The sequence below is a fragment of the Cherax quadricarinatus genome, unplaced genomic scaffold, assembly GCF_038502225.1.
Source record: "Cherax quadricarinatus isolate ZL_2023a unplaced genomic scaffold, ASM3850222v1 Contig23, whole genome shotgun sequence".
NCBI lineage: Eukaryota > Metazoa > Arthropoda > Malacostraca > Decapoda > Parastacidae > Cherax > Cherax quadricarinatus.
In genome coordinates this window covers 346,943-491,121 of record NW_027195049.1, presented here as the reverse complement: position 1 = coordinate 491,121, position 144,179 = coordinate 346,943, and the positions used below count along the sequence as shown (strand labels likewise).

The 144,179-nt window shown below is 43.3% G+C and overlaps 1 protein-coding gene across 3 annotated transcripts; it reads right to left on the bottom strand.

Moving 5' to 3' along the window:
• Positions 1-29,357: 29,357 nt before the first annotated feature.
• shn (schnurri) lies at positions 29,358-127,877 on the bottom strand. Of its 3 annotated transcripts, XM_070079819.1 has the most exons (11): positions 127,294-127,877; positions 71,359-71,511; positions 54,404-58,983; positions 52,358-52,493; positions 42,595-43,769; positions 41,256-41,445; positions 39,631-39,879; positions 38,098-38,272; positions 37,428-37,564; positions 33,880-33,989; positions 29,358-31,868 (listed from the first exon to the last, which is right to left on the bottom strand). In XM_070079819.1, exons 3-11 carry the CDS (start codon positions 58,909-58,911, stop codon positions 31,859-31,861), a joined length of 6,690 nt encoding a protein of 2,229 aa, XP_069935920.1. In that variant the 5' UTR covers positions 58,912-58,983; positions 71,359-71,511; positions 127,294-127,877; the 3' UTR covers positions 29,358-31,858. The 3 variants fall into 3 exon arrangements, with proteins under 3 accessions (XP_069935920.1, XP_069935918.1, XP_069935919.1); XM_070079817.1 differs by lacking the exon at positions 33,880-33,989 and having other exon boundaries at positions 127,294-127,875; XM_070079818.1 differs by lacking the exon at positions 33,880-33,989 and having other exon boundaries at positions 71,373-71,511; positions 127,294-127,875.
• Between the last annotated feature and the right edge of the window lie 16,302 nt (positions 127,878-144,179).

Here is a 144,179-nt window from a genome sequence, read left to right as displayed (position 1 = left end):
TAATGGGAAAACACTAAACTCTCATACATATATACCCTCAACACTCCATCTCTGCCTCTAGTACAAATCAGAGAGCCATCTCAAACCCCTTACTACCATCAAATTATGCCATGCTTGGATTATATTATTATAATCATAGAAACACTGATTACAATGAACATAAAATACTAAAACAAATCAATAAAAACAGAATAATGATGTTAATAAACAACAGGAACACAGTCGAAATATAAACACACATGCAGTATAAGTGACCCTATTGATTACGTTTCGCCCACACAGTGAGCTTTTTCAAGTCACAAACAGATCTGTTTGTGACTTGAAAAGCTCACTGTGTGGCAATGTAGTCATAAAGATCACATATAATGCATATGTTTATATTTCCACTATCTTATTTTATACCATTTATTTCAGGAACACAGTCACCGTAGTGACCAGTAGAAGTCAGTGACAACTACTGACTACACCTCCTCCCAAATACAACTAGCCAAGTTTTCTTTCTTATATTTTATTTAAAAACGATGTACAATACATCAGGTACACAAAATCACAACTCCACAAGTAATACAAAAAACTTCACTATACAATCCATTACGAAATACATATATATTTATGACATGGATTCAATTCCAAATTCTAACACTACCAAATCGTTATTAAAACCCATATGTATATCGGCAATAAGGTCGAATGTGGAATAAATTCTACTCGCTCAACCCCCCCCCCCCGTCGAAATACTATTCCTCTTCACACCATACACATAATTACCTTATCACTTATCCAGTGAAAACTTTAATTACCAGTACATTAACAACCTTTTGAACTCAATCTATATATTCCAGTATGCAAACTTTACTGGTATAGAACCCATGTGCCAATGTTACAATATAGGTATAAAATTTACATCAATCAAAAACCACCACCAATCTAATTTTATTCGTTCATAGACCTTTTTTTGGTGTCTGTGTGTTTGTTACTGGAGCCAAAATGCAAAAAAAAAAAAATAGTACAAACCAAACAGTACACCTAACAATTAACATAAGCCATTTTACAAGCTAAAATGTATGAACACACATCATGATAAAACACCTGTCACCCCGACCAACCAACCCGCCACATGACTTCCCGATCAGTTATGAACCCACATGTTCATATGACAAAAGAACTGTAAATTGCAAGACCTTAGCGTCCGCATCCCTAAATTGTATACCTTGTCAGGTAGTCCAACTTGAAGGTATAAATGATAACGAGTAAAACAACTCATTTGACCAGCATAGACTATATACATTCAAAGTGATAAAATTATATGTAATAAACCCCTCGTGACAGAGCTAAATATTACTCCCCAAAGTGTAAAAACGATACCCCGGAAAAAGGTTAAAAATGACAAAATAAGACACGCACGTCCTCCCCCTTCTTTCATGTAGTGACATAATACGAGAAATCCTAGATATAAGTACTTAACATAATACAATCTTAGTTACCTCCAACATTGCATCTTCCAGCAGAAAAATTAACGACAAACCTCATTGGGTGGTCGTTTTACAAGAATAAATATAAGACAATATTTCTATCACACACCAATTACAATACTTAAATAATCCTAAAAATGAAATTATTCACTATACTATTACTGCTGATATCAGCACGACGTCTGTGTACAAATCACAGAACAATACCTAACAAGACCCGGGAAAGATCTAACAGAATTCACCACATCAAAAAAAAACTTCAGCAAAATAAGAGTCACAACCCCGGGCCATAGACAGGAACTAGTCCAGTTTCACAAAAGGAAAACCATATGCCAAAATATTATCTTTTCTGTCTTGTTAGATGTAATGACCAGACTTATAACAAACTAATATCTCAGTCGCACAATGCCATCACATCCATACACTCTCAAGCTCACATAACTTACCATAACTACAAAACATGCAAGTGATTAACTCACTTTCCACCTAACATTCCTAACGTACCACGGTGCTACTATGAGTTGACCCCAACCCTCGCTGCCTTACACCGCCTCTATAAATTGCAGGAAAACGGTACTCCACCTCCCACCGTAAACGAGTCTATTCCTACAAGACTTGTGAAAAATTGCATTTATCTGAATGTAACTAATTATGTACATAACAGTAAATGATAACAAAGATAATTATTATTTATCAATGTTACATAGACAAGTAGGAATTTGGGACACCTAGGTCCAAAAATGTCCCCCTTCGATACCTACCACTGTCATAACCACAAATTGCTCTGGACCTATTAATTAAATGAATATACCTACACCAGGAATACTGGTAAATATATAAATTTGTGGACTGTATATTAAAAATAATAAATGGTTATATATATACACAATTACATAACAGAAGGAAAATATATCATAATATCACTCACCAATTTGACTGGAGATTAATGTGTATCATACTCAGAAAACCTCACTCCTAACTAAATCTATGAAAATAATGCTGGCCAGAATTACACACAAATCTAGAGAGCTTATCTGAGGGTTCCTGGAGCTGTCTTGTCAGTCGTCTGATACTCAAGTTATGCAGGAATGCATATCCACCAATTTCGCCTCCTATTTGAGAGGTGTCAGCACAATTTAACCTCTAGAGCACGAAAATTCTTCCCCATTCACCAACGTTTCTAATACAAAATCAAAACCAAGATGGCGACTCTGTCTGCCCAGACCAGACTTTCCGTTTTCTATGACATAAATATTATTAATACAGTATGGGCCATCTATTTACATATAAATACTGAATTTCTAAAAATATATACAGTATTTTCCACAAGACTTCTATAAATCCCACTATAGTCACCTTAACCCTAATTGCTCCCCAGTTTCCCTCACACCCCTCAGAATTTACTAGTCCCATTTTTGTATGCAAAACTATTGTTATTCTCTATAAAATGTATTTTGTTAATATTTCCATAAGAAATAATGTAAATCCAATTAAACCATTCCAGACACCCAAAATATTAACAAAAATACATTTTATAAAGAATAACAATAGTTTTGACTACAGAAATAGGACTACTAAATCGAGTCCAATATGTATATAGGAAATCAACCACCACATACAGTATTGCTCTTCTTACCTCCCTTGACACCTTGCTAACTTCAAGGTTAAGGCCCGTACAGTTGAGATACTTCCCCACTAAGAAACCCTGAAACCCTCCCCAACCACGTACAAACCTCTTCCAATGTTTCACTAAAAAAACCATATGAAACACAATTTCTTCTACACCTCAACGTAAACATTTCGACTCCTTACCAAACCATCCTACTTAAAACCAATTTTGATGTTAAAATTCCCATGATAAATCTAATGTGATGTTTATATTACTGTGATTATATTGCTGCGATGTTTTTATTGTCATGTTTATATTACTGTCATATTTATTCTGCTGTGATGTTTATATTACTGTGATTATATTAGTGATGTTTATATCCATTGCGATTATGTTTATAATAGTGATGTTTATAATGTTTATAATAGTGGTTTATAATGTTTATAAAAGTGATGTTTATCCTTCATTACAGTACTGTGATTATATTAATGTTTATAACAATTGTGGAAAATCACATTTACCTGGATGAATCTAATTAGATACATACCAGTAAATGGTAACAAATTATTATTTATCAAAATTACATGACAAGCAAGAATTTTGGACACCTAGGTCACAAAAATGTCCCCCTAGATACCTACAACTGTCGTATCCACAAGTTGCTCTAAAACCTATATTAATTACAAATGAAATATACATAACCAGGAATTCGGGAAAATTTTAACATAAACATGTGGATTATATTAAAATTAATAAATAATTACATATACACATTTATATAAAGAAGAATTTATAATCATAACACTCCCAATTTGTCTGGAGATTACTGTGTATCATATTCAAAATGCCCCTGTCTCAAGTTTATTTAGAAAATACTGACCAAAATTTTTACGTAATTATAAAGACATATTTGCTGAGTTCTGGAGCTGTCCTGCCCATCTGCTTAATGCCCCACGTTATGAAGGACTGAATTACAACAATTTCCGCTCCTATTTGAGAGGTTTTAAGCAATATAACCCCTAGGCGATGAAAATTATGCACATTACATTAGCGTTATATCACATTAAAAAAAAAGGCGTCTCTCCCTGCTGTGGGCGGGCGCAGAGCCTCCTGTCAGCTCCATTCTCCAAAATACACCTCAGAGCAATAGTAATGTATCAGGCACATCTACATTAAAAAAAACATACAGCATAATTTTGGAAATTATTTTCCAATAATACTGATGTTTATATTATCCTTCTTTTATTACCTGAGTTTACCTGGAAAGATTTCCCAGGGCCCATCCGGCCGGTCTGTGACCAGGCCTCCTGGTGGATCAGGCCTGATCAACCGGCTGTTCACTACTGGCTGTCGAAAACCCAAACGTCGAGCCACAGCCCGGCTAGTCAGGAACTGTGATGTTTATATTTCTGTCCACTGGAAGAAAAACTGGAAATTTGGAGCTGTATAACCCTTGCCAGTTTGCACTTTTTAAAAAAAATTATTTTCAAGTGCTTCGAGTCTTAAGTAGCTGATACTGTTATTTTCACCGTGGAAATTACTGAACCCCCCACCCCCCTAACCTCCCCCCCCCCAGAAAAATCCAGTAAATACTCTTCTTTTGGCCATAAATGTGTCAAACCCCCTTTGCTCTGTAACCCCCTACCCCTCCTTAAACACCCCTTTCTCCCCAACCCTCCCTTTTTGAACCCCTACCCCTCCCCCATTTTTGTACCCTGCTCACCATGCAGCCCCCCCTCGCCCTGCACCCCCTCTCTTTCCCAATGCATTACTGGTTATTATTGAATGATTTCATTTATTTATATGATTTATTATGAGAAGATTACAAAACATTTTACATAAACAGTTTTCTTGTTGTGTATATATTGGCTGTAGTGTGGCTTATTCTTGATAGTGTCAAAGACAAGTCAGTAGCAGAATTTTTTTCAGGAGAGTCAAGAGAGCCTTTGAAGTTTGTTATGACTTAGTACAACTCAACATAATGATACCAAGTCATAACAAATTTCAAAAACTCACTCTCCTGACACAATATTCTGCTAAATAGCTTTTTACTTCAAACATAAACACAATACTACACAACAACTTTCAATACAGAATAGTCACGGCCGTGACTGGAGCAAATGACTCTCATTCAAGGTACTATGACAACATTTAGGTCCAAGACTAAACAAAACTATTTGCTCGGTCACAGTGCGTGATTGTTCTTTAAAAACCCCTCATTTACAGCTGTGAAAAGTCTATTATTTTTCCACTTTTCAATTTTAATTTTTCTCTCGTGATTGGGAAACGAAATGACAACTGTTTCATGGCACAATAGGATCCTTTTTCCCCTCCAAGCAAGCGAGTTTTTCAATAACTCGGGCCCTCAAATTAATCTAATGAATCATGGGCTTTCCACACTTTAGCACACTTTTCACTCGTGTGATGACTGGTTGACTGAAGCTACTGGAAGGTGCAGCATTCACAGCACCTGGAGGTCGGTTATTGATGTGCTCTCTGAAGGGGTTTGACCATACTCCATCACTGACTGGTGAAGATTGCTCATCTGGCTACATTATGGAGGTAGTTAGGTCACTCTGGGCCCCTAGAAGCCTGGATGACACACTATCACCCCGAGTGAAGGGGGTGGAGTTCTCCTGACTTGGTTGCTCAAGACTGGTTGGGATGGGAGACAGTGTAGATCAGGACACGCCTTGGGCCCCTCTGAACTGTCCAAACCAAGCTTCCACACCTAAAGGATATCATATTAGTATTCAATCAAAAAAGTACTAAACCCAATTATAGTTTATAGCTGTAAAGGGAATATGAATTTTTTGGGCAAAACGATTTATTTTTTGGGGATTTTTTTAATGGTGGTTTTTTTTTTTTATTTATTATCCCGGCTTTCCCCACAAGGGCGGGGTGGCAAAAAAAAAAACTTTCACCATCATTCACCCCATCACTTTTCCAAAAGGGGGTGCTTTACCCCATTTTTAAACCCAAAATCACCCCCCCTTTGGGGTGCAGGCACTGTATTTCCCCTTTCCCCAGGACTAAAGCCCGGCCGGGTTTCCCTGAACCCCTTCATAAATGATTTGCTCACCCCCAACAGCACGCCTTTAAAACCATTTGTCTCCATTCCCTATAAAACACGCTCCCATCCCTCGGAAGTCCAAGCCCCACCAAAAAAATCCTTTTCCCCCCCCCTCCAACCCCTTCCAGGCACCCCTACCCCCTTCCTTCCACTCAGACTGATACCTCTTGAAGTCATTCTGTTTCGCCCATTCTCTCTACATGTCAACCACCTCAACAACCCTTCCTCAGCCCTCTGGACAAAGTTTTGGGTTCCCCAAACCCCCTCCTAACTTCCAAACTAACTCTGCATTATATTACACCCCATTTTCCCTCAGACATGACATCTCCACTGCCTCCAGGGATTTTGGGAAAAATGAAAAACCCAAGAAAATGGTTCAAATTTATAAGGTGCCTACGTTCAATTTTCAGGCCAAAATACCCAAAAGCCAGTACTTAAAAGACCACTATCTTGATATAACTAGCCTGTAAATTTTCTACTGGTTTTTCCCGCTCAACCCAAAAACCATCTTTCCCTCCATGACTATTGTCTTTATCTCTTCCACTATTAAAAAGAGCAGGTGGAAAAAAACACTTTTGAGAAAGGAATAGTGTTATTTTCTATTCTCTAAAATTTCCCTTTTAAATTTTCCCTTTTCCTATTATTCTCAAAATTTTTGGTCCCCCCTGAGCCCCCCCACCTGGGGAACGGGAAAATCTGCACCCCTCGGGATGTTTTTTAAACCCTGGGGTGGGGGTTGGGAGCTGCATTCCCCGCACATCTCCCGGGCGCTAAAACCACTCTCTGGCCGGGTTCCCAAAAACAAACAAATCTTCGGGTCCGGGCAGCTAAAACCCACCTTTCCCCCCTTCTGCTGTTCCCCAAAATCCCAAAACCCTACATCTTTCATTCCCAAAGCTCTACTAAGATTTTCATCCTTTTTTTATCCTTATAACCCCCCCCTGATCTTTATAGGAGAGAACCCACCCTTTCCCCCCTTTTGGCTTTACATTCCTATTTTTTTTTCTCACACATTTTTCCCGGGTTTTTTATATTCAGACTACATTTAAATTTTTACACACAATCACCACAATTTAAATAAAACCCATCCCAGACCCCTCATTCCTGCACACAAAAACACACACACACACACACACACACACACACACACACAAAAAACACAAAACACACACACAAAATTAAAAATTTTTCCCCCAAATTTTTGAAAAAATAAAAATTTCCATCCCCCAGCCCCATTTCTGCAAAATTTTTTTTTGAAATTTTTCCCTTTTTCAGAGGCCCATCACCCTTTTCTCAACCAAATTAAATTCTTTTATGGGCCCTCAATATGCCCCAAAACACCCCTTCAACCTGCTCCCGGGACTTCCCCAGGGGACCCCGGGGAAGGAATTCCTAAAGGTTTAGTTTTTTTGGTCGCCTCCAGCTGGGGGTTAGAAAAGTTTCCTCCCCCCCCCTCTGGTTCTCAAGGTTTGGGTTTGAGGGATCCACCCCCGGGCCTTTCCCAAAGAAAGGAAAGGGGGGCTTTTAATAAATTCTTATGGGGGGAGAGAAAAGGCAAGAGGGGGAAAAAGGTGTAAGCAATAACTCCTTTTCCAATTGAGGCTAGATTTTTCCCCCACAATTATGGTCTGTCCTCCCCGGTTTTTAAACAATGGCACCCCGGGCACAGGGGCCCTCGGGCGGAAAAGTTCAAAAACCCAACGGGAGTTCTCCATCATTAGCCGACCCAAATTTTTCAACAAAAATGAATGGGTATCCTTTTTATGGCATCCAATACATCTTAACTGAGGTCCACTGAATTGAAAAAAACTGACTTACTGACGGATTGGACTTATGACCTGACGACTTACTTTGATTTAAATTGGTTGGGCTTAATTATTGATCTGAGGGCGACTTATTGACGGAATTGATTTTTTTTGACTGAACTTTCCCCACTGACTGACTTGGGTGTTTTGATTTACCTTAAAAATTTTTTTGGGTAATGACTTGACTTTTTTGACGGGAAAAGGTTGACCTTTCTTTGACAGGGATTTATTTGGTTTGACTTAAAATTGATTTTTTCAAGAAGAGGGCCCTAAAAAAATCAAAGGGGTTTTTGGTTTGAAAAAACCCAGGGGAGCGATGAGTCTTCCCCTTCGGGGGTGTATAATGTAAGGGCAGGGAAAAAACAGCCCAAAAATCCATTACAGAATCAAAGGTACATACCGGACAACTTTTTCCCCTTTAGTCCCATGGTATTGGTTTCTTTGGGGCTCCAAAAAAGGGCCAACCTTTTTTTTCCCCTTTCTTAAAATCAGGGGCTTTTTTAGGATTTTAACCCATAATGAAAATTTTCACTGACATTTTTTTAATTAAAAACTTTTAATGACAAGTTAAATTCCCCCCAAACAAGTTTTTTTAAATAAAAATTTAATGAAATTTCCCTCAAAAGGGGAACCCAAAAAAAATGCTAATTTTTCAAAAATTTATTTTTTGGTATTTTAATACCCTTGGGGGCGATGTACCCCGGGGTTGCTGCTGTAACTAAATCAGGATGGAGGACACTCGGGAACCTGGGGCAGGTAATTGGTTTTCTTATCACATGGGCCCTGAGCTTGCCCCCTCTGGTCATAAACGGGGGCCCCCCAAGCCCCTTTGCCCATCCTTGGCCCCGGAGCTGTCCCCCCATCACATGGGCCTCGAGTTTGCCCTTTCTTGGCCCCGGCAGGGTCTCCAGCTTGTCCTCGCCCATCACGGGGGCTCCAGTTTGTCCGGGCCTATCACAGGGGCCTCCACCTTTCCTTCCTTTATTAGAAAAATTTTGAAAATTAAAAAATAAAATTTTTTTTATTTTAAACTAATTTGGCCCAAAAAAAAGGGGAAAATTTAATGCTTTGGGGAAATTTTTTTTCATGAAGGGGTTTAACCCCCCAAAGCAAACTCCTAAATCCTTTTCCTATTCCCCATGGGGAAAAATTTAAAAGCAAAGGGAAAAAAGGTCTTTTGGATGGGGATTTTAAAAAATTTTTGGGTGAAAAAGCTTTTTAGTAAAAAAGGGTAGCTTGTTTAAACCGTTCCATAATTCAACTCCTTAAGTCCAAATTCCCTTAAAACTAAAATGAGGTTTTTGGGGAAAGAAGGAAAAATGGTTTTGGAAAATTAAACAAAAAAAGTCCCCCTGGTTAAAACCGGGTTTTTTAAATTTTTTCCTTTGGCCCCGGGAATTTTGGTTTTTTGGAAGACCCCCCCTTTTTTCCCAATAAACATCCCAAGGGGAATAAACCAATCTTTATAATTTATAAAATTTGAAGGAAAAGTTTGAAATTTGGTTTTAATCACAAAACTAAAACCTTTTTTCCATTGATCCCTTAAACCTTGAAGATCCCCAGCTTTTAAAACTAGACCTTTTCCTTTAATTCCTAAAGATTTTAAAAGTTTTGAAAATGGAAAATGGCCCCCTTGGCCTCCCGGAATAACCCCAAGAAAAAATTTTTTCCTTAAACCCCAAAAAAAAATCTTTTCCCCTTTTCGGGGGTCAAATTTTTTTAATGCCACCCTTGGGCCCAAAGGACTTTTTCCCCGCCTCCTGAACTTTTGCGGGGTGCCCTTTCCCTTAACCCAATTTTAATACCAATTGGGTTTTTAGATAATTTTTCTTGCCTTCATAAACTTTGGTAAAGTTTTGAGAAAAAATTTAACAGTTAAACAAATTTGGGGGAAAAGTTTAAATTTCACTTTTTTACTGGAAAAACAATTTGGGGTTTTAACATATTGGGGAAAAAACCCAAAAAATTTGGGAATAAATCCCATTTTAAACATTTGTAAAAAAAGCCCAAAAAAAAACCGGTTTTGGCAACTTTCTTTTAAAAAACCCCCAAAATTAAAAATTGAAAAAAATAAAGCCTTTATGGGTTTTAAGTGGCCAGAGGGTTTAAAACCAAAAATTTTTTTAAACCTCCAAAGAAATTAAAAATTTGGTTTTTCCTCAAAAATTAATATAAAAATTTCAAAACCCCCAAAAAAAAAAACTTTTTTTAAAATGAAAGAAAAAATTCCGATAGAGCCCCCCTTTTAAATCCCCGGAAACCACCTTTCCTCAAGGATTTTGCTATTCCCCCTTGCCCTCCTTTATTAAATGATTCCCCAAACCCCCATGATTTTTCCCCCTAATGAAAATTGGGACCCCCAGCCCTTCAGATAAAAAAAAATTCTTTCCCCCCAAATTAAACCCCTTTAAACCAAGGAAAAATTTTTTTAAGTAGGGGAGAAGAGTCACAGAAAAAATGGAAAAATTTCCTTCCGAAAATTTCCTTTAATTAAAAAAAGAAAAGGGAAATTACAAATTAATCTGAAACCCTGTTAACGATAGAGGGGTTTTTTATTTAAAAAAATTTTAAAAAATAAAGGGTTTTTCCCATTCCAATTTCCCCCAATTTTAAAAACCCCCTTTTAATTTTTAAAATTTTGGGAAAATAAAAACCCCCCGGGGGCCGGGGGTTCTATTTCCAACATTTTAATTTTAAAAAAGAAAAAAAATCCCCCCAAAGGGGGTTTTAAAGGCCCTTAGGGGGGATTTCCCTATTTAAAATTAAACCCAACTGAAAAAAATTTCGGTATAAAAAGGGAAAAAGGGGAAAATTAAAAAACATAATATCCGTTTTCCCCAACCCATTTGGGCCCAAAAAAAGAAAATTTTTTCCTCCAGAAAGGGCCCAGAAATAGACCCGTTTACAAACCCATAAAAAAAGAAAGGAAAAACCCCCAATTTACATACCAACATAATTGCCGAAAAAAATGAAAATTTTCCCTATAACCCAAAAAAAGGTTAATTCTTTAAAAAAAGAAACTATAAATCCCGGATTAAGGGGAATTCCCCCAGGGGGAAGGGGTTTAAACCAAAAAAATTAAACCATACCCCAAACCTCTCCTCAAAAAAGGAAACCATTAAAAAATTTTGGAAAACTTCCCAACAAAAGGGCCGGGTTTTTGGCGGGGCCCGAAATGTTTACCTCAAACCCTTTTGAAAAATTGAGCATTGGGAAGGGAAAAAGGAAATTTTTACCCCCAAGAAACTTTAAAATGTATATGAAAAAAAATCTTTCCCCCCGGGAATTAGGAAAAATTTTGGTTTTCCAAGGAAAAATTTAAGCATTTAATAATTGGCCCCAAAACCTTTTGTACCCCCTTGCTTTATTAACCCCTTTAAACCAAAAAAAATTTAATTTTTTCCCCTTTGCGAACATTGGGCTAAAACCCGAGGTAAATCGCAAAAAGCAAAAAAACCCAAAATTTTCCCAATTCCGGGGAGCCAAAAAACCAAATTATACCCGTTAAATTTTAAAAAGGGGAAAAACTCAAAGGGAGCCTTATACCCCTAAAATAAAAATAAACTTTTAAGGCACTTTTAAACCGGGAAAAAGGGGTTGGGCACTTTCCTTTTATCTCCCCCTTTAAATTTCCTCTCTCCCCCTTCCCAAAAATTTCCAACCGGGAAAAAAAATCCCTTCCCTTCCTCCCCCAAATCAAAACCCTGCCCCGGGGCGAAAATCAAAAATCCGGGGCCCCGATGCAGGCCACGGCCTTGCGTTTTCCCCATTATTATTTTTCCCCGGGGACAAAGAAAAAAACCCCCGAGGGGCTTCTTTCCTCGGCCTAAGGGGGCTCCTCCCTTTTTTAAACCACCCACAAACTGAACAGGAATTTGGGGTTTTTACTTTTTTTTACTTTTCGGAAAATGGGGGAAAACCAAAAGGGCTAAAGCCGGGGTTCCCCAAACCCCCCCAAAGGGAAAAAAATAAAGAAAAATTTTTAATAAAATTTGGGCGGTTCCCCGATCCAACTAACAAAAAACCCAATTAACCCAAATCCCTATATTTGGAAAAAGAAATAAAACTGCCCAAAATTAAATTTGGTTTTGAAAAAAGGAATTAGGGAAAAGGGGGGCTCTTATTTTATAAAAAAAAAGTGCAAAGAAAATTAAAAGCACAAAAAAAGTTTCCTAGATTTTTTTGAAAGGTTTAAGGAAAAGGTGAAATTTTGAGGTTTAAAAGGGGGAAGTGGAAACCATAGTTTTTGGCAGGGGAGGGAGTTGGACCCCCAAACCCTTAAAAATTTCGGGAAAATTTAAAAGGGAAAAAGGCCCAAACCTTTAACTTTTAATTTTAAAAACCTTTCAAAAAATGAAGGGGGCAGGATAATTATAAAAAACCCCGGGACAAACCAAAAACAAACACATGGTTTTGGGAGCAAAAAAACCTTTTTTAGTGTTCATCGCTGGCTTGGGGAAAAATTTTAAGGGATAAAATTAGTGGGGGGGGAAAATTGGAAGATAAACAAAACGGAAAATTTGATTTCCCCCAAGGAAAATTTTAAAAAAAGGGTTTTTGGAAAATGCCCCCTGGGTGAGACAACCCCCAAAAAAAGGGCAAACATTTATGGGGAAGGTTAAAGGTAAAGTTTTTTTCCCCTCTCCTCACCAGGAAGATTTTCCAACTTAAAAACGAAAACCTTTTTAAAGGTTTTTTAAATTTCCCCCAAAAAAACTCCTCTCAAAAGGTTTTCCTTTTAATTCCTAAAGGAAACCCCAAGGAATTAAAACAAGAAGGTTTTTGAATCTCTTTGAAAAAAGGGGCCCAAAAAAAGTAAAAAAGGGTTTTTGGGGTTTAGAGGAACCCTGAAAAAGCCGGGAAACCACTTTAAATTTTGGGGTTTTAGTGGGGGGGAGTGGAAAAAGGGGGGGGGTTTTTAAACCCCTGGGGCGTGATAATTCCAGCGGTTTGGGGGAAGGGGGAAAAAAATTGAAGAACCTCCAAAAAAAAGGAAAAGGAAAATTTTAATAAACCCCAAAAAACCCTCAAAGAGGGTTTTTTTCACTAAATTTTAAAAGGAATAAAAGGGGAAACGGAAAAAAACCCCAAAAGAAATTTAATTTTGGGGGCCAGGGGAAAAAAAACCCAAAACTTTTTCCTAAACCCAAGGAAGGTTCCCCTTTTAAAATCCCCTTCCCCCTCCTACCCCCATTTTGTTTTAAAAAAGAAATTTTTTTGGAACCCGGGGAAAATTAACACCATTTTAAAAAAAACCCCAAATTTTTTTCCAGAATTTCAAAAATTCTTAAAATTTTTGGGCTAACTGGGCCCCCCGGGAAAAGAAGGGGGGGTCCATGAAAATATAAAACTACCGGGAAGGGTACTCGAGGGTTTTCCCCAAATCTGCAAAAGGGCCATAACAACATACTGGAGGGGGAGATTTGGGGGAAATTTAAAAAAACCCAGGGGAGGGGGGGGGGTGCTGGGGAAAATTTGGGAACACTGATCAACACCCGGGTCCCAGCCCTCTTCAACATCTTACCAGAAGATATAAAAACACTGCTGGAACAAGGTAAACCCTTCAAGAGGAAACGGGGAAAGTATTTTTACCGGTTCCCAGATCAACCAGGCTGTGATGGATATGGGGTGGCGGCGGGTTTAAGAGCAACAGCCTGGTTGACCAGGCAAACACCAGACAAGGGGCCAGGGCCCAAAATTAAAGTAGATAAACCCCTAAACTCTTTAAAAAGGTAATAAAAGGTAGGATTCCAAAAAATGTCCTCTCTCCCTTTTTATTTTCCAGATGGGGGCCCCCTTTTCAAATGCTAAGTAAATTTATTTAATATAGACGGGAAAAACACCTAAAGTCGGTTCCTGACCACCCGGGGTTCCCAAATCCCTTTTTTTGGGGGGTGGAAAAGCCGGGGTTTGAGGGGGCCCGTTTCCCGGGAGGCCGGGACAAGGGGCCAAAAGGTTCGGAATCTGTTTTTAAGGTAAAACTATTTTTATTTTTAAAAATGTTTTTTTTGTTGAATTTTTTTTGGGGTCGGGAACAGATTAATTGTCTTTACATTATTTACAATTTTTTCCCCTGGTTTTTTCCGTTTAGGCCTAGCTCCGGGAAGGGAAATTCAGCTGAAACTTGGGTTTACGGGGCACTTTTAAATGAAGATTAAAAAAACTTTTCCCAAAAAAAGAAAAAATCAATCATTTACTAAACTATGAAAAAACCCCTTCCCCCCCCTTTCCTTTCCCCCCAAAAAAAAACCAATCTATGCATAAATTTTCAATTTTAATTAAACCTTTCCAATACATAACCATCTGAACAAATATACATAAATGTTTCCCTAAACTTATCAAGGTTTATATGAAAAAGTGTAAAATGCCTGAAATTTGAAACCCAAAACATCCAAACCAACCCACCCTAAAGCACAAAATTTTAAAAAAATGAATGGGGGAATATTTTTCTTATTATTAAAAATGGGCCAATTTCCCAAGGTAAGGGGGCCCCAAAAAGAAAAATTTTTCCCATCATTCCTCCATCACTGTCTTGCCAGAGGTGCTTTACACTAAAGTTATTAAACTGCAACATTAACATTCTCCTTCAGTTTTGGGGCACTGTCTTCCCCCCTTTCCAAGGACTAAAGCCCAAAATTTTGCCATTTTCCCTGAATCCCCAAAAGTTCCCCCCATCCCCAAAACAGCATGTAAAAGTGAAGTTTTGTATTTCCCCGGGGCCCCCTTATTTAAAGACCCCGGGAGCCTGCCCATCAGTCGGGAAGGAATTTTAAAGGTTTACAGAAAGCAAGTTCAGAATAATATTGAATAGTGTCAGTTTAAAGCTGCACCCATCACGAAAAAGGGCCAACTGCCATATTACCCGTTTTTAAAAAGGTTTTGCCAGGGGAAAAAATACATGGGCGGGCCCCTTCAAAACCTCGTTCTGAAAAGTATAAAAAAGATAAAGTAATCAGTCCCTCAACCCCGGGTTTTTGGGTTTAAAAAAGCACAATAGTCGGGGTAGGACTAAAACCACGGGTGCTCCCCACACCCAACCCAAAAAATTGGGGGACTGATTTTTTTGATTTTTTGTATAAAATTCTACTTTAAAATTTTATTATTATTATTATTATTTTATTTTTAAATCACGGGCCCATTCCCCCAAGGAGGTGGCAAAAAAAAAAACTTTCACCATCATTCCCCTTTTCAGTCTTGCCAGAAGGGTGTTTTTAATTACATTTTTAAAAACTGCAACAAACCACCCCCCCCTTTTGAGTGCAGGATTGTACTTCCCCATCTCCGGCCCTAAGTCCCCCCTTTCCTGAAACCCCTTAAAAATTTATTTGCTCCCCCAAAAACCGTAAGTATTAAAAACCATTTGTCTCCATTCCTCCTATCAAACACGCCCACATGCCTGCGGGAATCCAACCCCCCCTCCCAAAAAAACCCCTTTTACCCCCCCCTTCCAACCTTTTTTTGGAAGACCCTTTTCCCCCGGGCCCCTTCCATCAGACTTTTACACTTTGAAGTCATTCTTTTTTCCCCATTCTCCCACACCCCCAAAACCCCCTTCAAAAACCCTTCCTCACCCCTTTGGACCAAATTTTTTGGTAATCCCACCCCTCCTAATTTCCCAAACTAATTTCCCCCTCTGCTTATATTCACCACATTGCCTCCCTTGTAATCTTCCACTGCCTCCAGCCTTCCCCTCCGGGAAACATTCATCCCCCATGCTTCACACCCATAAAAAAGGTTGGAAAAACTATCCCTCTCTATTTTCCCCCTTTTTCCCCCAAGGACAAATTTCTTTGTCTCCACAGACTCCTAAGTACCCTCACTTTTTTCCCCCTCATAAACCCTATGATTCCCCTTTCACCCTTCATAGCCCCACCCTGACATCCACCCCCCAAATATCTAAAAACCCTTACCCCCCTCCATACTCCCCCCCTCCAATCTGATATTCAATCTTTCATCATTTAATTTTTTATCCTCAAACCTTATTTCTTTCCTGTATTCCCCTTTAATTTTCTTCTTTCAACCTACCAAATTCATCCCCCAATTTTGAACTTTTTCTTCAGAATCCCCCAAGAGCACAGGGGTCATCGGGGAAAGCTGGCCCTCCCACTTTGTGTGGGGATTCTTTATTTTTTAACTCAACGCCTCTTCCCAAAGCCCCTCGATTTACTTCTCTTAAAAACCCATTTTTATAAATATTATTAAAACAACCACGGGGGACATCCACACCCTTGTCTAAGGCCTATTTTTAAGGGGGAAAAATTTCCCTTTTTCCTCTTCTCTAATTTGGGCCCTACTACCCTCCTTAAAACTTTTTTAAATGCTTTCAGAACCTACCTTTCAAATTTTTCCCTAGAATCTGTATTGATAAAGACTGGATGGCAAAACTACAATATCCCCAGATTTTTTATGTGCACCCAAAATTTTTTATTCTGTTTGTATTGTATATCAATCTTGTACAATTTATACTATTTATAAAAATTGTACTTATGTTTTTTAAAGGTCCCAAAAATAAATTTAAATTTAAAAACCCCCACCTTATTTTAGCTCAATTGTTATTGCACTGGCTCCCCCCATGTTTAGAGTTGGACCCTAAAAACAGGGGGAAAAAGGGGGATTTTTCCCCTTTAGACATTTCCCCTGTCACTGTTCCCCAGCAGTAAGTAGGACCTGGATTTTTACTGGACTAGTGGGAAGAAATCCGGGGTTTTAGTGGACATGTGGGTAAATCAGGGGAAAAAAATTGACATAATTTTGGATATATTCACCTAACATGGGTTTCTATATACCAGATTTTATTAATTTTTATTTTAGGTTTACATGGCTCTTTTTGTGTGTGTGTGTGTGTGTGTGTGGTGTGTGTGTGTGTGTGTGTGTGTGTGTGTGTGTGTGTTTTTTTAAATTTTTCCTATTTTTTTTTAAAACCCTCCCCCTTTTATTTTTTTTGGGTTTTCCCCCCCAAGGTTTTAAAAACCTCCAAAAGGGCCTCCTTTTGGGTTTTTTCCCCTCAGCTTTTCCTTTCAACCGGGGTTTGTTTTTTTAACTTTTTTAGACCCCTTTTTTCTTCCCCCTCCCCGCCTCCATGGGGGCTTTTTTCCCAAAACCCTCTGGCCCTTTAAAACCTTTTGTATTTTTTTTCGGGGCCCCACCCTTAACTTTTTTTTTTTTCCATTTTCCAAGGGTTAATCCCCCATTTCCCCCCTTTCCCCCAAACCCTTTTCCCATTTGGGAAAGAAAACATTTCCCCTACTATCTTTTCTGGACCCTCCAAATTTAGGTCTTCAACTTCCCAATTTTTGGGGCTTTTTCCTTGGGTTTTTTCTTGTCCCCCCCGGGGAACACCCTGTCCTTTTCCACCTTGTCTTTTCCCCAAGTTTTTTATTGTCGTTATCATGTCCCCTGCCCCTCCTGCCCTCCAGTTCCGGGCCCGATTTCTCAATCTTTTTTCCCGGACTTTCCCCCGGCCTCCGGGAAACCCAACCCTTTTTTTTGAAAACCCTTTTGACTTTTTTAGTTTCTTGACGGCTTTATCGGGCGGGTTTCCCAAAACAGGGTGCATACCCAGTAGGGGCCCCCAAAATACCAGGGTTTACAGTGTCTTAAATGATTCCCAAAAAAAAGGGTTAAAAAAAATTTTTCCCTCGGGTTTTGCCAGGCGCCCTATGCTGCAGCATTATCTGATTGATGTAACATGCTCGGTGTTATATTTCCCCCCCAAGATTTTCCCTTAGTGGGTTTGCAGTCGCCCACCGGGCCTATACCCCGGGCCTGTGGTCTTCTTTCCCCTTCCCCCTATTTTTCATGATTTTGCATTTGGCAGGATTAAATTGAGAAGCCATTTGCTGGACCAGCTTCCAGTCTGAAAAACCCCCTTTAAAGTCCGGGGTTTGGCCCTCACGAAATTCTCCTATTAACTTCATCATCTGCAAACGGGGACATTTGAGTCTAACCCTTCCGTCATTTTCGTTCACATATCCCAAAAAATAGCACTGGTCCTGGGACCGACCCCTGGGGACCCGGGCCCTACGGGTGCCCACGGGGTATACATCTTCGACCATGCCCTGTTGGCCCCCCTGTCAGGTATTCTCGATCCATTGCAGTCCCCTTTCCCCGATTCCCCCTGATGCTCTAGCTTTCTGCACTAATTTTCTTGTGAGGAACTGTGTCAAAACCCTTTCTTGCGGGTCCAAGAAGATAAATCAACCCACCCCTCTCTTCTTGTCTTATTTTGTTTTTTACAAAAACCCCAAGAAGGTTTGTGACAAAAGGTTTTGCCTTCCGGTGGGTTCCGGGGCATTTATACTCCTGTTCCGCCCCGGTGCTCCACCACCCCCTTTGATAATTTTCCCCAAAATTTTTTGCATACTATCCCGTCAAAACACCCCCATATTTTAGTGCCTTTTTCCTTTTTTTTGAAAAGGGGAAACCCAAGCCGTCCTTCCATCCCTCGGGAGTTGCCCATTTTCCCCGGGGATGTGTTAAGATTGGGGAAATTGGTCGACAACATATCTGCCCCCCTCCCCTAAGGCCCCATGGAGAATGTTGCCCGGTCCTTTTTGCCTTTGAGTGTTCGATGTTTTTTAAACAGTTTCTTCACCTCCCCCCATTTTGTAAAATTAGTCCAACACTTGTTGGTGTTTTTTTTTTGTTGGTGTCCCCATCTGGTCTGCCCCCCAGAGCCCTTTCCCCTTTCTCTGTAAAATTTTCCCTTAAACCCTTTTGGGGAGCCCCCAAAACCTTTTGATCGTTTCTTGTGAGTTCCCCAAAATTTCTTTCCTCACCCTTTATCACCCTCCCCCCGACTGTTGTCTTCCCCCCAATGGGGCCCATACAGCAGTTTGGGTCAGATTTGACTTCGATGCTATTCTTTTTTCATCGTCCTTTCCCCCCCCATTTTTGCATCCGTTTTTTGGCTCTTCAAACAACCCTTGTTTTCCTGGGCCCCCAGCCTCCTGAAACCTTTCCATTCTCTGTTGCACTTAGTTTTGCCTCCTACCCCCTTGGGTGAAACGGGACCTTTTTTGGTCTTCCTATTTTTTCCTGTTCCCCTTTTGGGAACAAAATTTTCCCTCTGCCCCCTTTGCATTTTGTTCCCCAACCCATCATCCTGTTTACGATTTTCCTACCATTTCTCTGTCCCACGGGAACCCTTCCTGCAGGGTTTCCCCAACCTTTTAGCCCCCCTTTTATGGGTTTGGTTTCCCCTTCATTTCCCCGTTCCCTTTTCCCCACTTGTAACTCCTATATGGGTCAAAACTCAGAACCAAAAAGGATCGCAGCCCAACCCGAAATGATGTCCCCGATGTCTGAACTGCTCAGGGGGGAACACAAGATCCAGTTTTGCTGGCTCATCCTCCCCCTCTTTTGGTTGTGTCCCTGACATGTTAAATGCATGGGGTTTAAATACCAACCCAACATTTTGGGTTCCATGTTTGGGCCCCCCCAGGGGGCTCCGGGTTTTTCCCTTTTCGATCTCCCGGGTTGAAATCCCCCCCAATTACCAGAAATTTTCCCTGCTCGAGTGAGCTCTTCTTTGCCCCCCCAGCCAGTGTGCCCACCATCACCCTGTTGTTTTCTTGACCCTTCTCTTGGCCCCCTCAGTTCGGGTGGGGGGTTATACATCCCCCAATGATTACTTTTGTTCCCCCGGACTAAGAATTTTTCCCTGTAAAGTCTCTTTCTCCAATAAATTCCCCATGCCCTTCCTTTTCCCTAAAAATCCCCATTGGTGTTTTTTGAGCAGTGCAACCCCTCCCTCCCCTCTACTCCTTTTTATCTTTCCTCAGGATCTGATATCCTGGGGGAAAGGTTGTGTCTTTTATTGTCCCCAGCGAGTTTTGTTTCTGTGACTGCTATGATGTCGGGGGGTTTTTTCACTGATTTTTCATTCCCTCCTATTTTTATTTATTTCCCATCCCCTTTTTCCCAAAACCCTTTTAGGTTTTTTTTCTATCATTGTGGTTATGCAAGTATTTTGGGGGTTTGGGGGGAGGGAGAGCCCCTTTGGGGGGGGCCTTATGGGGCTGTGGGGGTAGGTGGGGTATGTGTTGTTTTGGGGGGGGGGTCAGAATGCCCATAAGGGACAGCTGTTGGGGGGGTTTGTGATAAGGGGGTTTGGGGGAAAAGGAAAATTTGGAAATGGGGTTTTTAAGGTTTCCCAGTTGGTTGGGGAAAGTTGCGGTAAACCCTTTGGGGGGGAGATTCTGTGGGGGTGTTTGGGCCCTTTCCCCCTGGGGTTAGTCCTGCTCATTTTTATTGCTTCTCGTTTCCCCCCCATGCCCTCCTTCCCTTTTAGTGTATCCCCTTTTTTCTTTTGTTCTGTGGTTTATATTCCCGGAAACCCCCCTTTGTCCCTCGCTTGCTTTCTTGGGAGGGAACCTTTATTCGGGGCAAATTTTTCCTTGAAATTCCCTGACAGGCCGTTTCCTTCCCCTCTAAAAACCCCCCAACCCCCCTGAAAATTTGTCACCTTTTTTCTGGTGCCCTCCCCCATTGTTTTTTTTGATGCCCCTTTAAACATTTTTTTTCCTCCTGTTTTATTTCCTTTAAAGTTTTGGGCCCCTTTTGGGTTTTTTTGGGGCCCGGGGGACAAAAAACTGGGGCCCCTTTCCCCCTTTCCCCCTCCCACTGAGTTCCATCTGCTTCCCCCTGGGCATTTTTTTTTCCTTCCCCTTGAAAGTTCTTTCCTTCATCCCCGTCAAACTGAAACTTCTATTCTCAGTGGACTGTCTTTCCCGGGCCCGCTGTCCCCCACTGCAGTTGGCTGTTAAATCTCTCTTAAAAAAAACCTTCATTGTCTTCGGACCTCCCTTTACGGGGTCTCATCTCCTTTTTCCCCCCCAAGGGGCTAATAGGCCTTCGGTCCGGGGGTGTTTCCCTTGGGTTTCTTTTTCCATCCCCCTTGGGTTTCCCTTTTACTTTGAATTTCCACCCTTGTCTTCAGACCTGTCGCTTGGGTCTCAGTGTGCCTCGCCTTTTCCCCGGGCCCCCCGGGGGGTGATGGGGGCCCTTCGGGTCGGCATGTCCCTTTTTGCCACCCTCCCCCTTTTCTCGCCTGACCAAAATTTTCCCGATGTCACATCTGAATTTTCATTTATCTCTCTAATCTGTTTCCCGGCTTTGCTTTTTCTTCTAAGCACTGTTCCCAGCCTTTGCTCTAAGACCCTTTTACTTCCCCCTTCCTGCACCTTTTTTTCCGCCCCCCATTTTCTTACCAAGCTCTTTCTATCTTCCCTTCCCCCCTTTTCCTCCCTTTTTTTCCTAATATTTTTTTTTTTTTTTTTTTTTTTTTTTTTTTTTTTTTTGTGTGTGTGTGTGTGTGTGTGTGTGTGTGTGTGTGTGTGTGTGTGTGTGTGTGTGTGTGTGTGTGTGTGTGTGTGTGTGTGTGTGTGTGTGTGTGTGTGTGTGTGTGTGTGTGTGTGTGTGTGTGTGTGTGTGTGTGTGTGTGTGTGTGTGTGTGTGTGTGTGTGTGTGTGTGTGTGTGTGTGAGAGAACTTAGAATAACCCAAAAAAGTCAGACTGACTTATTTCCATTGGGGTTCTTTTTTAAAATTTTTTATTATCTGCTTTTATGTTGTTAATGTTTTGATATCTTGTCATGACTTTAAAAAGTACACCTACCCCTCCGACCACAACCTGGGGCCAAAAACGACCACTGGGGCTTACGACCATGTTTTGTTTCCAAAATTTTTAGGAAATAAAAAATTTTTTGTTGTACAGTGTTTTTTTCCCAAACCTTTCAGATTACAATTTCTAACAGCCCTAAAAATAAAAAATGAAAATCAAAATAAAATAAAAAAAACTTTCAAAAAAAGTGATGTTTATATTCCCGTAGTAAAATTTACTTGCCCCTTTTTGACTTACAAATTTGGTTGAAACCAAGCCTTGGTTGTAAGTCGGATTTAATCCCGTACTTGTACAAATATAGATTTTAAAAAAGCCAATTTATCCCAGGGAATTTTCACTGTCCCAAATTGTCCCATATGTACCCATATAAACCCAATTTTTCCTTTTCTTTAAAAAAATTTCTCCGGCCCCCGGTCCTTACCGGTTACTCGCCTACCCCGGGTGTTTCTCCGGGGCCTACTCCGGTTTCATCTTTCCCGGTTTACCCCCCCGCAGTTACTCCGCCCAAAAATTCCCCTTCCCCAACTACTCCGGGCCCTTACCCGCCAAATTAATCTGGCAGTTACCCCCCGGGTTCTCCCGATTACTCCGGCCGCCCGGCCCGATCCCCCATTTCTCCCTGTACTCCCCCAGTTTCTCCGGCCCCTTTTCCCAGTCACCCCGCCATTACTCCCGCAGTTAATCTGGCAGTTACTCCCGCAGTTACTCCAGCAATCACCAAAATATTAACCAAAGTATAAATTACAACAATAAAGTAATGCCTACTGTGGTTAATTACACATATTGATAATAACTATAATTATGTGTACATCTACCCCAATAAACTTTTAAATTTCAAACCCCGCTTATATTTTTTTCCCGACAAAAATTATGTAAAAGAATAATATATGTTTAAGTGTACTGTTCCATTTGTAATTAATGTTTTGTGTGTAAACCACACATTATAATTAATGTTTTTAATTAAACCCCAAAATTATAATTTTTTAAAGTTTTTATTTTTTATTAAACCACACATTAATTTTTTAATTTAAAATAATTTTTTAAAATATAAACCAAAAAAATTTTTTTAATTAAAATGTTTTATAAAATTAAAACCAATTTATAATGTTTTATAATATATAAACCACACATTATAATGTTTTATAATATATAAACCACACATTATAATGTTTTATAATATATAAACCACACATTATAATGTTTTATAATATATAAACCACACATTATAATGTTTTATAATATATAAACCACACATTATAATGTTTTATAATATATAAAAACCCCACATTTAAAAGTTTTTTTTTTTAATATTTTTTAAACCACACATTATAATGTTTTTTTAAATATGTTTTTAAGTTTTTAAATTAAAACCTTTTTTTTTTGGAAAAAAATCAAATAACATTATTATATATTTAATCTGGAAGCCTTAAATCGGGATGGGGGGTTTTATTTACAAAATTCGAATTACTTTAAATTACTTGGGTTTTTGGGGGGATTGCAGAGCTTTTTTATCCAGGGGAAATTGGGTGCCCTTTTTCCCTTGGGTTAAAAATTTAAATTTCCCCTATTCCCCTGGGGTTTAGTAAGCCCCCACTGGGTTTTGCGCTTTTTAAATTAACACCCCCCCCCATTTCCTGGGAAGGCCAAACCACAGGGGTTTTCATCTGTTGTGGATAGGGGACCCTGGTTTTTATCCCAAAGGGTGTAAAATCCCGTTCCCCGGGGTCAAGCCCTTTTACATCAAGACAACCCCCAAAGAAAACAATAAATTTTCCCTAATTGAGTTATTTATGAGGGGGGCGCAAAACCCTAAAGGGGACACCCCAATTCTTGGGTGATGCAGGGGTTTTAAAAGGGTTTTAAACCGGTAAAAGTAAGGGTAGAAGGACTGAAAAACCAAACCCACCTCACTGACGGTCAGAACAACACTGAAATTTTCTTCCCTGAATTTGGGTTACTAAGATTGGTAAAATTTGGGGCGACCCCACCCCAAAGGGGCTCCCATCCTAACTTTATACCCCTTTAAAGGGGAAATTTTTAAAATCTGGGGGCTTTTCCCGGATTACTGCACCCATTTGGGGTGGGGATGGAAAAGGGTTTAGGCAATTGTTTGGGAAAAAGCCATTTGTGAAGATTCAAGACACTTTCGTCTGGGGAAATTAGTTTTTTTGTACTAATTTGGGTCCGGTTTTATGGGGGTGGTTATTTGGGAAATTTTGGTTTTTTACGGGAAATTTTTTCAAGTTATCATTCCTCATGCATGACAGAAGAAAAGGGGAAAAACATGGGGAAACCGGGGTTAAAAGGTCCCTTTTTTGGGGGGACCCTTTTACAGGAAAGGGCCCTGGGTGACAGGGGGACCGTGTAAGGAGGACCTGTGTTTGGGGACCCCATCAGAGGACCCTGTTAAAAAGGAGGACCCCCTAAAAGTACAGGGGGACCCCAGGGCCCGGGGGACCTGTGGGGGGGACCCCCCTGTGTACAGGAGGACCCTGTGGGGAACGGAGGACCCTGTGTGGGAGGACCCCGGGGCAAAAGGACCCCGTGGCCCGGAGGACCCTGTGTACAAGAGGACCCTTTTCAAAACCCCTTGGGGGACCCTGGGGTTCAAAACACCCCGTGTAAAGGACCCCCGTAAAAAACCCGGGGAGGACCCCGTTGGGAAGGACCCCAAACCCCGTCAGGGGGACCCCCGTGGGACAGGGAAAAAGGCCCGAAAGAGGACCCTGTGGACAGGAGGACCCCCGTGTACAGGTTGCCTCACTAAATTTTAAGGGAGGGGGGCGAAACCGCTCTTGACCTGGGGCCCCTTCACCGACCGCTACAGGTCCTCCCCCCTCCTTTCCCAAGGCTTCATCTACTTGGGCTTTAAACTATGGGATTCCTGCCTCCACCATCACTTTGCTGGGGTTTTTACCCCTTCCAAAGACTCTATGATAAAAAAACTTTCCCCAACATCCCCGTGATGGGGTCTTTAACTTCCCCAAACCTGACCCCTTTTTGCTGGTCCCATCTCTGCATTTTCCCGTCTCTTTCCCTCTTATCTATTCCACGCCCCGGATTTCCCCCTTCGTTATCATGCCCCTTTTTTCGTCCTGGACTGTGTAAAAGGGCCCTTACCGGACTCTGTGTACAGGACTGTGTACAGGACCCGGGAACAGGGGTGTGTACAGGGCCCCTTTTGCAGGACCACCCGGGCCCTGACAGGGTGCCCCACAGGGCCCTTTTACCAAAAGGGGGTGCCCCCCCGGACCCCCGGTTGGGACCCTGTGTACAGGACTGTCTACAGGACCCTGTGTACAGGACTGTGTATAGGACCCTGTGTCCCAAAACGTCCACAGGACCCCGTACCGGGCTGCTACAGGACTGTGGCAGGACCCGGGACCAGATTCCCACAGGACCCTGTGTACAGGGCTGTCTACAGGACTGTGTGCAGGACCCTGTGTACAGGATCCTGTGTACAGGACCTGTACACAGAAGGACTGTGTACAGGACCCTGTGTACATGAGGACCTTTGTACAGGACACTGTGTACAGGACTGTGTACAGGATGACCCTCTGAAGAGGACTTTGTGTACAGGACCCTGTGTACAGGAGGACCCTGTGTAGAGGATCCCATGTACAGGAGCCCCCATGTACAGGACCCCATGTACAGGAGGGTACCATGTATGGCAGGGCCCTGTGTACAGGACTCCATGTACAGGAGGACCCCATGACAAAGGGAAACCCCTTTTGTCAGGGCCCCAATGCCCTGAGAAGGGCCCTTGGGGGGCCCCAAGTACATTAGGGCCATGTGTACAGGAGCACCTGATGTACAGGAGGACTCTGTGTACAGGACCCTATGTAGGGTTTTACAGGAGGGCCCCCCATGTCCAGGAGGTCCCCAAAAAGGGGGACCCAAAAGGGGGGAAAAAACCCCATGTTTGGGGGACCCCATGTTTAAAGGGAAAGGGTCTGTTTATTAAAGTACAATTGGGAGTACAATAGCTGGTACAATGCAGAAACCAGCCATTAACAGAGGGTCCTCAAGACGAGGTTGTGATGTGACGACAGTCTGAGATGGGCAGTGGGCACAATAAGAGAACACTGTATCAACATCCGTGGCCCCAGATTATTCAACATCTTACCAGAAGATATCAGAAATGCTTGGGAAAAAGTGTAAAAACTCTTTCCCAAAATATCAAAAAACTGCGGAAAAAGTGTAAAGTCCCCAAGAGAAAACTGCAAATATTTTTTACCAGGGGGCAGTGGGCACATTAAGATAACACTGTATCAACATCCTGGGCCCCCCATTATTTTGAAAAATCCTTTTGGGAAAAAATCGAAAACCCTGTAAGCATAAGTTAAACGGTGAAAAACACAGTAGGGGCCCCCCAGGGGGTTTAAAGCCTTGGCGTTTTTTAAAAACTGTTAAAAATTTTTTATTGGGGGCTTTGAAAGGTTTTTTTTCAAACCCGGCAAACCCCAAACCTTGGGGGGCTTCAAAAATTTTTGGAAAACCCCAAAAATCTCTATTAATCAAATTTTCTTAAAATTATTTAGGGTTTTTTTGCAAAGGGAACCCCGCCTTTTTATGCCATACTTAAATTTTTTTACTCCAAATGAAAAAATACCCACATTTGGGCGCGGGGGAAAAACCTTAGTTTAACAGAAGTTTCCTAAACCTCCTCCCGGCCCAACAAAAAACCAAAAAGGCCTTTTAAATAGGGGCCCATTAACCACTTTTTTTTCCTTTTCTGCACCCTAACATAAAAGAACCAAAACCCCGATTAAAAAATTTACTTTAGGGTTTTTTTCCAAATGGTTGGAAGGGGGTGGAGGGTTTTTCAGTAAACCCTTCTAAATTTTTGCTTTTTAAGTTAATAGTCCGGCCCCTTTGGGACACTTTTTAGGGGTTTTTAAAAACGTAATAAAACCCCCCTTTATTAAAAATTAAAAATTGTTAAAAGTTTTGGGTTTCCAATTTAAAAATTTTGTGGAAGTTTGGTCTTTTTTTTCTGTGTTTTCCCCGGTCATTTTAAAAACAAAGGGGTTTTCCCCCCCCACCCCAAAATACAAGGTTTAAAAAACCCAAAGGGAAAATTTTTTTTGGAAGGTTTTTTTATCTTCCGCAAAGGGAAAAAAAAAGGTTTTCCGGGAAAGTTCTTTTCTCTTAAAACCAAAAAAAGGGATATAATTTTTCCCCCCCCCCTGCCTTTTTTTCCCAAAAGGAGGAGGTTTCCCGTGCAAAATATTCAATGGTAAAAATGGCCTTTGGGGGAGTGGGAAACCCTGGGGGTTTTTTTCCTCCTATTTTAAAATTTCACCCCTCCAACCTTGTCATTTTTTTAAAAGATGCATTGAATTTTTCCAACAAAAAAATAAATTTGGGGAAAAATTTAGGCTCCACATGATTTTTACTCCCCGGCTCCCTTTGACGCTTTTTTCCTAAAATTTTGTTTTTTGGTTTTTTAATTTTTTTCTTGCACTCCCCGATAAGATTTAAAATTTTTATGTTTTACCCTTTTTTGGAAAAAAAGCCTTTCATTGGGTTTAATTTTTCCCTAAAAATTGGTTTTGTGGGCCCACCGAAAAATTTCCCCGAAAAAAGGCCCGGCCCCGGAAAATTTCAAAAATCTTGAAAATTGGAAGACAACCCTGAAAAAAGGGGCAAAACATTTAAAGAAAACAAAAAACTTTACCCCTCCTTTTCTTGTTTGATAATTAAAGGATGAGGGAACAAAGATTTTTTTGGGGCTTTATTGGGGCCTTGGGGAACAGGAAACCAACCAGGGTTTTCCCCGGGATTTTACTTCCCGTTTGAAGGGAATTAATTTGTGTTTTAAATTTTAGGAAAATTTAAAACCCTGAAAGATTTTTTAAGTTTTTTCTTTAGGCCCCCCCTTTTGGGAAAACGCCAAATTTTGAAAAATTAAAATTAGTCAAAAAGGCTTTCGAAAAAGCCCATGGGGGTTACTTTTAAATTTTTTTTGTCTCCAGCCCCCTTTTGGCCGGTAGAAAGGGCCCCTTAAGGTTTAACAGACCCGGAGGAAATTTTTTTCCAAAACTTTTCCCCTGTTGTTGGCCCTTGGGGTTTGCAACTTTAAAGGGTTTTCCCCTTTTAATTTTGGGAAAAGGGCCCCGTTAGACCTTTCCCCGTGTAAATTTTAGATAAAGGGTGAAAATTAAAAGGTTGGTAGCCCCCCTTTTCCCCCCCTTTTCCTTTTTAGAGAATAAAAAAAGAAATTAAAAAATTTTTTTCCTTTCCCCAAATTTTTACAAAAAGTTTCATTAAAATTTGGGACGTAAAAGGGGCAAAAAAATTTGTTTGAAAAGTTTTTGTTAAAACCTTAAATTTTCCAATTGGGGTCCCTAACTTCCCCGCCAAATTAAATGTAGACATTTTTTGGCCCAAAGGATTTTTTTCCCTTTTAATTTTCCATTCAATGGATATTTTTTCCCCCCAAAAAATTTAAAAACAAAGTAAAAACTTAAATTTTTTATTTTTTAATTTTAAATCCCTTTAAAAATTTTTTGTGTTTGAAGATTTGGTTTCCAAGTTTTGGGGGTTTGGCCGGAGGTTTGGGAAAATTTTTTCCTGGTCCACCCCTTTTCCTTTAAAATAAAATTTATCCTTTAAAGGCCCCAATAGCAGGGGTTTTTTAAAAATTTTCTTTGTGGGGTTTGGAACTTTTATTTTAAATTTTAATAACCCCAAAAATTTGTGGCATAATTAACTAATTTATTAAAGTTACAAACTTTGTACCTAAATAAAATTTTAGGAAAATCCTTTTTTTCCCAAAAATTCACAAGGGGGAAGGCCTTTTCTTTAAATTTATAAACTGTTCCCCCCCATTTTAAGGAAAAATTAAAACCCCCTAAGGGTTCCCTCTCCATTTTAAATAATTCCCGGTAATTCTAAAGTATGGAAATAAATTTAATCCCCCAAAGGTTTTCATTAAATTTTCTTAATTTTTTGCTTCAGATTTTCCCCTTTAAAACCATTAATTTTCTTCCAAAAAAAAAAATTTTTTAAAAAAAATGTTATTTTAAAAGTACATAAATTTAAAACAAACTATAAATTTAAAAAACATTTCCTTTCTGTCCCCTCAAAAAAACCCGGGGAAAAGGAATTCCCCAAAACCCCGTTAAAACCCGTTTGGGAAAATTTTAAAAGGGAAATTATTTAGCGGTTAAACCTTGTGAACAAAAAAGGTTTTTTATTTTTTAATGGGGAAGCCAAAAGGCTTTGTTAAGGGGTTAAAAAAAGTTTTGAGGAGCCTTTTGGACCCTCCTCAGACCAAAAATATTCCAAAAAATAAAAACTACCTACCCTTTATCCAAAACATTGAAAATAAAAATAATTTTAAACAAATAAGAGGGTAACCCCATTTTATAAAACCTGGGGGAAGGTTTTTGAAAATAGATAATAAGTTTTAGGAAAATTCCCTTATAAAAAAGGGGGGTAACCTTTCCAAAAACCTAATTCTATAAACTGAAACAAAACCCCCTCACAAACCTTTGGGGGGCTCCTTTTATTTATAAACCTTGGGGGCTTAATTTATTCAGGGGTAAACCCATTTTAAAACCCCTACACTTCAAAATGTTAAAAAGGATACACCTTTATTTTAAAGGGGGGAAATTCCCGATTCATGGGTACAGTTTTTAAAAAACTTGGGGGGCAAAATTTTGCATGGGGAAATTAGAAAAAAACCCTTTTTCCCCTTTTTTAATAAACTGGGAATAATTTGCAGTGGGATTTTTAGAAATTTAAATTTTTCTTCCCGAGTTTGGGAGACATACACCTCTCACTGAACAATGGGAGACATACACCTCTCACTGAACACTGGGAGACATACACCTCTCACTGAACACTGGGAGACATACACCTCTCACTGAACAGTGGGAGGCATACACCTCTCACTGAACAATGGGAGACATACACCTCTCACTGAACACTGGGAGACATACACCTCTCACTGAACACTGGGAGACATACACCTCTCACTGAACATTGGGAGACATACACCTCTCACTGAACACTGGGAGACATACACCTCTCACTGAACACTGGGAGACATACACCTCTCACTGAACACTGGGAGACATACACCTCTCACTGAACATTGGGAGACATACACCTCTCACTGAACACTGGGAGACATACACCTCTCACTGAACATTGGGAGACATACACCTCTCAGCATATAATGGCCATTATGGACAACAGTTGTAGAATGCTTTGCATTGATTATAAAATATAAACAATTCTGAAACAACAAACTTTGTATACCATTTCTGAATTGACTGACCCTGTGGATTTTACTTGATATTTCTAAAGTCCATCATACAGTACATCATACACAAGCAAGCACTTGGGATAGTTTATTTTTACAAATATCTTAGTTTTGGAGCCTCGAGCACTCCATAATAAAACATCCAAAGTGTTTGCTCATGTGTCAATACCCTCTATAAGGTTGACACCTTATAGAGGCCCCTTGCATCAATAAAGCTCCACACAGAGCAAGACGTACCGCAGTTAAAGCCTTTTCTTAAACGTGTCTATTTTTACACCAGGTATAAAGCCTTAAGGCATAGGTAAACTCTTTATATATGTGTAACACACTTGAGCATCACTGAACTTGCCACATTGACACGCACGTGTCTGTCACCCCATGTCGCAAGTGGCTATAATATCAGTTTTGAAAGCTCTTCTTCAGAGCTTAAGATCTGTGGCTTCGTAGCCGCAAAATACAATATCACACGCACAGGTCTGCCTAGCTGTGGAAGGCCCTGAAGCACACACAGCCAGGCCGACGTACATGAACGTCAATACACGTATACCCTGCTGCAGGAACACCGCGTCATCTGAGGTTCGTGATCCGAGGACTCACATTCACCCCACTCATCTTCCCATCACACCTCATTACCTCCTATTTCCCAGGAGATAAATAACTCATACATAGGTTTATAATTTCCCCATTTACACGATAAAACATATAAACATAACTGCTTATCTGGCCTTTAGCCCATTTTAAATGGGGCAATTTGGTATATACAAACATCTCTCCATTAAGCCACAAAAATAATTTCCAACCATTTCAAAAGGGTTGTATATATATATATATATATACACATGTATATACATGTACAAAGTTCTACATGTATTGAATTTCAACATTTTTGAAACCTGGGGCAATGTATTTCACCCTGGGGGGCAACATCATTTATACACGTGTAAACAATCACCATCACAAGGTTTTTGAGTTGCAGACTCAATATCTGTGAAAAAAAAAGATTATACAGTATATATTTTCACAGGTTTGCGTATGTTACCGACACTTGAAAAATGTCTTTCACTCGGATTTTAAAATTCAGTTGACAATTGATCGATATTTTCGAACCTTCTGATCAAGGTTGAGAATGTATTATTTGCTTCACAGGGAAGCTGCAAACCCAAATGGGTCATGTTTCGCCATGGGAATGGGAGGTAAACGAGTTCGACCACAGGAGACTCTAGCTCCAATTCTTTGGATCATGACCCCCTAGACTGCAAAGGGTTGATTGAATGACACAGCCATCAACAAATCTGCTGAAGAGTTCTTTCTCCAAGGAGATGGAGCTATTCTCTCCTTCCTCAGATCGAACCTGATTGCCCCCCTCAGGCACTGTATGGTCCCCACAGGTTTAGTGCTTCCCCACAAATGTAATAATATTTGCCTTTTATTTTCCAGTTGCCAGATGACCCATACAGGTTGAGAGCTTCCTATAAATATAATAAAAATAAATTATATATTGTCCGTGAACCTTATATACAGAGTAGCACCAGCCGGGCCACACACGACAAGTCATCAGTCGAAAAATGTTTTATTGTTATTTATGAGCACTCCACAACCCTTACAGGTTTAAAGCCTTCTTGGAATTATCTGTTTTGACACACGCTTCTCTGGTGCCATTTAGTGCTTTGTGACCCACTCGTGTGTGGCGTTTTTTGGGCGAATGTGTGTTGTTGTTTGTGTGGTTGATTCTGCGCCTGTATTTATCCTCGGGAGATGAATCTTGTGCAGGGACAAGAGATAGAGTCCAGCAAGACTATATCTCCAGTCACTAATGATGACTTGATAGTCATCATACTGGAGGCTGGAAGATGGTGGTGACCCCAGTCACAAATCACGATGACTTGAGACTCATCATGCTGGAGGCTGGAAGGTGGTACTGACTATGGCTCATCAGTTGGCTATGGCTGCTGAACTTGGCTTCGCACATCCCACAAGTGTACGGCTGCACCATGGACTGCGCTAGCTGTTGCTGAAATAACAAGTCACAGATCAGGAGCCACATTAATAAAGAGAACCGAACAACTATTTCCAACCCTGAATTAGACCCGTTTGTTTCCTGTTCCCCAGAATCTCTATGACTCGTATATTTAGTACTCTCTTCCCCCATGGACACTGTAACAGCCAGTGAAATGCCTAGCATATTAGTGGCTTTCTTTTGTGCCTAGCAATATTTTATGACATGTCAACTACATTATACAAGTTGTCTTCAACTAACATGGGATTACGTCCCAACGAACCCATTGTAAGTTGAAAAAAGAGCAAATAAAAAAAATCCTAAGTTAAAAATATCGTGAGTCAAAAATATTGTAAGATGAGGAACACCTGTACTGCATAAAAATACTATAAAAAACTCAATTTGAACCTGAGTTAAAAAACTTCTCTATACAAGGCAATTTTTGGAAAATACAATAAAAAAAAAGTCCAGCTGAAACTTAAGCTATGAGACACAATGCAAACGCTCATGTTACCTGCCATACCCTCAGCATGGCATGACCCTCATGGGTTTAACACACCCCTAGGATTATACAGCCAGGTCTCGATTAGCGCAAGTTTGAATAGTGCGAATTTCGATTTAGTGAAAAATTAAATAAAGCTACCTCCCAACCAAACTCTTTCAACAGTCGGCAAAAATTACACATAATTTGAATAGTGCGACCACTCCGTGGGAGTCGTTATTCCCACTAATCGAGACTTGGTTGTATTTGCCACATACATACTGAAAAAGACCTCAACTCAATTTTCCCCTCAAAATGCAGTTTAGAGAGCAAGTTTAACAACAACAATAACAACAACAATAATAATAATAATAATAATAATATTTTTTTCAACAAACTGGTCATATCCCACCAAGGCAGGGTGACTTAAAAAGAAAAACACAAGTTTCTCTTTTTAAATTTAGTAATTTATACAGGAAAAGGGGTTGCTAGCTCCTTGCTCCTGGCATTTTAGTAACACTAGTAACACCTTGTCCTGTGGACATGGGAGCAATGTGCTAGTAACACCTTGTCCTGTGGACATGGGAGCAATGTGCTAGTAACACCTTGTCCTGTGGACATGGGAGCAATGTGCTAGTAACACCTTGTCCTGTGGACATGGGAGCAATGTGCTAGTAACACCTTGTCCTGTGGACATGGGAGCAATGTGCTAGTTACACCTTGTCCTGTGGACATGGGAGCAATGTGCTAGTAACACCTTGTCCTGTGTAAATTACTAAATGTAAAAGGAGAAAAACATCAAGAAAGCGTTTCTGTTTCTCCAGGTCGCCGTGCCTTGGTGGGAGATGACCAGTTGTTTAAAAAAATATATATATACATAAGGATATTAAGAGCGTATGAACAACACATTTCATTTAAAATTACAATTTATGTTGTTACACAAACAGTATATATAATGATATTAAGGGTGTACGAACAAAGAAATTACGATTTATGCTCCACGCAAATGTTAATGGCGCTATTTAGATGCATGTTGTTGCTGATAATTTAAAACGCTGTGTTTTACCCAGAAGAGGATTTATAAAGTCCTCCAGCAATGGTTTTTAATTTTATTGACGCATCGGCCATCCACCGAGGCAGCATGACCCGAAAAGAAGAAGAAACTCCTTCATCATCACTCACTCCATTACTGTCTTGACGCCATGGTGGTATTGTGACAATGTCTGAACAAGAAATTTTATGGCAACCCTTGATGCTGATCCAAGGAACTCCAGTTACCTTTCCCTAAGGTTAAAGCTGATAAATACCCATTATCCAGGTGCTGTGAGACCCATACAGATAAAGAGCTTTCCAATGGCTATTTTCATAATCTAAATTATTTTAACTAATTTTCTTCTACTTCTTCTTCTTCTTCTTCTTACTATTATTATTATTATTAAACACATTGGCTGTCTCCTCAAGGTAAGGTGACCCGAAAAAGAAGAAACACTTTCACCATCATTCGAACAATCATTAGCATTATTAATTATTATTGTTATTACATACCGGTAAGTGAGAGAGACTTTATGAACGGTGTAGAGGTGACCACTAAGGTGCTCTAGCTCTAGGAACTTCTCATGACAGAGGTGACATGCCAGGAGGCCAGCAGTCGCTCCCTGCAGGAATTAATGCATCAATATTGCTTCACAAAAACAATGCTCACTACGAGCCCAATACTGTCATCGCAGTGAAGTGCAAAACCCACAGGGGCCACAGGCACAGCAGAAACCAGTATCATGGGTTGGTGAGGTTAAAGAACCATGATTTGACTCCAGTGAACACAAATTGGTGCATACAGCACCTGGGAGATGGGAAGTAATCAGACATAATAGTTGTATTCACGCAATGTAACGAATGATGGTGAATGTGTTGCATCTTTTAAGCCTGGTCATGGACCGGGTTGTGGGGTCGTTGAATCCCCCCATAACACCCTCCAGGTACACCCTACCTCAGTCCAAGACCAACCGGGTGTGAAAATAAATGTGTGTGCCTCCAGACATTGACCATCCAAGGCTCTAGGCTGCGCCAGATTAACCCTTTCAGCGTCCATGCCGTTGTTTTATAGGTTTAACGCCAGAGTCTGTGTCGTAGTACTACGTGATGAGCTCAGCTCTCTCAGATAATCTGTGAGTGGTAAATCTGGGCCCAGATATGAGAGAATGGGTCTATGTGGTAAGTATGCACCATATAAAAAATATCCTGCAGCATGCAGTGCACGAGAAAAAAACTACGACTGTGTTTTTGGTTTAAAACAGTGACTTTGTGGTGTATTTTTGTATGGTTTTTATGTGTATTCATAGTTTCTTGGTCTCATTTGACAGAACAGAAGATATATTACAGAAATAAAGATGATTTTGACTGGTTTTAGGACCGAAAATAGCTTGAAATTGAGCTCAAAGTAGCGAAAATGTTCAATTTTTGCTGATGTTCAAGAGTAAACAAATGTCAAGCGTCTAATACATGTCAACTGCTGGGTCTAATATGCGTTCATGAATACCCTGATATTATTTATACAATTATTACAATATGCTTAACAGTATACTATCTTTTATTTTTTGGTGTGAATTAAACTTCAGTATGTGAATAAAAAATCAAAATGGAATTCATGTGTAAAGGCTGGAAACGTAATTAATAAACAGAGGAATGCCTGCATTGTTTATTCTGGACCCCATTTTGGTACTGGAATATTTTGAAATCTGTGTGAAATTGGCCAGATTAGCATTTTCTGATCACTTTATTGGGTAGCTGAAATACTTGATTCGGTGGTTTCTTGGTTCAGTCAATAAAACAGAATGCATACTAGTAAAATAACTAAGAATTTAGCAGACTGGAACAATGTAATTGGCCTTAACCCTTTGATTGTCGCAACCCCCAATCCTGAGGTGTCTCCTGGTGTCACAAAATTTAAAAAAAAAAAAATTATTTTTTCTTATGAAATGATAGAGAATCTTTTCCCGATTGTAAAGACACCAAAAAAACGAAATTTGATGGAAAACTGACGGAATTACGCTCTCGCGAAGTTAGCGACCTCGGCGATATTTAAAAATCGGCGATTTCGCCCACTTTGAGCCCTATTTTCGGCTAATTCCATTATTCCAGTCAACCAAACTCATAGCTATTTCTTCAGTACTCCATTTTCTCCATCGATTGAGTACAAGAAACTGCCCATTTACCGATTTCAACTACTCAATAACATGGTCAGAAATTTGCAATTTGGCCAATTTCAAGAAAATTAAAAAATATGACAATTTCAAAATAAGGTCCAGAATGAACAATGCAGACATTCCTGGCTCTAAAATAACATTTTCTTTGTTCATCAGTCATGTCTCCAGGCCCCTCTGATATTACTCTTGCTTTTTATTTTGAAATTTTATTCAAACAAAAAATAGATTTACTGTTATGCAGACTACTGCAATACTGTAATAATTGTAAAAATTACATCAACCCATTCATGACTGCATATTAGAATGGCTAGTTGGACATTTATTGGACAATGACATCATTTGTTTACTTTTGAACATCGGCAAAAATCAAACATTTCCCGTACTTTGTGCTCCATTTCCAGGTTCTTTTTATAGTAAAATTAATCAAAATCACTCTATTTCTATAATATGTTTTCCATTCTATCAAATGAGACCAAGAAAACGAGAATACAACCACAAATACTATACGAAAATAAACCACAAAGTCGGCATTTTAATTAAAAAAAACGGTCAGTTTTTTTTTTCTCATTATGCACTGCGTGCTCCAGGATTTTTTTTATATGGTGCACACTGACCACACAGACCCATTCTCTCACATGTGGGCCTACCAGCTTTCTCCTGCTTGATTTGAAGCAGTTAGAATTGATGAGTATATATACGTCAAACATGGTGCCTCGTAAATGTATATATACGGCCGCGACAGTCAAAGGGTTAATTAGAGGTCAGAGTGGGCAAAATTGCTGATGCGCAAATATCACTGATGCAGCAAAATTAGTGATGGAAAACTGATGAAATTACACTATCAAATTTTGTACTTAATGTTTTATTACCTCCAGAAAAAGATTCTCTACCATTTCATAAGAAAAAAATAAATTTTTTTTTTTGAATATTCAGATTGGTTTCTGGACCCTGAAAGGGTTAAGGTTTGTTCTTGGGCCAGAGTGAACTGCGGATAACTGAAACCACGGAAACCAGACCTGCTGATATGGCAGTCCTACTGTATTTCCCAGCCATGCTAGTGGCCTGGGGGCAGGGTGCGACATGCAGAGTCACTCAGACTTTGACAAACCTTGATAAACCTTGACAAACCTTGACGAACCTTGATGAACCTTGACGAACCCTGAAGAGCCACGACAAACCTTAACCAGGAGAGTGAAACACTGCCACAATAAAATATCACATCAGGTGCACTTGTGTCTTTTACGTAACATATTGTGGGTAATTCTACCAACATTACAGCAATAAACATGTTGCATACATGTCTTATTTGTGAATTTTACGTACCTCAAAGTGTCAGTGGGCTGCCCTCTAAGGGTGGTACCCTGTGGGGGGGGCTCTTGACTCAAGGAATACAAGCCACCCGTGCCATTCTTAAAACAAACCCGACCAAGGAATGGGCTGAATTTAAACCACTGCCAGTGAATCCTAGAACTCCAGGGCATTTGCAGTCACAGTGGTGGCCCATGCTAACCTCCCTATGGTGTATAGTAATATACAGTAAGTCCTCAACTTATAAATACGTTGAGAATCTTCTGTATTGTGTATAATATCATTATTATATGTAATACAGGTCCCAACATGTTTGTAAGTTGAAGACTTCCTGTACTTAGCTGGGTGAATCATATTAGGGCCAGCTGGTCTAGTTGTTAACACACTGGCCTGTGAGTTTTTCCACTAACCTGCCATGCAGTCTACCTCCACTTGTTCTGTGGTTCACTTACAACTGTGTTATTGTGACTTTGTGAGTCAAACCTGATTACCACTCATTCCCAGGCATTGCATGACCCATATGGGTTGAGCGCTTCACCACAAGTATAATCCATGGTAGTTTAAGTCGTAAGAGATACTCACCGAGCCAATTTCAATGGGAGACGACACCGGGTGAGCGAGCGTTGTGTGCAGGTCGCTGTGGCTGCTACCCGCCGCTCCGGAAAACCCCAGTCTACCAGCATCCCGAGCTACAGGTACATCCTCATCCTCATCTCCCTCTGTCGGAGGAAGAATATGCTACTTAATCAAGGAGGCGGTACTGGCATACACGGACAGCTCGCTTGCAAAGCTCCGCTATACACAGTGATTTTTTAAAAAGATACAACTTGAGAAAGTGCATCGGAAATTGAATAGGCTCACCATGAACGCTTTTCTATGTACTGTACTGTCTTGCATGACCTTCTGCAGCTGCGTTTATAAAAATAATCATATGCACAGAAGCTTTATAAGAGAGGTGATAATAATAATAATGATAATAATAATACTAATAATGGCCAATGTGTTAATAATAATAATAATAATAATAATAATAATAATAATAATAATAATAATAATAATAATAATAATAATGGCCAGTGTGATAAAAATCATAATAATAAGCATAATATATTAACCATAATAATAATACAAAATAACCATAACAATAATAATACTGTAATAATAAAAATAATAATAATAATAATAATAATAATAATAATAATAATGCACAGCAGCATACAGTTAACATAATTAAAGAGACATTAATAATTACCAGTGTCATCGTCATTAGTAGCGAGCACCTCATCCTGGTCGTCCTGCAGTGGATAGTCATCAGAATTGGTGGAAGAGTTGCTGACAGTGCGGACACGGTGGTGTTGGCGCTCCTGGTGGTTGTGCCAAGCACCTAGTTTATTGGGGTCCTTCTCGAACAAGCGCGACGCCATGGCCTGGGGGGGTATTTAAGAGCTACGGTGGCATCTCAGTGAGAAAAAACGCGAGAAAAATGTAAAGTTTGGAAATGTTTTGCAGATGATGTTATCCACTTGTTTAAAACGGGTTTGTGACCTGTTCTAGACGTGTTACTGTGGCATGCTCTTGATGTGTTACTGTGACTTGTTCTACTTGCTCCTAGGGTGAGGGACTGACCCCCTCATTTACCTATCCAGTCTTTTGTATTGCAGTGAAGAAGTCATTGGTGGGTGAAATGTGTAAAGATACCCAAAATGTTGTACAGCTGGGTATCTTTACCAGAACTGTAACATCCTCACTCATCCTTCAGAGTGCAGGTACTGTACTTCCCACCACCAGAATTGTAACATCCTCACCCATCCTTCAGAGTGCAGGTACTGTACTTCCCACCACCAGAACTGTAACATCCTCACCCATCCTTCAGAGTGCAGGTACTGTACTTCCCACCACCAGAACTGTAACATCCTCACCCATCCTTCAGAGTGCAGGTACTGTACTTCCCACCACCAGAACTGTAACATCCTCATCCATCCTTCAGAGTGCAGGTACTGTACTTCCCACCACCAGAACTGTAACATCCTCACCCATTCTTCAGAGTGCAGGTACTGTACTTCCCACCACCAGAACTGTAACATCCTCACCCATCCTTCAGGGTGCAGGCACTGTACTTCCCACCTCCAGAGTGCAGGTACTGTACTTCCCATCTCCAGAACTGTAATATCCTCACTCATCCTTCAGAGTGCAGGCACTGTACTTCCCACCACCAGAACTGTAACATCCTCACCCATCCTTCAGAGTGCAGGTACTGTACTTCCCACCTCCAGAACTGTAACATCCTCACTCATCCTTCAGAGTGCAGGTACTGTACTTCCCACCTCCAGAGTGCAGGTACTGTACTTCCCACCTCCAGAACTGTAACATCCTCACTCATCTTTCAGAGTACAGGTACTGTACTTCCCACCTCCAGAGTGCAGGTACTGTACTTCCCACCTCCAGAACTGTAACATCCTCACTCATCCTTCAGAGTGCAGGTACTGTACTTCCCACCTCCAGAACTGTAACATCCTCACTCATCTTTCAGAGTACAGGTACTGTACTTCCCACCTCCAGAACTGTAACATCCTCACTCATCCTTCAGAGCACAGGCACTGCACTTCCCACCTCCAGAACTCAAGTCCAGCTAACCAGTTTCCCTGAATTCCTTCATAACTGTTACTTTGCTCACAGTCCAAGAGCATGTCAATAATACTAGCAGTAGTGGTGGTGGTGGTGGTGGTAGTAGTAGTATCAGTAGGATAAGTAGTAGTAGCATAATAATAATAAAAACAGTACTAACCTGTAAGCTCTCCAGAGAGTTGTCACAGTCTGTCGTGTCAATCTCATTAAGGTTGGCACCCGAGCGCTCAATTTCAGCATAGGTTCCAAAGGGGAGTTTCCTGAGGCACTCCAGCTTCATAATATGCATTTTGGAGCGTAGGTGCTTGGCCAGGTGACCGTGGATCCTGAAGGCGATCTTGCAGTCATGGCACTTGAAAGGTCGAGGATTATCCGTGCTGGGTGTGCCGAAGGTGTTAATCATGTTCACCTGTGAGAGGCGTTTGTTTTTAAAGGTTTTGGTTACAAAGGTTGTCTACCACTGGGGTACAAGACATTTATTTTTGAACTTTTTCAATAGAATACAAAGGTCGTCTACTACTGGAGTAGCAGGAATTTATTTTTAAAGATTTTCAATACAATACAAAGGTCATCTACCACTGGGGTAGGAGGGTTTTATTTTTTAAGATGTTTAATACACAGGTCATCTCTGACTGGGGTAGTGTGACTCAGAGGAAAAGAGGAAATGCTTTCACCATTATTTGTTCGATAACTGTTTAGTAAATCTAAGCCAAAATATACCCAAAACTACTCTAACTTCAGTTAAACCACTGTCCACTGTACAAAAGTGTACAGCAATGAGAAAACAGCAACAATGTACAGTGTACATGAGATTACCAACACTCTGTTGTACATAAATTAACCTGAATTAGAAAAACAAGTACAGTGGTACCTCAAATTTCGGCTTTAATTAGTTCCAGAAGGTTGTTCGAGTGCCGATACCGAACGAATTTGTCTGTTTCAGACCCCAAAAATACACTTGCATAATTGTTCAAGTTGGGAGCCGTTTGAAATTTGAGGTACCACTGAAGTTTTTTTAGTTGAAGCAGAACACAGATTATTGAAGTGTAAAGTGTGACAAGGCGCACTTGATAGATTGATAAAACACTTTGGGGCCATGGCACAAAACACTTCTCAAGAGTATGGGACTGACCACCTTGAATATACTTCTTCAAGACTGGTAGACTGATCGTGTTATTGCTACTTTTGTATTGTTTCTGCTGTCTACAATGTTTGTTACCTCTGTACCTGACTGTAGAAGCCTGGAGAGCAGGTAAAAACCTTTACTGTTATACCATGGATGTTACAAGTCTTTCTCACTCGTCAACTAGCAATACAGGTCAGCCATTGACTTACGAACACATTGAGAATTTTCCGTATAGTGTATAATATCACTATTATACACAATACGGGTCCCCAATGTGTTTGTAAGTTGAAGAATTACTGTAAACTGTTTATGTTACCTTATTCTTTATTATAATAAAGAATAAAAGGCACAATATTATGACTGGAACGATACACAAATAACCTGCACGCAGAAGAACAAAAGTTACAATGATGTTTTGGCTTGAATTGGACCAGTAACTAGTCACACAGAAGCACGAAGAGAAAGGAGCCAGTATATGAGAGAGAGGCAGGTCAGGAGTGGTAAAAAAGAGAGGAGGAGGTAGTAGTAGTATATACCGGCCCCCTTCCTTTTGCACTTCTGTGTGACTAGTTAATGGCTAGTCAGACCGAAACATCGTAATACATTTGATTCATGTGTGCGGGTTGTGGATAAAATCGACGTGCTGATATACGTCTTACCTTGTTAAAATGACTGACAGAACGTTTGTGTTTCTGAAGATGGCCGTTGGTTCTGAAGGAAAGAGCACAAGACTCGCACCGGTATGGCCTCTCCATGTAGTGGATATTCATGTGCATGCTGAGCTGTGACTGTTTGTTGAACTCCTTGTGGCACATACTGCACTTACACTTCCCATCATCATTACCCAGCCTGTCGTGTGTCAAAGAAATCTTATTACCGTGTATAAAATGTGTGCAGACCTTTGATATTCCCGAGATATACTTTTCATGTACCTGTGATATACTTTTGTTATATAGCCTCCCCTCATTTAGAAACGTCCTCGTTTACTGATGACTCAGACTTACGATGGGCTCTCTGACCAATTTGCATACCTAAATAATGTGTATATTAGAGCTGATTTCCTCTATTCTGTTTATTACAATAAACAGTACACTACTGTGTAAACATTTAAAAATATATACTAAAAAATGTTATAAATGGTACAAAGGTGACATTAAAACAATATCAAAGATGGTTGACACAAACCCACTACCATTATAGTATGATCCAAGCTTAGCGACAAATTCGTTTACCTGTCGGGAAGGGTCCTTAAATGTAGTACAGGTGATAAATGATAATCACTGAGATGGTGAACTGGTATATTGAGAATAGGGAGTAAGAAGCCCAGCCTGCAGTCTTGTCTTGTCTGCCTAAGGGTATGTGTCTGACTGACTACCCCTCACTGCAGGGCATCTAGCAGGGTTTGAACTCTGCTGACCTGACAATATTTGAAGACCATGGCAGCAAGGCTAACGTATGTTGAATTATGGTGACATGCCGATGTGGTCTTAGGAATTAAACTCCGTCGTTAAGTGAGGAGAGGCTGTACTTTTGATGAGTTTTGAGAGTTTTTCTACTCTCGAAACCCAGCAAGAAAACAAACTACAGCCTGGTCTCATTTGGTGCAAATGTGAACACTGCGAATTTCAATTTACCGCAAAATGAATCAATGCTTATCCCCCCCACAAACTCTTCAAATAGGCCTCAAAAAATACGTATAGAAGCTTGCTGAAGTGGGCCTCCTCTCCCACACTATGTGTGTTTGACCCGAGCATTTAGTAGCATTAAAAACTTAAGAAAGGTGGAGCACTGCAGCAGGCCTACTGGCCCATACTTGGCAGGTCCTTCTCTAACCCAAACCCACTAACTAAAATAATTATAATAATTCATAATTGATAATAATACAATAGATTAATAATAACAGTAATAATAATGATTGATAATGATAGCAATAATAATTAAAAATAATAATAATAATTAACAATGATAAAATAATAACAGTAGTAATAATAATAATACCTGTTGAGAGAGGAGGGTACAACGCCACTTGGCACCAGAAAGGAAGTCTTGGTGTCAATGCCACCAGTGTTCATGACGGTGAGGTTTGCCGGCGGTGTTGGCATCCTGGAGGTGTTAGACTGGAGGGTGGCAGCAGCAGTGCCACTCACTGAGGGCGATGCCGTAGACTGGCGACTCTTCTCTTCACTTGTTATGCCACTACCATCCTCATCCTTCTCTTCCTTACTGGATTTCTCACCATCGTTCGTTCCTTCTGGCTTGCGGGCAGACTCGTCATTCTCTGCTGCCGTACTCAAAGATGACACGCTGGTCGCAGTGTTACTAGATGACACGGCAGTGATGGTTTTTATACCGCCATGCGGGGAATCTGGCGAAGTATCCGAGGACGATGACTCCTTATACTGGTGCCGCTTAATGGTCGTGTCTAAGACGGCACGTTCCTTCAGGTAAGCCTGCAACATCGAGCTGCTGCAGCCATTCTCCTTAGTCGGATCTGGAACAATGTTCTGCATGTCAAAAGAAGCATGTGACGCCCGCTCTGTGGTGTTGTATATGGTCTTGAGAAGAGTCGACGATTCTGTCACTGGAGATAGAATTTCTGAGGCATGTTCTCTGATGGGCGTAGGAGGGCCAGGAGATGCCAGACTGCAAACTGGAGACCTCTGACTTGTGATGTTTGGCCTGCTCATCAATGGCAAGAAACAGGGTCTCCTGGGAAGGGGTGCTTTCTTTGCTGTAGACGTTTTATCCAACAATGGGGAAAAATTTAAGACTGGAATTCTCTTGACACTTAGATCCATAGGTGAGTCACGCGGCGACTCTACGCCAGCAGTAGCTTTCGGGAACTTGGCTTCCTTGGCGCTCTCAGGTAACCCAAGCGCATCAGATGAGCTGCGATTGCTCGGTTGCATCACCAAGACACCAGATCTTGCTGCAGGAGTGGCGGAGTTGCGGGGACAATCTTTCACTTCCTTCACGACTTCACCTACATCTTCCACTTCAATACTAGTGCCATCTCTCTGGTAGATGTTCATGCCGTGAGCACCTTCATAGTGACCATCCCCCATAGATTCGTCGTCATCGTCTTCGTCGTCCTCGTCGCCTTCATCGTCGTCGTCATCATCTTCGTCATCGTCATCGAGGTTATCAAGCTTCCCTTCTTGTTCCATCTTGCCCTTAAAAACACAAGTAATGTACATAAGTCTCCAATTTACAAACACATTGGGACCTGTACTGAGTATAATACAGCCTCTCTTTAGTGACGTACTCATTTACTGACACACTGAACTTATGACGGGCTCTCTGACCAGCATTTATACCTAAATAGTAATGTACAGTGGAACCTCAAATTTTGAACGTATCACTTATCGAACTCTTCAAAAATCGAACACTTTTTTCGAACCAACTTTGTCCCTATTTTCGAACAGTCGGGTACTGGACCTGTTCGGCAGCCCTCTCTCTCTGCATCCCCGTGCAGGCGCCATGAGCCAGTCTGGTTTTGTTGATGCTTGAGTGAACACTAACCTGCGCTCTCATTCAAACATTTTACTATTATTTCATTGTGTTTAGTGCTTGTGGGACTGTGAAATATGCTACCATGGACCCAAAGAAACTTGCTAGTGGTACCCCTGTGGTAAAGAAAGTGAGAAACACTATAGATGTGAAGAAGGAAATAATACAGAAGCATGAGAGTGATGCGAGACTTGCTGAGCTTGCCAGGATGTATGGGAAAAACAAGTCGACCATCGGTTCTATCCTGGCAAAGAGAGAGCAAATCAAGGAAGCTGATGTTGTGAAAGGTGTTAATATGCTAACCAAAAAAAGACCACAGACAGATGATCAGGTTGAGAAGTTGTTGGTGGTGTGGATCAAGGATAAAGAGATGGCAGGTGATAGTGTTTCAGAGACCATTGTTTGTGAAAAGGCAAGGAAGTTGCATGCTGATCTGGTACAGAAAACTCCTGGAACCAGTGCTGATAGTGAATTTAAGGCCAGAAGAGGCTGGTTTGACAGATTTAAGAAGCATAGTGGCATACACAATGTTTTAAGGCATGGCGAGGCTGCCAGTTCAGACAAACGGGCAGCTGAGATGTTTGTGAAGGAGTTTAAGAGGTACATAAACACTGAAAAATTCCAACCCCAACAAGTGTTCAATTGTGATGAAACAGGCGTGTTTTGGAAGAAAATGCCAAAGATGACCTACATTACTTTGGAGGAAAAGGCACTGCCAGGACACAAGCCTATGAAAGACAGGCTAACTCTTTTATTCTGTGCTAACACTAGTGGGGATTTTAAAGTGAAGCCTTTACTTGTGTATCATTCAGAAAATCCCAGAGTGTTTAAGAAAAACAATGTCATAAAGAACAAGTTATGTCTTGTGGAAAACAAATAATAATGCTTGGGTCACAAGGCAAATTTTCAAAGAGTGGGTCCATGAAGTGTTTGGCCCCAGTGTGAGAAAATACCTCCTAGACAATAATTTGGCACTCAAGTGCCTCCTGTTAATGGACAATGCTCCTGCTCATCCTCCAAACTTATTAGACCTCTTGTCTAGGGACTTCAGTTTTATAACAGTGGAGTTCTTGCCTCCTAACACCACTCCTCTCCTCCAGCCCATGGACCAGCAGGTCATTTCTAACCTCAAAAAACTCTACACAAAAGCAGTGTTTGAAAAGTGCTTTGAAGTGACCTCAGACACTCAGTTGACCCTAAGAGAGTTCTGGAGGAATCACTTCAGTATCTACAACTGCACAAGCCTTATAGGTAAGGCTTGGGAGGGAGTGACTTCCAGGACTTTGAACTCTGCTTGGAGACAATTGTGGCCAGATTGTGTCCTCCAGAGAGATTTTGAATGGTTTGAGGCTGACCCTGACCCTGTCTCTGACCCAGCTGACCCTCTGCCTGTTGTGGCATTGGGGAAACACCCTGGGGCTGGAGGTGAGTGGCGAGGATGTGGAAGAGTTGGAGGACCACAGGGAAGAGCTAACCACTGAAGAGCTGCAAGAGCTTCATCTGGAACAGTATCAGACCACAGCTGAGGACCTTGCTTCAGAGGAGGAGGAGGAGGAGGAAGAGGGAGTGGATGAGGTGCCTTCTCCAAAGATTAAGGAGATTTGTGCCAAGTGGAATGATGTCCAAATGTTTGTGCAGAAGTACCACCCTGAGCAAGCTGAAACAAGCCATCTTTGCAACAAGTTCAGTGACAGAACCATGTCCCATTTTAGGGAAATGTTAAAGAAGCACCAGAAACAGAGGACTGTGGACAGTTATTTTGTGAGACAGGGGTCCAGTGACTCTCAAGCTGGTCCTAGTGGCATTAAAAGACAGAGAAGGGAAGTAACCCCAGAGAGGGCTTTACCTGAAGTCCTCATGGAGGGGGATTCTCCTTCCAAACACTAACCCCAACTCCCTCTCTCCTCTTCCCTATCTTCCAGATGCCATCACCAATCTTCAATAAAGGTAAGTAAAAATGTTATTTTATATTTGTATACATAATTAAACACTATAGAATTTGTTGTGTGTATGTAAAACTGTAATTAATCTCTATAAAATGTATTTTTTTGTAAATATTTTTGGGTTTCTGGAACGGATTAATTGTATTTCCATTATTTCTTATGGGAAATATTGCTTCGCTTTTCAGACTTTTCGAATTTAGAACTAGCTCCTGGAACGGATTAAGTTCGATATTTGAGGTTCCACTGTATACAGTGGACCCCCGGTTAACGATATTTTTTCACTCCAGAAGTATGTTCAGGTGCCAGTACTGACCGAATTTGTTCCCATAAGGAATATTGTGAAGTAGATTAGTCCATTTCAGACCCCCAAACATACACGTACAAACGCACTTACATAAATACACTTACATAATTGGTCGCCTTCGGAGGTGATCGTTATGCGGGGGTCCACTGTAGTAAAGCTGATTTCCTCTCTTGTTTATTACAATATACAGTACACTACTGTATAAACATTTAAAAATATACCAGAAATGTTATAAATGGTGCAAAGGTGACATTAAAACAATATCAAAGATGGCCGACACAAACTCACTACCATTATAGTATGATCCTCACTGAGCCACAAATTCGTCTAACAACGTAGTCTTAGGAACGGAACTCCATTGTTAAGTGAGGAGAGGCTGTAATATTATACACAATAATGATATAATACACAGTACAGAAGTAAGTCAAGGACTTACTGTACATAAAAGGGTAAAATCTGGAACTCACAACATGAAATCTCAGAGCCTCTCTATCAGCTGCTTCAAAACTACTGTAACGCTTTCTTTCCCTAACATATCTTAATAACAATTCAATACAATATGTTAAACATGTTAAATATAGGTAGTAGGTTGGTAGACAGCAACCACCCAGGGGGGTACTACTGTCCTGCCAAGTGAGTGTACAACAGAATCCTGTAATTGTTTTACATGATGGTAGGATTGCTGGTGTCTTTTGTCTGTCTCATAAATATGCAAGATTACAGGTACGTCTTGCTACTTCTACTTACACTTAGGTCACACTACACATACATGTACATGTTTATTTATACACACTCATCTGAGTTTTCTTTGATTTTATCTTAATAGTTCTTGGTCTTATTACTTTTCCTTTTATATCCATGGGGAAGTGGAATAAGAATCTTTCCTCCGTAAGCCATGCGTGTTGTAAAAGCCAACTAAAATGCCGGGAACAATGGGCTAGTAACCCCTTTTCCTGTAAAGATTACTAAAAAGAATAAGAAGAAGAAAATTGTCAAAGTGGGAAGACTGAATGTGTGTGGATGTTGTGCAGATGATAAGAAAGAGATGATTGTGGATGTTATGAATGAGAAGAAGCGGATGTCCTGGCTTTAAGTGAAACAAAGCTGAAGGGGGTGGGAGAGTTTCAATGGAGAGGAATAAATGGGATTAGGTCAGGGGTTTCAAATAGAGCTAGAGAAGGAGTAGCAATAATGTTGAATGATAAGTTATGGCAGGAAAAGAGGGACTATAAATGTATTAAATCAAGGATTATGTTGAGTAAAATAAAGGTTGGATGTGAAAAGTGGGTTATAGTAAACATATATGCACCTGGAGAAGAGAGAAGTGTAGAGGAGAGAGAGATTTTGGGAAATGTTGAGTGAATGCGTGGGGAGTTTTGAACCAAGTGTGAGAGTACTTGTGGTTGGGGATTTCAATGCTAAAGTGGGTAAAAATGTTGTGGAGGGAGTAGTAGGTAAATTTGGGGTGCCAGGGGTAAATGAAAATGGGAAGCCTTTAATTGAGCTATGTGTAGAAAGAGGTTTGGTAATAAGTAATACATATTTTATGAAGAAGAGGATAAATAAATATACAAGGTATGATATAGCACATAATGAAAGTAGTTTGTTAGATTATCTATTGGCAGATAAAAGGTTGATGGGTAGGCTCCAGGATGTACACGTTTAGAGGGGCAACTGATATATCGGATCATTATTTAGCTGTAGCTACAGTTAGAGTAAGAGGTAGATGGGAAAAGAGGAAAATGGCAACAACAAGCAAGAGGGAGGTGAAAATGTATAAACTAAGGGAGGAGGAAGTTCGGGTGAGATATAAGGAACTATTGGCAGAAAGGTGGGCTGGTGCATGTATAAGTAGTGGGGGGGAGGGGGTTGAAGAGGGTTGGAATAGTTTTAAAAATGCAGTACACATATTAGAATGTGGGGCAGAAGTTTGTGGTTATAGGAGGGTGGGTGCAGGAGGAAAGAGGAGTGATTGGTGGAATGATGAAGTAAAGGGTGTGATAAAAGAGAAAAAGTTAGCTTATGACAGGTTTTTACAAAGCAGAAGTGTTATAAGAAGAGTAGAGTATATGGAGAGTAAAAGAAAGGTGAAGAGAGTGGTAAGAGAGTGCAAAAGGAGAGCAGATGACAGAGTGGGAGAGGCACTGTCAGGAAATTTTAATGAAAATAAGAAAAAATTTTGGAGTGAGTTAAACAAGTTAAGAAAGCCTAGAGAACGAATAGATTTGTCAGTTAAAAACAGAGTAGAGGAGTTAGTAGATGGGGAGATGGAGGTATTGGGTAGATAGCGAGAATATTTTGAGGAACTTTTAAATGTCGACGAAGAAAGGGAAGTGGTAATTTCAAGCACTGGCCAGGGAGGTATACCATCTTTTAGGAGTGAAGAAGAACAGGATGTGAGTGTGGAGGAGGTGCATGAGGCATTACGTAGAATGAAAGGGGGTAAAGCAGCTGGAACTGACGAGATCATGACAGAAATGTTAAAAGTAGAGGGGGATATAGTGTTGGAGTGGTTGGTATTTTTGTTTAATAAATGTATGAAAGAGAGGAAGGTACCTAGGGACTGGCAGAGAGCATGTATAGCCCCTTTATATAAAGGGAAGGGGGACAAAAGAGATTGTAAAAATTATAGAGGAATAAGTTTACTGAGTATACCAGGAAAAGTGCACGGTAGGGTTATAATTGAAAGAATTAGAGGTAAGACAGAATGTAGGATTGCAGATGAGCAAGGAGGTTTCAGAGTGGGTAGGGGATGTATTGATCAAGTGTTTACATTGAAGCATATATGTGAACAGTATTTAGATAAAGGTAGGGAAGTTTTTATTACATTTATGGATTTAGAAAAGGCATATGATAGAGTGGATAGGGGAGCAATGTGACAGATGTTGCAAGTACTGTATATGGAATAGGTGGTAAGTTACTAAATGCTGTAAAGAGTTTTTATGAGGATAGTGAGGCTCAGGTTAGGGTGTTTAGGAGACAGGGAGACTACTTCCCGGTAAAAGTAGGTCTTAGACAGGGATGTGTAATGTCACCATGGTTGTTTAATATATTTATAGAAGGGGTTGTAAAAGAAGTAAATGCTAGGGTGTTCGGGAGAGGGTTGAGATTAAATTATGGGGAATCAAATACAAAATGGGAATTGACACAGTTGCTTTTTGCTGATGATACTGTGCTTATGGGAGATTCTAAAGAAAAATTGCAAAGGTTAGTGGATGAGTTTGGTAATGTGTGTAAAGGTAGAAAGTTGAAAGTGAACATAGAAAAGAGTAAGGTGATGAGGGTATCAAATGATTTAGACAAAGAAAAATTGGATATCAAATTGGGGAGGAGGAGTATGGAAGAAATAAATGTTTTCAGATCCTTGGGAGTTGATGTGTCGGTGGATGGATTTATGAAGGATGAGGTTAATCATAGAATTGATGAGGGAAAAAAGGTGAGTGGTGCGTTGAGGTATATGTGGAAACAAAAAAACGTTATCTATGGAGGCAAAGAAGGGAATGTAAGAAAGTATAGTAGTACCAACACTCTTATATGGGTGTGAAGCTTGGGTTGTGAATGCAGCAGCGAGGAGGCGGTTGGAGGCAGTGGAGATGTCCTGTCTAAGGGCAATGTGTGGTGTAAATATTATGCAGAAAATTCGGAGTGTGGAAATTAGGAGAAGGTGTGGAGTTAATAAAAGTATTAGTCAGAGGGCTGAAGAAGGGTTGTTGAGGTGGTTTGGTCATTTAGAGAGAATGGATCAAAGTAGAATGACATGGAGAGCGTATAAATCTGTAGGGGAAGGAAGGCGGGGTAGGGGTCATCCTCGAAAAGGTTGGAAGGGGTAAGGGAGGTTTTGTGGCCGAGGGGCTTGGACTTCCAGCAGGGGTGCATGGGTGTGTTCGATAGGAGTGAATGGGGACAAATAGTATTTGGGGACTGATGATCTGTTGGAGTGTGAGCAGGCTAATATTTAGTGAAGGGATTCAGGGAAACCGGTTATTTTTATATAGCCGGACTTGAGTCCTGGAAATGGGAAGTACAATGCCTGCACTCTAAAGGAGGGGTTTGGGATATTGGCAGTTTGGAGGGATATGTTGTGTATCTTTATATGTATATGCTTCTAAACTGTTGTGTTCTGAGCACCTCTGCAAAAACTGTGATTATGTGTGAGTGAGGTGAAAGCGTTGAATGATTATACAAGTATTTTCTTTTTGGGGATTTTCTTTCTTTTTGGGTCACCCTGCCTTGGTAGGAGACGGCCGACTTGTTAAAAAAAAAAAAAAAAAGTTAAATATGGTAAACAATTCTACAAATATATTAAAACTATATATTCTCATTCTCACTAATTGCAATTACATAATCCAACCTTAACCCTTTCAGGCTCCAAGGCCCAAATCTGGAGTCACGCACCAGTGTCCAAGAATTTTCAAAAGAAATATTTGTTATTTTTTCTTATGAAATCGTAGAGAATCTTTTTGTGAAGGTAATAAAACAAAAAGTACGAAATTTGGTGGAAAATTGACGAAATTATGCTCTCGCGAATTTTGATGTGTCAGCGACATTTACGAATCGGCGATTTTGCTGACTTTGACTCCCATTTTAGGCCAATTACATTATTCCAATCAACCAAATTCTTAGCTATTTCACTAGTATTACTTCTATTCTATCGATTGAGCACAAGAAATCGCCAAGTCAACTGTTTCAACTACAAAATAAAGTGATCGGAAATTGTTAATTTGGCCAATTTAACACAAAGTTCAAAATATTCCAATTTCAAAATAGGGTCCAGAATAAACAATGTAGGCATTCCTGGCACTAAACTAACATTTCCTCTGTTCATTAGTTATGTTTTGAGGCTTTACAAATAAATTTCATTTTGATTTTTTATTCACATAATGAATTTTTATTCACACCAAAAAATAGAAGATTTACTGTTATGCAATATTGTAATAATTGTATAAATATCATCACCATATTTGTGAATGTATATTAGACCCACCAGCTGACGTGTATTAGACGTGTGAGGTCGTTTGTTTACTCTTGAATATCGGCAAAAATTTAACATTTCCGCTACTTTGAGCTCAGTTTCAAGCCATTTCCAGTGCTAAAACCAATCAAAATCATCTCTATTTCTGTAATATGTCTTCCATTCTATCAAATGAGACCAAGAAATCGCAAATACAACTATAAAAAACATACGAAAAAACACTGCAAAGTTGCTGTTTTAATCGAAAAATCATGATTTCATTTTTTTACTCTCATTATACACAGCGTGCTGCAGGATCTGTTTTATGTGGTGCACACATACCACATAGATGTATTCTCTCATATCTAGGCCCAAATGTACCACTCACAGTTTATCAGAGTGAGCTGAGCTCATGGCGTAGATCTACGGTTTGGACACTCACCGTAAAGCCGTAGATCTACGGGACGGACCCTGAAAGGGTTAAGTAATAACTGTCTGCTTGTATCTTCTCTTTGTAATTCATATATCTGCTAGTTATAAACCCTTATTGTCCTTATATATAAGCAATTACTTAGATACTGCCATTGTAGGCTTAAGTTAGACCTAAGTTTAATGAAATGCTCTGGATAACTATGGGCTTTCTGCACAAACGACTAAGACGAACATGTGAGCGATCTACAGCCCCTTACAGGACCATCTCAAACCCAACCTACCCAACATTATTCGCTTGACTCTTCACACTATATATACTCATGTGCTATTCATCCAGGTATATAATTTGTGACTTGATAAAGCCCATCTGTGTGGGCTAAATGTAGTCAATACAGAGTCGCATTATATTGCATTTGTGATTTTACAATTAGACTGGAGGTAGTGTCTTGATAGACATGTCGCAGATATACACTCTCTACACACCTGCAGATATAGGATCTATACACCTTCAGATATAATGTCTATACACCTGCAGATACAAGGTCCACACACCTGCAGATAAAAGGTCTACACACCTGCAGATATAAGGTCCACACACCTGCAGATACAAGGTCTACACACCTGCAGCGCCAGAGCCTCCTCGTTGACGTGACTTTCATCGACCACCGTCGGCACTGGTACAATGCCCATCTCCACACACCGCTTGTAGTGCGCCTTCGATCTCAGGTGTTTGGTCAGGTTCCCCTTCGTCTTGAAGCTGCAAGTCAATGTGTATTGATTTTTTTATGTAGAAACTGCAAAGTAATCTCTTAAATAATAGTACAGAGTCAGGTTTTTCATGATGCACCAGGAGGCCTGGTCATGGAGTGGGTCGCAGAGGCATTGACCCCCGAAACACCCTCCATGTATACCCAAGGTATACCCCAGGTATACTCCAGGTATACTTCAGGCAAGCACCTCGACAATGGTGCCATTTTTTTCAAAATATGATTGAGTAAGTAACTCCAGAAGTGAACCATACGTGGATAGCCCTTCATGGCCTGCACTAATAAATTTGGAATGTGCTTTTTAGCATATATAAAACATCACACTATACAGAGAAGCTTAATAAGATAGCTGGTCATTTTAAAAATCATATATGTAAATTAATGTAAGCATTTAGCAAATTTTTTTTTTTTGACACATCAGCCATCACCCACCAAGGCAGGGTGACCCAAAAATGAAGAAACACTTTCACCATCACTCACACCAACCCTGTCTTGCCAGAGGCATGTCTACATTACAGTTTGATGTTCGTAATATTTGTCAGGAAACAGGACAAGTGTTAGGCTAGGTTAGGTAAGGTTTGTCAGACACAAGTCGAGTGTTTCCTGATGCAGGTCTTAGTCATACAATGATCCACAGCTGGAGTTTTTAGTCATCTGACCGAGACCTTCCACTGGCTTCCCAAACTCTCTCAAAACCCTCAGCTTATTGCATCAGGTTTTTGTGATACATTAGCTGACCCAAAATACACTGCCCACCAGCAACTTTATTTTGTGCCTAACGATACTTTATTACTCGTCGACTACTTTATTTTCGTACTGTATAAACAATAAAAAAATTTATTTATATAGTCAATACTCAGGAGTGGTGTTGAGGGATCGAGAAATAGTAAAAACTCAAAAAAATATATCAGCTCCCCAAATAATAATAACAATAATTATTATAATAATTGTACTTGTGTATACAGCCTCTCCTCACTTAGTGATGTACTCGTTTACCGACGCCTCAGACTTACGACGGGCTCTCTGACCAGTATTCATACCTAAATAATGTATATTAGAGCTGATTTTGTCTCTTCTGTTTATTACAATATACAGTACACTACTGTATATATATACCAGAAATGTTATAAATGGTGCAAAGGTGACATTAAAACAATATCAAAGATGGTTGACACAAACTCACTACCATTATAGTATGCTCCTCACTTAGCTACGAATTCGTTTAATGACGTAGTCTCAGGAACGGAACTCCGTTGTTAAGTGAGGAGAGGCTGTATACACATACACACCCATCTGAGTTTTCTTCGATTTTCTTCATAATTCTTGTTCTTGTTTATTTCCTCTTATCTCCATGGGGAAGTGGAACAGAATTCTTCCTCCGTAAGTCATGCGTATCGTAAGAGGCAACTAACATACCGGGACCAAGGGGCTAGTAACCCCTTTAATATATAGTAAGAATCAGTATTAGTCTGCCCGAAATGCCGAGGCATGCTAGTGGCCTTCTTTGTAATTAATATTTTATAACATGTAAACCACAAACTGTAAACTTAAAATGAAAACAAACTTTTTCATTTTCATTTTTTCCTGTATAAAATACAGTGGACCCCCAGTTAACGATATTTTTTTCACTCCAGTACTGACCGAATTTGTTCCCATAAGGAATATTGTGAAGTAGATTAGTCCATTTCAGACCCCCAAACATACACGTACAAACGCACTTACATAAATACACTTACATAATTGGTCGCATTCGGAGGTGATCGTTATGCGGGGGTCCACTGTACTAAATGCCAGTAACAAGGAGCTAGTAACACCTCCTGTATAAATTACTCAATGCCTCGGTGGAAGACAGCTGGTGTATTAAAAAAATAACTACAGATGCTAATTATACAAGACTTACCTAAAAGAACAGTGACCACAAGCGTAGGGTCGCAGGTCGGTGTGTGTACGGATGTGTTTTTTGAGCATAGAGGGTTTCTTGCAGCGAATCCCACATGCCTCACACACGTACCTGCCCCTGCCACGACCCCTGACGTACGTGTAGTCTTCACTGCTCTTAAAGCCCCCTTCAAAAATTTTGATCCGCTTGGCCGAACCGCTATCTGAGCCCTCAGCCTCGTCGGTGACCTTACAAGGAGAGCCTACGCTGTCATCATCACTCTCGCGCTTCACCGAGGCACTGCTGCCTTCGCTGCAGCTTTGCTCACACACTTTACTACAGGACTCTTCGCTTTTGATATCCTTCCCATCTTTCTCCTTTGATTTTATTTCTTCCACTTCTTTATCTTTCTCTTTCTCTTGCTTAAATGTCCAGTACGATGAATGAGTCTGAATTAAGTCTAACTCTTTAGGCTTTGCAATTGTATAAGCTGGGTCGTATTTTCTCGACTCGTAGAGCCCCATACCCTGATATGGCGTCAATTTGAAAGGATTGTCATCTGCTGGCTTTCTAATCTGCCAATTAGAGTACATAGACAGCTTAGGGTCAGTAGACTGAGGTACATACATTGGCTGTTGTCTATAAATGCAACAAAAATATGACTTTGTAGAGACTTTGTGTCCTAAATAAGTATAGGCTGATCCATTCAGAAGCATTTGTACACAACTTTTCTTAGGTCGTGGGGTGTCAGGACTGACTAGGGTTGTCCCAATCAATGCTAGAGAAGATTTCGGCATATACGCTTGAGGTTTTAGTGCCAAAAAGTTTGGACGTTTCCGAGGCGGCAGGAATTCTTCAGAGTCAGACGAGTCGTCTTTTGAGCCATTGTCGTAACTCTGCTCTTCGTGAGGAGTCACAAGCCTTTCCGAAGTCTTCATCTCTGGCGCTGCATCCGACTTTACCGGATGAATTCGTATCTCCGGGTTAATGGATCGAACTTCGGGAGCTTTCCCAATAACTGATGACATTCTTGGAGAGAGACGATGAGAGACCTTGACATTACTAGACAGCGAGTGACCACACTCCCTCATTGGGCTGCTTGTGAGGTCTCTGGGTACCTCTTTTAACTTAGGTACTGTCAGGTTCTTCTCCCTAGATGGGCATATTAAAGCTGGAAGAGATGGAACAGAGGAGACAGGTGCAGTTGATGGCACAGGTGCCGAGACAGGAGCGACTGCTATCAATGGGCTTCTCTGCACGGTGTGAGCTGGAGGATGCAACACACTGCCCTGGGAATAGGGTCCTGGGATCCCTGGCACATAAGGGACCTTCTCATCCCCAACGGGTATGAGGGAGGGATACCCAGCAGACGGCAACTTGCCCTGCCTCTTCTGCTGCTCTCTTTCCTTCTCTTTAACTAAAAAGGTTTGAGATCCCCCAGCAGCATCTTCTACAGTAGCATCACTCACACCTCCACGAGTACCTCCAGAACTTGACGAACCTCCAGAGAGTCCTCCCGAACCTCCAGAACTTGATGAACCTCCTGATATTCCCCCCGTAGTTCCCGAATTCAACATTCCACCTGCTGCACTTGCTGGAAAGCTTCGTGGAGAAGCCCTAGATGCTACCGGGGATCGCACACTAGTCGATTTGTGATTTCCCAGCATCCCGTGCATGAGGGATGCCTGACTATGAAGAAATGCTTGGCCAGGGACACGAGGAGAATAGCCAGAAAAGGACAGGCCTCCCAAATCGGGAGTTGGAATTCCAGGAATGGCCAGGTTGGGCAGCTGGAGAGGCGGAGCGTATTGTAAAAATGATGGTGAATATGCAAACTGGCTGGTATCTGTATTATACACATCTGGAGGATGAGCTGCCTTTGCCATGTTCTGTGAAAGAACAGACTGTTCACGGTTCAATGATGAATTCACTAAGGTTGGAATAGTTTTGGTAGACGATGTGCTTGTCTGATTCTCTACCTGAACCATCGTTCCGCCGGAGTTGAGACCTGACTTGGCAATAGTCACCACCACTGATGTTGGAACGGATACTTCTGCTTTGGGGATACTGCCACCCAGTTGCTGTGGGGGGATGCAGATATCAATGGCTGGACTCGGGTGTTGGCCGGGATCTATCCTCATGGTTTTGAATTCATTTCCGTCGCAGATTTGAACTTCCCCACCAAAGAGGTGATGGTTATTGAGTTTTTGTTTATTTATGTCATCCATTAATTTTATACAAGACTCATTTTTATTCCCCCCTTGTCCCTTAGAAAATGTTGATGAGAAATACCTGGATCTTTCCTGTGCCACAGAATCAATATCAGACATTTTTCTTTTCTTAGTAGGGGGTGGAGCGCCCTCTGGAGCCGATTTACTCCTGTATACCTTCGGTGAGAGGTCAGAGTGGTATTTAAAATCGTCCTCCGAGCCTCGTCTTTGTGGCGTTTCCCCAACTGATGATCCTCTTGATGATGAACGCTCACGGTCGTGTTGGTCCACATACTCGTTTTTTTTCTGCAGATCCAGAGCTGCTTCTTTCTCCCCCGACCAACGTCCCCCATCACTACTCTTGATTGAGTCTGGAGTCCCTCTTTCGCTTCCAGTGCTTGGTCTCTGTCCACAGTAATGGCGAAGATGGTATTCCAGGTCCTCAGGATTTCGAAAAGGTATTCTACATCTTAAACACGTGAGAGAGCCAATGTCACCCAGTGTAACAGCCTGGCTGCACCTCCTGCTATGTTCCTGTCTCTCTAAGTTTTGGTCAATAGCATTTGCAATGCCAGCACGGGCAGTTAAGAGAAGGTTTTTGATAACTGATCCCTCAGGGTTTTGTGGATGCTGCTGTAGAAGAGGTGGATCGTCGAGAGGCATTAATCGACTCTTTGATAAGTCTCGAGCAACACAAGGGCCCTCAGAGATGCACCGCTTGCGTGATGCATCAGACATGTTGAAGTCAACCATAGTCACATGGGAGGCAGTGAAGGTTGGGGCAGACTGAGAATAAGAGGTAGTAGGTCCTTGTGATGATATGGAAGGTTTGGAAGCACTGATTGGGGTGGCTACTGGAGGCGGCTGAGCAAGAGGCAGATGTGGGGTGGGTGGAAGACTGGGACTGTACGAAGACCGTGCCTCAACCATGATGGGTTCAGCAGCGAGGGAATGACTTCTCTCACGGGAGTATGGCTGCACAGGCCCTGAACAAGCAGGAAGGGTTACAGAAGCAGATTTAACATTTTTTAAATTTGAATCTGCAAGATTGTATCTTCGACTTTTACCGCTGCCGGACCCGTCGCTCTCGCTTGATGAAGAGCCGAGGCTGTTCTGGCGCCTGTAACGCCGAGACCACAGCGGGTTGTGGGTCTCCACGATGGCTTGATTTTCAACAATCAATTTAGTGATATGTTGCCCGACTAAATCTGGACTAGGAGACTTCATCCCTTTCCACAGAGAACTTACAGTCTGAGAGGCCACCACAGAGTTCCGCTGAGCAGATGTCGCTCCATCATCCTTCCTGTTGGCCGCCCGAATATCTAGTGGAGGAAGGCATTGCTTAGGAACGCTGGAAGGATTTGGGGAGTGAGGCCTGGGACTGGAGTGAGCACCCTGGCCAGGGTGACTGAGGGTAGAGGCAGCAAGCACTTGATATGTCGGAGTGTTGATGACATTACTGTCAAATGTAGTGACATCCTGAGGTGGGGTTGACAACTGTCTTTGTATTGGAGGAGACTGTCTCTTAGGCCCGCTCTCCTCCTGGGGTGAATACTGAGCACAAACGCGGAACTTGGGCTTGTATATAAAATTGCCTCGATCTTTGCCATCTTCTTGATATATTCTGGCGGCCGAGGAGGTAGCAGTGATGCTCGCTGGCTGCTCCAGGGTGGAAACATGACCCACAGAAAGGTCAGCAGGTTGGCACTGCTGCCCAGTTTCTCGACTGGGGCAGCGGGAGCCTTCATCTCCCTCTATGTCAAGATTGTCGCTGGATTCTACCGTCCCGTCACTGCCGTCCTGACCCCCGCCATCACACCTAAGGGCATGGGCTCGGGATCTGGTATGTTTCAAATAGTTACTCTTGGTTTTAAAGGCTACGCTACATTGTTCGCAGCTATACGGCCGCTCATTGGTGTGGGTGCGGATGTGTTTGTCCAACACTGAGGGTTTAGCACACCCCACCCCACAATACTCACATTTGTACTTGCCACCACTATTTCCATTTTTCTTTTTACTGTCGTCAGATTCCAAGGAGAACTGAACGCCACTTCCGGAGAAATTATTCGCCACCGGCGTGGAGAGGAAACCATTAATGGGCGACGGAGCCCCTAACACTGATGCTTTGTTTGATCTCACAAGTACCGTCGAGGATGCCGTCTTGCTGCTCCTTCCATTCTCGTCGTGGTGGGGCTGTTGCTGCTTTTCCACAGTGTCACAGGCCTCGATTGGGGCCCTTTTGAACTTCTTGTGTGTATAGGTAACATTGGCGGAGGGGTTCATGAGGTCTGAGCACGTGATCACACCCATGAGACGCATGCATGACACTCAATCCACACTGTCCCTCTCATCTTAATGACTCATTGTGTTTTCTGCTGTGCCAGTAATCATCTGCAATTAAGAAATTTTTCAGTATGTTGTTTCAAGAAACAAAAGTATATAAATATTAAAATTCGTAAATCAGACAAAATACTCCATTTTGTAAAATAAAAAAAATGCTATAGTTTGTAAATCTAACAAAATAATATAGTATTACATTCTGTGAATTAAAAAAAATAATATATTCTAACAAATTCTAACATTAAGAACAATAAATTCTAACATTAACCCTTAAACTGTTCAAACGTAGATTTATGTTTGTGCGCGTAGCGCTCCGACCTTAATTTTCTCCATAAGAAACAATGTAAAAAAAATAGTAGATCTACGTTCGGAGCGCTATGCGTGCAAATGTGGATCTACGTTTGGACAGTTTAAGGGTTAAGAACAATAAATTCTAACATTAAGAACAATAAATTCTAACATTAAAAACAATAAATTCTAACATTAATCCCAACCTGAAGCACTTTCTTGATATTTGCAACAGGACTCACACACACACAATACATGGCACAAAAATCTCTGACATTCCCCGTGTCCAGTTAAATCTCTTCAAAAATTCAGTGCACATAAAAGGACCCAAAATCTGGAACTCTCTGCTGGAAATCTCCAGAGCCACTGTCTCAGCAAGTATCTTCAAACCTACTATTAAAAAACATCTTTTCTCCCAAACATAGCATCAGCTAAATACAAAAGGACCCCCGTATCCACAGATTTTGTATCCATGGATTCTGTATCCACGGTTTACTGTGACCCAAAAATAACCCTTCAAACAACTCTTAATTTTGCTTAATAATGACCCAAATGTGCAAACGTAGTGATGGTGGTAGTTCTTCAAAGCCTAAGAGAAGCTGTGTAGTGGTTCCCATCCGTGGAAAAGTGATGATTCTTGACTTTTTGTGCCTAATTTATCAATTAAACTTTATCGTAGGTATGTACGCAAATGAAAAATGACTTATATGTAAGGTTCGCTACTATCCATGGTCTCGGTTATCCACGGTAGGTCTTGGAAGGTATCCCCTGCAGATACCAGGGCATTACTGTATATGAAAACTACATACCCACATTCTCAACGTCCCGAACAGACGTAAAACAATATAATCTCTCAGTATCTGTAATTCTCCCAAACATTAAAAAATTGTGTCCTCTTTAGGTTAATAACCAAACCTGTAATACCTTACCAATTAAACTTGATAATACCCATATAGCATGAACTAATAAGATATTCAATTCTCTTGTATTCACTGTAACTCCTAAATTTATACTTACACTCACCCAAGTGACTGTATACAATTATTCATATCGCCTTATTAATCTTAAGTCACTCTGAAGTTTGCCTGAAATGCTCTGCATATTAAGGGGCTTTTTGAATGTATACCAAAATGTCATTCACCTTCGCATAAACATTGCACAGTGGAACCTTGGTTTTCACGATTAATCTGTTCGATAAAGTCTGACGAAAACTGAATCCTATGAAAACTGCAGCAACATTTTCCGTAAGAAATAATGTAAATCCAATTAATCCGTCTTAATGTTCGACAAGAGGTGAGTAGTATTTACGTATTTGTGGGAAGTCAGTGCAGGTAGCCGGTAGGTGTAGCCTGGGCTACACCTACCAGCTACTTAAACTGCAGCCCAGAGCCATATTATTACCATTAACATACCTTGTTCACTGAATTTAATCGTTTCTAACAACTACTACCTTTAGATGCCATCATAAATGAAGGGAGAAGTAATGAATAATTCATGCTAAGAATTGTAAACAAAAGCGGGAGTGACTGGGCCAAAAGCACATTCATACACGTTTTCTTTGGTGCTGGACCAAAGAAAACATAATGTTTTCCCTTCGCCTGGTATATAAACATGCTATGTTTATATGCTATGGAGGTGTGGCTGCCGGGCGGAGAGAAAACACTACGTAATACTAATAATAATCACTCTTGGGCACATTAAATGTCTTATTTTATGCTAATATGGACATTTTCATTAATCCATCTATGATATTTTCTTCGAAATTATATAAGAAACACATTACATAGCATATAAACATGTGTACACCACTTTTATACTTTGCTACAAGTTCTTTCTTGAATTCTATCGTGTTTCTCACCTTCTTCATCAAAGGGCTGGCACTCGAAACATTCTTTGGTCTCATTCAATTCAATTCAAACTTTATTCTCTATAAGTATTACAATGCTGAGTTTACAGAATTTGGTTATTGTGTGGTTTACATGTAGTAAAATAATAATTACAGAGTGTACCACTAGAACGCCTAGCATGGCTAGGCATTTCGGGCAGACTTATATTAAATCTTAGGTTTAAAATGTTACAGAATTATGAGATAAGTTGGTATTATGGCTAAGTGACTAAATACTAGTTGTGAGTTTAGCAATGTGAATGCTTTTGTTTTGGCACTATACATAGTTTCAGTATTGGAGTATCACAGGCCAACTTTTGACTAGTTAAGATTCATTATTTTGAGATTGAGATTGGTATTTCTGTTTATGGTCAAATGGGTGAGTGAGTGTAAGTGTGAACCACCAGGTGGTATTCGTATTATTAGTTGACAGGGTGTATCAGGGAGATAAGATGTTTTCTGATGGTAGTTTTGAAGGTGATGAATGTGTCTGCAGTTTTGGAATTTTCAGGTAGGGTGTTCCAGATTTTAGGGCCTTTGACATACATTGAATTTTTGTAAAGGTTTAGTCGGACACGGGGAATGTCATAGAGATGTTTGTGTCTGGTGTTGTGCCTGTGGGTTCTGTCACAACTATCAAGAAAGTGTTTTAGGTCAAGGTTAATATTGGAATTTAAGGTCCTGTAGATGTAGATTGCACAGTAGTAAGTGTGGATGTACTGAACAGGGAGTAAGTTTAGATCTATGAAGAGTGGGGGGGGTGTGTTGCCAGGGATGGGATTTAGTGATTATTCTTACTGCGGCTTTTTGTTGGGTTATTATTGGCTTTAGGTGTGTTGCTGCAGTTGAACCCCAAGCACAGATAGCATAGGTGAGGTATGGATATATAAGTGAATGGTATAGTGTGAGAAGGGCAGTTTGCGGCACGTAGTATCGTATCTTGGAGAGGATCCCAACCGTTTTGGATACTTTTTTGGTTATGTGTTGGATATGGGTGCTGAAGTTCAGGTTGTTGTTGAGGTATAGGCCTAGGAATTTGCCCTCATTATGCCTGGTAATTAGAGTGTTGTCGATCTTAATGTTAATTTGCGCATCTCCTGCTCTGCTACCAAACATAATGTCAACGTTAAGTGTAAGTTTATTGGCTGTCATCCAAGTCGATATTTTGATCAGCTCCTCATTAACAATGATGTTGAGGGTTGCAAGATTAGGGTGAGAGATGACATAAGTCGTGTCATCAGCAAAGAGAATGGGGTTCAGGTGTCGAGATACGTTTGGAAGATCATTGATGTATATGAGGAAGAGCAGGGGACCAAGGACACTTCCCTGCAGAACTCCAGTATCAAGTGGCTGTGTTGTTGATGCTGTGTCTTTAATGGTGACATACTGATACCTATTCGTAAGGTAAGATTTGAAATATGCAAGCGCATGGCCTCTTATACCATAATGGTCAAGTTTGTGGAGTAGGATGCCGGGGTCTACTGTGTCAAAAGCTTTTCTTAGGTCAATAAAAATTCCTAGTGGATATTCCTTATTTTCCAATGCTGTGTAAAGCAGATCTAGCATTTTTATAATTGCATCGTTAGTGCTTTTATTTTTCCTGAATCCAAATTGGCAGTATGTTTTGTGACGTTATAAATGAATATAGTCTCCTGTGCACGAGTTTCTCAAAGATTTTGGATAGCAATGGTAAGTTTGATATTGGCCTATAGTTGTTTAACCCTTTGACTGTCGCAACCCCAAATCCTGAGGTGTCTCCTGGTGTCGCAAAATTTAAAAAAAAAAAAAATTATTTTTTCTTATGAAATGATAGAGAATCTTTTCCCGATTGTAATGACACCAAAAAAAATTAAATTTGATGGAAAACTGATGGAATTATGCTCTCGCAAAGTTAGCGACCTCAGCGATATTTACAAATCGGTGATTTCGCCCACTTTGAGCCCTATTTTCGGCTAATTCCATTGTTCCAGTCGACCAAACTCATAGCTATTTCTTTAGAAGTCCATTTTTTCTATCGATTGAGTACAAGAAACTGCCCATTTACCGATTTCAACTACCCAATAATGTGGTCAGAAATTTGCAATTTGGCCAATTTCACGAAAATTAAAAAATATGATAATTTCAAAATAAGGTCCAGAATGAACAATGCAGACATTCCTGGCTCTAAAATAACATTTTCTTTGTTCATCAGTCATGTCTCCAGGCCCCTCTGATATTACTCTTGCTTTCTATTTTGAATTTTTATTCAAACAAAAAATAGAAGACTTACTATTATGCAGACTACTGCAATACTGTAATAATTGTATAAATAACATCAATCCATTCATGACTGCATATTAGAATGGCTAGTTGGACATTTATTGGACAATGACATCATTTGTTTACTTTTGAACATTGGCAAAAATCAAACATTTCCCCTACTTTGAGCTCCATTTCCAGGTTCTTTTTATAGTAAATTCAATCAAAATCACCTCTACTTCTATAATATGTTTTCCATTCTATCAAATGAGACCAAGAAAATGAGAATACAACCATAAATACTATACGAAAATAGACCACAAAGTCGGCATTTTAATTAAAAAAAACGGTCGGAGTTTTTTTTTCTCATTATGCACTGCGTGCTCCAGGATTTTTTTTATATGGTGCACACTGACCACACAGACCCATTCTCTCACATGTGGGCCTACCAGCTTTCTCCTGCTTGATTTGAAGCCGCTAGAATTTATGAGTATATATACGTCAAACACGGTACCTCGTAAGACGTATATATACGGCCGCGACAGTCAAAGGGTTAAATCTGTAGGGTCACCACCTTTATGTATAGGTGTAACCCTTGCCGTCTTGAGTAGTTTCGGGAAGGTGCTAGCTTCTAATGACTTGTTAAAAAGCAATGAGATAGTATGCGAGAGGACATGGGCCACTCTCTTGTACAATAATGGTGGGACATGAGACAGATTCCCTGAGTTATTTTTAAGTGACTTTATAATCTCGGTGACTTCCGTGGGCTCAGTTGGAGCAAGATAGAAGGAATTTGGGAAATTCCCATCTAGGTAGTCCCCGGCATGGGCATTGGTACGTGGGATTTTATTGGCGAGATTAGAACCTATGGTTGAGAAGAAGTCGTTTATCTTGTTAGCTGTGTCGGTGGGTTGCAGTGGTGTTTCATTAGGTTTAGTTAGGACAATATTCTTGTTTTTTTTCAGTTTGTGGGTCCCTAGAATCTGAGAGAGTGTTTTCCAGGTCTTTTTTATATCTCCTCTAGTGTCTGTGAATCTACTGGAGTAGTATAGTTGTTTGGCTTTCTTTATTACTTTGGTGAGGACTGATGAATAGTGTTTAAGAATATCTTTGTGTATTAAGCCCTGTCTATATTGCTTTTCATATTGGTGTTTCTTATCAATGGATTTCAGAATGGTGCTGGTTAGCCATGGGCAACCAAGCCGTTTGTTTGTGATCTGTTTCGTTTTTATAGGACAATGTTTGTTGTATAGTCTAAGTAGTTTGTTAAGAAAAATGTCTGTCGAGTCATCAATACCATTGGCCTTGGAGAATTCTGTAGGCATGGTGGCTTATTTAGCAGTTGCACTCAATAAACAACCACAAAAAACAATGGATTATTGGCCGAGTCAAGCGGACGTGTTTGATACAGACTATTTTCAACTCTACGAAAACCAAATGGATGTACGAAAACTGGGACAAAATTTCAACGAAAAAAGTCGTCAAAAACCGAATTCTACAAAAACTGGGGCATACGAAAACCAAGGTTCCACTGTATCGTGGTGAAATAAAGTATTATTATTATTATTATTATTATTATTATTCACAGATGCTGTCTACCCTACTTCTAGCCTTCACAGATGCTGTCTATCCTACTTCTAGCCTTCACAGATGCTGTCTATCCTACTTCTAGTCTTCACAGATGCTGTCTATCCTACTTCTAGCCTTCATGGATGCTGTCTCAGATCTTCTAGCCTTCACAGATGCTGTCTACCCTATTTCTAACCTTCACAGATGCTGTCTACCCTACTTCTAACCTTCACAGATGCTGTCTATTCTACTTCTAGCCTTCACAGATGCTGTCTACCCTATTTCTAGCATTCACAGATGCTGTCTACCCTAATTCTAACCTTCATAGATGCTGTCTCAGATCTTCTAGCCTTCACAGATGCTGTCTACCCTATTTCTAACCTTCACAGATGCTGTCTACCCTACTTCTAACCTTCACAGATGCTGTCTATCCTACTTCTAGCCTTCACAGATGCTGTCTACCCTACTTCTAGCCTTCACAGATGCTGTCTACCCTACTTCTAGCCTTCACAGATGCTGTCTACCCTACTTCTAGCCTTCACAGATGCTGTCTATTCTACTTCTAGCCTTCACAGATGCTGTCTACCTTATTTCTAACCTTCACAGATGCTGTCTACCCTACTTCTAGCCTTCACAGATGCTGTCTACCCTACTTCTAGCCTTCACAGATGCTGTCTACCCTACTTCTAGCCTTCACAGTCATCATCTTGTTCAATCGTCACTTACACACAACTTTCCCTGTATGAATCTCAGTTCTGGGTTTGTCTCTGTAGATGACTTCCTTTCTCATTACATTGTCAGATGCTCCAAACTTCAGAACACTTGTGACTTCACCTGAGCCTTTCTTCTCTCCCTACCTCTTCTCCTTTCCTCTATTTTCATCTTTCTTCTGCCTAGGTATGTTCTGTCCAGTTTTTATCCCCTTGTGTTTTTGGTTCCACCCTTATGGGCCAGTAGCTCTCCTGCAGTGTTATTTTTTGTACTTACCCTTACTCTTCTATTACTACCACTGCTACTTCCACTACCAGCATTACCTCCACCACTGCTACTTCCACTACCAGTGTTACCTCCACCACTGCTACTTCCACTACCAGCATTACCTCCACCACTGCTACTTCCACTACCAGTGTTACCTCCACCACTGCTACTATCACTACCAGCATTACCTCCACCACTGCTACTTCCAATACCAGTGTTACCTTCACTGCTACTTCCACTACCAGCATTACCTCCACCACTGCTACTTCCACTACCAGCATTACCTCCACCACTGCTACTTCCACTACCAGCATTACCTCCACCACTGCTACTTCCACTACCAACATTACCTCCACCACTGCTACTTCCACTACTAGTGTTACCTCCACCACTGCTACTACCACTACCAGCATTACCTCCACCACTGCTACTTCCAATACCAGTGTTACCTCCACTGCTACTTCCACTACCTGCATACCTGTTCCACTGCTACTTCCACTACCTGCATACCTGTTCCACTGCTACTTCCACTACCAGCATTACCCCCACTACTGCTTCTCCACTTCTTTCTTCCTCTCTTTATCTCATCCCTGCCCTCCTTGCCTATACAGTATATACTGGCTCCCTCATCTTCGTCATAGTGGCTTGTTAATGGTTGAAGTTGGACCAAAGCGTCGTCCTAAGTCTCTTTCTCCTAAGTGCAGGTTATGATTTTGCACATAGTGATCGTGTCTCTCCTCTAAAGAAGTCAGGTTCATTTCCTTCAACTTCTCCTCATAGTTCATTCTTCTCAGTTCTGGCACTAGTCTGGTTGTATATCTTTGGACCTTTTCCAGTTTCTTCAGGTGGTTGACCAGGGTTATACCTAGAGTATATCTGGACCTGGAGTATACCATGGACCGGGCCACTGAGGCGTTGACCCCCGTGGCCTGGTCTGTGACCAAGCCTGGTGTGGGCTCCATGCTGGGGTCAAGTACTCAATGACTGACCTATTTATTTATAAGGTTCTGAAGGGCTCTCCACTCAAGGTCCTAAATGCTGTTCCGACGTCCACTGAACCTGCTGACACTTCTGACGTTATATGATTTATGTGTATTTCTGATGACATGATTGATGTTATGCTCACCCCCAGCTCATTTCACTTTCTGATATCACCTGATTTAACCTAACTTAACCTAATTTAACCTAACTTAACCTAAACTGACCTTGCCTAACTTAACCTAACTCAATTTATCCTAACTTAACCTAATTTAACCTAAACTAATATAGCCTAACCAAAAACCAAATAGAACAATTTGCTTTATGTCAAGAATGTACATATCACCATTACAAGCAACAAGTGTACGTACAAGCATTACCACTCCTCCAAGTAACATCATTACATGTGTCAGTACTAAAAGTACCAAACTACAGTGGACCCCCGAGTTTCGTGATTAATCCGTTCCAGAGAGCCTGCTGAAAGTAAAAATTCACAAAACTCGAAACCATTTTCCCCATAAGAAATAATGGAAATAAAATTAATCTGTTCCAGACACTCAAAAATATTAAAATAATTTTTTTTTTCAAATTAAATAAAGATTTATATACTGAAATCAATGAGAAATCAAGTACAGTACATGCATATAAAAAATAATAATAACATTACACTTACCTTTGCTGAAGACTTCTGGGTGGATGGAAGATGGGAGGAGGGATAGGAGGAAGGTGTTCACTATTGTTTAGAAGGATAATCTCCTTCCATTAGGACTTTAGGTAGCAAGTCCTTATCTGGGGTTACTTCCCTTCTTCTTTTAATGCCACTGGGAACAACTTGAGATTCACTGGACCCCTGGCGCACAAAATATCTATCCAGAGAGGTATTTTTCTTGTGTTTCTTTAAGATTTCCCTGAAGTGGGACACAACACTGTCACTGTACATGTTGCAGATATGGCTTGTTTCAGCTTGGTCAGGGTGATACTTTTCAACAAAACTTTGCAACTCATTCCACATTCCACACATGTCCTTAATCACTGAAGAAGGAACCTCCTTCACTCTCTTTTCCTCCTCCTCTGAAGCAAGTTCCTCGGCTGTGGCCTGATGCTGTTCCAGATGAAGCTCTTGCAGTTCGTCAGTGGTTAGCTCTTCCCTGTGGTCCTCCACCAACTCTTCCACATCTCTGTCACTCCCATCCAACCCCATGGACTTGCCCAATGCCACAACACCTTCCACAACAGGCAGAGGGTCGGCAGGGACAGGGTCTGCCTCAAACCCTTCAAAATCCCTCTGGATTGTGTTCCTCACTTTATTTACCAAAGGGCTTGCACTAGCTTTCCTTAGGTCCATGATGACTTATTCAGCAGTTGCAAGCACAAAAAACAATGGATTATTATGAAATGTATTGTATGAACCCACGGGGTGATGGTCACGTGTTGGTAAACAATGGCACACTGAGCGTGAATGGCATGGGAGACTGGCTTGGTGTGCTCGGTGACGGGTGGATGGGTACTAGACGGTCGCCGAAACACGAGTCTAATCACGAAACTTGAGGCCAAATTTTGCCAAAAAAACTTGCCGAAGGTCGAATTTCACAAAAGTCGAGGCTGCCGAAACTCCAGGGTCCACTGTATTACTAATAGTACTAATAGTTATAATCATAACCATGATTTCTGAAGGGGTGGAGTGGTAAGCCAGTGGAAGGCCTCGGTCAGATAACCAAAAGCTCCAGCTGTGGGTCATTATATGACTAAAACCCGTGTCAGGAAACACTTGTCCTGTTTACTGACAAATCTTACCTAACCTAACACTTGTCCTGTTTACTGACAAATCTTACCTAACCTAACACTTGTCCTGTTTCCTGACAAACATTACACCTACATACCTACAAGTATAGTACGACCCCATATCTGTGGGGGTACGTTCCTGGGACCTGCCGTGGATACCGAAATCACAAATACAGTGGACCCCCGAGTTTTGTGATTAATCCGTTCCAGAGAGCCCGCCGAAGGTTGAAATTCACGAAACTCGAAATCATTTTCCCCATAAGAAATAATGGAAATAAAATTAATCCGTTCCAGACACCCAAAAATATTAAAATAAAATATTTTTTTCAAATTAAATAAAGATTTACATAATGAAAACAATCAGAAATCAAGTACATGCGTTTAAAATAAATAATAATAACATTACACTTACCTTTACTGAAGACTTCTGCGTGGATGGAAGACGGGAGGAGGGGATAGGAGGAAGGTGTACACTATTTTTTGGAAGGAGAATCTCCTTCCATTAGGACTTCAGGTATGAAGTCCATATCTGGGGTTACTTCCCTTCTTCTTTTTATGCCAATGGGACTAGCTTGAGAGTCACTGGGCCCCTGTCGCACAAAATATCTGTCCAGAGAGGCCTGTTTCTGGCGTTTTTTTAAGATTTTCCTGAAGTGGGACACAATATTGTCATTGTACATGTTGCCAATACGGCCTGCAACAGCTTTGTTAGGGTGAAGTTCATCCATAAATGTTTGCACTTCAGTCCACTTTCCACAAATGCCCTTAATCTTTGAAGAAGGCACCTTCCTCCATCTCTCTTCCTCCTGCTCTGCAGCAGTTTCCTGAGCTGTGATCTGTTGCTGTTGCAGATGAAGCTCTTGCAGTTCTTCAGTGGTTAGCTCTTCCCTGTGGTCCTCCACCAACTCTTCCACATCCTCACCACTCACCTCCAACCCCAGGGACATCCCCAATGCCACAATAGTTTCCACAACTGGCATAGGTTCCTTAGGGTCAGCCACAAACCCTTCAAAATCCCTCTCTTGTACACAATCTGGCCACAAATTTCTCCAAGCAGAGCTCAAAGTCCTGGAAGTCACTCCCTCCCAAGACTTACCTATAAGGTTTATGCAATGGAGGATATTAAAGTGATCTTTCCAGAACTCTCTTAGGATCAATTCAGTGTCTGAGGTCACTTCAAAGCACTTCTGAAACACTGCTTTGATGTAGAGTTTTTTGAAGTTTGAAATGACCTGCTGGTCCATGGGCTGGAGGAGAGGAGTGGTATTAGGAGGCAAGAACTTCACCGTGATGAAACTAAACTCCTCCACTATTTGCTTTTCCAAGTCTGGAGGATGAGCAGGAGCATTGTCCATTACCAGGAGGCACTTGAGTGGCAATTTATTTTCCAGGAGGTATTTCTTCACACTGGGGCCAAACACTTCATTAAACCAGTCTAGGAAAATTCCCCTTGTGACCCATGCCTTACTGTTAGCCTTCCACATCACACACAAGTTACTCTTGGCGACACTGTATTTCTTGAGCACTCTGGGATTTTCAGAGTGATACACCAGTAAAGCTTCACTTTAAAATCCCCAATAGCATTACTACAAAACATGAGAGTAAGCCTGTGTTTCACAGGCTTGTGTCCTGGGAGTGCCGCTTCCTCCTGCATGATGTAGGTCCTCTTTGGCATTTTCTTCCAGAAGAGGCCTGTTTCGTCACAATTAAACACTTGCTGGGGTTTGAATTCTCCAGTGTCTATGCACTCCTTAAACTCCTGTACAAACTTCTCAGCTGCTTTTTTGTCAGAACTGGCAGCCTCACCATGCCTTATCACACTGTGAATGCCACTACGCTTCTTAAATCTCTCAAACCAACCTTTGCTGGCCTTAAAATCACAAGCATCACCACTTGTTGCAGGCATGTTCTTTACGAGATCGTCATGCAACTGCCTTGCCTTTTCACATGTTATCAACTGCGTAACACTATCTCCTACTAACTCTTTTTCGGTAATCCACACCAATAATAACCTCTCCACTTCTTCGAGGATTTGTGATCTCCTTTTTGTCAGCATATCCACCCCTTTTGCAACAACAGCACAATTTATTTCCTTTCCTTTTGCCACGATCGAAGTGATGGTTGAATGGGGCTTGCCATACATCCTGGCAAGCTCTGTAACACGCACTCCACTCTCATATTTTTCAAGCATTTCCTTCTTGAATTCGATCATGTTCCTCACTTTCTTTCTTTCCTTGGGCTCATGGTGACTTATTTAGCAGTTGTAATCACAAAAAACAATGGATTATTACGTATGAACCCGCGGGGTGATGGTCACGTGTTGGTAAACAATGGCACACTGAGCGTGAATGGCGTGGGAGATTGGCTTTGTGTGTGCGGTGACAGGCGGATGGGTATCGGACGGTTGCCAAAACACGAGTTTTTTCACGAAACTCGAGGCCAAATTTTTCCAAAAAAACTCGCTGAAGGTCGAATTTCACGAAAGTCAAGGATGCCGAAACTCGAGGGTCCACTGTAGTAGCAAACCCTATAAGTCCTATAAATACCTATTATAAAGTTAAATAAATAAATTATGCACAACAACTGGAGAATTATCACTCTTTCACTGATAAGAAGCACTTCACAGTTTCTCTTAAGCTTTGAAGAGATAAGTGAAACTGGAAAACAGGATCTGCAGATGCTGTACTCCACAAGCGCAAAAAACTAACCGTGAATATAGTACATGTAGTGGCAGCGGCAGCAGCGGCGGCGGCAGCAGCAGCGGCGGCAGCAGCAGCAGCGGCAGCAGCAGCAGCGGCGGCGGCAGCAGCAGCAGCAGGGTAAGAATATCGGTTTAACACCACCATGGCCGCTGTTTTAGCCTGAAAAATAAAATTAAATCGTAACTTTCCGTGGCACGGAACTCCGACTGCAGCCATAAACAGTTAACAAATCTACATTTTTTTTTAATTCAGTCATACACACTGTACATAATACTGCCTTAGAATTAACATCACTGAGAAGCACTAAACTCAAAGGGGTTAAATAGAACTAGGGAATGAAGGCAATACAGCAACTGAGGAAAAGTTATTCACATGCACTGAATGACAAATCCTCTACCAGGATCATGGGACACCTCATGAAGTAACGCTGCTGTACCATACACAAATTTAGAGTTCGTGAGTCATCTCATGAAGTGACGATGCTGTACCATACGCAAATTTAGAGTTCGTGAGTCATCTCATGAAGTGACGCTGCTGTACCATACGCAAATTTAGAGTTCGTGAGTCATCTCATGAAGTGATGCTGCTGTACCATACGCAAATTTAGAGTTCGTGAGTCATCTCATGAAGTGACGATGCTGTACCATACGCAAATTTAGAGTTCGTGAGTCATCTCATGAAGTGACGATGCTGTACCATATGCAAATTTAGAGTTCGTGAGTCATCTCATGAAGTGACGCTGCTGTACCATACGCAAATTTAGAGTTTGTGAGTCATCTCATGAAGTGACGCTGCTGTACCATACACAAATTTAGAGTTTGTGAGTCATCTCATGAAGTGACGATGCTGTACCATACACAAATTTAGAGTTTGTGAGTCATCTCATGAAGTGACGATGCTGTACCATACGCAAATTTAGAGTTCGTGAGTCATCTCATGAAGTGACGATGCTGTACCATATGCAAATTTAGAGTTCGTGAGTCATCTCATGAAGTGACGATGCTGTACCATATGCAAATTTAGAGTTCGTGAGTCATCTCATGAAGTGACGATGCTGTACCATATGCAAATTTAGAGTTCGTGAGTCATCTCATGAAGTGACGCTGCTGTACCATACGCAAATTTAGAGTTTGTGAGTCATCTCATGAAGTGACGATGCTGTACCATATGCAAATTTAGAGTTCGTGAATCATCTCATGAAGTGACGCTGCTGTACCATATGCAAATTTAGAGTTCGTGAGTCATCTCATGAAGTGACGCTGCTGTACCATACACAAATTTAGAGTTCGTGAGTCATCTCATGAAGTGACAATGCTGTACCATATGCAAATTTAGAGTTCGTGAATCATCTCATGAAGTGACAATGCTGTACCATACACAAATTTAGAGTTCGTGAATCATCTCATGAAGTGACAATGCTGTACCATAGGCAAATTTAGAGTTCGTGAGTCATCTACGAATGTAAATCTGGTAAAATATGAGATTCAATATTACGTTGAAGACAACAGGTAAAACCAAATTAAAAAACACAAGGAATACAAGAAATACAGTTGAAGATACCTTTGAAGAGTTTCGAGAGTTTGTCTACTGTGCAAGCCCGGCCATGGACCAGGCTCCATACAAATATAAAATATAAAATTAAAGGTTAAAAAGTAGATTCTTTCTTTTAGCATGATATTATGTTTGTACAGATATATTTAGCCATTGATATACCTTTGATATACACTTGAATACCTTTGATAAACACTTGAATACCTTTGATATACACTTGAATACCTTTGATATACACTTGAATACCTTTGATATACACTTGAATACCTTTGATATACACTTGAATACCTTTGATATACACTTGAATACCAACCTGAATATCAACCTTGACCTAAAACACTTTCTTGATATTTGTGACAGAACCCACAGGCATAACACCAGACACAAACATCTCTATGACATTCCCCGTGTCCGACTAAACCTTTACAAAAATTCAATGTATGTCAAAGGCCCTAAAATCTGGAACACCCTACCTGAGAACTCTAGAACTGCAGACACATTCATCACCTTCAAAACTACCATTAGAAAACATCTTATCTCCCTGATACACCCCGTCAACTAACTACACGAATACCACCTGGTGGTTCACACTTACACTCACTCACCCATTTGACCATAAACAGAAATATTAATCTCAATCTTAAAATAATGAATCCTGTGATACTCCAATACTGAAACTATGTACTGTGCCAAAACAAAAGCATTCACATTGCTAAACTCACAAACTAGTATTTAGTCACTTAGCCATAATACCAACTTACCTCATAATTTGTAATACAACTTTAAAATTAAGAATTAAACTAAGTCTGCCCGAAATGCCTAGCCATGCTAGGTGTTCTAGTGGTACACTCTGTAATCATTATTTTACTACATGTAAACCACACAATAACCAAATTCTGTAAACTCAGCATTGTAATCCTTACAGAGAATAAACTTTGAATTTGAATTTGAATTTGATATACACTTGAATACCTTTAATATACCCTTGATATACCTTTGATATGCCGGAGTCTTTCTACTCCCAGAGTTTGGCCATGGGCCAGGCTCATGCTTGTAGAAAGCCCCTAAGAATGTAGAGCATTTGAGGCAAATTTAGACCTATCTTAAGACTAATAATGCAATAATTGATTGCTTATATATACAGTTTTTAAGTGGCTGTGACAATAAATTTAGGAATTACGATAAACGCTTTTATCGAGATTGTTTTAAGGGTTATGGGTTGGCATATGGTTACTAGTATTTTCAATATTATACAATTTAAATTTAGGTCATTTCCATTACTGCATGTGGGAGTGGAATTTCCATTGGCTTTTTTCAATATTTTTACAACCCTTGTCAAAGCCATATTTCAGTAGCCATGTCTGCTCTATCATCTTTTTTTAAATCTAGACACAATGTGTGCCATCTTTTTTATCTTGAGGAGAAAGCTAAATATTTTTTCTAAGTGGATAGCTCAGTTCTGCCCATTCTTTGCGTGGAGGGCAGCACATGTGATCACAGAGACAGCACCAGTGTTTGCGGTTTGAGAATCAGTGATTCAGTCAAGTAGAGACGAGGCAAAGATGAGGGCTTGTGCCATGAGTAATTCTCAATATGTCAGTGGAAAAAAATGAGGAATGGGTCCATAGCTGCCCATCCAAACTCACTTCTATATGTTAAATAACCTGAACTCAATTTGAAGGTAATAGTGTAGTCGATATTTTTCAAATCTGCTTCACAAAAGTGGCAGTAAATTAATTGCAAAGAATTACAGCTCAATAGCACTAACATTGCACATCATAAAAATCATTGGAAAGGTTGTAAGACACAAGACCACCAACCACCTGGATACTCAACATTACAGTACAGTAGACCCCCCCCCCATATCTGCAAATTCAGTTTCTACAGTTTCAGTTATCCATGGTTTACTGTGGCCTGTAAATAACCCTTAATTTTGCTTAACCCTTAAACTGTCCAAACGTAGATCTACGTCCATGTGCGGGGGGCTCCGAATGTACGTTTTTTTTTACATGCTTTCAAATGGGGAAAATAAAGGTCAGAGCGCTACGCACGTGAATGTAGATCTACGTTTGGACAGTTTAAGGGTTAATAACGACCCCAAGGTGCAATAGTAGTGATGGTGACAGTTCTACAAAGCCTCTATGAGAAGCCCTGAAGTGTTTCCCATCAGTAAAAAAGTGCTAATTCTCCACTAATTGTGCATAATTTATCAATTAAACTTTAGCATAGGTATGTATGTAAACAAAAATGACATACATAGAATTCACTACTATCTGTGGTTTTGGACATCCACAGAAGGTCTTGGAACACATCCCCTGCAGATATTGGGGAACTACTGTATTCTTTAACCACTTTTTAACTAATGTACTTTGTGTAATTAGGTTAGGAAAGGTTCGTCAGGAAACAGGACCAGTGTTTCCTGACACGGGTCTTAGCCATATGATGACCTGCCACTGGGGCTTCTGGTCATCTGACCGAGGCCTTCCACTGGCTTACTAGTACACTCCCTTTAAAAATTTATGGTCATAGCTATGACCATTTACTTTACTTTGTGTGGTATGGCAATAATAGCAAGATGTGGAAAAAGACAATTACAGTGGTACCTCGAGTTTCGAACAGCTCTTAACTTGAACAATTATGTAAGTGTATTTTTGTAAGTGCTTTTGTAAGTGTATTTTTGGGGGTCTGAAACACTCTAATTTAATTAACATTATTCCTTATGGAATCAAATTCGTTCGGTATCGACACTTGAACAGCCTTCTGGAACGAATTAAGTTCGTAACTCGAGGTACCTCTGTACAGTTCAGGACATTTATTATGGGAGACGTTTTGCACTCAATGGCTTCTTCAGTCCTAATACAGAGATAATAGTAGTTACTCGTGGCAAAACATCTCTAATAAATGTCCTGAACTGTACATATCTTTCTCACATTGAACAAATGAATTATAGTTTTGAGGTCTGGAGAATGCAGCCCCATTATTCCCATACATTTTTCAGTCTGCAGAATGCAACCCCATTCCCATATATTTTTCAGACTGAAGAATGCAACCCCATTATTCCCATATGTTTTTCAGTCTGAAGAATGCAACCCCATTATTCCCATACGTTTTTCAGTCTGAGGAATGCAACCCCATTGTTTCTATATGTTTTGCAGTCTGAAGAACACTAGGTACTTCACAACTCTTCTAGGTACTTCACAACTCTTCTAGGTACTTCACAACTCTTCTAGGTACTTCACAACTCTTCTAGGTACTTCACAACTCTTCTAGGTACTTCACAACTCTTCTAGGTACTTCACAACTCTTCTAGGTACTTCACAACTCTTCTAGGTACTTCACAACTCTTCTAGGTACTTCACAACTCTTCTAGGTACTTCACAACACTTTTAGGTACTTCACAACTCTTCTAGGTGCTCCACCACTCTTCTAGGTGCTCCACCACTCTTCTAGGTGCTCCACCACTCTTCTAGGTGCTCCACCAAACTTCTAGGTGCTCCACCACTCTTCTAGGTGCTCCACCACACTTCTAGGTGCTCCACCACTCTTCTAGGTGCTCCACCACTCTTCTAGATGCTCCACCACTTTTCTAGGTGCTCCACAACTCTTCTAGGTACTTCACAACTCTTCTAGGTCCTCCACCACTCTTCTATTAATAATGTTCTCCATGAATTTGCATACTATACATGTCAGTGACACTGGTCTGTAGTTTAATGCTGACTGTCTGTCTCCTTTCTTAAAAATTGGGACTACATTTGCTGTCTTGTACACCTTCGATAGTTGCCCTGTTATAATAGATATGCTGAAGATTGTTGTTAGTGGTACACACAGTGCCTCTGCTCCCTCTCTCAGGACCCATGGAGAGATATCCGGCCCCATCAAATTTGAAGTATCTAGTTCACTTTAGCTGCCTCTTCACCTCCTCGATTGTGTGTAGTGTGTCCAGCACTTGTTGGTGTACTCACCACCTAGGTTGGCTTTCAGCAAACCAAGGTGGTGTGTACACCCCCTCTCTCTCTCTCTCTCTCTTGTTTTGTGTGTGTGCGTGTGTGTGTTGTGTGCTGTGTGTGTGCTGTGTGTGTGCTGTGTGTGTGTGTGCTGTGTGTGTGCTGTGTGTGTGCTGTGTGTGTGCTGTGTGTGTGTGTGTGTGTGTGTGTGTGTGTGTGTGTGTGTGTGTGTGTGTGTGTACTACTCACCTAGTTGAGGTTGCGGGGGTCGAGTCCGAGATCCTGGCCCCGCCTCTTCACTGATCGCTACTAGGTCACTCTCCCTGAGCCGTGAGCTTTATCATACCTCTGCTTAAAGCTATGTATGGATCCTGCCTCCACTACATCGCTTCCCAAACTATTCCACTTACTGACTACTCTGTGGCTGAAGAAATACTTCCTAACATCCCTGTGATTCATCTGTGTCTTCAGCTTCCAACTGTGTCCCCTTGTTACTGTGTCCAATCTCTGGAACATCCTGTCTTTGTCCACCTTGTCAATTCCTCTCAGTATTTTGTATGTCGTTATCATGTCCCCCCTATCTCTCCTGTCCTCCAGTGTCGTCAGGTTGATTTCCCTTAACCTCTCCTCGTAGGACATACCTCTTAGCTCTGGGACTAGTCTTGTTGCAAACCTTTGCACTTTCTCTAGTTTCTTCACGTGCTTGGCTAGGTGTGGGTTCCAAACTGTGTGTGTGTACTCACCTATTTGTACTCACCTATTTGTGGTTGCAGGGGTCGAGTCCTAGCTCCTGGCCCCCGCCTCTTCACCGGTTGCTACTAGGCCCTCTCTCTCCCCGCTCCATGAGCTGTGTGTGTGTGTGTGTTTGTGTGTGTGTGTGTGTGTGTGTTTGTGTGTGTGTGTGTGTGTGTGTGTGTGCATGTACTCACCTAATTGTACTCACCTAATAGTGGTTGCAGTGGTCGAGACTCAGCTCCTGGCCCCGCCTCTTCACCAACCGCTACTAGGTCCTCTCTCCCCCTGCTCCATGAGCTTTATCATACCTCGTCTTAAAACTATGTATAGTTCCTGCCTCCATTACATCGCTTGCCAGACTATTCCACTTCCTAACTACTCTATGACTGAAGAAATACTTCCTAACATCCCTTTGACTCATCTGAGTCTTCAGCTTCCAACTGTGACCCCGTGTTTCTGTGTCCCATCTCTGGAACATCCTGTCTCTGTCCACCTTGTCTATTCCATGCAGTATTTTGTATGTCGTTATCATGTCTCCCCTGACCCTCCTGTCCTCCAGTGTTGTCAGACCGATTTCCCTTAACCTTTCTTCATAGGACATTCCCCTTAGTTCTGGAACTAGCCTTGTTGCAAACCTTTGCACTTTCTCTAATTTCTTGACATGATTGACCAGATGTGGCTTCCAAACTGGTGTTGCATACACCAGTATGGGCCTGACGTACACAGTGTATAAAGTCTTGAACGATTCCTTACTGAGGTACCGGAACGCTATTCTCAGGTTTGCCAGGCGCCCATATGCCGCAGCAGTTATCTAGTTAATGTGTGCTTCTGGCGATGTACTCGGTATTATACTCACTCCTAGGTCTTTCTCCTTGAGTGAGGTTTGCAGCCTTTGGCCTCCTAGCCTATACTCTGTCTGCGGTCTTCTTTGCCCTCCTCCGATCTTCATGACTTTGCATTCGGCAGGGTTAAATTCTAGGAGCCAGTTTCTGGACCACACATCCAGCCTGTCCAGGTCTCTTTGTAGACCTGTCTGGTCTGCATCTGATCTAATTCTCCTCATTAACTTCATGTCATCTGCAAACAGGGCCACTTTTGAGTCTATCCCTTCCATCATGTCGTTCACATATACCAAGAATAGCACTGGTCCCAGGACTGACCCCTGTGGGACCCCGCTCATCACTGGCGCCCACTGTGATACCTCATCACGGACCATGACTTGCTGCTGCCTCCCTGTTAGGTATTCTCTGATCCATTGCAGTGCCCTTTCTGTTATACGCGCCTGATCCTCTAGCTTCTGTACTAATCTCTTGTGAGGAACTGTGTTGAAGGCCTTCTTGCAGTCCAAGAAAATGCAATCAACCCACCCCTCCCTCTCATTTCTTATTTCAGTTACCTTGTCATAAAACTCTAGTAGGTTTGTGACACAGGATTTGCCTTCCATGAATCCATGCTAGCTGTCTTTTATAATCTTGTTCTGCTCCAGGTGCTCCAACACTCTCCTCCTGATAATCTTTCCCAAGACTTTGCATACTATACAAAGTGTTGAAGATTTTGCTTAGTGGCACATGTAGTGTCCCTGCTCCCTCTCTAAGGACCCATGGAGAGATGTCCGGTCCCACCGCCTTTGAGGTATCACGGTCACTTAGGAGCTTCTCCACCTGCTCCTCACTTGTGTGTAATTTATCCAACACTTGTTGGTATATCCCTTGTTGGTGTCCCCCTCTGTTCTGTCTTCCCAGAGTCCTTCCTGTCTCCACTGTAAATACTTCCTGAAATCTCATGTTGACCTCCTCACATACTTCTTGGTCATTTCTTGTGAGCTCCTCACCTTCCTTCCTCAGCCTTATCACCTGGTCTTTGACTGTTGTCTTCCTCCTAATGTGGCTATACAGCAGTTTCGGGTCAGACTTGACTTTCGATGCTATGTCATTTTCATACTGCCGCTGGGCCTCCCTCCTTATCTGTACATAATCGTTTCTGGCTCGTCGACTAATCTCTTTATTCTCCTGAGTCCTTTGCCTTCAGTACTTTTTCCATTCTCTAGAGCACCTAGTTTTTGCCTCCTTACACCGTCGGGTAAACCAGGGGCTTGCTCTGTCCTTCCCATTATTTCTGTTTCCCTTGGGAACAAACTTTTCCTCTGCCTCCTTGCATTTTGTTGTTACATATTCCATCATTTCTTTTACTGATTTTCCTACCAACTCCTGTTCCCACTGAACCTCCTGCAGGAAGATCCTCATTCCTGTGTGTGTGTGCTGTGCTGTGCTGTGTGTGTGTGTGTGTGTGTGTGTGTGTGTGTGTGTGTGTGTGTGTGTGTGTTGTTGTGTGTGTGTGTGTGTTGTGTGTGTGTGTTGTTGTGTGTGTGTGTTGTGTGTGTGTGATGTGTGTGTTGTGTGTGTGTGTGTGTGTGTGTGTGTTGTGTGTGTTGTGTGTGTGTGTGTGTACTCACCTAATTGTACTCACCTAATTGTGGTTGCAGGGGTCGAGACTCAGCTCCTGGCCCCGCCTCTTCACTGATCGCTACTGGATCCTCTCTCTCTCTGCTTCCTGAGCTTTGTCATACCTCTTCTTAAAACTATGTATGGTTCCTGCCTCCACTACTTCACTTGCTAGGCTATTCCACTTGCTGACAACTCTATGACTGAAGAAATACTTCCTAACGTCCCTGTGACTCGTCTGAGTCTTCAGCTTCCAGTTGTGACCCCTTGTCCCTGTGTCCCCTCTCTGGAACATCCTATCTCTGTCCACCTTGTCTATTCCCCGCAGTATCTTGTATGTCGTTATCATGTCTCCCCTGACCCTTCTGTCCTCCAGTGTCATCAGTCCGATTTCCCTTAACCTTTCCTCGTACGACATTCCCTTGAGCTCTGGGACTAGCCTTGTTGCAAACCTTTGTACTTTCTCTAACTTCTTGACGTGCTTGACCAGGTGTGGGTTCCAGACTGGTGCTGCATACTCCAGTATGGGCCTAACATACACAGTGTACAGTGTCTTGAACGATTCCTTATTAAGGTATCGGAACGCTATTCTCAGGTTTGCCAGGCGCCCGTATGCTGCAGCGGTTATTTGGTTGATGTGTGCCTCCGGTGATGTGCTCGGTGTTATGGTCACCCCAAGGTCTTTCTCCCTGAGTGAGGTCTGTAGTCTTTGTCCACCTAGCCTATACTCTGTCTGCGGTCTTCTTTGCCCCTCCCCAATCTTCATGACTTTGCATTTGGCTGGATTGAATTCAAGAAGCCAGTTACTGGACCACATGTCCAGCCTCTCCAGGTCTCTTTGCAGTCCTGCCTCATCCTCGTGTGTGTGTGTGTGTGTGTATGTATGTGTGTGTGTGTGTATGTGTGTGTGTGTGTGTACTCACCTAGTTGTACTCACCTAGTTGAGATTGCAGGGGTCGAGTCCGAGCTCCTGGCCCCGCCTCTTCACTGATCGCTACTAGGTCACTCTCCCTGAGCCGTGAGCTTTATCATACCTCTGCTTAAAGCTATGTATGGATCCTGCCTCCACTACATCGCTTCCCAAACTGTTCCACTTACTGACTACTCTGTGGCTGAAGAAATACTTCCTAACATCCCTGTGATTCATCTGTGTCTTCAGCTTCCAACTGTGTCCCCTTGTTACTGTGTCCAATCTCTGGAACATCCTGTCTTTGTCCACCTTGTCAATTCCTCTCAGTATTTTGTATGTCGTTATCATGTCCCCCCTATCTCTCCTGTCCTCCAGTGTCGTCAGGTTGATTTCCCTTAACCTCTCCTCGTAGGACATACCTCTTAGCTCTGGGACTAGTCTTGTTGCAAACCTTTGCACTTTCTCTAGTTTCTTCACGTGCTTGGCTAGGTGTGGGTTCCAAACTGGTGCCGCATACTCCAATATGGGCCTAACATACACGGTGTACGGGGTCCTGAACGATTCCTTATTAAGATGTCGGAATGCTGTTCTGAGGTTTGCTAGGCGCCCATATGCTGCAGCAGTTATTTGGTTGATGTGCGCTTCAGGAGATGTGCCTGGTGTTATACTCACCCCAAGATCTTTTTCCTTGAGTGAGGTTTGTAGTCTCTGACCCCCTAGACTGTACTCCGTCTGCGGCCTTCTTTGCCCTTCCCCAATCTTCATGACTTTGCACTTGGTGGGATTGAACTCCAGGAGCCAATTGCTGGACCAGGTCTGCAGCCTGTCCAGATCCCTTTGTAGTTCTGCCTGGTCTTCGATCGAGTGTATTCTTCTCATCAACTTCACGTCATCTGCAAACAGGGACACCTCAGAGTCTATTCCTTCCGTCATGTCGTTCACAAATACCAGAAACAGCACTGGTCCTAGGACTGACCCCTGCGGGACCCCGCTGGTCACAGGTGCCCACTCTGACACCTCGCCACGTACCATGACTTGCTGCTGTCTTCCTGACAAGTATTCCCTGATCCATTGTAGTGCCTTCCCTGTTATCCCTGCTTGGTCCTCCAGCTTTTGCACCAATCTCTTGTGTGGAACTGTGTCAAACGCCTTCTTGCAGTCCAAGAAAATGCAATCCACCCACCCATCTCTCTCTTGTCTTACTGCTGTCACCATGTCATAGAACTCCAGTAGGTTTGTGACACAGGATTTCCCGTCCCTGAAACCATGCTGGCTGCTGTTGATGAGATCATTCCTTTCTATGTGTGTGTGTGTGTGTGTGTGTGTGTGTGTGTGTGTGTGTGTGTGTGTGTGTGTGTGTGTGTGTGTGTGTGTGTGTGTGTGTGTGTGTGTGTTTGTGTGTGTTGTGTGTGTGTGTGTGTTGTGTGTGTGTGTGTGTTGTGTGTGTGTGTGTGTGTGTGTGTGTGTGTGTGTGTGTGTGTGTGTGTGTGTGTGTGTGTGTGTGTGTGTGTGTGTGTGTGTGTGTGTGTGTGTGTGTGTGTGCGGTGCTGTGTGTGTGTGTGTGTGTGTGTGTGTGTGTGTGTGTGTTACGGGCGTACGTGGGAATCAATACTAACAGAGGTGGTCACTGTGTTGGGGGATTCAGGGTTCAGGGGGTTCAGGGGGGGTGCCTCCCCCCTCACTGCTGGTGACGTCACACACACATCAAGACAACTTTTAAATACAACAAACACACAGATGTTTTCCTGGAATATTTTAAGTCTGCCCTGCTGGTGTCTATGTCTGCTGGTAGATTCTGCTGCTGATGTCTGCTGCTGGTGTCTGCCCTGCTGGTGTCTATGTCTGCTGGTAGATTCTGCTGCTGATGTCTGCTGCTGGTGTCTGCTGTTGATGTCCACTGCTGGTATCTGCCCTGCTGGTGTCTATGTCTGCTGGTAGATTCTGCTGCTGATGTCTGCTGCTGGTGTCTGCCCTGCTGGTGTCTATGTCTGCTGGTAGATTCTGCTGCTGATGTCTGCTGCTGGTGTCTGCCCTGCTGGTGTCTATGTCTGCTGGTAGATTCTGCTGCTGATGTCTGCTGCTGGTGTCTGCCCTGCTGGTGTCTATGTCTGCTGGTAGATTCTGCTGCTGATGTCTGCTGCTGGTGTCTGCCCTGCTGGTGTCTATGTCTGCTGGTAGATTCTGCTGCTGATGTCTGCTGCTGGTGTCTGCCCTGCTGGTGTCTATGTCTGCTGGTAGATTCTGCTGCTGATGTCTGCTGCTGGTGTCTGCCCTGCTGGTGTCTATGTCTGCTGGTAGATTCTGCTGCTGATGTCTGCTGCTGGTGTCTGCCCTGCTGGTGTCTATGTCTGCTGGTAGATTCTGCTGCTGATGTCTGCTGCTGGTGTCTGCCCTGCTGGTGTCTATGTCTGCTGGTAGATTCTGCTGCTGATGTCTGCTGCTGGTGTCTGCCCTGCTGGTGTCTATGTCTGCTGGTAGATTCTGCTGCTGATGTCTGCCCTGCTGGTGTCTGTGTCTGCTGCTGGTGTTTGTGTCTGCCGGTAGTGTCTGCTGCTGGTGTCTGTGTCTGCTGGTAGTGTCTGCTGCCGATGTCTGCTGCTGGTATCTGCTGTTGATGTCTGCTGCTGGTGTCTGCTGCTGGTGTCTGCTGGTAGTGTTTGCTGCTGGTATCTGCTGGTAGTGTCTGATGCTGGTGTCTGCTGGTAGTGTCTGCTGGTGTCTGTGTCTCCTGGTAGAGTCTGCTGCTGATGTCTACTCCTGGTGTCTGTTGATGTCTGCTGCTGGTGTCTGTGTCTCCTGGTAGAGTCTGCTGCTGGTGCCTGCTGCTGATGTCTGTCTCTCCTGGTAGAGTCTGCTGCTGATGTCTGTCTCTCCTGGTAGAGTCTGCTGCTGGTGTCTGTCTCTCCTGGTAGAGTCTGCTGCTGATCTCTGCTGCTGGTGTCTGCTGTTGATGTCCACTGCTGGTATCTGCTGGTAGTGTCTGCTGCTGGTGTCTGCTGGTAGTGTCTGATGCTGGTGTCTGCTGGTAGTGTCTGATGCTGGTGTCTGCTGGTAGTGTCTGCTGCTGGTGTATGCTGGCAGTGTCTGCTACTGGTGTCGACTGGTGTCTCCTGTTGGTATCTGCTAGTAGTGTCTGCTGGTAGCATGTCTGTTGGTGTCTGCTGGTAGCAGGTCTGATGTCTGCTGGTAGAAGGTCTGTTGGTATCTAGTAGCAGGTCTATTAAGATCTGCTGGTAGCAAGTCTGTTGGTGTCAGCTGGTAGCAGGGCTGTTAGTGTCTGCTGGTAGCAGGGCTGTTAGTGTCTGCTGGTAGCAGGTCTATTAAGGTCTGCTGGTAGCAGGTCTGCTGTGTCTGACGGCAGCAGGTCTGTTGGTGTCTGCTGGTAGCAGGTCTATTAAGGTCTGCTGGTAGCAAGTCTGTTGGTGTCAGCTGGTAGCAGGGCTGTTAGTGTCTGCTGGTAGCAGGTCTATTAAGGTCTGCTGGTAGCAGGTCTGCTGTGTCTGACGGCAGCAGGTCTGTTAGTGTCTGCTGGTAGCAGGTCTATTACGGTCTGCTGGTAGCAGGTCTATTAAGGTCTGCTGGTAGCAGGTCTGTTAGTGTCTGCTGGTAGCAGGTCTGTTGGTGTCTGCTGTTAGCAAGTTTCCTGGTGTCTGCTCGTAGCAGGTCTGATGTCTGCTGGTAGAAGGTCTGTTGGTGTCTGCTGGTAGCAGGTGTATTGGTGTCTGCTGGTAGCAGATCTGTTGGTGTCTGCTGGTAGCAGATCTGTTGGTGCCTGCTGGTAGCAGATCTGTTGGTGTCTGCTGGTAGCATGTCTGTTGCTGTCTGCTGGGAGCAGGTCTGCTGGTGTCCGCTGGTAGGTCTGTTGGCGTTTGCTGGTAGCAGGTCTGTTGGTGTCTGCTGGTAGCAGGTCTGTTGGTGTCTGCTGGTAGACGGTCTGTTGGTGTCTGCTGGTAGCAGATCTGTTGGTGTCTGCTGGTAGCAGGTCTGTTGGTATCTGCTGGTAGCAGGTCTGTTGGTGTCTGCTGGTAGCAGGTCTGTTGGTGTCTGCTGGTAACACGTCTGTTTGTGTCTGCTGGTAGCAGATCTGTTGGTGTCTGCTAGTAGCAGGTCTGTTGGTGTCTGCTAGTAGCAGGTCTGTTGGTGTCTGCTGGTGTCTGCTGGTAGCAGGTCTGTTGGTGTCTGCTGGTAGCAGGTCTGCTGGTAGGTCTGTTGGTGTTTGCTGGTAACAAGTCTGTTGCTGTCTGCTGGTAGCAGATCTGTTGGAGTCTGCTGGTAGCAGATCTGTTGGTGTCTGCTGGTAGCAGATCTGTTGGAGTCTGCTGGTAGCAGATCTGTTGGTGTCTGCTGGTAGCAGGTCTGTTGGTCTCTGCTGGTAGCAGGTCTGCTGGTAGGTCTGTTGGTGTTTGCTGGTAGCAGGTCTGTTGGTGTCTGCTGGTAGCACGTCTTTTGGTGTCTGCTGGTAGCAAGTCTTTTGGTGTCTGCTGGTAGCAGGTCTGTTGGTGTCTGCTGGCAGCAAGTCTGCTGGTGTATGCTGGTAGCAGGTGTGTTGGTGTCTGCTGGTAGGAGGTCTGTTGGTGTCTGTTGGTAGGTCTGTTGGTGTCTGCTGGTAGCAGGTTTCCTAGTCTGCTGGTAGCAGGTATGTTGGTGTCTGCTGGTAGCAGGTCTGTTGGTGTCTGCTGGTAGCAGGTCTGTTGGTGTCTGCTGGTAGCAGGTCTGTTGGTGTCTGCTGGTAGCAGGTCTGTTGGTGTCTGTTGGTAGCAGGTCTGTTGGTGTCTGCTGGTAGCAGGTCTGTTGGGGTCTGCTGGTAGCAGGTCTGTTGGCGTCTGCTGGTAGCAGATCTGTTGGTGTCTGCTGGTAGCAGTTTCCTAGTGTCTGCTGGTAGCAGGTCTGTTGGTGTCTGCTGGGAGCAGGTCTGTTGGTGTCTGCTGGTAGCAGGTCTGTTGGTGTCTGCTGGTAGCAGGTCTTTTGGTGTCTGCTGGTAGCAGGTCTTTTGGTGTCTGCTGGTAGCAAGTCTGTTGGTGTCTGCTGGTAGGTCTGTTGGTGTCTGCTGGTAGCAGGTTTCCTAGTGTCTGCTGGTAGCAGGTCTGTTGGTGTCTGCTGGTAGCACGTCTTTTGGTGTCTGCTGGTAGCAAGTCTTTTGGTGTCTGCTGGTAGGTCTGTTGGTGTCTGCTGATAGCAGGTTTCCTAGTGTCTGCTGGTAGCAGGTCTGTTGGTGTCTGCTGGTAGCAGGTCTGTTGGTGTCTGCTGGTAGCAGGCTTCCTAGTGTCTGCTGGTAGCAGGTCTGTTGGTGTCTGCTGGTAGCAGGTCTGTTGGTGTCTGCTGGTAGCAGGTCTGCTGGTGTCTGCTGTCTAACAGCCTTTCTGCTTGTGTTAACAGCCCATGATATTAGACAGGACAGATATGAGCAAAAACAGCAGCAGTAAAAACAGGAACAGTAACAGCAACAGGAACACCAGCAGTAACAGGAACACCAGCAGTAACAGGAACAGCAACAGGAACACCAGCAGTAACAGGAACAGCAGTAACAAGAACAGCAGACAGGAACAGTAGCAACAGTAACAGCAGAGACAGGAACAGCAGACAGGAACAGCAGCACCAGTAACAACAAGGCTGGCAGTTTATACTAGCAGTAATATTAGTGTAGTGCCAAGTGTCAAGAAGGGTGTGGCACTCCCAGCACTTCCCAGGCACTCCCAGCACTTCCCAGGCACTCCCAGCACCTCCCAGGGACTCCCAGCACTTCCCAGGCACTCCCAGTACCTCCCAGGCACTCCCAGCACCTTCCAGGCACTCCCAGCACCTTCCAAGCATTCCCAGCGCCTCCCGGTACCTCCTAGGCACTCCCAGTACCTCCCAGCACCTCCCAGGCACTCCCAGCACCTCCCAGGCACTCCCAGCACCTCCCAGATATCTAGAACCTTCAAAACATGATAGGTGGATAACTAGCTGTCTTCAAGACCCCCCTGGCTGTCAAGACCTCCTAGCTGTCTTCAAGACCCCCAGCTGTCTTCAAGACCTCCTGGCTGTCTTCAAGATCCCCTAGCTGTCTTCAAGACCTGGCTGTCTTCAAGATCCCCTAACTGTCTTCAAGACCTCATGGCTGTCTTCAAGACCTCTGGCTGTCAAGACCCCCTGGCTGTCCTCAAGACACCCCTGGTTGTCAAGAACCCTGGCTGTCTTCAAGACCCTATGGTTGTCTTCAAGACCCCCATAGCTGTCTTCAAGACCCACCTGGCTATCTTCAAGATCACCACCACCCTGGCTGTCTTCAAAACCCCCTGAGTGTCTTGAAGACCCCCTAGCTCTCTTGAAGACCCACCAAGCAGTTATGAAGACCCCCTAAGTGTCTTGAAGACCCGCCTAGCTGTCTTCAAGCCCCCCTAGCTGTCTTGAAGTCCCACTTAGCTGTCTTCAAGACCCCCGTAGGTGTCAAGACCAGCCTAGCTGTCTTCAAGATCCCCTGGCTGTCTTCAAGATCCTCTGGCTGTCTTCAAGACCCCCTGGCTGTCTTCATGACCCCCTGTCTTCAAAAGGGAGCTGGTAAAGTCCTCAGTGAGAGAGAGAGAGAGAGAGAGAGAGAGAGAGAGAGAGAGAGAGAGAGAGCAAGGAGCTGTCACTATTCTTGGAAGACTCTGGTAGCGAAGTTAGCTTCTGGTTCTTAGAACTAACACCACCACCACCACCACCACCAATACCACCGCCACTACCAATACCACCGCCACTACCACCACTACCAATACCACCGCCACTACCACCACTACCACTATCTTAGATAAAAATTTTCTTTAATAACAAATAATAGTGCCAACAAGACTGCAACATACACTGGACCTCATCTTCACTAACAATGATGATCTGATATGAAATATAACAGTATCAAAGACACTGCGCTCAGATCACAACATACCAGAGGTCCAGACATGCATGCACAGGGCTCCTGACCAGCAAAATGTGGTCGGTTATGAGCGTGTCTTCACAAAATTCAATTTCAATAACAAAAACACACAATGGGAACAGATCACCCATGTCCTAAATTAAACAAACTGGGAAGATATCCTAAACAACACGGATTCGAACTTTTGCCTAGAAAGAATTATCTCTGTGGCACTTGAGGTCTGCTCAAGGCACATTCCTTTAATAAAAAGGAAGAGAAGATGTAAACTAGAAAGAGAGAGATGCTCCCTATACAGAGGAAGGTGAAGAATCACAGAGCTGCTGAGAGGGGTCAACATATTTGAAATACAAAGGGAGGCACTAGTCAGAGAAATAGCAAATATCGAACTTAAGCTTAAGGAATCTTACAGGAGACAAGAATCTCAAGAACTTAAAGTCATCAATGAAATTGAAAGAAACCCAAAATATTTCTTATGTCAAATCTAAGACCAAAACAACATTGCTTAGACCCCTGCTTAGACGAGATGGGTCTTCCACAAGTGACAGCTAAGAAATGAGCCCTAATATGATTCTGTGTTTAGTAAGCTGTTAATCTGACTAAGAGTCGACAACAATCTAATTTTTTTTATGACCGAGATTCAAAATTTGGTCAATTCAATAATCTCTTATTATCCTAACACCACAAGAATAAATGACATGGCCATGCACTCTGCCACAGGCCCAGACTCATGGAACTCTGAGTTCATCAAGAACTGCAAGAAGCCCCTGTCGCGTACCTTCAACATTCTATTGGAGAGGGCGCATGGACACGGGTCATCCCACACACACTAAAAACAACAGACATAGCCACACTCTACAAAGGTACCTTTGATGAGTTTCGAGAGTTTTGCTACTCTCAGAGCCCGGCTCGTCTGGCGCTTGCCAAGTCAACCAGGCCGTTGCTGCTGGAAGCCTGCTGTCCCACATATCCATCACAGCCTGGTTGATCTGGCACCTGGTGAAGATACTTGTCCAGTTTTTTCTTGAAGACCTCTACACTTGTTCCAGCCGTGTTTCTGATATCTTCTGGTAAGATGTTGAATAGTCTTGGATCACGAATGTTGATACAGTGTTCCCTTACTGTGTCCACCGCACCCCTGCTCCTCACTGGGCTTATTTTGCACTCCCTCCCATATCTTTCACTCCAGTATGTTATGGCAGTGTGCAGATTTGGGACCAGGTCCTCGAGTACTTTTCAGATGTATATCATGATGTACCTCTCTCTCTCTCTCATCCGCTCCAGTGACCACATGTTCAAGACTTTATACACTTGGAAAATCCTACAGGGATTACCTCCAAATTTGCACACGAAAATCACTCCCTACGAAAGCAAAAGACTGGGCAGGAGATACAACATCCCCCCAATGAAAAGCAGGGGCGCCACGAGTACACTAAGAGACAATACAATAAGTGTCAGGGGCCCGAGATTGTTCAACTGCCTCCCAGCATACATAAAGGGGATTATCAATAGACCCCTGGCTGTCTTCAAGACCCCTGACTTTCTTCAAGACCCTTGGCTGGCTTCAAGACCCCCTGTCTTCAGACCCCTGTCTTCAAGACTTCTTGCTGTCAAGACCCCTGGCTGCCTTCAAGACCCCTGATTGTCAAGAGGTAGCTGGACACACACACAAAATCAGTACCTGACTAGCCGAGCTGTGGTTCCAATGTTGGTTTATGTGCGGCCAGCAATAACAACCTGGTTGATCAGGTCCTGATCCACCACCAGGCCTGGTCATGGACCGGGCCGCGGGGGCCTTGACCCCCCAGTACACCCTCCAAGTATACTCCAGTTATAGCACCACCACCTGGGAGACGATATCTGTGGGAGATGACATCTGTGGATGCTGTCCCCTGTATCAAGATACCGTTGCACTACACTATCTGTCGGTTATATTGATAATGGTATAAAATACTGACAAGTTGAAGATTAAGACACATGTGCAACAGTTGGCTATCTTTGCTGACGAGACGTTTGGCCTACACAGTAGGCTTCGTCAGTCAAATACAGAGGCAGCAGATGTAGTAGTGAAGATGAGGTGGTCAGTCCCTCAGTCTTGGAAAAGAGTTCAGTTCCATGGTCTGGAACAATATCAAATTGTTCCAGACCATGGAACTGCACTCTTTTCCAAGACTGAGGGACTGACCACCTCATCTTCACTTCTCTATTACACCTGCTGCCTCTGTATTTGACTGACGAAGCGTACTGTGTAGGTCAAACTTTCCAACAACACATACAACTCCAGTACTCGTTTTATACCAGTACAATGTATATAAGGCAAGCCAACATGGTTTGTCCTGTGTAAGAGAGAGAGAGAGAGAGAGAGAGAGAGAGAGAGAGAGAGAGAGAGAGAGTCTATTATCACTACTAAATTATCACATATCCTCAATCTTAACCTCTCCACCAAACCTTCTTTTCTCCCGACATTTTCCTTAAATTCCCCTCCTACGTGGTGAATAAAACACCTGAAACACCAGTTTTTTCGTGAAGGTGTTTTATCCCTAACCAGAGGCTTAGCCCACTACAGAGGTCCCTTGAAGGTGTTGGGGATGGTGACAGTAGAAGACAAGGTTATCAGTCCCCGAGTCTAGCTAGTGTGGTCGTGGCACTGGTCGAGTAGTACCTGCCTAGCATGGTCCAGTAGTATCTGCCTAGCATGGTTCAATAGTACCTGCCTAGCATGGTTCAATAGTACCTGCCTAGCATGGTCCAGTAGTACCTGCCTAGCAGTCCAGTAGTACCTGCCTAGCATGGTCCAGTAGTACCTACCTAGCATGGTCCAGTAGTGCCTGCCTAGCATGGTCCAGTAGTACCTACTTAGCATGCTCCAGTAGTACCTGCCTAGCATGGTCCAACAGTACCTACCTGCATGGCCCAGTAGTACCTACCTACCATAGTCCAGTAGTACCTGCCTAGCATGGTCTAGTAGTGTTTGCAGTGTGTCCAGCACTTGCTGGTGCACCCTACCACCTCAGTTTTCTGGAAGCCTCTCTGTCTCTACTATGAATACCTCCCTGAATCTTGAGATGAGCTCTTCACATACTTCCTGGTTGCTCCTGGTTAGTTCCCTGTGATCTTTCCTCCTTCCTTCCTCAGCCTTATTACCTGATCCTTGACTGTTGCTTTCCTCCTGATGTGGCTGTACAACAACTTAGGATCAGATCTGGCTATGATGCTGTGTCATTCTGGTATTGCCTCTGGTCTACTCTCCTTATCCATGCATATTCATTTCTGGCTCTTCAGCTCAACTCCCTGTTGTCCTGAGTCCTTTGCCTTCTATACTTTTCTCATACTCTACCAGACTTGGCTTTGAACTCGCAACACCTTCTGGTAAGCCATAGTTCACTCCACACCTTGTAAGCCATGATTCACTTCACACCTTCTGGTAAGCCATGATTCACTTCACACCTGGTAAGCCAAGGTTCACTTCACACCTTCTGGTAAACCATGGTTCACTCCACACCTGGTAAACCATGGTTCACTCCACACCTGGTAAACCATGGTTCACTCCACACCTGGTAAACCATGGGCTTACCCTGGTCTTCCCGTTGTTTTGCTCGTTGGTACGACCTTCTCCACAGTCTCCCTGCACTTTATGGTCACTTGTTCCATCATTTCGTTTACTGTCTTTTCCTCCAGTTCTCTTACTGTACCTCATGTAGGAATAGCCTCATACTTGTGTAGTCCCCTTTTTGGAAGTTTGGCTTCTCCCATCATTCTTGTGCTACCTCACTCTCCATTGTTAACTCTATTGTCTTCAAAACTCAAGACCACATGATCACTAGCTCCAAGGGGCCTTTCATATGTGATGTCCTCAGTGTCTGAACTACTCAAGGTGAATATGAAGTCCAGTCTTGCTGGTTCATCCTTTCTCTGGTAGTGTCCCTAACATGGTGATGCATGAGGTTTTCCAGTACTACCTCTGTGAACTACCCCACATGTGGCTCCAGGTCTTCCCAGTCAATAACCTTGTGATTGAAATCCCCCACAACTAGTAACTTGTCCTGCCCATATGAGCCCTTCTGGCCACCTTATCTAGTGTGCCCACCATTGCTCCGCTGCTCTCATCTTACTCGTCTTGGTCTTCTGCTGCTCGGTGGTGGGTTGTACATCACTGCTATCATTACTTTTAAACCCACCTATCATCAATTTTAAACCCACAGTCTGAAATGTGGCTACTATGCAGCCATGCTTTCCTTCTGTCCAGTCCTCCCATCTCCTCAAAACTCCACTGGTTTTTGATGAGCAGTGCAACTCCTATGTTCTCCTTGTCTTTCCTCAAGATCTGATATTCAACCGAGAAGATTGCATCTGTTATCACTCCCACGAGCCTTATCTCAGTGAGTGCTATGATGTCGGGGATACCTCATTTATTTGTTCCTGTCACTCCTTACTCTTATTTGTTATTCCATCAGTGGTGTACCATACCTTTAGCTTCCTTTTTAACTGTATTCTGGGGGCCAGGAGGGGTTTGTGCAGGCTGAGGGTGTGGTAGACAGGTCTGGATATAATGGTAATCTGGTATTGTGGTGGTATTAGTGCTGGGGGGATGGACTGTGAGTGTGGGGTGTGACTTGTTTCTGCTTATTGTGTTTGGTTGGTGTGGGTTTGTAGGGGGTTGAGAGGATTCTGTGGGTTGTTCTGTGGGCAGCTGTGTTTGTTTCCCCTGAGGCTGCGCTTGGTACCTGCACTGTCACCACTTCCTGCCTCTGGTGTCTTCTTACTCTCAGTTGCTCCCATTCTTTTCGTGTTCTGCTGCAGTCAAGGAACACTCACTGGTATTTCTGCATACCTTTAACAGTGGTTTCTGCTGCAGGAATTTTTCATACCATTTCTGTTTTGAATATCAATTTAATTGGGCAGTTACTTTCTTTCCTCGATTAACTCCCCCCCTCCAAGTCATGTGGGGGGTCATGTCCTTCTCTCCTGTTACTGTGATGATGCTCTCAATCTCTTTTACCTTCCCTATCTTCTTTCATCATAGTCTTCCCTTCTGCCTCATGGAACCCATGAATGAGTGACCTCTCCCTCTCCTCTTCCTATTTCTTTTCCCCTAATCCTTGGATCCAATTTAAGCATCTTCTTAATTTTTTATCTCCCAGTCTGGTGGCCTGATATAACTTCTGCAAGGAACTTTTAAGCTCCTTCTGTCCCTTTCCTGTCTGCTGATGCTCCTGCGCCCAGCACCTTGCTATCAGTCTTCGTCTCTATACACAAATAACCCACACATAGGAGCTTATGATGATGTTTCAGAACAACTCAAACTGATTTTATAAATGGTCCAAGTCAGACTGAAACACTGTCATAAGCTTCTCTCTCCTATGTGCAGGTTATATGTGTATTGTTCCAGTCACTTTATTGTGATGTTTTGTTCTTTATATCCTGCTTCAACACTTCCAGTTCCTCCACCAGGCCTTGCATCTTTGCCTTAGCAGCTACAGTTGGTAACTGCTACTTCTTGCTCTCTCTAGATATCTTCATTACTGTGATGCAAAACTCGTTTAACATTTTTTCCAACTCTAGTTACACCTTCGATGAGTTTCAAGAGTTTTTCTACTCCCAGAGCCCGGTTGTGGGTCAGGCTCGTCTGGTGTTTGGCCAACTAGGCTGTTGCTCAACTGCACCTCTGAATCTGCACATGCTTCCTCAGATCAGACATACCCGGTTCCCTTGCTTCTACATCGTGTGTGTGTGTGTGTGTGTGTTTCTAGGAAGGTTGCTAAATTTCCTGAGATTATTGGTCAATATTTTCCTGGTAGAGGAGCTGCCAACCTCTTGCCTTACCCTCTTGCCTGCCTGTCAACCTGCCTGCCTGCCTGTCAGCCTGCCTGCCTGCCTGCCAGTCTGCCTGCCTGCTTGCCTGCCTGCCTGTCAGCCTGCCTGCCTGCCTGCCTGTCAGCCTGCCTGCCTGTCAGCCTGCCTGTCAGCCTGCCTGCCTGCCTGTCAGCCTGCCTGCCTGTCAGCCTGCCGGCCTGTCAGGCTGCCTGTCTAACCTGTCAGCCTGCCTGCCTAACCTGTCAGCCTGCCTGCTGCCTGCCTGTCAGCCTGTCAGTCTTCCTGCCTGCCTACCTGTCAGCCTGCCTGCCTGTCATCCTGCCTACCTGTCAGCTTGCCTGCCTGTCAGCCTGCTTACCCGTCATCCTGCCTACCTATCAGCCTGCCTACCTGTCAGCCTGCTTACCTGTCTGCCTGCCTACCTGTCTGCCTGCCTGTCTAACCTTTCAGCCTGCATGCCTAAAATGTCAGCCTGCCTGCTGCCTGCCTGTCAGCCTGCCTGTCTAACCTGTCAGTCTGCCTGCCTAACCTGTCAGCCTGCATGCTGCCTGCCTGTCAGCCTGTCAGTCTGCCTGCCTGTTAGCCAGCCTGCCTACCTGTCAGCCTGCCTGTCATCCTGCCTGCCTGTCAACCTGCTTACCCGTCATCCTGCCTACCTGTCATCCTGCTTACCTGTCTGCCTGCCTACCTGTCCGCCTGCCTACCTGTCAGCCTTGTTAGCCTGAAGGAGGGTGCACAGGTGGGTGGGTGAGTGGGTTAGATGGGCAACCTCCCACAACTATAGGAAATAAATGTATCCCACAACCCACCAACCACGACCCACACAGTAGGGACCCACCAACATCAAGGTTGACTGAGTAATAACAGTAGGGACCCACCAACATCAAGGTTGACTGAGTAACAACATTAGGGAACCACCAACATCAAGGTTGACTGAGTAATAACAGTAGGGACCCACCAACATCAAGGTTGACTGAGTAACAACATTAGGGAACCACCAACATCAAGGTTGACTGAGTAACAACAGTAGGGACCCACCAACATCAAGGTTGACTGAGTAATAACAGTAGGGAACCGCCAACATCAAGGTTGACTGAGACAGTAACAACAGTAGGGACCCACCAACATCAAGGTTGACTGAGTAATAACAGTAGGGAACCGCCAACATCAAGGTTGACTGAGACAGTAACAACAGTAGGGAACCACCAACATCAAGGTTGACTGAGACAGTAACAACAGTAGGGAACCACCAACATCAAGGTTGACTGAGACAGCAACAACAGTAGGGAACCACCAACATCAAGGTTGACTGAGACAGTAACAACAGTAGGGAACTACCAACATCAAGGTTGACTGAGACAGTAATAACAGTAGGGAACCACCAACATCAAGGTTGACTGAGACAGTAACAACAGTAGGGAACCACTAACATCAAGGTTGACTGAGACAGTAACAACAGTAGGGACCCACCAACATCAAGGTTGACTGAGACAGTAACAACAGTAGGGACCCACCAACATCAAGGTTGACTGAGACAGTAACAACAGTAGGGAACCACTAACATCAAGGTTGACTGAGACAGTAACAACAGTAGGGAACCACCAACATCAAGGTTGACTGCGTAATAACAGTAGGGAACCACTAACATCAAGGTTGACTGAGACAGTAACAACAGTAGGGACCCACCAACATCAAGGTTGACTGAGACAGTAACAACAGTAGTGAACCACTAACATCAAGGTTGACTGAGTAATAACAGTAGGGAACCACCAACATCAAGGTTGACTGAGACAGTAACAACAGTAGGGACCCACCAACATCAAGGTTGACTGAGACAGTAACAACAGTAGGGAACCACTAACATCAAGGTTGACTGAGTAATAACAGTAGGGAACCACCAACATCAAGGTTGACTGAGTAATAACAGTAGGGAACCACTAACATCAAGGTTGACTGAGACAGTAACAACAGTAGGGAACTACCAACATCAAGGTTGACTGAGACAGTAACAACAGTAGGGAACCACCAACATCAAGGTTGACTGAGACAGTAACAACAGTAGGGAACCACCAACATCAAGGTTGACTGAGACAGTAACAACAGTAGGGAACCACTAACATCAAGGTTGACTGAGACAGTAACAACAGTAGGGAACCACCAACATCAAGGTTGACTGAGTAATAACAGTAGGGAACCACCAACATCAAGGTTGACTGAGACAGTAACAACAGTAGGGAGCCACCAACATCAAGGTTGACTGAGTAATAACAGTAGGGAACCACTAACATCAAGGTTGACTGAGACAGTAACAACAGTAGGGAACCACCAACATCAAGGTTGACTGAGTAATAACAGTAGGGAACCACCAACATCAAGGTTGACTGAGACAGTAACAACAGTAGGGACCCACCAACATCAAGGTTGACTGAGACAGTAACAACAGTAGGGAACCACCAACATCAAGGTTGACTGAGACAGTAACAACAGTAGGGAACCACCAACATCAAGGTTGATTGAGACAGTAACAACAGTAGGGAACCACCAACATCAAGGTTGACTGAGTAATAACAGTAGGGAACCACTAACATCAAGGTTGACTGAGACAGTAACAACAGTAGGGAACCACCAACATCAAGGTTGACTGAGTAATAACAGTAGGGAACCACCAACATCAAGGTTGACTGAGACAGTAACAACAGTAGGGACCCACCAACATCAAGGTTGACTGAGACAGTAACAACAGTAGGGAACCACTAACATCAAGGTTGACTGAGACAGTAACAACAGTAGGGAACCACCAACATCAAGGTTGACTGAGACAGTAATAACAGTAGGGAACCACCAACATCAAGGTTGACTGAGACAGTAATAACAGTAGGGAACCGCCAACATCAAGGTTGACTGAGACAGTAATAACAGTAGGGAACCACCAACATCAAGGTTGACTGAGACAGTAACAACAGTAGGGAACTACCAACATCAAGGTTGACTGAGACAGTAATAACAGTAGGGAACCACCAACATCAAGGTTGACTGAGACAGTAATAACAGTAGGGAACTACCAACATCAAGGTTGATTGAGACAGTAATAACAGTAGGGAACCACCAACATCAAGGTTGACTGAGACAGTAATAACAGTAGGGAACCACCAACATCAAGGTTGACTGAGACAGTAACAACAGTAGGGAACCACTAACATCAAGGTTGACTGAGACAGTAACAACAGTAGGGACCCACCAACATCAAGGTTGACTGAGACAGTAACAACAGTAGGGAACCACTAACATCAAGGTTGACTGAGACAGTAATAACAGTAGGGAACCACTAACATCAAGGTTGACTGAGACAGTAACAACAGTAGGGAACCACTAACATCAAGGTTGACTGAGACAGTAATAACAGTAGGGAACCGCCAACATCAAGGTTGACTGAGACAGTAATAACAGTAGGGAACCACCAACATCAAGGTTGACTGAGTAATAACAGTAGGGAACCACCAACATCAAGGTTGACTGAGACAGTAACAACAGTAGGGACCCACCAACATCAAGGTTGACTGAGACAGTAATAACAGTAGGGAACCACCAACATCAAGATTGACTGAGTAATAACAGTAGGGAACCACCAACATCAAGGTTGACTGAGACAGTAACAACAGTAGGGACCCACCAACATCAAGGTTGACTGAGACAGTAACAACAGTAGGGAACCACCAACATCAAGGTTGACTGAGACAGTAACAACAGTAGGGAACCACCAACATCAAGGTTGACTGAGACAGTAACAACAGTAGGGAACCACCAACATCAAGGTTGACTGAGTAATAACAGTAGGGAACCACCAACATCAAGGTTGACTGAGACAGTAATAACAGTAGGGAACCACCAACATCAAGGTTGACTGAGACAGTAACAACAGTAGGGAACCACCAACATCAAGGTTGACTGAGACAGTAACAACAGTAGGGAACCACCAACATCAAGGTTGACTGAGACAGTAACAACAGTAGGGAACCACCAACATCAAGGTTGACTGAGACAGTAACAACAGTAGGGAACCACCAACATCAAGGTTGACTGAGGCAGCAGAGGGTGGGGCACCATGATGACGTCACAAGGCAGGCGACACTGTGTCTGGGAATGTGGTCATCCCCCCTCCAACTCTATCCCTCCATCCCTCCTCCATCCCGCCCTCCATCCATCCATCCTCCCCCCCTCTCTCTCTAAGCATCCAGGTACAACACACAACTTAAAGATTCGTAACTATAGTCTTAGATAGGTACCCTTCCATCCGTCCCTCTTATCCTCCACCATCCCATGAAACACGAATGAAGGCAGCATCCCATACATCAGAAATCTTTCCTGGAGGGATAGGGGGAGATATGACAACGACATACAAAATACTCAGAGGATTTAACAAGGCGGATAGGGACAGAATGTTTCAGAGATGGGTCACAGCAACAAGGGGACACCGCAACAAATGCGATCATGGTGTAATAGCCCATAAAATACGTGCTAAAGGAATAACTGGGAAAGTGGGGAGATGGATCTTCAACTTCCTAACAAATCGAACACAGAGTAGTGGTCAACAGAGTTAAATCGGAGGCTGCCATAGTGAAGAGCTCTGTTCCACAAGGCACAGTACTCGCCCCCATCCTGTTCCTCATCCTCATATCACAGAGATGTAACCCACAGCACCGTATCATCCTTTGTAGACGATACTAGAATCTGAATGAGACTGTCATCTACTGAGGACACAGTTAACCTCCAAGATATAAACCAAAAAATTCCAATGGGCAACGGAAAACAATACGAGAGCCAGCGCACGCAGCTCACACACACTAAGGTCCGGAGTTCGAATCTCCTCCGGTACGGCTGGAAAACATTAGGGACGTGTTTCCATAAGAAACCTGCTGTCCCTATTCACCCATCAGTTTAAAATAGGTACCTGGGTGTTAGTGAACTGGTGTGGGTCGCATCCTGGGACAAAACTGACCTAACCTGCGGGAAATGCTCAGCATAACAAGCGACTTTCTATACAGTAGTATGTCACTGATGTCAGCTATGGTTTGTATACCTTGTACATGTACTTGTATACCTTGTACATGTACTTGTAGTAAATATATTATTATTCAAGTATGATCATACAACAGAGCGGAAAAATATTGTGAGGGACCTGGGAGTGGTAATGTCTGAGGATCTCACTTTCAAGGATCACAACAGTGCCACGATCGCACGTGCAAAGAAAATGATAGGATGGATAATGAGAACGTTCAAAACGAGAGATGCCAAGCCAATGATGATCCTGTTCAAATCACTTGTTCTCTCTAGGCTGGAATACTGCTGTACATTAACATCTCCATTCAAAGCAGGTGAAATTGCAGATCTAGAGAGTGTACAGAGATCCTTTACTGCACGTATAAGTTCTGTCAAGCACCTTAACTACTGGGAACGCTTGGAAGCACTTGACTTGTACTCCTTGGAACGCAGGAGAGAGATATATATCATAATCTACACTTGGAAAATCCTGGAATGAATGGTCCCGAATCTGCACACAGAAATCACTCCCTAAGAAAGTAAAAGACTGGGCAGGCGATGCAAAATGCCCCCAATTAAAAGTACACTAAGAGAAAACACCACAAGTGTCTGGGGTCCAAGACTGTTCAACAGCCTCCCATCAAGCATGAGGGGAATTACCAACAGGCCCCTGGCTGCCTTCAAGATGGAGCTGGACAGATACCTAAAAGTCGGTGCCGGATCAGCCGGACTGTGGTTCGTATGCTAGACTACGTGCGGCCAGCAGTAACAGCCTGGCTGATCAGGCCTTGTGTCAGCATAGTTGCTGATCCCTGTGTTATATAGCATAGCATATTAGTATCATCCATGTGCTTTAGATAGGAGATCCCTTGTAGGCCTGTGACTTTGTGTGACGTCACGGGATGCGCATGTGTAGGCTCGTACCTCTGCCTCCCCCTCAGTCGGCGTAGACATCCAGGCTAGGACAGGCAGAGGCTGGGCTCCATCTCCCATCATCTCAGTCTGACAATATATCGTAACCATCCAACAAGTGTTTCTACCTTCAACCCTCGATATCTCCATTTAAGAACCCCTACGATACTTGATCCACCGGAAGGCCAGGTCGTGGACCGGGCCGAGGGGGCGTTGATCCCCGGAATACCCTCCAGGTAGACTCCACGTAGGTAGACAGCAACAAGGGGACACCGCAACAAATGGTCACAGGAACAAGGGGACACAGCAACGAGGGGACACAACAAGGTGACACAGGAACAAGGGGTCACAGCAACAAGGGGTCGCAGCAACAAGGGGACACAGGAACAAGGGGTCACAGCAACAAGGGGACACAGGAACAAGGGGTCACAGCAACAAGGGGACACAGGAACAAGGGGTCACAGCAACAAGGGGACACAGGAACAAGGGGTCACAGCAACAAGGGGTCACAGCAACAAGGGGTCACAGCAACAAGGGGTCACAGCAACAAGGGGTCACAGCAACAAGGGGTCACAGCAACAAGGGGACACAGGAACAAGGAGTCACAGCAACAAGGGGTCACAGCAACAAGGGGTCACAGCAACAAGGGGTCACAGCAACAAGGGGTCACAGCAACAAGGGGTCACAGCAACAAGGGGTCACAGCAACAAGGGGTCACAGCAACAAGGTGACACAGGAACAAGGGGTCACAGCAACAAGGGGTCACAGCAACAAGGGGTCACAGCAACAAGGGGTCACAGCAACAAGGGGTCACAGCAACAAGGGGACACAGGAACAAGGGGTCACAGCAACAAGGGGACACAGGAACAAGGGGTCACAGCAACAAGGGGACACAGGAACAAGGGGTCACAGCAACAAGGGGTCACAGCAACAAGGGGTCACAGGAACAAGGGGTCACAGCAACAAGGGGACACAGGAACAAGGGGTCACAGCAACAAGGGGACACAGGAACAAGGGGTCACAGGAACAAGGGGTCACAGCAACAAGGGGTCACAGCAACAAGGGGACACAGGAACAAGGGGTCACAGCAACAAGGGGACACAGGAACAAGGGGTCACAGCAACAAGGGGACACAGGAACAAGGGGTCACAGCAACAAGGGGACACAGGAACAAGGGGTCACAGGAACAAGGGGACACAGGAACAAGGGGTCACAGCAACAAGGGGACACAGGAACAAGGGGTCACAGGAACAAGGGGACACAGGAACAAGGGGCCACAGCAACAAGGGGTCACAGCAACAAGGGCACACAGGAACAAGGGGACACAGCAACAAGGGGACACAGGAACAAGGGGTCACAGCAACAAGGGGACACAGGAACAAGGGGTCACAGCAACAAGGGGACACAGGAACAAGGGGTCACAGCAACAAGGGGTCACAGGAACAAGGGGTCACAGGAACAAGGGGACACAGAAACAAGGGGTCACAGCAACAAGGGGTCACAGCAACAAGGGGTCACAACAAGGGGACACAGCAACAAGGGGTCACAGCAACAAGGGGTCACAGCAACAAGGGGTCACAGCAACAAGGGGTCACAGCAACAAGGGGTCACAGCAACAAGGGGACACAGCAACAAGGGGTCACAGCAACAAGGGGTCACAGGAACAAGGGGTCACAGCAACAAGGGGACACAGGAACAAGGGGTCACAGCAACAAGGGGTCACAGCAACAAGGGGTCACAGCAACAAGGGGTCACAGCAACAAGGGGTCACAGCAACAAGGGGTCACAGCAACAAGGGGTCAAAGCAACAAGGGGTCACAGCAACAAGGGGTCACAGCAACAAGGGGACACAGGAACAAGGGGACACAGGAACAAGGGGTCACAGCAACAAGGGGTCACAGCAACAAGGGGTCACAGCAACAAGGGGTCACAGCAACAAGGGGACACAGGAACAAGGGGTCACAGCAACAAGGGGTCACAGCAACAAGGGGTCACAGCAACAAGGGGTCACAGCAACAAGGGGACACAGAAACAAGGGGTCACAGCAACAAGGGGTCACAGCAACAAGGGGTCATAACTGGAACTTGAAGACTCAGATGAGTCACAAGGATGCTAAGAAGTATTTCTTCAGTCACAGAGTTGTCAGGAAGGGGAACAATCTAGAGAGTGGTGTAGTGGGAGCAGGATCCATACATAGCCTTAAGAACAGGTATGATAAAGCTCATGGAGCAGGGAGAGAGTGGACCTAGTAGCGACCAGTGAAGAGGCAAGGCCAGGAGCTGTGACTTGTCAGTGCTACAACACTGGCATTCTGGTCAGTGCTACAACAGTTGTGGTGTTACCCTGTGACTCTCGTCAATGCTACAACAGCTGTTGTTCTGTAAGACTATTCCTGCAAACGTGCTCCGTCAATAAATGTGGTTTCATCAAACTCTCCCTTTCAGTTCATGATTACTGCTGAAATTCATGATGGATGTTACACCTAGGAAGCATGCGAGTATTGTAGCTCTTTGTACACATGCTAGTTTGAGTATCTGACAGATCACCGAAAATTTGAGCCTAGTAAAGTCAACTGTTGGTGGGAGTCTGAAGACAGATATCAAGACTGGTAGGAGTCTGAAGACAGATATCAAGACTGGTGGGAGTCTGAAGACAGATATCAAGACTGGTGGGAGTCTGAAGACAGATATCAAGACTGGTGGGAGTCTGAAGACAGATATCAAGACTGGTGGGAGTCTGAAGACAGATATCAAGACTGGTGGGAGTCTGAAGACAGATATCAAGACTGGTAGGAGTCTGAAGACAGATATCAAGACTGGTGGGAGTCTGAAGACAGATATCAAGACTGGTAGGAGTCTGAAGACAGATATCAAGACTGGTGGGAGTCTGAAGACAGATATCAAGACTGGTGGGAGTCTGAAGACAGATATCAAGACTGGTGGGAGTCTGAAGACAGATATCAAGACTGGTAGGAGTCTTAAGACAGATATCAAGACTGGTGGGAGTCTGAAGACAGATATCAAGACTGGTAGGAGTCTGAAGACAGATATCATGACTGGTGGGAGTCTGAAGACAGATATCAAGACTGGTGGGAGTCTGAAGACAGATATCAAGACTGGTGGGAGTCTGAAGACAGATATCAAGACTGGTAGGAGTCTGAAGACAGATATCAAGACTGGTGGGAGTCTGAAGACAAATATCAAGACTGGTGGGAGTCTGAAGACAGATATCAAGACTGGTAGGAGTCTGAAGACAGATATCAAGACTGGTGGGAGTCTGAAGACAGATATCAAGACTGGTGGAAGTCTGAAGACAGATATCAAGACTGGTGGAAGTCTGAAGATAGATATCAAGACTGGTGGGAGTCTGAAGACAGATATCAAGACTGGTGGGAGTCTGAAGACAGATATCAAGACTGGTGGGAGTCTGAAGACAGATATCAAGACTGGTAGGAGTCTGAAGACAGATATCAAGACTTGTGGAAGTCTGAAGACAGATATCAAGACTGGTGGGAGTCTGAAGACAGATATCAAGACTGGTGGGAGTCTGAAGACAGATATCAAGACTGGTGGGAGTCTGAAGACAGATATCAAGACTGGTGGGAGTCTGAAGACAGATATCAAGACTGGTGGGAGTCTGAAGACAGATATCAAGACTGGTGGGAGTCTGAAGACAGATATCAAGACTGGTGGGAGTCTGAAGACAGATATCAAGACTGGTGGGAGTCTGAAGACAGATATCAAGACTGGTGGGAGTCTCAAGACAGATATCAAGACTGGTGGGAGTCTGAAGACAGATATCAAGACTGGTGGGAGTCTGAAGATAGATATCAAGACTGGTGGGAGTCTGAAGACAGATATCAAGACTGGTGGGAGTCTGAAGACAGATATCAAGACTGGTAGGAGTCTGAAGACAGATATCAAGACTGGTGGGAGTCTGAAGACAGATATCAAGACTGGTAGGAGTCTGAAGACAGATATCAAGACTGGTGGGAGTCTGAAGACAGATATCAAGACTGGTGGAAGTCTGAAGACAGATATCAAGACTGGTGGGAGTGTGAAGACAGATATCAAGACTGGTGGGAGTCTGAAGACAGATATCAAGACTGGTAGGAGTCTGAAGACAGATATCAAGACTGGTGGGAGTCTGAAGACAGATATCAAGACTGGTGGAAGTCTGAAGACAGATATCAAGACTGGTGGGAGTGTGAAGACAGATATCAAGACTGGTGGGAGTCTGAAGACAGATATCAAGACTGGTGGGAGTGTGAAGACAGATATCAAGACTGGTGGGAGTGTGAAGACAGATATCAAGACTGGTAGGAGTCTGAAGACAGATATCAAGACTGGTGGGAGTCTGAAGACAGATATCAAGACTGGTAGGAGTCTGAAGACAGATATCAAGACTGGTGGGAGTCTGAAGACAGATATCAAGACTGGTAGGAGTCTGAAGACAGATATCAAGACTGGTGGGAGTCTGAAGACAGATATCAAGACTGGTAGGAGTCTGAAGACAGATATCAAGACTGGTGGGAGTCTGAAGACAGATATCAAGACTGGTGGGAGTGTGAAGACAGATATCAAGACTGGTAGGAGTCTGAAGACAGATATCAAGACTGGTGGGAGTCTGAAGACAGATATCAAGACTGGTAGGAGTCTGAAGACAGATATCAAGACTGGTAGGAGTCTGAAGACAGATATCAAGACTGGTAGGAGTCTGAAGACAGATATCAAGACTGGTGGGAGTCTGAAGACAGATATCAAGACTGGTAGGAGTCTGAAGACAGATATCAAGACTGGTGGGAGTCTGAAGACAGATATCAAGACTGGTAGGAGTCTGAAGACAGATATCAAGACTGGTAGGAGTCTGAAGACAGATATCAAGACTGGTGGGAGTCTGAAGACAGATATCAAGACTGGTAGGAGTCTGAAGACAGATATCAAGACTGGTAGGAGTCTGAAGACAGATATCAAGACTGGTGGGAGTCTGAAGACAGATATCAAGACTGGTAGGAGTCTGAAGACAGATATCAAGACTGGTAGGAGTCTGAAGACAGATATCAAGACTGGTAGGAGTCTGAAGACAGATATCAAGACTGGTGGGAGTCTGAAGACAGATATCAAGACTGGTAGGAGTCTGAAGACAGATATCAAGACTGGTGGGAGTCTGAAGACAGATATCAAGACTGGTAGGAGTCTGAAGACAGATATCAAGACTGGTAGGAGTCTGAAGACAGATATCAAGACTGGTAGGAGTCTGAAGACAGATATCAAGACTGGTAGGAGTCTGAAGACAGATATCAAGACTGGTAGGAGTCTGAAGACAGATATCAAGACTGGTGGGAGTCTGAAGACAGATATCAAGACTGGTGGGAGTCTGAAGACAGATATCAAGACTGGTAGGAGTCTGAAGACAGATATCAAGACTGGTGGGAGTCTGAAGACAGATATCAAGACTGGTGGGAGTCTGAAGACAGATATCAAGACTGGTGGGAGTCTGAAGACAGATATCAAGACTGGTGGGAGTCTGAAGACAGATATCAAGACTGGTGGGAGTCTGAAGACAGATATCAAGACTGGTGGGAGTCTGAAGACAGATATCAAGACTGGTAGGAGTCTGAAGACAGATATCAAGACTGGTAGGAGTCTGAAGACAGATATCAAGACTGGTAGGAGTCTGAAGACAGATATCAAGACTGGTAGGAGTCTGAAGACAGATATCAAGACTGGTAGGAGTCTGAAGACAGATATCAAGACTGGTGGGAGTCTGAAGACAGATATCAAGACTGGTGGGAGTCTGAAGACAGATATCAAGACTGGTGGGAGTCTGAAGACAGATATCAAGACTGGTGGGAGTCTGAAGACAGATATCAAGACTGGTAGGAGTCTGAAGACAGATATCAAGACTGGTGGGAGTCTGAAGACAGATATCAAGACTGGTGGGAGTCTGAAGACAGATATCAAGACTGGTGGGAGTCTGAAGACAGATATCAAGACTGGTGGGAGTCTGAAGACAGATATCAAGACTGGTGGGAGTCTGAAGACAGATATCAAGACTGGTGGGAGTCTGAAGACAGATATCAAGACTGGTGGGAGTCTGAAGACAGATATCAAGACTGGTAGGAGTCTGAAGACAGATATCAAGACTGGTGGGAGTCTGAAGACAGATATCAAGACTGGTAGGAGTCTGAAGACAGATATCAAGACTGGTGGGAGTCTGAAGACAGATATCAAGACTGGTAGGAGTCTGAAGACAGATATCAAGACTGGTGGGAGTCTGAAGACAGATATCAAGACTGGTAGGAGTCTGAAGACAGATATCAAGACTGGTAGGAGTCTGAAGACAGATATCAAGACTGGTGGGAGTCTGAAGACAGATATCAAGACTGGTGGGAGTCTGAAGACAGATATCAAGACTGGTGGGAGTCTGAAGACAGATATCAAGACTGGTGGGAGTCTGAAGACAGATATCAAGACTGGTGGGAGTCTGAAGACAGATATCAAGACTGGTGGAAGTCTGAAGACAGATATCAAGACTGGTGGGAGTCTGAAGACAGATATCAAGACTGGTAGGAGTCTGAAGACAGATATCAAGACTGGTGGGAGTCTGAAGACAGATATCAAGACTGGTGGAAGTCTGAAGACAGATATCAAGACTGGTGGAAGTCTGAAGACAGATATCAAGACTGGTGGGAGTCTGAAGACAGATATCAAGACTGGTAGGAGTCTGAAGACAGATATCAAGACTGGTGGGAGTCTGAAGACAGATATCAAGACTGGTGGAAGTCTGAAGACAGATATCAAGACTGGTGGGAGTCTGAAGACAGATATCAAGACTGGTGGGAGTCTGAAGACAGATATCAAGACTGGTGGAAGTCTGAAGACAGATATCAAGACTGGTGGGAGTCTGAAGACAGATATCAAGACTGGTGGAAGTCTGAAGACAGATATCAAGACTGGTAGGAGTCTGAAGACAGATATCAAGACTGGTAGGAGTCTGAAGACAGATATCAAGACTGGTAGGAGTCTGAAGACAGATATCAAGACTGGTGGTTGTGGAGAGCTGCGTCCAGGAAGATTATTATTACCATTATAATTAAGGGAGAGCGCTAAACCCATAGGATTATACAGCGCCTGGGGGGGGGGAATGTGGAAGGTATTCAGGCTTAATTCAGGGAAATGGAGCACAGATCCAATTTTCTAGATCAAGAGCCTCTCACCAACGTCAAGGAAACTTTCTTGAGGGGATAACAGAAGATAACACCTCACGACGACTGTTACCATAAAGTACATAAGAACATAAGACAGAAGGAACACTGCAGCAGGCCCACTGGCCCATGCGAGGCTGGTCCAAGTCTCCTACCGCCTTAAGCCAATGCCCCAACCTAGTCAGGTCAGGTCAGGTCACCTTCACTTAAGGAAGGAACACGGCAACTGATCCAGCAGCACAGGCCAATCAGGTCCAACTCACACCCACTCATGTATTTATCTACAAAGGATCCCAAGAAAATCAGCAAAGATCTACAGAGAGATTTGTCTTCAGCTGCGTCAATGTTGATTCTTCACCTGTTGGACGACGGCTCCTTGAAGTTGGCGGAACTGCCAGAAAGCCGGTAAAGCAACAATTGTACCCCTGCTGTGAAGAGAACACGGCTGTGGTGGGTACTTGATCACATGGCATCCAGCACCTCAACCACTAGCGTTCAGCTCACACACTGAGGTCCGGAGATCAAATCTCCGGTACGGCTGGATAACATTAGGGACGTGTTTCTATAAGACACCTGTTGACAATGTTTAAAATGGGTACCTGGGTGTTAGTGGACTGGTGTGGGTCGCATCCTGGGTGTTAGTGGACTGGTGTGGGTCGCATCCTGGGTGTTAGTGGACTGGTGTGGGTCGCATCCTGGGACAAAACTGACCTAATTTACCCGAAATACTCAGCATAACAAGTCAGCTATGGTTTGTATACCTTGTACATGTACTTGTATACCTTGTACAAGTACATGTATACCTTGTACATGTACATGTATACCTTGTCAGTCCATCACCAAGGGTGATGGACTGATTACATCGTCTTCAAGTATCTTCTGCTTCTATCAACTTTTCTGTACTCGACTGAAGAAGCCTACTGTGTAGGCGAAACATTTCGAAATAAAGATGCCTAACTGTTGCATATGTGTCTTACCTAACATACCTTGGACCTGCCTCGCATGGGCCAGTAGGCCTTCTGCAGTGTTTCTTCGTTCTTATGTTCTTATGTACATGTATACCTTGTACATGTACATGTATACCTTGTACATGTATACTGGTAGAAATAAAGATATTAAGATGGTCGACAGATCAATGGAGAAAAGATATATTTTTAGATCTGTACATGTGTACAGATCAGTGGTAGTGAGGTACATGGTACAGATCAGTGGTAGTGAGGTACATGGTACAGATCAGTGGTAGTGAGGTACATGGTACAGATCAGTGGTAGTGAGGTACATGGTACAGATCAGTGGTAGTGAGGTACATGGTACAGATCAGTGGTAGTGAGGTACATGGTACAGATCAGTGGTAGTGAGGTACATGGTACAGATCAGTGGTAGTGAAGTACATGGTACAGATCAGTGGTAGTGAGGTACATGGTACAGATCAGTGGTAGTGACGTACATGGTACAGATCAGTGGTAGTGAAGTACATGGTACAGATCAGTGGTAGTGAAGTACATGGTACAGATCAGTGGTAGTGACGTACATGGTACAGATCAGTGGTAGTGACGTACATGGTACAGATCAGTGGTAGTGAAGTACATGGTACAGATCAGTGGTAGTGAAGTACATGGTACAGATCAGTGGTAGTGACGTACATGGTACAGATCAGTGGTAGTGAGGTACATGGTACAGATCAGTGGTAGTGAGGTACATGGTACAGATCAGTGGTAGTGAAGTACATGGTACAGATCAGTGGTAGTGAAGTACATGGTACAGATCAGTGGTAGTGAAGTACATGGTACAGATCAGTGGTAGTGACGTACATGGTACAGATCAGTGGTAGTGACGTACATGGTACAGATCAGTGGTAGTGAAGTACATGGTACAGATCAGTGGTAGTGACGGACATGGTACAGATCAGTGGTAGTGAAGTACATGGTACAGATCAGTGGTAGTGAAGTACATGGTACAGATCAGTGGTAGTGACGTACATGGTACAGATCAGTGGTAGTGACGTACATGGTACAGATCAGTGGTAGTGACGTACATGGTACAGATCAGTGGTAGTGAAGTACATGGTACAGATCAGTGGTAGTGAAGTACATGGTACAGATCAGTGGTAGTGACGTACATGGTACAGATCAGTGGTAGTGACGTACATGGTACAGATCAGTGGTAGTGACGTACATGGTACAGATCAGTGGTAGTGAAGTACATGGTACAGATCAGTGGTAGTGAAGTACATGGTACAGATCAGTGGTAGTGACGTACATGGTACAGATCAGTGGTAGTGACGTACATGGTACAGATCAGTGGTAGTGAAGTACATGGTACAGATCAGTGGTAGTGAAATACATGGTACAGATCAGTGGTAGTGACGTACATGGTACAGATCAGTGGTAGTGACGTACATGGTACAGATCAGTGGTAGTGAAGTACATGGTACAGATCAGTGGTAGTGAAGTACATGGTACAGATCAGTGGTAGTGACGTACATGGTACAGATCAGTGGTAGTGAAGTACATGGTACAGATCAGTGGTAGTGAAGTACATGGTACAGATCAGTGGTAGTGAAGTACATGGTACAGATCAGTGGTAGTGACGGACATGGTACAGATCAGTGGTAGTGAGAGTGAACAAAGGAGAACATCTTCAGAATGAACACATTGAACAAGTGCCAAAACATCCATCTAAGATGTTTTGTGGCAGTTTTACTGGTAGAGGCCCTGGACGGCTTCTTATTGTTAAGGGAACCATAAACAGTGACATGCACAAGACAATCCTGGCAACTCATTTCCTCCCCATTGTGGACAGAAACTTTCCTGATGGAGAAGACATCTTCCAGCAGCATCTTCCAGTAGCATCTTGCTCCATGCTGCACTTCCAGAAAAATGCTGACAGTGTTGAAGAGTGGACTAAGCATTCTAAACTGCCCTGGAAACTCTCCTGACCTCAACCCAACTGAGAATCCATGGACAATAACCAAACACAGGATGATGAACCAGGACTGTTCAACTGTGGAAAAGCTAATTGTTGCTGTTATTAGGACCTGGTACCACCACCAACTTGCCAAAATGTGTTCAAAATTGGTGGATTCTGTGCTGTAGGTGTAGCAATGTTTTTACACGCAAAGGCTTGTTATATCTCTTATTAAATTGATGATCTGTCATATAATTGCCATGATTCCATGATTTGTATTCCCTGGAACACAGGCGAGAAAGATACATGATAATTTACACCTGGAAAATCCTAGAGGGACTGCTGACAAATCTGCACACGGAAATCACTGCTTACGACAGCAAGAGTCGCTGTAGACAGTGTAATTTAACACCAGGGAAAAGCAGGAGTGTTGTGAGTACACTAAGAGATAACACTGTACGTGTAAGAGGACCAAGACTGTTAACCTCCCAACATATATAAGTGGGATTAGCAAGCCTGATCATGGACCGGGCCACGGGGGCGTTGACCCCCGAAACACCTTTCAGGTACACTTCAGCAGTGTTGCTACACTATTCTATATGATAGTTACATTGTGGGAACACCAGCAGTGTTGCTACACTATTCTATATGATAGTTACATTGTGGGAACACCAGCAGTGTTGCTACACTATTCTATATGATAGTTACATTGTAGGAACACCAGCAGTGTTGCTAAACTATTCTATATGATAGTTACATTGTGGGAACACCAGCAGTGTTGCTACACTATTCTATATGATAGTTACATTGTGGGAACAGCAGTGTTGCTACACTATTCTATATGATAGTTACATTGTGAGAACACCAGCAGTGTTGCTACACTATTCTATATGATAGTTACATTGTGGGAACACCAGCAGTGTTGCTACACTATTCTGTATGATAGTTACATTGTGGGAACACCAGCAGTGTTGCTACACTATTCTATATGATAGTTACATTGTAGGAACACCAGCAGTGTTGCTACACTATTCTATATGATAGTTACATTGTGGGAACACCAGCAGTGTTGCTACACTATTCTGTATGATAGTTACATTGTGGGAACACCAGCAGTGTTGCTACACTATTCTATATGATAGTTACATTGTAGGAACACCAGCAGTGTTGCTACACTATTCTACATGATAGTTACATTGTGGGAACACCAGCAGTGTTGCTACACTATTCTATATGATAGTTACATTGTGGGAACACCAGCAGTGTTGCTACACTATTCTATATGATAGTTACATTGTAGGAACATCAACAGTGTTGCTACACTATTCTATATGATAGTTACATTGTGGGAACACCAGCAGTGTTGCTACACTATTCTATATGATAGTTACATTGTGGGAACACCAGCAGTGTTGCTACACTATTCTATATGATAGTTACATTGTAGGAACACCAGCAGTGTTACTACACTATTCTATATGATAGTTACATTGTAGGAACACCAACAGTGTTGCTACACTATTCTATATGATAGTTACATTGTAGGAACACCAACAGTGTTGCTACACTATTCTATATGATAGTTACATTGTGGGAACACCAGCAGTGTTGCTACACTATTCTATATGATAGTTACATTGTGGGAACACCAGCAGTGTTGCTACACTATTCTATATGATAGTTACATTGTGGGAACACCAGCAGTGTTGCTACACTATTCTATATGATAGTTACATTGTGGGAACACCAGCAGTGTTGCTGCACTATTCTATATGATAGTTACATTGTGGGAACACCAGCAGTGTTGCTACACTAGTCTATATGATAGTTACATTGTGGGAACACCAGCAGTGTTGCTACACTATTCTATATGATAGTTACATTGTAGGAACACCAGCAGTGTTGCTACACTATTCTATATGATAGTTACATTGTGGGAACACCAGCAGTGTTGCTACACTATTCTATATGATAGTTACATTGTGGGAACACCAGCAGTGTTGCTACACTATTCTATATGATAGTTACATTGTAGGAACACCAGCAGTGTTGCTACACTATTCTATATGATAGTTACATTGTGGGAACACCAGCAGTGTTGCTACACTATTCTGTATGATAGTTACATTGTGGGAACACCAGCAGTGTTGCTACACTATTCTATATGATAGTTACATTGTAGGAACACCAGCAGTGTTGCTACACTATTCTACATGATAGTTACATTGTGGGAACACCAGCAGTGTTGCTACACTATTCTATATGATAGTTACATTGTGGGAACACCAGCAGTGTTGCTACACTATTCTATATGATAGTTACATTGTAGGAACATCAACAGTGTTGCTACACTATTCTATATGATAGTTACATTGTGGGAACACCAGCAGTGTTGCTACACTATTCTATATGATAGTTACATTGTGGGAACACCAGCAGTGTTGCTACACTATTCTATATGATAGTTACATTGTAGGAACACCAGCAGTGTTACTACACTATTCTATATGATAGTTACATTGTAGGAACACCAACAGTGTTGCTACACTATTCTATATGATAGTTACATTGTAGGAACACCAACAGTGTTGCTACACTATTCTATATGATAGTTACATTGTGGGAACACCAGCAGTGTTGCTACACTATTCTATATGATAGTTACATTGTGGGAACACCAGCAGTGTTGCTACACTATTCTATATGATAGTTACATTGTGGGAACACCAGCAGTGTTGCTACACTATTCTATATGATAGTTACATTGTGGGAACACCAGCAGTGTTGCTGCACTATTCTATATGATAGTTACATTGTGGGAACACCAGCAGTGTTGCTACACTAGTCTATATGATAGTTACATTGTGGGAACACCAGCAGTGTTGCTACACTATTCTATATGATAGTTACATTGTAGGAACACCAGCAGTGTTGCTACACTATTCTATATGATAGTTACATTGTGGGAACACCAGCAGTGTTGCTACACTATTCTATATGATAGTTACATTGTGGGAACACCAGCAGTGTTGCTACACTATTCTATATGATAGTTACATTGTGGGAACACCAGCAGTGTTGCTACACTATTCTATATGATAGTTACATTGTGGGAACACCAGCAGTGTTGCTACACTATTCTATATGATAGTTACATTATAGGAACACCACCAGTGTTGCTACACTATTCTATATGATAGTTACATTGTGGGAACACCAGCAGTGTTGCTACACTATTCTATATGATAGTTACATTGTGGGAACAGCAGTGTTGCTACACTATTCTATATGATAGTTACATTGTGAGAACACCAGCAGTGTTGCTACACTATTCTATATGATAGTTACATTGTGGGAACACCAGCAGTGTTGCTACACTATTCTGTATGATAGTTACATTGTGGGAACACCAGCAGTGTTGCTACACTATTCTATATGATAGTTACATTGTAGGAACACCAGCAGTGTTGCTACACTATTCTATATGATAGTTACATTGTGGGAACACCAGCAGTGTTGCTACACTATTCTGTATGATAGTTACATTGTGGGAACACCAGCAGTGTTGCTACACTATTCTATATGATAGTTACATTGTAGGAACACCAGCAGTGTTGCTACACTATTCTACATGATAGTTACATTGTGGGAACACCAGCAGTGTTGCTACACTATTCTATATGATAGTTACATTGTGGGAACACCAGCAGTGTTGCTACACTATTCTATATGATAGTTACATTGTAGGAACACCAACAGTGTTGCTACACTATTCTATATGATAGTTACATTGTAGGAACACCAACAGTGTTGTTACACTATTCTATATGATAGTTACATTGTGGGAACACCAGCAGTGTTGCTACACTATTCTATATGATAGCTACATTGTGGGAACACCAGCAGTGTCGCTACACTATTCTATATGATAGTTACATTGTGGGAACACCAGCAGTGTTGCTACACTATTCTATATGATAGTTACATTGTGGGAACACCAGCAGTGTTGCTACACTATTCTATATGATAGTTACATTGTGGGAACACCAGCAGTGTTGCTACACTATTCTATATGATAGTTACATTGTGGGAACACCAGCAGTGTTGCTACACTATTCTATATGATAGTTACATTGTAGGAACACCAGCAGTGTTACTACACTATTCTATATGATAGTTACATTGTAGGAACACCAACAGTGTTGCTACACTATTCTATATGATAGTTACATTGTGGGAACACCAGCAGTGTTGCTACACTATTCTATATGATAGTTACATTGTGGGAACACCAGCAGTGTTGCTACACTATTCTATATGATAGTTACATTGTGGGAACACCAGCAGTGTTGCTACACTATTCTATATGATAGTTACATTGTGGGAACACCAGCAGTGTTGCTACACTATTCTATATGATAGTTACATTGTGGGAACACCAGCAGTGTTGCTACACTATTCTATATGATAGTTACATTGTGGGAACACCAGCAGTGTTGCTACACTATTCTATATGATAGTTACATTGTGGGAACACCAGCAGTGTTTCCCCTGTCATATTCCACCATATGGATGGATGAAGCAGGAAAGGTCGTACAGGGGTTATATTGGGAGGGAAGGAGAAGAGGTTGGTGGAAGGGATAGCGGGAGGGGTAGAGAAAGGGAGAGGCAGAGAGAGGGAGGGGAAGAGAGGAGGGGTAGAGAGGGAGGGGGTAGAGAGAGGTAGGGGTAGAGAGGGGTTGCATGAGGTAAACAGACAGAATGGCTGGAGATATACACTGAGGGTATACAAGGCCAAACTGCTATTTTGGTGTGTGTGTGTGTGTGTGTGTGTGTGTGTGTGTGTGTGTGTGTGTGTGTGTGTGTGTGTGTGTGTGTGTGTGTGTGTGTGTGTGTGTGTTCACCCAGGTACCTACTGACTGTTAGGTGAACAGTAACAGCAGGTGTTAGTAGACTAACACCTAGGTACCTACTGACTGTTAGGTGAACAGTAACAGCAGGTGTTAGTAGACTAACACCCAGGTACCTACTGACTGCTAGGTGAACAGTGACAGCAGGTGTTAGTAGACTAACACCCAGGTACCTACTGAATGCTAGGTGAACAGTGACAGCAGGTGTTAGTAGACTAACACCTAGGTACCTACTGAATGCTAGGTGAACAGTGGCAGCAGGTTTTAGTAGACTAACACCCAAGTACCTACTTAGGAGTCTAGTCAACTATCTTTCCAATTTCTTGAGAACAATGACTAGAGGACATGTGCAACACTGTGAACTCATTACCTGCAACACTAACGTCAGCAACAAGTAACACTCCAGCTTAGAGGTGACATCCCTATTTACCGCTATGACATCCCTATTTACCAACCCACAACACAAGTCGTTGTTCCAGCTATGGCATCCCTATTTACCAACCCACAACACAAGTCGTTGTTCCAGCTATGACATCCCTATTTACCAACCCACAACACAGGTCGTTGTTCCAGCTATGACATCCCTATTTACCAACCCACAACACAGGTCGTTGTTCCAGCTATGACATCCCTATTTACCAACCCACAACACAAGTCGTTGTTCCAGCTATGACATCCCTATTTACCAACCCACAACACAGGTCGTTGTTCCAGCTATGACATCCCTATTTACCAACCCACAACACAAGTCGTTGTTCCAGCTATGGCATCCCTATTTACCAACCCACAACACAAGTCGTTGTTCCAGCTATGACATCCCTATTTACCAACCCACAACACAGGTCGTTGTTCCAGCTATGGCATCCCTATTTACCAACCCACAACACAAGTCGTTGTTCCAGCTATGACATCCCTATTTACCAACCCACAACACAGGTCGTTGTTCCAGCTATGACATCCCTATTTACCAACCCACAACACAGGTCGTTGTTCCAGATATGACATCCCTATTTACCAACCCACAACACAAGTCGTTCTTCCTGCTATGACATCCCTATTTACCGACCCACAACACACACGTCCTTAGCCTCGAACTATAGACCAATAAGCCTTACCTCCATAGTGGAAAAAATTATGTAATCAATAATGGTCGAGGCAAAAATTGATTAATGAATCTCAACACGGTTTTACAAAGGGGCGTTCCTGTCTTACGAATTTACCAACTTTCTTTACTAAGGTATTTGAGGAGGTAGATCATGGTAATGAATATGATATTGTGTATATGGACTTCAGTAAGGCTTTCGATAGCGTTCCACATCAGAGGCAAATGAGGAAAATTAAGGCACACGGAAAAGGAGATTTTTTTTTTTTTGTGGGCAGAAGCGTGGTTGACAGATGGGCAACAGAGAGTTTGCATAAATGAGGAGAAATCAGAGTGGGGACGCGTAACGAGTGGTGTTCCACAGGGGTCAGTGTTGGGCCCGTTGCTGTTCACAATTTACATGATATAAACCTTGGTAATAAATATCGACAAGTTGGTTTAGAAAGACACGTAAGCAAACACTATGACATTTATTAGAAAACGTTTCGGTCCTGGGACCTTGATCATTTCTAACATACAGAGGTAGAAAGACATTATATATATAGGCAGAGAGTGAGGTGTGAGTGACGCATAGTGACCTCAGGAATGTCATGTTGTGATGAGGACGGATAGACGATGAAATCATGTGACTCCTGTGTTGTTGGGTTGGTGGTGCTTAAGTATCATAAACCATACCCCCGGCCGGGATTGAACCCGCGGTCATAGAGTCTCAAAACTCCAGCCCGTCGCGTTAGCCACTAGACCAGCTAGCCACAATAAGATTCATCCAACTAGGTATATTTCTACACCATAGGAAGGTTAGCACAGGCACCACTGTGACCACAAATGCAAGTTTTTACAGACGAATCTCCAGCTAGCGTGGCCGTGACGAACTCTAGCTCAAGTCCCTTCACTGCCGTCAACATGACTTAAGAAATCGTAATGACACGATTGCAAATAAACCATACCCCCGGCCGGGATTGAACCCGCGGTCATAGAGTCTCAAAACTCCAGCCCGTCGCGTTAGCTACTAGACCAGCTAGCCACAATAAGATTCATCCAACTAGGTATATTTCTACACCATAGGAAAGTTAGCATTTGTGGTCACAGAGGTGCCTGTGCTAACTTTCCTATGGTGTAGAAATATACCTAGTTGGATGAATCTTATTGTGGCTAGCTGGTCTAGTGGCTAACGCGACGGGCTGGAGTTTTGAGACTCTATGACCGCGGGTTCAATCCCGGCCGGGGGTATGGTTTATTTGCAATCGTGTCATTACGATTTCTTAAGTCACTTAAGTATCATGTATGCCAATGTTTTTTGAAATTTTGTAGTTTCCAGTGTTGCGTTCTATAGTGTCGGTGACGGCGATTAGTGAGGCTTCTAGGCACCGTCGGCGTCTATGGTCTGGTTCAGTGAGAATGAGTTGTGCCTCATTCCAGTTCATCAAATGCCCCGTGGAGTCTCTGTGGAGGACACAGGCGTACCTTACATCGTCTCTGTTAGAAGCATTTCGATGCTCATTCAGGCGGACTGCAAGATCTCTGCCTGTCTCGCCTACATATTTATTGGGACAGAATCCACAGGGGATAGTGTAGACGCCTGCTGTAGAAGTTACAGCCCCACACCTGTAACTTCTACAGCAGGCGTCTACACTATCCCCTGTGGATTCTGTCCCAAAAAATATGTAGGTGAGACAGGCAGAGATCTTGCAGTCCGCCTGAATGAGCATCGAAATGCTTCTAACAGAGACGATGTAAGGTACGCCTGTGTCCTACCTAGCATGGGCCAGTAGAAGGTGACTTGGACCTGCCTAGCATGGGCCAGTAGGTGACTTGGACCTGCCTACCATGGGCCAGTAGGTGACTTGGTCCTGCACACCATGGGCCAGTAGGAGGTGACTTGGACCTTCCTAGCATGGGCCAGTAGGAGGTGACTTGGACCTGCCTAGCATGGGCCAGTAGGAGGTGAATTGGACCTGCCTAGCATGGGCCAGTAGGAGGTGACTTGGACCTGCCTAGCATGGGCCAGTAGATGACTTGAACCTGCCTAGCATAAGAAGGTAAGAAAGGAGCACTGCAGAATGACTACTGGCCCATGCGAGGCATGTCCATCTCACACCCACTCATGTGGAGTCTTAAATACTGTCAAAGATGACGTGAGTTTCTTCAGAACACTGTAGGGGACGAGATAACTACGGTTCCTGATCAGACGGGCTGTGGTTCCTACGTTGGTTAACGTGCGGCCCACAGTAACAGCCTGGTTGATCAGGTCCTGATTAACCACGAGGCCTGCTCGTGTACCGGACCGCGGGGGCCTTGACCCCCCAAACACACTCCAGGCAGGTACTCTAGACCATACTACACAGGTACTACTGGACCATGCAACACAGGCACTACTGGACCATGCTACACATGTACTACTGGAGCATGCTACACAGGTACTACTGGACCATGCTAACTAGGTATTACTGGACCATACTAGACAGGTACTACTGGACCATGCTATACCGGTACTACTGGACCATGCTAGGCAGGAACTACTGGACAATCTTAGGCAGGTGCTATTGAACCATGCTAGGCAGGTAATACTGGTCCATGCTAGGCAGGTGCTACTGGACCATGCTAGGCAGATACTAGTGGACCATGCTAGGCAGGTACTACTGGACCATGCTAGGCAGGTACTACTGGTCCATGCTAGGTAGGTACTACTGGACCATGCTAGGCAGGTACTACTGGACCATGCTAGGCAGGTACTACTGGACCCTATCTAGGCAGGTACTACAGGACTATGCTAGGCAGGTACTACTGGTCCATGCTAGGCAGGTACTACTGGACAATGCTAGGCAGGTACTACTGGACCATGCTAGGCAGGTACTACTGGACCATGCTAGGCAGGTACTACTGGTCCATGCTAGGCAGGTACTACTGGCCCATGCTAGACAGGTACTACTGGCCCATGCCAGACAGGTACTACTGGTCCATGCTAGGCAGGTGCTACTGGACCATCCTAGACAGGTACTACTGGACCATGCTAGGCAGGTACTACTGGACCATGCTAGGCAGGTGCTACTGGACCATGCTAGGCAGGTACTACTGGACCATGCTAGGCAGGTACTACTGGACCGTGCTAGGTAGGTACTACTAGACCATTCCAGACAGGTACTACCGGACTATGCTAGGTAGGTACTCTAGACCATACTAGACAGGTACTACTGGACCATGCTATACCAGTACTACTGGACCATGCTAGGCAGGAACTACTGGACCATCTTAGGCAGGTGCTATTGAACCATGCTAGGCAGGTAATACTGGTCCATGCTAGGCAGGTGCTACTGGACCATGCTAGGCAGGTACTACTGGACCATGCTAGGCAGGTACTACTGGTCCATGCTAGGTAGGTACTACTGGACCATGCTAGGCAGGTACTACTGGACCATGCTAGGCAGGTACTACTGGACCCTATCTAGGCAGGTACTACAGGACTATGCTAGGCAGGTACTACTGGTCCATGCTAGGCAGGTACTACTGGACAATGCTAGGCAGGTACTACTGGACCATGCTAGGCAGGTACTACTGGACCATGCTAGGCAGGTACTACTGGTCCATGCTAGGCAGGTACTACTGGCCCATGCTAGACAGGTACTACTGGCCCATGCCAGACAGGTACTACTGGTCCATGCTAGGCAGGTGCTACTGGACCATCCTAGACAGGTACTACTGGACCATGCTAGGCAGGTACTACTGGACCATGCTAGGCAGGTGCTACTGGACCATGCTAGGCAGGTACTACTGGACCATGCTAGACGTGTACTACAGGGCCATGCTAGGCAGGTACTACTGGCCCATGCCAGACAGGTACTACTGGTCCATGCTAGGCAGGTGCTACTGGACCATGCTAGGCAGGTACTACTGGCCCATGCTAGACAGGTACTACTGGCCCATGCCAGACAGGTACTACTGGTCCATGCTAGGCAGGTGCTACTGGACCATCCTAGACAGGTACTACTGGACCATGCTAGGCAGGTACTACTGAACCATGCTAGACAGGTACTACTGGTCCATGCTAGGCAGGTACTATTGGACCATGCTAGGCAGGTACTACTGGTCCATGCTAGGCAGGTACTACTGGACCATGCTAGACAGGTACTACTGGACCATGCTAGACGTGTACTACAGGGCCATGCTAGGCAAGTACTACTGGACCATGCTAAGCAGGTATTACTGGACCATGCTAGACAGGTACTACTGGACCATGCTAGGCAGGTGCTACTGGACCATGCTAGGCAGGTACTACTGGACCATGCTAGGCAGGTACTACTGGACCATGCTAGGTAGGTACTACTGGGCCATGCTAGGCAGGTACTACTCGACCATGCTAGTCAGGTACTACTCGACCATGCTAGGCAGGTACTACTGGTCCATGCAAGGCAGGTACTACTGGACCATGCTAGGCTGGTACTACTGGACCATGCTAGGAAGGTACTACTGGACCATGCTAGGCAGGTACTACTGGACCATGCTAGGCAGGTACTACTGGTCCATGCTAGGCAGGTACTACTGGACCATGCTAGGCAGGTACTACTGGACCATGCTGGGCAGGTACTACTGGACCATGCTAGGCAGGTACTACTGGACCATGCTAGGCAGGTACTACTGGACCATGCTAGGCAGGTGCTACTGGACCATGCTAGGCAGGTGCTACTGGACCATGCTAGGCAGGTACTACTGGTCCATGCTAGGCAGGTGCTACTGGACCATGCTAGACAGGTACTACTGGTCCATGCTAGGCAGGTACTACTGGTCCATGCTTGGCAGGTACTACTGGACCATGCTAGGCAGGTACTACTGGACCATGCTAGGCAGGTACTACTGGACCATGCTAGGCAGGTACTACTGGACCATGCTAGGCAGGTACTACTGGACCATGCTAGGCAAATACTACTGGACCATGCTAGGCAGGTACTACAGGACTATGCTAGGCAGGTACTACTGGTCCATGCTAGGCAGGTACTACTGGACAATGCTAGGCAGGTACTACTGGACCATGCTAGGCAGGTACTACTGGACCATGCTAGGCAGGTACTACTGGTCCATGCTAGGCAGGTACTACTGGCCCATGCCAGACAGGTACTACTGGTCCATGCTAGGCAGGTGCTACTGGACCATGCTAGACAGGTACTACTAGACCATGCTAGGCAGGTACTACTGGACCATGCTAGGCAGGTGCTACTGGACCATGCTAGGCAGGTACTACTGGACCATGCTAGGCAGGTACTACTGGACCATGCTAGGTAGGTACTACTGGACCATGCTAGGCAGGTACTACTGGACCATGTTAGGTAGGTACTACTGAACCATGCTAGGCAGGTACTACTGGACCATGCTAGACAGGTACTACTGAACCATGCTAGGTAGGTACTTCTGGACCATGATAGGTAGGTACTACTTGACCATGCTAGGCAGGTGCTACTAGACCATGCTAGGTAGGTACTACTAGACCATGCTAGGCAGGTACTACTGGACCATGCTAGGCAGGTACTACTGGACCATGCTAGGTATGTACTACTGTGCCATGCTAGGCAGGTACTACTCGACCATGCTTGGCAGGTACTACTGGACCATGCTAGGCAGGTACTACTGGTCCATGCTAGGCAGGTACTACTGGACAATGCTAGGCAGGTACTACTGGACCATGCTAGGCAGGTACTACTGGACCATGCTAGGCAGGTACTACTGGACCATGCTAGGCAGGTGCTACTGGACCATGCTAGGTAGGTGCTACTGGACCATGCTAGGCAGGTACTACTGGCCCATGCTAGACAGGTGCTACTGGACCATGCTAGACAGGTACTACTGGTCCATGCTAGGCAGGTACTACTGGACCATGCTAGGCAGGTACTACTGGACCATGCTAGGCAGGTACTACTAGACCATGCTAGGTAGGTACTACTGGACCATGCTAGGCAGGTACTACTGGACCATGCTAGGTAGGTACTACTGAACCATGCTAGGTAGGTACTACTGGACCATGCTAGACAGGTACTACTGAACCATGCTAGGTAGGTACTTCTGGACCATGCTAGGTAGGTACTACTTGACCATGCTAGGCAGGTGCTACTAGACCATGCTAGGTAGGTACTAATGAACCATGTTAGGCAGGTACTACTGGACCATGCTAGGCAGGTACTACTGAACCATGCTAGGCAGGTGCTACTAGGCCATGCTATGTAGGTCTGCTAAGAACCCTTATGCATTATCAAGGTGTGTAATCAAGGATAGTCAAACAGAAGGCTCTCTCCCCAACCTCCACCACCCTATAATGAACACACAGACATAACGTCACAACACAGCCTGATGATGTGAGTAACGGTAGAGGGACTTCGTTTATGTGGTAATATCCGGATAGTATGACTAACTTACTCTCTCTCTCTATCCCTCTCGCCTCGAGTACACTAAGAGACAACACCGTAAGTGTCAGGGGCCCAAGACTGTTCAACTTCCTCCTAGCATACATAAGGGGGATTACCAATAGAACCCTGATTGTCTTCAAGACCTCTGGTTGTCTTCAAGACCTCTGGTTGTCTTCAAGACCTCTGGTTGTCTTCAAGACCCCCGGTTGTCTTCAAGACCCCTGGTTGTCTTCAAAACACCTGGTTGTCAAGACCCCTGGCTGTCTTCAAGTCCGATGGCTGTCTTCAAGATCCTTGGTTGTCTTCAAGACCCCTGGTTGTCTTCAAGATCCTTGATTGTCTTCAAGACCTCTGGTTGTCTTCAAGACCTCTGGTTGTCTTCAAGACCTCTGGTTGTCTTCAAGACCCCCGGTTGTCTTCAAGTCCCCTGGTTGTCTTCAAGATCTCCGGTTGTCTTCAAGACCCCCGGTTGTCTTCAAGACCCCTGGCTGTCTTCAAAACACTTGGCTGTCAAGACCCCTGATTGTCTTCAAGACCTCTGGTTGTCTTCAAGACCTCCGGTTGTCTTCAAGACCCCCGGTTGTCTTCAAGACCTCTGGCTGTCTTCAAGACCCCTGGCTGTCTTCAAAACACTTGGCTGTCAAGACCCCTGGTTGTCTTCAAGACCCCTGGTTGTCTTCAAGACCCCTGGCTGTCTTCAAGACCCCTGGTTGTCTTCAAGACCCCTGGCTGTCTTCAAGACCCCTGGCTGTCTTCAAGATCCCTGGTTGTCTTCAAAACACCTGGTTGTCAAGACCCCTGGCTGTCTTCAAGCCGATGGCTGTCTTCAAGATCCTTGGTTGTCTTCAAGACCCCTGGTTGTCTTCAAGATCCTTGATTGTCTTCAAGACCCCTGGTTGTCTTCAAGTCCCCTGGTTGTCTTCAAGATCCTTGGTTGTCTTCAAGACCCCTGACTGTCTTCAAGACCCCTGTCTTCAAGACCCCTGGTTGTCTTTAAGACACACACGCAGGTACAGCAGGTGTTAGATAACAGGTACAGCAGGTGTTAAATAACAGGTACAGCAGGTGATAGATAACAGGTACAGCAGGTGTTAGATAACAGGTACAGCAGGTGTTAGTTAACAGGTACAGCAGGTGTTATCTAACAGGTGCAGCAGGTGTTAAATAACAGGTACAGCAGGTGCTAGATAGCAGGTACAGCAGGTGTTAGATAACAGGTACAGCAGGTGTTAGATAACAGGTACCGCAGGTTAAATAACAGGTACAGCAGGTGTTAGATAACAGGTACAGCAGGTGTTAGATAACAGGTACAGCAGGTGTTAGATAACAGGTACAGCAGGTTAAATAACAGGTACAGCAGGTGTTAGATGACAGGTACAGCAGGTGTTAGATAACAGGTACAGTAGGTGTTTGATAACAGGTACAGCAGGTGTTTGATAACAGGCACAGTGTTTGATAATAGGTAAGCAGGTGTTTGATAACAGGTACAACAGGTGTTTGATAACAGGCACAGTGTTTGATAAAAGGTAAGCAGGTGTTTGATAACAGGTACAACAGGTGTTTGATAACAGGTACAGCAGGTGTTTGATACAGGTGTCTGATAACAGGTACAGCAGGTGTCTGATAACAGGTACAGCAGGTGTTTAATAACAGGTACAGCAGGTGTTTGATAACAGGTACAGCAGGTGTCTGATAACAGGTACAGCAGGTGTTTAATAACAGGTACAGCAGGTGTCTGATAACAGGTACAGCAGGTGTCTGATAACAGGTACAGCAGGTGTTTAATAACAGGTACAGCAGGTGTCTGATAACAGGTACAGCAGGTGTCTGATAACAGGTACAGCAGGTGTTTGATAACAGGCACAGTGTTTGATAATAGGTAAGCAGGTGTTTGATAACAGGTACAGCAGGTGTTTGATAACAGGTACAGCAGGTGTTTGATACAGGTCTGATAACAGGTACAGCAGGTGTCTGACAACAGGTACAGCAGGTGTTTAATAACAGGTACAGCAGGTGTTAGATAACAGGTACAGCAGGTTAAATAACAGGTACAGCAGGTGTTAGATGACAGGTACAGCAGGTGTTAGATAACAGGTACAGCAGGTGTTTGATAACAGGTACAGCAGGTGTTTGATAACAGGTACAGCAGGTGTTTGATAACAGGTACAGCAGGTGTTTGATAACAGGTACAGTAGGTGTTTGATAACAGGTACAGCAGGTGTTTGATAACAGGTACAGCAGGTGTTTGATAACAGGTACAGTAGGTGTTTGATAACAGGTACAGCAGGTGTTTGATAACAGGTACAGTAGGTGTTTGATAACAGGTACAGCAGGTGTTTGATAACAGGTACAGCAGGTGTTTGATAACAGGTACAGCAGGTGTTTGATAACAGGTACAGTAGGTGTTTGATAACAGGTACAGCAGGTGTTTGATAACAGGTACAGTAGGTGTTTGATAACAGGTACAGCAGGTGTTTGATAACAGGTACAGCAGGTGTTTGATAACAGGTACAGTAGGTGTTTGATAACAAGTACAGCAGGTGTTTGATAACAGGTACAGCAGGTGTTTGATAACAGGTACAGCAGGTGTTTGATAACAGGTACAGCAGGTGTTTGATAACAGGTACAGCAGGTGTTTGATAACAGGTACAGCAGGTGTTTGATAACAGGTACAGCAGGTGTTTGATAACAGGTACAGCAGATGTTTGATAACAGGTACAGCAGGTGTTTGATAACAGGTACAGTAGGTGTTTGATAATAAGTACAGTAAGTGTTTGATAATATGTAAGCAGGTGTTTGATACAGGTGCTTGATAACAGGTACAGCAGGTGTTTGATAACAGGTACAGCAGGTGTTTGATAACAGGTACAGTAAGTGTTTGATAAAAGGTAAGCAGGTGTTTGATAACAGGTACAGCAGGTGTTTGATAACAGGTACAGCAGGTGTTTGATACAGGTGTCTGATAACAGGTACAGCAGGTGTCTGATAACAGGTACAGCAGGTGTTTAATAACAGGTACAGCAGGTGTTTGATAACAGGTACAGCAGGTGTTTAATAACAGGTACAGCAGGTGTCTGATAACAGGTACAGCAGGTGTCTGATAACAGGTACAGCAGGTGTTTGATAACAGGCACAGTGTTTGATAATAGGTAAGCAGGTGTTTGATAACAGGTACAGCAGGTGTTTGATAACAGGTACAGCAGGTGTTTGATACAGGTCTGATAACAGGTACAGCAGGTGTCTGACAACAGGTACAGCAGGTGTTTAATAACAGGTACAGCAGGTGTTAGATAACAGGTACAGCAGGTTAAATAACAGGTACAGCAGGTGTTAGATGACAGGTACAGCAGGTGTTAGATAACAGGTACAGCAGGTGTTTGATAACAGGTAGAGCAGGTGTTTAATAACAGGTACAGCAGGTGTTTGATAACAGGTACAGCAGGTGTCTGATAACAGGTACAGCAGGTGTCTGATAACAGGTACAGCAGGTGTTTAATAACAGGTACAGCAGGTGTCTGATAACAGGTACAGCAGGTGTTTAATAACAGGTACAGCAGGTGTCTGATAACAGGTACAGCAGGTGTTTAATAACAGGTACAGCAGGTGTCTGATAACAGGTACAGCAGGTGTTTAATAACAGGTACAGCAGGTGTTTAATAACAGGTACAGCAGGTGTCTGATAACAGGTACAGCAGGTGTTTAATAACAGGTACAGCAGGTGTCTGATAACAGGTACAGCAGGTGTTTAATAACAGGTACAGCAGGTGTTTAATAACAGGTACAGCAGGTGTCTGATAACAGGTACAGCAGGTGTTTAATAACAGGTACAGCAGGTGTCTGATAACAGGTACAGCAGGTGTCTGATAACAGGTACAGCAGGTGTTTAATAACAGGTACAGCAGGTGTCTGATAACAGGTACAGCAGGTGTTATCATTATTATTGCTATGTCAATATTTCGATAATTAAACATAATTATCACTACTAGTAATAATTATCATTACTATGATGATCATCACGAAGGCAAGGTAAGCAGTAAACACGTACGGGTCGTAAGTCAGGGAAAAAAAACATATATTTTGCAACTCTGATCCTTAAAATCTTGTCTTGCAGAGGTCTAAGCTAGACCAGGCCTAGGCTAGGACCGTAGGCCTAGGCTAGGACCGTAGGCCTAGGCTAGGACCGTAGGTCTAGGCTAGGACCGTAGGTCTAGGCTAGAACCGTAGGCCTAGGCTAGAACCGTAGGTCTAGGCTAGGACCGTAGGCCTAGGCTAAGACCGTAGGCCTAGGCTAGGACCGTAGGCCTAGGGTAGGACCGTAGGTCTAGGCTAGGACCGTAGGTCTAGGCTAGGACCGTAGGTCTAGGCTAGGACCGCAGGTCTAATCTAGGACCGTAGGTCTAAGCTAGGACCGTAGGTCTAAGCTAGGACCGTATGTCTAAGCTAGAACCGTAGGTCTAAGCTAGGACCGTAGGTCTAAGCTAGGACAGGGGTCACCACAATACGCCCACACATACTAGTAGCCCCCTCATACTAGAGGACCCCCACACATTAGGGGATCCCACAAACAAGGGGGACCCACACACTAGGGGACCCCCATACACTAGGGGACCCCCATACACTAGGGGATTACCACAAACACTAGCGGATCCCCACACACTATGGGATAACCACACCTATTTAGGGAACCCCCACATACACACTAGGGGACCCCCATACAGTAGGAGCCCCCCACACTATTGGACTTCATACAATAGGGGACCCCCACACACTAGGGGACGACACCTATTTCGGGACCCCCCCACACACACTAGGTGACAACGACACCTATTTCGGGACCCGCCCACACACTAGGGGACCCCCACACACACTAGGGGACCCCCACACACACACACTAGGGGACCCCCACACACAATAGGGGACCACCTATACACACACTAGGGGACCCCCATACACTAGAGGACCACCCATACACACACTAGGGGACCCCCAGACACTAAGGGACCCCACACACACTAGGGGATCCCACAATACACCCAGACACACTAGAAGACACACAGTGGGGGACCGTCATTCATAAACCCCCCACTACGTACTAACCTCCCCTCCCCCATGCAGAACCCATTTCCCGTGTCTGCCATGACCCCACCCCCACCACAACCCCCCCACTACCCACAAATCATGGGTACTCACCCACAGTGTGGTGGGGGTCCCCCAGCTGGGCCCACTAGGCTCTCGGGTGGTGAAAAAATCAGTTTTTTTCCTGGTCCAGCTGTCCCCTGTAAGCGGTGGCGGTTTAACCGGTGCGTCACGCACTTAAAACACTCCCCCACACCCTCAAAAACCCAAGATTTGTACTCAAAATGGGTGAAAAACCCAATTCACACGGGGGATCTGTACCCAAAGAGAAGCCTCAAGACGGCCTGCCAATTTCTCCCCAAAATAGGCCACTTTCACTTATTTTCTAGCTGTGAGGCGGCTATGTGCACATATATATATAGCTTTATAGCTCCGTGGAGGTATATAAGGTATAGAAATGCGGGTAAATAGGGAAATATAGCAGAGGGGGAGCCACAACCTGCTTCCAACACAACGTCAGAGCAACTGTACTCTCCTGTGCTTACTAACCCTCCCGCCCCTCACAAACCTCCATATATCTCCCTAAATCTCATCTATTTTCCCTTGCTTGTGCCCCTGGGGGATGCCAGGGGATGTGGTCATGTAGATGGAAGGCGTCGGGAGGGAGGGGATAAAGGGAGGGAGTGAGGAAATGGGAATAAATGAGGTGGAGTGTGAGAGTTAGGGAGGGAAGTCCTGGTCAGAGGCGCCACACTGTCCATGAATGTCTTACCGTAACTAGACGCCAGGTTCACCTACACCCCTCCACATTTTACATTATTTCACCCATTTATCCCCCTTCCCCATTGATGCCCCGGTGGGTGGTGGTGCCCCAGGGATCCCTGCATTCATGGGGGGTCGCCAAAAGTATTTCCCCCATCGGGTTTTCGGGTAAAAATGGTTTTAAGATTAATTTTTATAGCCACACCACACGCGATGTTTACCTACACTACGCCACATTTTTTAATATTTCGCACAGTTATTCATCTTCCCCATTGATGCCCCGCCATGCATCAATTCCCCATTCATCTCCGCACCCATGAATCGTCAAGAAAATTACCCACCCCATCGATTTTTAACATGAGAAACAATTTAGAGAAAAATTTTGTAGCCAAATCATACTTAGATTGCCAACTACACTCCACCAAAATTTACATTTCACCCATTTTTCCCACCTTCCCCATTGATGCCCCGCCATACATCAATGCCCCATTCATCCCCCGACCCGGAAACAACCCCGGGAAAACCGCAGCCCATCAATTTCTCAGGGAAAATTGGTTTCAAGAGAAATTTTTGGCCTAATATTTCGCCTGCTTGTGCAAAGGAGGGGACATCAGACCACGATTGCCAACCTTAAAATATCACAGTGGTATCCCCCTTGTGTCTGGGGGGATACTTACCCCCTAGATACCCCCACATACACCAGACGCACTTCCCCCCTACCCTTTTAAACGCCTCCCACCCCCCTTAAGCGCCACCTACCCACTAACACCTCTCCCCTGTACCCCTTGGTATCCTCCAGGGGGGTATACATTGAGAGTTGGGTATCCTTCAGTGTATATACAGGTATCCCTTACTGTACTCACCTAGTGTTAACAGAGGGGGTCGAACCACAGCTCCTGGCCCCTGGATTACCTATATTTTGCTTATAGTTGCCCAGTCTTGGCTGAAAAAGTACTTCACAGTATCTCTCTCTCTCTCTCTCTCTCTCTCTCTCTCTCTCTCTCTCTCTCTCTCTCTCTCTCTCTCTCTCTCTCTCTCTCTCTCTCTCTCTCTCTCTCTCTCTCTCTCACCCTCTCTCTCTCTGTCTTGAAATGAGATAAAGAGAGAGACAAAGATATATAGAGTAATATAGACAGATGGATAGACACACTAAAATAGACAGAGAGTAAAATAGACAGATAGACAGACAGATGGAGTAATATAGAGATAGAGTAAGAGAGTATAGAGATAGTGTGAGAGATAACACAGTGATGCAAGTCTTCCCCTGAACTGACGCAGTTGTGACGCAATTATCCAGTTAACCTTTATAACAACCCTAGAAGTAGACAATACTGGGTTATTAACCTGGGAGTGTTAATACTGGGTTATTAACCTGGGAGTGTTAATACTGGGTTATTAACCTGGGAGTGTTAATACTGGGTTATTAACCTGGGAGTGTTAATACTGGGTTATTAACCTGGGAGTGTTAATACTGGGTTATTAACCTGGGAGTGTTAATACTGGGTTATTAACCTGGGAGTGTTAATACTGGATTATTAACCTAGGAGTGTTAATACTGGGTTATTAACCTGGGAGTGTTAATACTGGGTTATTAACCTGGGAGTTTTAATACTGGGTTATTAACCTGGGAGTGTTAATACTGGGTTATTAACCTGGGAGTTTTAATACTGGGTTATTAACCTGGGAGTGTTAATACTGGGTTATTAACCTGGGAGTGTTAATACTGGGTTATTAATCTGGGAGTGTTAATACTGGGTTATTAACCTGGGAGTGTTAATACTGGGTTATTAACCAGGGAGTGTTAATACTGGGTTATTAACCTGGGAGTGTTAATACTGGGTTATTAACCTGGGAGTGTTAATACTCGGTTATTAACCTGGGAGTGTTAATACTGGGTTATTAATCTGGGAGTGTTAATACTGGGTTATTAACCTGGGAGTGTTAATACTGGGTTATTAACCTGGGAGTGTTAATACTGGATTATTAACCTGGGAGTGTTAATACTGGGTTATTAACCTGGGAGTGTTAAGAACATAAGAACATAAGAAAGAAGGAACACTTCAGCAGGCCTACTGGCCCATGCGAGGCAGGTCCAAGTCTCCTACCGGCTTAAGCCAATGCCCCAACCTAGTCAGGTCAGGTCACATTCACTTAAGGAAGGAACACGAAAACTGACCTGGTAGCACAAGCTAGTCAGGTCCAACTCACACCCACCCACACCCACTCATGTATTTATGCAACCTATTTTTAAAGCTACACAACGTTCTGGCCTCTATAACTGTACTTGGGAGTTTGTTCCACTCATCCACAACTCTATTACCAAACCAGTACTTTCCTATATCCTTCCTGAATCAGAATTTTTCCAACTTAAAACCATTGCTGCGAGTCCTGTCTAGGCTAGATATTTTCAGCACGTTATTTACATCCCCTTTATTTATTCCTGTCTTCCATTTATACACCTCAATCATATCCCCCCTAATTCTACGTCTTTCTAGAGAGTGCAGTTTCAGGGCCCTTAGTCTATCCTCATAGGGAAGGTTTCTGATACATGGGATCAACTTTGTCATCCTCTTCTGTACATTTTCCAGAGAATTTATATCCATTCTGTAATACGGTGACCAAAACTGTGCAGCATAATCTAAATGAGGCCTAACCAAGGATGTATAGAGTTGAAGAACAACCTGAGGACTCCTATTATTTATGCTTCTTGATATGAAGCCAAGGATTCTATTAGCTTTATTGCGAACACTTATGCACTGTTGTCTTGGTTTCAGATTACTGCTAACCAGAACTCCTAAATCTTTTTCGCAATCCGTAATATTAAGATCTACATTATTTAGTTTATATGTGGCATGGTTATTGTCCTGTCCAACATTTAGAACTTTGCATTTGTCTATATTAAACTGCATCTGCCACTTCTCCGACCACTGCATCAGTCTATTCAAATCTTCCTGGAGTGCTCGAATGTCCTCGTCAGAATGAATTCGACGGCCTATTTTGGTGTCATCTGCAAACTTGCCGATGTCGCTCTTTATGCCCTCATCTATGTCGTTTATGTAGATTGTGAACAGCAGGGGGCCCAACACTGACCCCTGTGGAACACCGCTCGTGACGCTTCCCCACTCGGATTTCTCTCCATTTATGCAAACTCTCTGCTGCCTATTTGTCAACCATGCCTCTATCCAGGAAAAAATTTCTCCTCCTATTCCATGTGCTTTAATTTTCCTCAATAGTCTCTGATGTGGGACCCTGTCAAAAGCCTTACTGAAGTCCATATACACAATATCATATTCATTACCATGATCTACCTCCTCAAATACCTTAGTGAAAAAAATTAATAAATTCGTAAGGTAGGAACGCCCCTTTGTAAAACCATGCTGAGATTCGTTGATTAATTTATGCTTTTCAAGGTGGCTACGAACTGCCTCGGCAATTATTGATTCCATAAATTTTCCCACTATGGAGGTTAGGCTTATTGGTCTATAGTTCGAAGCTAAGGACCTGTCACCTGGGTTATTAATATGGGAGTGTTAATACTGGGTTATTAACCAGGGAGTGTTAATACTGGGTTATTAACCAGGGAGTGTTAATATTGGATTATTAACATGGGAGGGTTAATAATACTGGGTTATTAACCTGGGAGAGTTAATTACCCTGTTATTAACCTGGAAGAGTTAATTACCCTGAGTTATTAATCTGGGAAAGTTAATTACCCTGGGTTATTAACCTGGGAGAGTTAATTACCCATGGTTAACTTGGGAGAGTTAATTACCCTGAGTTATTAACCTGGGAAAGTTAATTACCCTGGGTTATTAACCTGGGAGAGTTAATTACCCAGTGTTATTAATCTGGGAGAGTTAATTACCCAGGGTTAACCTGGAAGAGTTAATTACCCTGAGTTATTAACCTGGGAAAGTTAATTACCCTGGGTTATTAACCTGGGAGAGTTAATTACCCAGTGTTATTAATCTGGGAGAGTTAATTACCCAGGGTTAACCTGGGAGAGTTAATTACCCAGGGTTAACCTGGGAGAGTTAATTACCCAGATTTAACCTGGGAGAATTAATTACCCAGGGTTAACCTGGGAGAGTTAATTACCCAGGGTTAACCTGGAAGAGTTAATTACCCTGGGTTATTAATCTGGGAGAGTTAATTACCCAGGGTTAACCTGAGTTAATTACCCAGGGTTACCCTGGGAGAGTTAATTACCCGGGGTTAACCTGGTAGTTAATTACTCTGGTTTATTAACCTGGGAGAGTTAATTACCCAGGGTTAACCTGGGAGAGTTAATTACCCTGGGAGAGATAGTCTAAACTTCTATTTTCTATCTCAGAAGAGACCTAAAATGGAACAGCCGCTGCCGTGTTCGAATCCCCGCATCTCTCTTCCAAAACAACCCATCCAGCGAGACATATCTCTCTCTCTACAGTCTCTCCCAGCCATCAGCCACCTTAACTCAATGCGAGGTCGGATTCCTCTTCCCCCGGGCGAGACGTCGGCGAGGTCTCGAGGTGGGGAGGGGGGGGGGAAATGACGGGTGGGTTGTGCCGTCAGTCGAAGTCAAGGCCGGAAGACCGAACGCAGTATTGCCGTGCATAGCCTGGTGTGAGTGACGTCACTCAGGAGTACCAACCCTACATATTGCTTCTCTACCCCCCCTACCATCCCTTACCAGTGACCCCCCACCAACCCCTCCCCCGGGTTAATATGTTAACCTGTGTTAGTGTTAACCTGTGTTAGTGTTAACCTGTGTTAATGTTAACCTGTGTTAATGTTAACCTGTGTTAATATATCTTAATGTGTTAGTGTTAACCTGTGTTAGTGTTAACCTGTGTTAATGTTAACCTGTGTTAATATATCTTAATGTGTTAATGTTAACCTGTGTTAGTGTTAATGTTAAGCTGTGTTAATATATCTTAATGTGTTAGTGTTAACCTTTGTTAATGTTAACCTGTGTTAATATATCTTAATGTGTTAGTGTTAACCTGTGTTAATATATCTTAATGTGTTAGTGTTAACCTGTGTTAATGTTAACCTGTGTTAATATATCTTAATGTGTTAGTGTTAACCTGTGTTAATGTTAACCTGTGTTAATATATCTTAATGTGTTAATGTTAACCTGTGTTAGTGTTAACCAGTGTTAATGTTAAGCTGTGTTAATATATCTTAATGTGTTAGTGTTAACCTTTGTTGATGTTAACCTGTGTTAATATATCTTAATGTGTTAGTGTTAACCAGTGTTAATGTTAACCTGTGTTAGTGTTAACCTGCGTTAATATTAACCTGTGTTAGTGTTAACCTGTGTTAATGTTAACCTGTGTTAGTGTTAACCTGCGTTAATATTAAACTGTGTTAGTGTTAACCTGTGTTAATGTTAACCTGTGTTAGTGTTAACCTGTGTTAATGTTAACCTGTGTTAGTGTTAACCTGTGTTAATGTTGACCTGTGTTAGTGTTAACCTGTGTTAATGTTAACCTGTGTTAGTGTTAACCTGTGTTAATGTTGACCTGTGTTAGTGTTAACCTGCGTTAATGTTAACCTGTGTTAGTGTTAACCTATGTTAATGTTAACCTGTGTTAGTGTTAACCTGCGTTAATATATGTTAACCTGCGACAGTGTTAACCTGGAGGTTACCTGGAGGTTATTCCGGGGATGTTAATATGTATTAATTTGTGTTAAACTTCGTTAATTTGCGTTAACCTGCGTTAATTTGTGTTAACCTGTGTTAATTTGTGTTAGTGTTAATTTGTGTTAATTAGTGTTAGTTTGTGCTATCCTGTGTTAATGTGTTAATATCTGTTAATATGTGTTTACCTATGCAAATTTTGTTTCTCAGTGTTAACCTGTGTTAACTTGTCTTAACCTGTGTTAATATCCTGGAGTATACCTTGAGTATACCTTGAATATACCTTGAGTATACCTTGAATATACCTTGAGTATACCTTGAATATACCTTGAGTATACCTTGAATATACCTTGAGTATACCTTTAGTATACCTTGAATATACCTTGAGTATACCTTGAGTATACCTTGAATATACCTTTAGTATACCTTGAGTATACCTTGAATATACCTGGAGTATACCTGGAGTATACCTGCCTCGCATGGGCCAGTAGGTCTGCTGCAGTGTTCCTTCTTTATGTTCTTATGTATACCTAGAGTATACCAAGAGTACACCTGGAGTATACCTTAAGTATACCTGGAAAATACCTTGAGTATACCTGGAGTATACCTAGAGTATACCTGAAGGGAGGGGGTAGAGAGGATGGGAGGGGTAGGGAGGTAGGGAGGGGTAGGGAGAAAGAGAGGGGTAGGTAAGACACATATGCAACAGTTAGGTATCTTTATTATGAAACGTTTCCCCTACACAGTAGGCTTCTTCAGTCAAGTATCTTCTGATTCTATCAACTTTTCTGTACTCGACTGAAGAAGCCTACTGTGTAGGCGAAACGTTTCATAATAAAGATACCTAACTGTTGCATATGTGTCTTACCTAACAACCTGTCGGTATTTTATACCATTTTAATGTTCAATCAGAAAGAGAGGGGTAGGGAAGTAGGGAGGGGGTAGAGAGGAAGGGAGGAGTAGGGAGGGGGTAGAGAGGAAGGGAGGGGGTAGAGAGGAAGGGAGGGGGTAGAGAGGAAGGGAGGGGGTAGAGAGGAAGGGAGGGGTAGAGAGGAAGGGAGGGGTTGGGAGGTAGGGAGGGGGAAGAGAGGAAGGGAGGGGTTGGGAGGTAGGGAGGGGGTAGAGAGGAAGGGAGGGGTTGGGAGGTACTGAGGGGTTGGGAGGTAGGGAGGGGGTAGAGAGGAAGGGAGGTAGAGAGGAAGGGAGGTAGAGAGGAAGGGAGGTAGAGAGGAAGGGAGGTAGAGAGGAAGGGAGGTAGAGAGGAAGGGAGGTAGAGAGGAAGGGAGGTAGAGAGGAAGGGAGGTAGAGAGGAAGGGAGGTAGAGAGGAAGGGAGGGGGTAGAGAGGAAGGGAGGGGTAGAGAGGAAGGGAGGGGTTGGGAGATAGGGATGGGGTACCTGGTTACCTGGAGGTGACCTGGAGGTTATTCCGGGGATCAACGCCCCCGCGGCCCCGTCCATGACCAGGCCTCCCGGTGGATCAGGGCCTGATCAACTAGGCTGTTACTGCTGGCCGCACGCAGTCCAACGTACGAGCCACAGCCCGGCTGATCCGGCACTGACTTTAGGTATCTGTCCAGCTCTCTCTTGAAGGCAGTCAAGGGTTTATTGGCAATTCCCCTAATGCTTGATGGGAGGATGTTGAACAGTCTTGGGCCCAGGACACTTATGGTCTTTTCCCTTAGTGTACCAATGGCGCCCCTACTTTTAATTGGGGGCATTTTGCATCGCCTGCCCAGTCTTTTACTTTCGTAGGGAGTGGTTTCTGTGTGCAGATTTGGGACCATTCATTCCAGGATTTTCCAAGTGTAGATTATGATATACATCTCTCTCCTGCGTTCCAGGGAGTACAAGTCAAGTGCTTCCAAGCGTTCCCAGTAGTTAAGGTGCTTGACAGAACTTATACGTGCAGTAAAGGATCTCTGTACACTCTCTAGATCTGCAATTTAACCTGCTTTGAATGGAGATGTTAATGTACAGCAGTATTCCAGCCTAGAGAGAACAAGTGATTTGAAAAGGATCATCATGGGCTTGGCACCTCTCGTTTTGAACGTTCTCATTATCCATCCTATCATTTTCTTTGCACGTGCGATCGTGGCACTGTTGTGATCCTTGAAAGTGAGATCCTCCGACATTACATAAGAACATAAGAAAGGAGGAACGCTGCAGCAGGCCTGTTGGCCCATACTAGGCAGATCCTTTACAATTCATCTCACTAACAAACATTTGACCAACCCAATTTTCAATGCCACCCAAGAACCAAGCTCCGATGTGCAAGTCCCACTCAAATCCAACCCCTCCCACTCATGTACTTATCCAACCTAAATTTGAAACTACTCAAAGTCCTAGCCTCAATAACCCAACTAGGTAGACTGTTCCACTCATCAGCTACCCTATTTCCAAACCAATACTTTCCTATGTCCTTTCTAAATCTAAACTTATCTAATTTAAATCCATTACTGCGGGTTCTCTCTTGGAGAGATATCCTCAAGACCTTGTTAATATCCCCTTTATTAATACCTATCTTCCACTTATACACTTCGATCAGGTCTCCCCTCATTCTTCGTCTAACAAGTGAATGTAACTTAAGAGTCTTCAATCTTTCTTCATAAGGAAGATTTCTAATGCTATGTATTAATTTAGTCATCCTACGCTGAATGTTTTCTAACGAATTTATGTCCATTCTGTAATATGGAGACCAGAATTGAGCTGCATAATCTAGGTGAGGCCTTACTAATGATGTATAAAGCTGCAGTACGACCTCTGGACTTCTGTTGCTTACACTTCTTGATATAAATCCCAGTAATCTATTTGCCTTATTACGTACGCTTAGGCATTCCTGTCTTGGTTTAAGGTTGCTGCTTACCATAACCCCCAAGTCCTTTTCGCAATCTGTATGGCTAAGTTCTACATTATTTAACTTATAAATGCTAGGGTTATGGACACTCCCGAGCTTCAGAACCTTGCATTTATCTACAATGAACTGCATCTGCCACTTTTCTGACCAAGAGTAGAGTTTGTCTAAATCCTCCTGAAGTTCCCTAACATCTACGTTTGAATCAATTATCCTACCTATCTTCGTGTCATCGGCGAATTTGCTCATATCACTAGTAATTCCTTCATCAAGATCATTGATATATATTATAAACAACAACGGGCCCAAGACTGATCCCTGTGGAACGCCACTTGTTACTGATCCCCACTCGGATTTAACCCCATTTATGGACACTCTCTGCTTCCTGTCTGTGAGCCATGATTCGATCCACGAGAGCACCTTTCCCCCAATGCCATGAGCTGCTACTTTCTTCAACAGTCTTTGGTGCGGAACTCTATCAAATGCCTTACTAAAATCTAAGTAAATAATATCAAATTCTTTATCGTGGTCAACAGCCTCAAAAGCTTTACTGAAGAAAGTTAATAAATTAGTTAGACAAGACCGGCCTCTTGTGAATCCATGCTGAGTATCATTAATCAAGCTATGCTTATCGAGATGGCTTCTTATAATTTGAGCTATAATTGACTCTAGTAATTTGCCTACAATTGAGGTCAGGCTTATTGGGCGGTAATTTGACGGTAACGACTTGTCCCCTGTTTTAAAAATAGGAATTACATTAGCCATCTTCCACATATCAGACACTACACCTGTTTGAAGAGATAAATTAAAAATATTAGTTAATGGTTCACAGATTTCCATTTTGCATTCCTTCAGAACCCTTGAAAAGACCTCATCAGGACCCGGTGACTTATTTTGCTTCAGTCGGTCTATCTGCTTCACAACCATTTCACTAGTGACTGTGATGTTACATAATTTATCTTCTTCTGATCCACTATAAAAATTAATTACCGGAATATTATTAGTGTCTTCCTGTGTAAAAACCGAGAGAAAATAATTATTTAAAATCGAGCACATTTCATTCTCTTTGTCAGTAAGATGCCCATAGTTATTTTTAAGGGGACCTATCTTATCTCTGACTTTTGTTCTATATACCTGGAAAAAACTTTTTGGGTTAGTTTTAGAATCCCTAGCAACTTTAATTTCATAGTCCCTTTTAGCTTTTCTTATCCCCTTTTTAATGTCCCTCTTAATGTCAATATACTGATTCATAAGATGACCCTCGCCTCTTTTGATACGCCTATAAATTCCTTTCTTATGCCCTAGTATATATTTCAGCCTATTATTCATCCATTTTGGGTCATTTCTATTTGATCTAATTTCTTTATAAGGGATAAACGTTCTTTGAGCAGCATGTATTGTGTTCAGAAAACTGTCATATTGACAGCTCTCTTTGTTACCCCAGTCAACAGATAATAAGTGTTCTCTAAGCCCATCGTAATCTGCTAAGCGAAAATCTGGGACTGTTACTGAGTTATCCCTACTATCATACTTCCATTCAATTCTAAATGTAATTGATTTGTGGTCGCTAGCACCCAGTTCCTCTGAAACTTCTAAATTATTAACAAGGGATTCATTGTTTGCCAGAACTAAGTCAAGCAGGTTATTTTCCCTTGTAGGTTCTGTCACAAACTGCTTCAAAAAACAATCCTGAACTACTTCTAAGAAGTCGTATGATTCTAAATTCCCAGTCAAGAAATTCCAATCAATATGACTAAAGTTAAAGTCTCCTAGAATTACTACATTATCGTGCCTTGTGGCCCTAACAATTTCCTCCCATAGTAGTCTCCCCTGGTCCCTATCTAAATTTGGGGGACGGTATATCACACCTAAAGTTAATTTTTCATGCCCCTCTGAAAATTCTATCCAAACAGACTCTGTATGTGTTACTTCAGACTTAATGCCCGTTTTTATGCAACAGTTCAAGCGATCTTGGACATACAATGCTACCCCACCCCCCTTCCCGATACTTCTATCTACTTGGAACAATTTAAAACCCTGAGTGTGACATTCCGCAGGCATGTCCCGACTTTTTGAATTAAACCACGTTTCAGTTAAGGCAAATACATCAATGTTACCTGCACTAGCAACTAGTCTCAACTCGTCCATCTTATTCCTAGCACTGCGACTATTTGTGTAATATATATTTAAAGACCCTCCTCTCTCTTTACCCTTCCTGCTCCTTTCTGTTATTCCACTAAACCTATTACTGTCCTTGTCAATTTGTGCCACTGGCTTTCCAATATCTACCTCATTTTGCCTATTACTAGTTCTCCTAGTACTCATATTACTACACTGCGACTTGACTGTTTTCCCGCCAAAACCCATACCACTAACTATTCCTAGTTTAAAGACCTAACAGCTCCCTCCACTGCAGTTGCCAGTGCTCCCACCCCAGACCTAGATAAGTGAACCCCATCCCTGGCATACATGTCATTTCTGCCATAGAAGAGGTCCCAGTTGTCAATGAATGTTACCACATTTTCCTTACAGTATTTGTCCAGCCAGCAATTGACACCAATTGCCCTGGACAACCATTCATTTCCAACTCCTCTCCTTGGCAGAATACCACATATGACAGGGTTCCTACCCTTCCTCCTAATTATTTCTATTGCTGACCTATACCTGCTAATCAGGTCTTCACTCCTACGTCTGCCAACATCGTTGCCACCAGCACTGAGACAGATAATAGGATTGCTCCCATTACCTCTCATGATGTCATCCAGACGGCTAACAATATCCTCCATCTCAGCCCCAGGAAAGCAAACTCTCTGTCTCCTACTCCTGTCCTTCAAGCAGAACGCCCTATCCATATACCTAACTTGGCTATCCCCAACAACAACAATATTCTTACCTTCCTTGGTGTCGATTGTCGTGACGTTCCCAGTAGTCGACTCACATTCGTCGGGTTGCACTGAGAATGTATTAGAGGTTTCCACAACAGTTTCCACGGCAGTCTCTTTCTTCTTCATCGTTTCTACCTTTCCATTCGTCTTCTTGATCGTCAACTTTGTTCCCTGCTGTCCAGCCACTGGCCAGTTTCCTTTCTTGACCTGAGGACTCAAAACAGGAGGACTACTACGAATCTTCTTATTTTCCTTGGTCAGTCGCCGAATCTCCATCTTCGCCATCCTCAATTCTTCCTTAAGCTGTTGGTAAAGTTGCTCGATGGAGTGCATCTTGCTTCAATTCGTAGAGAGCGCGCAAACAGGTCTTCACAGAGCTAAGTACACGTCACCACTGAGCTAAGTACACGTCACCACTGAGCTAAGTACACGTCACCACTGAGCTAAGTACACGTCACCACTCCCAGGTCCCTTACATTATTTTTCCACTCTATTGTATGGCCGGAGTCTGTAGTATACTCTGTTCTAGTTATTATCTCCTCCAGTTTTCCATAACGGAGTAGTTGGAATTTGTCCTCATTGAACATCATATTGTTTACCGTTGCCCACTGAAAAACTTTGTTTATATCTTCTTGGAGGTTAACCGCGTCCTCAGCAGATGACAGCCTCATGCAGATCCTAGTATCATCTGCAAAGGATGATACGGTGCTGTGATGTATATCTCTGTCTATGTCTGATATGAGGATAAGGAATAAGATGGGGCGAGTACTGTGCCTTGTGGAACAGAGCTCTTCACTATGGCAGCCTCCGATTTAACTCTGTTGACCACTACTCTTTGTGTTCGATTTGTAAGGAAGTTGAAGATTCATCTCCCCACTTTCCCAGTTATTCCTTTAGCACGTATTTGATGGGCTATTACGCCATGATCGCATTTGTCAAATGCTTTTGCAAAGTCTGTGTATATTACATCTGCATTCCGATTTTCTTCCAGTGCATCCCAGACCATATCACAGTGATCCAGTAGTTGTGAGAGGCAGGAGCGACCTGCCCTGAACCCAAGTTGCCCTGGATTGTGCAGATTTTGGGGATCCAGGTGGTTTGCAATCCTGCTTCTTAGCACTCGTTCAAAGATTTTTATGATGTGGGACGTCAGAGCTATTGGTCTATAGTTTTTAGCTAATGCTTTGCTGCCACCTTAATGGAGTGGGGCTATATCCGTTGTTTTAAATGACTGTGGAATTTCACCCATGTCCAAGCTCCTCCTCCATAGTGTACTTAGGGCACGCGAGAGGGGTTTCTTGCAGTTCTTAATGAAAACAGAGTTCCACGAGACTGGGCCCGGGGCTGAGTGCATGAGCATGTTGTCAATGGCTTTTTCGAAATCTATCGAGTTAGGGTAATGTCGGAAATCTGGCATACATTTATGGAGTTTTGAGGCTCATTCATGAAGAAATCATTTGGGTCGTCGATCCTCAGACCGATTAGTGGTTCACTAAACACAGTCGTACTGGGATTTCAATATTTCACTCATTTCCTTGTTGTCATCTGTGTAAGTCCCATCCTGTCTGTGTAAGTCCCATCCTGTCTGAGTAAGTCCCATCCTGTCTGAGCAAGTTCCATCCTGTCTGAGTAAGTCCCATCCTGTCTGAGTAAGTCCCATCCTGTCTGAGTAAGTCCCATCCTGTCTGAGTAAGTCCCATCCTGTCTGAGTAAGGGCCCTATACTAGATGTGGTATTTGCCTTGTTTTTGGCATATGAAAAGAAATATTTTGAATTTCTTTCAAAATTGAGGTTGGAGAGTTGAAGGAGGAGGTCTTGCTTCTCCAGGAGGAGATTAGGAGGCTGAAGGTCCACCTCAATGGGTCTGGGAGAGAGTGTGAGGTGGCTGGAGTTGTGGGGAATGAGGCTTCTAGCAGTGAGGTGCAGTCTGTCTCTCGCTGTGAGGAGGCTGTAGTTGGGGAGGTAGCAACGGCTACCAGCAGTGAGGTGCAGCCCAGCACCTGCTACAAGTGGCGAGTGGTTCACAGTAATGGGAGGCGCATCAGAGTAAGGAAAGTTAAGAGTGAAGATCTGAAGGTAGGAAATCGCTTCTCTGTTCTTCAGGATGAATGTACTCAGTGGCCAGTGAAGGTAAGGGTACTACTGCCCCTGCTAATGGAGGTAAGCACATTCTTGTGGTTGGTGACTCTCAGGTAAGATATATTGACCGTGCTTTTTGTAATAGGAATAAGATGAGAGATAGAGTGTGCTTCCCTGGAGCTGGTGTTGGGGACATTGTCAACAGGCTGGATAATATCATGTCAGGTAATGGGAACAAGCCCATTATCTGTCTCAGTGCTGGTGGAAATGATATTGGGAAGGGTAGGAGAGAAGAGCTGCTAGATAAGTACAGGTCAGCTATAGATTTCATTAAGTCTAAGGGAGGGATCCCAATCATATGTAGCATCTTGCCTAGAAGGGGAGTAGGAAATGAATGGTTGTCTAGGGCAATTGGTGTAAATTGCTGGCTAGACAGATACTGCAAGGAACTTGCAATCCCATTCATTGACAACTGGAACAACTTTTATGGCAAACATGATATGTATGCAAGGGATGGGGTACATCTCTCTGGGGCAGGGGTGGTAGCACTTGCAGACTCGATTGAGAAGGCCATTGGTGAAATGCCTATGATTTTAAACTGATGGAAGATAGAGGTATGGGTGTGTGTGGGAAACAAGCAGGTTGCAACACTTGGGTTGGAAACAGTAAATGTATAAAAGGCATTCAGCATGAAGTTATAAATAAAGACAATAGATCAGGTCAGCAAACAAAGGGGGACAGCAGAGGGCAGCAAGGGACTAGCTCCCTTAAGGTTTACTATACTAATAGCAGGAGTGTAAGAAATAAGATAGATGAGCTAAGATTAATTGCAAGTGCAGGAAACATAGATATTATTGCTATAACAGAGACCTGGCTCAATCTGAAAGATAGAGAGATGCCCTCTGAATGTCACATACAAGGCTATAAATTATTCCACACTGACAGGGTCAACAGGAAAGGTGGTGGAGTAGCGATGTACGTCAGAGACAATTTAAACTGTTGTGTTAGACAAGATATTAAATTAGAAGCGTCAGCCACTGAATCTGTTTGGTTACAGCTTCTCGAGGGCCGAGAAAAACTAATATTGGGTGTGATTTACAGGGCCCCAAATCTTGATAGGGAGTGCAGTAAACTTCTATGGGACGAAATTCGTAAGGCATCTACATACGAAAATGTTGTGCTAATGGGAGATTTCAACTATAGACAGATTGACTGGAGCAATTTGACAGGAAATTTAGAGTCAGGTGACTTTCTTGATACGATCCAGGATTGTTTTTTAAAACAGTTTGTGACAGAGCCAACTAGGGGAAATAACCTCCTTGACTTGGTTCTTGCCAGTAGGGAAACACTAATTAATAATCTTGAGGTTAATGATGAGCTTGGGGAAAGTGATCACAAATCACTCAGTTTTAATATATCATGGAATTCCCCTAATAATGGCAATCAAGTCTCCATCCCTGACTTTCGCTTGGCTGATTTCATAGGACTGAAAAATTACTTAGGTGGGCTGAACTGGAATGACCTGACTAAGGGTCAGGTAGGTGGTGATGGTTGCCGATATGATGCTTTCCAGGGCATAGTTCTAGCTGCTCAGTCAAATTATGTTCCAAATAGGGAAATCAGATCAAACAAAAATGATCCTAAATGGATGAACAATAGATTAAAATATCTGATTGGTCAAAAGAGAGGCATATATAGGCAAATCAAAAGAGGAGAGGGGCAATTAAGAAATCGATATATTCAGTTAAAGAGAGAAATAAAAAAGGGAATTAGAAAAGCAAAAAGAGATTATGAGGTTAAAGTTGCAAGAGAATCGAAGACTAACCCAAAATGATTCTTTCAGGTATACAGAAGTAAGATCAGGGACAAGATAGGCCCACTCAAAAGTTCCTTGGGTCAGCTCACTGACAGTGATAAGGAAATGTGTAGAATTTTTAACACATACTTCCTCTCAGTTTTTACACAGGAGGATACCAGCGATATTCCAGTAATGATAAATTATGTAGAACAGGACGATAATAAACTGTGCACGATTAGGGTCACAACTGACATGGTCCTTAGGCAAATAGATAAATTAAAACCTAACAAATCCCCAGGCCCTGATGAACTGTATGCAAGGGTTCTAAAGGAATGTAAAGAGGAGCTTAGCACACCTTTGGCTAATCTTTTCAACATATCACTACAAACTGGCATGGTGTCAGATAAGTGGAAAATGGCAAATGTGATACCTATTTTCAAAACAGGTGACAGGTCCTTAGCTTCGAACTATAGACCAATAAGCCTAACCTCCATAGTGGGAAAATTTATGGAATCAATAATTGCCGAGGCAGTTCGTAGCCACCTCGAAAAGCATAAATTAATCAACGAATCTCAGCATGGTTTTACAAAGGGGCGTTCCTGCCTTACGAATTTATTAACTTTTTTCACTAAGGTATTTGAGGAGGTAGATCATGGTAATGAATATGATATTGTGTATATGGACTTCAGTAAGGCTTTTGACAGGGTCCCACATCAGAGACTGAGGAAAATTAAAGCACATGGAATAGGAGGAGAAATTTTTTCCTGGATAGAGGCATGGTTGACAAATAGGCAGCAGAGAGTTTGCATAAATGGGGAGAAATCAGAGTGGGGAAGCGTCACATAAGAACATAAGAACATAAGAACGAAGGAACACTGCAGAAGGCCTACTGGCCCATGCGAGGCAGGTCCAAGTCTCCTACCGGCTTAAGCCAATGCACCCAACCTAGTCAGGTCAGGTCACACTGACTTAAGGGAGGAACACGGCAACCGACCTGG

Coding starts and splice junctions, on each gene's coding strand:
- shn (XM_070079817.1), bottom strand. CDS start 58,911: ATGCGTCTCATGGGTGTGATCACGTGCTCAGACCTCATGAACCCCTCC. Junction 38,273..39,630: donor ACTCTCTGGAGAGCTTACAG/GTTAGTACTGTT, acceptor ATACCCCCCCAG/GCCATGGCGTCGCGCTTGTT. Junction 31,869..37,427: donor CTCCCATTGAAATTGGCTCG/GTGAGTATCTCT, acceptor TTGTTATTTCAG/CAACAGCTAGCGCAGTCCAT.